The 144,179-nt window shown below is 35.7% G+C and overlaps 2 pseudogenes; one reads left to right on the top strand and one right to left on the bottom strand.

The window, feature by feature from the left end:
- Positions 1–53,567: 53,567 nt before the first annotated feature.
- LOC118999796 (60S ribosomal protein L34-like) lies at positions 53,568–132,402 on the bottom strand (annotated as a pseudogene).
- A 243-nt stretch (positions 132,403–132,645) lies between these two features.
- Positions 132,646–142,585, top strand: LOC118999795 (ralA-binding protein 1-like; annotated as a pseudogene).
- Positions 142,586–144,179: the final 1,594 nt, after the last annotated feature.

Below are 144,179 nucleotides of genomic sequence, written 5' to 3'. Positions count from 1 at the left end.
TTGGCATATAGTTGTTCATAATAATTTCTTACAATACTTTTTATTACTGTGGTATTGGGTGTTACTTCTCCTCTTTTGTTAAATGTTTGTCAATTTTGCTTATCTTTCCAAAGAACCAGCTCCTGGATTTATTGATCCTTTGAATCATTATTTTTTAAGTCTATATATCATTTAATTCTGCTCTGAGCATGATTGTTTCCTTCCTTTTACTCATTCTGAGCTTTAATTGTTGCTGCTCCCTAGTTCTTTTAGATGTAGGCTTAGGTTGCTTATTTGAAATTTCTCTATCTTCTTTAGATAGGTGGATTGCTGTGAACTTCCCTCTCAGGACTGCCTTTGCTGTGTCCCATAGATATTGTGTGTGTTGTGTGTTCATTTTCATTTGTTTCCACATACTGTTTGAATACTTCCTTCATCTCATATGAACCCATTATTTTTTATAACATGTTATTCAGTCTCCATGTTTTTTAATGTTTTTGAGATTTTTCTTGAGGTTGGTTTCTATCTCAAACCATTGTGATCTGAGAAGATGCTTGATATGATTTTCACCTCCTTGAATTTGTTGAGGCTTGTTTTGTGCCCTGCCATTGGTCTACCTTTGACAATAATCCTAATGGATTTGAAAGGAATGTATAATTTGCTTCTTTGGGGTAAAGTGCTCTGTAAGTATCAATTAAGTCCATTTGATCTAGAGTGTCATTCAATGCCATAATATCCTTGTTAATTATTTGCTCAGATGTTCTATTCATTGTTGACAGTTGGTGTTAAAATCTCATACTATCCTTCTATTCCTGTCAATCTCTTTCTTAAAATCTCCCAAGATATTCTTTCCATAATTAGGTTCTCGTATGTTGGGTGTATATGTTTCCAACAGTTATATCCTCCTGTTGGACTGCTCCCTTAAGTATTATGATGTGACCTTCTTTGTCTTTTGTTATGACTTTGATTTATAAGTTTATTTTGTCTGATATAAGTATTTCTACCCCTGCTTTTTTATATCCATTTGCTTAGAAATATTTTTCCATCCCTTTATTTTCAACCTATGTAAATTTTTTTCTGCATTGGTTGTCTTGTAGGTAGCATATATGTGGGTCACATTTTATTATTCATTCAGCTTCTTTATGGTTTTTGATTGGGGAATTTAATCCATTTACATTTAAAGTTATCATTGATAGGTTTTCTATTCATTGCCATATTTTCACTTTGTGCCTGTGTTCTTCTCTCTCTTTCTCTCTCTCTTTCTTTCTCTGTATTTCTACCTTTCTTTAAAGCAGTTCCTTTAGCATCCTTTCCACTGATGGTTTGATGGAGATGTACTCTTTGAATTTGTTTGTTTGTTTGTTTGTTTTTTAATTGTCTGAGAAGCTCTTTATTTTGCCTTGCATTTTAAATGCAAACCTTGCTGGTTAGAGTAGTCTTGGTTGCAGGACTTGGAATTTCATTACTTGAAATATTTCATACCATTCCCTTCTAGCTGGTAGTGTTTCTGTTGAGAAACTAGCTGATAGTCTTATTTAAGCCCCCTTGTATGTTTCTACCTTTTCCTCCCTTGCTGCTTGTAAGATTCTCTCTGTCTTTAAATTTTACCTTTTTATTTTTGATGTGCCTTGGAGTTGGCCTCTTTGGGTTTATTTTGATTGGTACTCTCTGTGCTTACCAAACTTCTGTGTTCTTTCCCCCACAAAGTTAGGAAAGTTTACTGTCATTATTTTTTCAAAAGGGATTTCTAACCCTTATTCTTTTTCTTCTCATTCTGGTATACCTGCAATGCAAATATTGTTACATTTCATTTTGTCTTGCAACTCCCTTAAACTATCTTCATTCCTTTTTAGTCTTTTGTTTGTTTGTTTGTTTTGTTTTGTTGCTCTGACTGGTTGTTTTTTTTTTTTTTTTTTACCTTATCTTCCAGCTCACTGACTCAGTCCTCTGCTTCATCTGGCCTGTTTTTAATTCCTCCTACTATCCTTCATTACCTCCTGGTTCTTAGTCATAGTTTCTATGCCCCTTTTCAGGCTGATGAACTTCTACTAAGTTCCTTGAAGTTCCCATAAATTTCCTTGTAGTTCACATTGAGTTCCTTGAGTATCCTTATAACCATTACTTTGAACTCTAATCTATGCCTGATAAAATGCTTGCTTCAATTTTATTTAGCACTTTTTCTGGTTATTCCTCCTTTCCTTTCAATCGGGGTTTTGTCTCCCCAATTTTGGTGACTCTCTTTGTTTGTTTCTGTGTATTAGATTGATCTGCTTTGACTCCCTGCCTTCATGTGGTGGACTTCTGTGGTAGGAAACCTGTGAGATTCAGTGGTGTGGTCTCCTTGCTCTCCACAGCTGGATGCTCTAGGGGTGACTTTTGTACAGTTTTCATGAGCTTTTTTGTTGTAATTGGGTTATGGTTGCTGTTGGCTGTCATTTGCTGGTTCTCCTCTCTGGCTGGATGACAGTCACCACCCCCACCATATCATGTATGCTGTTGTACAGGTACTGCCAGAACAATACAAAAGTGTGAGGACAATCTGTGTAAAAGTGTCAGCTCTTTCCTGCTTGGTGCTGATGGCAGGTCTGTATAAGAGCTGAGGGTAGGCAGGGCCCTGAGTACCTTGCTGCACCAATTTCTCAGCTCTCTGCTCTGCTGGTTTCAGTGAAATAGAGCCTGAGGAACCCACACAGCTTGATGTGTCTTATAAAGGTCCAGTAGATCTCTTTTGGAGATTTCCTTTCCCCTGTGGCTGTGCACCCAGCAGAGGATTCTTGAGCTTGACTTTACTGTTCTGCAGAGTTTGCAATCCTGCAGGTGGAGGTGGACACATCTTCTTCTTCCCATAGGTTTGTATTCTATGGTGTGAGGGACCTTCCTGGCTGCAAAGAATCTCAGGTACTCAGCCATTACCTGTCTAGCTCCCAGCCCACTGCCTTTGCAGGGTCTCAGACCCTAACTCTCCATTCTACGCAGTGCCCTCTGCCCCCGCCAGCACTTTCCAGCATGGTGGATTGGACCCCACAACCTTTACTGTACAACTTTCTTATTTTCTTGTGCAGGTGAATTTAGTGGGAATTAACTGCACTTTCAAGCAACTGCTGCTGGCAGGGCAACTATGTGTGCATGCAGGGTCCTTGCACACCCATGCTTCACCTCTCCATTTAAAAAGTCTCTACGTGGCACCCACACCACAGGGCCAAGTCACTAACAGTTCTCTGTGTACTCAACTACCCCCAAATTAAAAAAAAACCTCTCTCTCAGCCAGGGCTGGCCACAGCCTGCAAGTGCATCCCCCAGTTTCAGGAGATATAATTTCTCTCTGGAACTCTCCTGCAGCTAGGTGCTGCAGCTATGGATGTACTGCTCACTGTGTGGGTATGGCCTGCATCTCCCAGACTTCATATATCCTCCCAAGTCTCTCCTGATTAGCTAATATAAAGAATTTAAAAAATATATTTCTTCCATAGATTGTCAAATATTAACAAGGAAAATGAATAATATCAAATGCTGATAAAGTAGCAAAACAAGGTGAATTGTTACACACTGCTGGTGAAAATATAAATTGACATATTCAACTTGGGAAAGTTGGCATCATTTACTACAACTGAAAATGTATCTAGATTTCATATCTCCCTCATTCTTGTATTCCTGAACCCACCCAGTGTGCAGCCATCTCTCTAAAGGACAAAATCAACTGCTCATAAAATCATAAATTTGCATTACCTGATATTTGAGGAAGAAGTTGATCCTCAGTGTAGCATCTTTACATGCTCCCTTATATACACAGTCATGCGACAAATAACCACTTCGGTAAGCAACAAATGACATATTTGAAGATGGTCCCCTAAGATTATAATGCAACCAAAAAAATCCTATCACCTAGTGACTTCATAGCCATAGCTTTCATAACCTTTCTAACCAAACACAGATCTGGCTGCCTGCCACTACAAAAGCCAATACTTGAGTGGCATGTGTTGATGAAAAGGAAAGTGGTTTGCAAAGGAAAGTGGCTGAAAGATAGGGGACTCCCCCACAAAACCCATCTCCTTGGAAGGTAGAAGATTCGTGTCTCAAAGCCCATTTCCATTTCTCACCGGAGGCAGAGTTTTTTATAAGGAGGGAGGAAGGGATATAAAAAAGAGATCAAGGTAGGGGGTTGAAATTTTCTCTATGTGCAGATAAGCACAGTCCATTCTGATAAGGTAAATGATAGTCCAGTGTTCCTCACCCTGATTAGTCATCCTGGGTTCACATCATCCCGACTTTACGTCATTCTGGCTCCAGGTTGCAAATCTCCCAGAGCTTGGATGCCTGAAGGTCAGAGTCTGTAACTTTTGAAATGAGTTTCTAGGATTCTTACACAAACTTGCTATTTATCTACAAGCTACATATTGGTCAAAGTCAGCATTTATAGAAACAATGTCAAAAGAATGATGGGGTAGGTTAGAATTCCCCACTGTTACATTTTTCCACGGTTACACTCTTAGCACAAGGAATTACACAAATACTTACCATTATGTTACAATTTTCTACAGTATTCACTATGGTACATGCTATACAAGTTTGTACCCGAGGAGCTCTATGGGAACAGAATTTCTCACTCGAAGTATATCTCTTTAGATGAAATCAGTTTGGGCTGATTAATTTAAGTAGCAGGCAGATGTTCTGAAAACCAAGAAGCTATCCTTTGTAAAAGACATTTACATTTATAGGGGAAAACTTTTGTAAGGGTGTCTCCCTGGCTGTGCTAGAAAGAGGGTAATGGCCTTCTCTAGAAACTCTTATCAGTACAGAACACTAAATGACTTAAATCTGCATAACAACCTTACCCTTGTTTAGTGTGCTTTTTCCTGGTAACCTCCTATAACTGGCCTCCTGTAACCCCCAACATCTGCTTTTGTCTTAAGCTGCAGTTGGTATGTAAGGTGGTGACTGTAATTATTTTAGCACATTATTTCCTGGGTCTCTCCCATGCATTCAGGAGGTGTACATGCTATTTGTTTATTTTTCTCCTGTTAATCTATCTTTTATTACAGGTAAGTTTCAGCCAAGGACAGAGAAGGATAGAGGGAAACCATTTTTCCGGCCCTGGAAAGCATTAGGCTATACCATATAGCACAGGTGTGCATTAGGCCATACAACCTATGTTTTGTGTAAGTGCATTTTAGGATGTTCACACAAGGAGGAATGTATCTCAGAACACATCACCCTCCTTAATTGGTGTATGACTGTACTGGCTAATTCAATTACATTAATTTTCCACTAAACTCTGTAAGTGTTGCTGAGCCATGCTTATAGTATAAATAATACATGCTAAGTTCTTAGTAATTGTATATACAATTTTGAAAAAGCATGATGAAATGAAGGGCTTAATGTGGCATTAGTTCATTATGGCCTCCAGGGGGCAGTGCCTCCAACAAATTAGGAAAACAGTGCTGATGGAAGTAGATTAGAACAGCTGTGGCCCTTGGAAATTGGCCTAATGGCAGGATCTCTGGGATTGGTGAAGTGCCTTCTTGTAGCTTCAAAGAGGAAAAATCTTGGCATGGATATTCTTGAGTGGCAACAGAGCAGACAGGAGCAGAGACAGTCCATGACACTGAACTGGACATATGCATGAACACCAGAGACACCTCCTTGAGATACCAGATGCAAATTATATAACTGGGGGTGGGGGAGGTTCTTGCAACTGGGTATGGAACCAGAATAAGTAGGAGATTCAAGTGCAAGGTTTACTTAAGTATAGAATGCAATATGTGATTTATGATAAAACTTGATGTCTAAATAGGCAATTTTCTTCCATCAACTAAGTCTGCTTTTCAAAAAAAGTTCACATTGAAATATTTTAGAGACATATTTGTGTACTTTATCATAGGACACTGAAAGTAACTTAAGCCATTTTTACTGATTCATGAAACTTCAGCATAACATACTTACTTTATTTTAATATTTTATTTTCCATGGAAATATTAAAACAGTGCCATGACCTTTATACTAAATAGTCTCAGGTGACTCAGATATGTGAGACTGTAAATCTTTTCTCTATTATCTGACACCCACTTACCACTTATTTCTTCTTTGGAACTACACCTCTACCATTTTCCCTCCCTCTCCTCTGAATATGTATCTAATTATGTTTTTCAAACTTTCTAAATGGCTATGTGGTGTGAAAAAAAATACATCATAGTTATTTATTATAGTTACCTGTTATAGTAAAAAAGAAAGATCTAAATAAAGATCCCATGACTTTTCTTTTAGTAAAATAATAGTAAAAAATACAACTAGAATTTATTTAGCACTTAGTAATTGCCCAGCATTATTCCAGCTCTTTATACATTACCTCATTTAATTTTACAATACCCATTTCAAGTCCTATTTTTCTTCTCATTTTATATATGAGAGTTTGAAGCACTTCTGGGCTAAGGTCAAACAGATCATACACAGTAGGCCCACATTTCAAAATTGAAGAGCTTGACTCTAGTGCCTGGAATACCTTTCTTCCCTTCTATTAAATAAAATATAGGAGCTTAGTTGAGCATCCTCTAATTTTTTAACTATGAGAACATTGTCTTCTAAAATGAAAAAAAGTATCTTCTACCTGATAAAAATCGCAATTCTGGATATTTAAGAGAAAACAATATAAATACTTAAAGCCACAATCAATCAACCTCTCTAGGAAAAGGAGTTATTCACTCGCCTATAACCACCCAGATCTTCAAATTCAATATAGTCTGAAGTCTCATCGTGAGATAAGGTATGTGGAGAAACAGCTGCAACCCAGAAAGGCTACCAGTGCCTTTCTGGAGGCAGTAAAATGAACCCCCAATGAATCTGTGGCTTAGAATCTGCAAAAGACCAGCTCCATTTGAGATGGAGACGAATTTCATCCTGAGGTGACCTCTAGCCTCGCTTTACACTCTTTGTTATACATCAGCACACTAAACAACACATCCCTGAACTGCCATGAATGGAAATGCAAAGCCCATATAAAGACACAAAGTGGATGGGGGTGTTCTTCTGAGGAGCCTCCAACCCTTTCCCAGAAAAATCCTGAATATTCCTCCCCCTTTTTGAATGACCTACCCCTTGATTACATGAGGCTCAATAAAAAAAGTGAATCCCACTAGGGAGCAGCTGCACTACCCCTGGAGTAGCCTTCTTTCTGCTCACCGTTTCACTAATACTTTAAATTCCATGCTGGCTCACATTTCATTCTTTCCTGTGCAAAGCCAAGAACACACACTGGGTTGAGGACGTCTGGGTCCTCAGACCCCCAAAATGCCTGTATCAATTGTACTCAATGACTAACTCTACATTGCTAAGGGTGCACATCTTATTAGCTTATTATGTGGGTTTTCCAGAAAAAACAGGCAAGCCCTCTTCCTAGTGGAGTGAGGCAGTAGGTCTGAGTACCATTACCTAGGTTCAGCTATCGAATTCAGGCAAGTCTTCCTTCATCAGAGGTATTTTGATTAGTGTTTAATTCCACTAGGTTGTTCTCTGGAGATAAAGATCTGCTGCCCATGTTAATAGCAGATGATGCTGGAAATATCCAGAAATAATATGCGCTGCTTTTGATGTTATTTAAGCAAAATGGATTGTAGATTCCTCTTTGACCCCAAGGAGACATAGTAGTTCCCATTTCTGTACCAGGAAGACATTCTGACATCACTAACGCCAGCAATGGCATCTCAAAAGTCTTTAAGTGTGAACCAGTGAACATAAACCAAAAATTCTAAGACGTCTTGTGTACATAGTCGATTTAAAACAGCAGCAAGATTATTGCATATTTTAGGTTTCTTAAGATACTAACGATTCAATTATAAACTAAACATGTGAAAACAGTTCATTTCCTTCAGACTGGGTTACAAAGTGCAAGATTAATCCTAATTATCTAAGAAGATCTTTAGCTATACTATATAATTTCTCTCTGTGGTGTTTTAAATACTAATTTTTTAAAATACTTGAAGGAAAGAGACACTAAGAAGACAATTTAATAGCATTTATTTTATTCAAAGAAGTATGCTAGAGAAAATAGAGTTATACTAATAATTAGCTTGGTCAATTCACTTTTGTTCTTTTATTCCACAATTTTATATAGAATTATCCTGCCACATCTTTCTATAAAATGTAGAGTTTGAAAATTATAAGAAAGCCTATATAAAACTTACATTTTTCAATCTCAAAAATATTGGTATTAGATGTATCTTTAGTTGTAGAGACAATATGTCTCTCGTGTTACATAAAGCATGTAATTTGAGAGAATTCTAAGGTTTGAAAGCCCATCAAAGTTTGTAATGCTCTTGGATAATTTTATTTGAAAAAGAAGTTTTTCAAAGGCTTTATTTGTTAAAATAGTGATAGTCACTCCCACAGAAAAGCAATTGACGGTGTCAAATAGCTTCATTAACATCCAACATAATGTGTGCTCTGGAGAGGAAACAAATTATTTTTTAGAGGATAGAATACTGTATCAAGCACATCTGTGTCTCAGAGGCTGAGTCAGTGTTATGGGATTTTCAAATGGAATAAATATGGGGCTGATTGTTTTCCCCTCAGCAAATGAGGTTAGATAATATCATGCAAACAAGATCCTTTGGTTTGTAACAGAAACCCAGAAACAGAGTGTGCACAGCTCAGGCTTTGCAGGAATAATCAGAAATTGCCTTGTGAAAGCCAAGTCTGTCACACTGATTAGACAACAATATCTTAGAAGTAGAGCTCATCTCTGAAATAAATGTGTCAAGCAATGATCAAGTTAAGTGACCAAATATGCATGGCTGTATTTATAGGCACCATAGAAATATTGTATTAAATTTATACTGGTGTCTGTGTCTTGTATTTGTATAGCATCCATCACCTGAAGATCTGAAAAAGCATGCTGTCTCTTATCTAACTCAGCCTCACCAATTCTTTGATTACAAGTATTTTATGTTTTGAAAAATAAAATGCACAGAAGGAGTAAGTTATTTCTTTGTAATACACACTAAGAAAGTGGGAACCCCAAGGCTTGCATTGTAGTTAGTGCGACCTTGTCCACATTAGCAAGTAACCCTGCAACATGCCCACAAAAAAATGTCATAGAGAATCGTTCTAAGAATAAAATTTCCAAAAAAATTAAATCAAAGTCTGGGTTATTTACTAATCCAGGTGACAATTTTATTTTATTATAAATACTAGTGTTCACAGGTTACCACTCCATCAGCCCTTTTTTTTACCTGCCTCTCAATATGTGAGCACAATTTTATAGAGAAAAGAAGGTAAAGAACAGCTGCATCTAGTGATTTCCATTTTTCCTTTATATTCATGTGGTATATGTTTGTGAATTAGTTCTCAAAAATTTGACATATATTTAGGAACTATGAATATTTAGCAAAATCACCCTGTAATATTCAAATTATTAATTCAAAACTCCTCCTAAGACTATTTATGATTAGAAAAATTATATTGGAAGTCAAGTCTCTCTTAAAGATGTAAGCTTTAAGAACTTTCCAGTTGACCCAAACTTTATTGTTACCAAACAATACAAAATGATGTGTAATAATACAGTAGAATATACCTGCCAATTGACTTCTTTTGACTTTGACAACTGAGCATGTTTTTATAGTAGTCACAACATATTGTCCCTTTGCCTCCAATTTAATCGCATTCTGGCCACTCAGCAGAATACAGACATCCTGAGTAAAAGTGATACCAAGGAGTATTTCAGAATCATAATGTCAGCAGGGATGTATCACCAGTAATAGCACTTAGTTGCCAATTTGTCCCAAGAACTGTGTCTGTGACACAGCGGGCGTGCTGCCTAACGCGACCGGTGATCCTAAAATGAAACTAGCTCCCCCTGGTGGAGAAAAAGTAAAGTTTAGCTGTTTTTAGCAATACCATTTATTTAGAATAATTAAATATCTAGATTCTTGTTTCTTATCTTGGGCAAACCTACCCTGTAAGCTATGTTTTTTCTTATGCCTATAAAGCTACATCTTAACTATGCACAAATATGAATAAACTCCACATTCCTCATTTAATTGTTATTTTTAAAAAAATCCTGATTGTTCTGTGGAGTGCTTAGTGACAACAGGTGTGTGAAAAGGCAATCTTACACTTCCCTGGACCTTAGATTTCTCATTGCTTAAAAGGTTGATCCAAAATTTTACTTCTAACCACTTTTGCTCTAATATTCTTAAGTTCTGTAATCTAACTCTCTGCCCTGGCCTTCCTTTCCTATAAAAGAAAGTTTTCATTCCCATTCCTTTTTATTCCAGGAATAAAATAAATCTGTGAATGGGCCATTGTTTCTCATTCTCAGAGTATCCAAGCAATGGACACAAAGAGAGAAAAATTCTTCTTTTGATTTTAACCAGTTTCCTTCCAGGACATTTAGACTAATGCATCATTATCCTTCAATCCCATTTTCAAATGCAAATTTAACATACACACTCAACAAAAAGCATTGTGCTAGATTTTAAGAGGGATTAAAGACCATGAACTATAAAATATATGTTCAAATTATATTTTCTGTTCTCCAGAATTTTATAAACTATTTGGGAAATTGTGGGATAATAAGTAAGGAAAGAAATTGAAACAATAACAACATGAGATAGACTAGAGAATGGTTCAGAATAAGTGGGCACTAAATGGACAATAAAAAAGGCAACTAAATATTTTAGACAGTAAAGAAATTCAAAAAAAGATAAGATCCTGGTAGAACAGAGCAGTCTTGAAGAAAGACAGAAGTTATGTGTTGCACATATGTCCACTCTCAGACACTGGTAGTAGATGAGCGTTCTTGGTGTTTTGCATCCTTGCTAGCATGTCATAGTGTCTTTTCTCTTTTTTTCAACTTTGGGGGAAATTCAATCGGTAAGACATGGCATTATAATTTTTATTTATATTTATCTGATCTTTAAGAGATTAAATTCATTGTCACCTTTATGGGCACTTACATAAAACTCCTAGTTGTTTCTTTTGCTCATTTTTTAAAATAAATTTTATTCATTTATCTTTAGAGGGGAAGGGAAGGCGAGAAGGAGAGAAATATCAGTGTATGGTTGCCTCTTGTGTGTCCCCTGCTGGGAACTGGCCTGCAACCCAGGCATGTGCCCTGACTGGGAATCGAACTGTGATCCTTTGGTTTGCAGGCCTACACTCAATCCACTGAGCTACACCAGTCAGGGCTCTTCTGCTCATTTTTCTATTGCCATTTGTATAATACTGAATTTCAGTATTTTTATATTATCACAATGTTGCAGTAGTCTCTCATTGCATAACTGGGGTATGGTCAGTGCAATGAATCACCTTCCCTTGCAACTGGCTGCACAGTCACATTGTTAAGGTGTAAAAAAATTTCCCATAAACCATAGATCCTTTGGTTTGCAGGTTAAATGCATAAGCTTTATATTTCCATGCTACTTGGAATACTGGTCTACAATAAGATAAGGAACTTGTGCCAGCCTATAAATTAGCCACTGGTTTCTTTATCAAGAGCATATAGCTCTGGAAAACAAGTCAGCATAACTAAATATTATATTTAGTTCTATACCTGATTTACTTTTTTGGCTCAAGTACATTATCTCATTTCAGACTAGTAACTAACAATTTGAGAATTGGCAGCTAGTCCATGGGCCAAACTTCACATAGTTTGTTATCTAGACTTCTCCATTTTATATGCATATTTTAATGTTCTTTCTCTCTCTCCCTTTTCTCTTTCTCTCTTTCTGTGTGTGTGTGTGTGTGTGTGTGTCTATTCTCTCTATGTATAGAATACATAACACATGCATATATGTATATATCATGTGCTTATATATGTCTACCTTGTTTATTTTGTGATTAAAATTATAAACAACTAGAAGAAAATAAATGCTATTTTACTTGTTTTGTATAACAGCTAATATTTCTCTGACATATCCTAAAGGCAATCAAGTATTACATTGCATATAGTTGGTACTTAATAAATAGTTGTTTTTATTGACACAACTTAATTACACTAAGTGTAATGACAGGTAGATTTAATTCAGAGCACTGTTAAGACTCAGCAAATAATCAAAAATATTTATTTAATGTTCATAAGATGTCGAGTGATTATTACATAATATACAGAATAAGGCAAAAGTTGGCTTACAGTTGCATGAGACTGCTTATTCTTATTTATTATTATTCACTAATTTTTGTATTATTTTCAATATACACAACTATAAACCTACTTTTTCCCCACCCTGTATGATGCCTGCACTGAATTGAAAGAGTTATGTATATAAAAAACAAGTGCAATAAAGTGGTCATGTACCCAGGAATATTTATTTATAGGATATACTAGGGGTTCAGAAAACAACAGAATCACTACTAATCAGGAAATATTGAGAGGATCAAGAAAGTCTTCTAGAGTCAAAGACTCTTGAATTTACTGACCAATAATAATACAGACTCTACCCCAAAACTGCTCAACATAACAAATAAATTTGGCAAAATAGCAGGATACAAAGTCAATATCCAGAAATCAAAGGCATTTTTGTATACTAACAATGAAACAGCAGAAGGAGAAATCAAGAAAAGAATCCCATTTGATACAGCAAAAACAACAATAAAATATCTGGGAAGAAACCTAACCAAGGAGGTAAAAGACCTGTATGCAGAAAACTAGACAACACAGAAGAAAGAAATCAAGGAAGACACAAACAAATGGAAATATGTACCGTGTTCATGGATTGGTAGAATTAACATCATCAAAATGTCCATACTACCCAAAGTAATTTACATATTCATGCAATACCTATTAAAGTACCAATGGCATATTTCACAGACATAGAACAAACACTTCAAAATTTATATGGAACCATAAAAGATCCCGAATAGCAGCTGCAATTCTGAGAAAAAAGAACAAAGTAGGAGGGATCACAATACCTGATACCAAACTATATTACAAGGCCACTGTAATCAAAACAGCCTGGTACTGGCGTAAAGACAGGCACATAGACCAGTAGAACAGAAGAGAGAGCCCAGAAATAAACCCAAGTCTCTATGGGCAACTAATATTTGGCAAAGAGGGCAGCAACATAAAATAGAGTGAAGATAGCCTTTTCAACAAATGGTGTTGGGAGAACTGGACAGCTCCGTGCAAAAAAATGAAACTTGAGCACCAACTTACACCATACACCAAAATAAATTCAAGGTGAATAAAAGACTTAAATATAAGCTGTGACACCATTAAAATCCTAGAGGAGAACATTGGCAGGAAAATCTCAGATATTTCACACAGCAATATTTTTACTGATATGTCTCCTAGAGCAAGGGACATAAAGGGAAAGAATAAACAAATGGGATCTCATCAAAATAAAAAGCTTCTGCATGGCTAAAGAAAACAGTATTAAGATAAAAAGAGAATCAACTGTATTGGAAAAACATATTTGCCAATGATACCTCAGACAAAGATTTAATCTCCAAAATATACAGAGAACTTACACGACTTCTCTCTAAGAAGACAAGCAACCCAATTAAAAAATGGGCAAAGGACTTGAACAAACACTTCTCCAAGGAGGACATACAGAGGATCCAGAGACACATGTAAAGATGCTCAATATTGCTAGCTATCAGAGAGATGCAAATTAAAACCACAATGAGATACCACTTAACACCAGTCAGAATGGCCATCATAAACAAAACAACAAACTACAAATGTTGGAGAGGTTGTGGGGTAAAGGGGACCCTAGTTCACTGTTGGTGGGATTGCAGACTGGTACAACCACTATGGAAAACAGTATGGAATTTTGTAAGAAAACTAAAAATGAACATGCCTTTTGACCCAGCAATTCCACTGCTAGGAGTATATCCTAAGAACCCTGAAGCACCAATCCAAAGAACATATGCACCCCAATGTTCATAGCAGCACAATTTACAATAGCCAAGAGTTGGAAGCAACCTAGGTGCCCATCAGTAAATGACTGGATAAAAAAGCTATGGTACATTTACACAATGGAATTCTATGCTGCAGAAAGGAAGAAGGAACTCCTACCCTTTGCAACAGCATGGATGGAAATGGAAAGCATTATGCTAAGCAAAATAAGCCAGGCGGTGAAAGACAAATACCATATAATCTCACCTTTAACAGGAACCTTAACAACAAAACAAACAAGCAAGCAAAATAAAACCAAGGATACTGAAATACAGAACAGACTGACAGGGACTAGAGGGGAGAGGGGAGGGAATTTCAGGGAAGGACTCACAGGAACAAGTATAAAGGACACATGGGCAAAAACTAATGCAGGTAGAAATGGAAGGGAGGAAAGGAGCATTTGGGGTGGGGGTGGGCTGGGATGGTAGTGAAAGACAGAAAACTGTACTTGAACAATAATTAAATAAAAGTAAAAATACTAAACAGTAATAATTGCTTATAAAACTTCTTTAACAACAGAAATATTGTAACTTCCACCTCAAAAATATATCCTAAGTTTTTATAGACCATTAACTCTAAATAGAAGACTGCTTTATAGGGTTATTTACCCGTACCCTGGGGGCATTGCTGAGTGTGTTATCCTCTTGACGACATGATGACCAAAATAGATACTACAGGCTCTAAATGGAACATAGGCTTTAATTTGCTCCCACACAGCAATTTTCAAGTTAAATAATAATTCCAAATCCAAAGAATGTAAGAATTGATTCCAAACTGTTTTAACCTTCCTAGGGTTTTTGTTTTGCTTATCTGCTCACCTACTAACTCACTGGTGTTAAAGAAAGCCATAAGTTACGCATTCTCTTTTATTTTTCTATCCATGTAACACAACTTGTCTCAAAGTTTTACCTTCCCACATCACCAAAGAATAATGAAGAACAAAGTTCATGTAACATCTTTACAAACATGGAAAGCTCTATAATGCTGAACATGATGTTATAACTCTGAATGCTCTTTTTTTTGGTGTATTTCACTATGGTTACCTGTATCTTTTCCATTCTCTTCCTGACTGTTGGGAGATCTTTGTTTCTAAGCTTTAATCAATTTATACTTCTTTCTGTCAGTGTTATAAGTAAAAAGTACACGTAAAATTCTTAAGCAGATTTTATGTTTTATTCTTTTCAAAAATGTTTAATTGTTATTCAGTTCCAGTTGTCACACTTTTTCACCCATTTCTCTCCTGCCCCTCTCTCCTGCCCCTGCTCCCACAGTCCATTGCCACTCTGTTGTTCATGCCCATAGGTCCTTTATACAGGTTCCTTCACTTGCTCCTTCCCCTTCCTTCACCTCTTATCCTCATCCACCATCCTCTCTGGTCACCATCATTTTCTTCTCTGTTTCCATGTTTCTGGTTCTATTTTGCTCACTTGTTTGTTTTGTTGATTAGGTTCCACTCATAGGTGAGATCATATGGTATTTGCCTTTCACTCTCTGGTTTATTTCACTTAGCATAATGCTCTCCTGTTCTACCCATGCTGTCAAGAAATGTAGGACCTCCTTCTCTCTTTCTGCTGCATAGTATTCCATTGTGTAAATATACCACAGTTTTTCCATCCACTCATTTACTCATGGGCACCTAGGATGTTTCCTGCACTAGGCTATTGTAAATAATGCTGCCATGGACATGGGGCTGCATAAGTTAGGTTTTCTTTTTGAATTAGTGTTTCAGGATTCTTAAGTTATAATCCCAGCAGTGGATTTGTAAGGTCAAAAGGTAGTTCCATTTTTAGTTTCTTTAAGAAATCCCATACTGCTTTTCACATTGGCTACCCCAGTCTGCAATTCTGCTAGCAGTGTGACTAGGGTTCCCTTTTCTCCACAGCCTTGCCAGTACTTGGTGTTTGTTGATTTGTTTATGATAGCCATTCTGATGGGTGTGAAGTGGTATCTTATTGTAGCTTTAATTTGCATCTCTCTGATGGCTAGTGATGCTCAGCATCCTTTCATATATCTATGGGCCCTCTTTGTGTCCTCCTTGGAGAAGTGTCTGTTCAGGTCCTTTGGCCATTTTTAATTCCATTGCTTGTCTTCCTGGTGTGGAGTCATGTGAGTTCTTCATGTATTTTGGAGAATAAAACTTCATCCAAGGTATCATTGGCAAATATATATTTTCAATACAGTTGGTTGCCTTTTAATTTTGTTGATATTTTCTTTAACCCTGCAGAGATATTTTTCTCTCACATCAATGTCTCTCTCTCTGTCTCTCTTCTTCTTTTTCTTCCTCCTCCTCCTATAAAAAAATTACTGTAAAAATCAGTAAATACATAGTCAGGTAAGGGATAAAAATTAAATATAAAATATTCACATTTGGGGCAGTTATGGTGCTAGAGACCAGCTCTGTGTACATAGGCTGAAATTCATGGCCTATGGAATATGAGACATATGCTGCCAGGTGATCAATTATTTTGGAGATAAAAGACAAAGGTACCCCAGAAGTCAAGGTTAGGTATTGTGTCTAGCCTTGCCAACCATTCAAAACTGGCAAGTCACTGTCTGATGTTAGGTTAGAGGTCAAAACAAGCAGATATCAAGGAGTTGGTGGGAACAGTGTTATTAAATGCCAATGCAATGTTGTGGTCAAATTTAGGAAGTAGGCAGAGCACTTATCCTCCTAAATCAAGATGAGGCAATTCACCTACTGATTATGAACCATAGGATCTATAATGATAAAGAAAAACAATGATTATGACCTTCAGTCCAAAAACTAGGAAGGGTAAATAAAAGACACCAAGATTAGCTATCTGAGCAAAATAAGGTAGAAGAACACAAATACACAGTCCATTCAGCAAACAAGTAGACCAGGGATATCAGTAAAGGTAAAGGACGTTCATCTTCCAGGACATCTTTTCCATGCCTTCTAATGACACAGAAAGGAATCTGATGTTGTGGCTGGCTTAGCGTGTCAAATAAAAATGGGTTTCTAAAATTGGTTTCCTAATCAGTAGTTAAGTTTGATGGGAATGAAAATTCTACCTGAAAGCAGATCTTCCCCATATTCTTATTTTCAGTGAAGTAATTTGCAAAGAATGAAAATATTCAAAAATTACCCTTTGTGAGCTAATTTCATTCCTCTCTCCTATTGTGGCTACCTAAAAACAGTCCTGCACATTCTTATTTTTAGTTTTTACATGATTTTTGTTTGATTATATTATTTCTATTTGTTCCTAGACACATTTTTCCTTTTGTCTTCACCAGGCATTTTCTCATCTTAAGAAGGTCATTTAAATTTTCAAGTTTATTCTAAGCACAGTTACCCCTCTCAACTTGATGTTTTCCATGAACTTAAGGAGTAAGCACTCTACTTAATCATCCCAGTCACTGATGAAGATACAGTAATGGGCCTAGGACAGATTCTGAAGCATTACTCCATATGCACTCCCATCTTTCAGGGCAGCGTGGACTGATTAATAACTGCTGTCTGAGTGTGACCTTCCGAGCAGTTGCATGCCCATGCTCTAATAGCAGAAACTCAACTCTGCTTTGCTGTTCCCTAATTAATGTCATATAAAACTACATTAAAAGCCTGGCTGAAATAAAGATCTTATATCCATTGCTTTCTTCTTAACCACAGGGTCTGTCACTCTGTTACAGAGGGAATTAGATTAGTCTGATCTGATTTGTTCTTCATAAAGACACATTTAAAATAAATCATCTCTGAGAGCCTTTATATGTTAGCCAACTGAGAACTGGTCAATAAAAATAATGCATAGTAGTTCTGTGCTTCAAAAATGTATGTTGTGGATACAGGTGTCCCTTAGCAAACAGAATTAAATGCACTGTGATTGGTATTTTTTAAGTGCCAAAGTCAATGTACAACTGTACACTTGTGCATTATTTTTCATGACTCCACACAAAAGATATGAATCAGTTTCATTGTTCATTTATTTGCTATTTTATTCCACTCGCACATCCTACATCGATGTGTATAGAAGCTTAAGATTTTGACCAATCTAAAAATTAGTCAAAACATAGAAACATTCTTTAGAGAAGACTGGGGATATAGTTTTTTTAACAGATGGGAAGAATAGTAAGTATAACACATATAACCAGTTAATTCAGGTAACTTCTTCTGACTAGACTTGAAAAAAATGCCGCTCTGTGTTTTGTATTGATTTGAGAAAATCACCTCATGATTACACCAAGAACATGCAGCTCTCTGAAGGACAGGACTGAAATATCTACAATAAGAAATTCAGAAAATAAATATAATTTTAGGGTTCTTGGTCTTTCAGTGTTGTAACACATGGACATAACCTGTTTTCTTTTCAACACCATTCAAAAACATAAGAGAAAAAATTAATTGTATAATACATTCTCAAAAAAGTCAGTAAATATAAAGTTACTTATAAGACATAAAACATAAGTTTATATTTCATTCTTTTAGTAAATATCTGTTGAGTACTCATTATGTGCCATACGCTGGTCCTGTCCCTGGTGATACTAGAGAAACTAAACAGTATTTCCTGATTTCCTAGATTACATATTGTAATGGGGAGAAGTAGACTATAAGCACTGAGGTGAAGAAAAATAAAGCAGAAAAGAGTTCAGGAATGCAAGATTCTTATTTTTTATTGATTTGAGAGAAAAAGCAGCATCTCTTTGCTTTTCCACTTACTTATGCATTTATTGGTTGATTCTTTTATGTGCACTGATCTGGGACTGAACCCAAAACCTTGCAGTACCAGGACAGTGCTCTACCCAAGTTAGCTACATGGGCACGGTTGAAAAGTTCTTATTTAAACTGAATTGGTAGAAAAAGCTTCACTGAACAGAAAACTGAAGGACATAAGGGAGCAAGCCATGTGGTTACGAGAAGAGAGTTTCCAGAGAGGAAAAGCAAGGACTAAATTAAGATTTTTTTAAAACTTAATTATAAGAGAGTTGACCATTATAGCCTCAAACACTGAGTTAAAGAAGAGGAAAAGGTAAGAGTTATTTTATGTGTACAGATACCAGTTAATTTTAAAGTGAAAACATTGGTTTTAATTACCTAGTGCAGATCACATGTATTCCCATTATAATGTGCCTGTAGTAATTATGTGCATGTATATATGTGCATATATATATTCCATATATATATGGGATATATATATGGAATTATATATATTATATATTTTATATACATAATTATATATATACAATTATATATATATATTATTCATAAATGAAACTTGTTTGGTTTACTGAATAGTTTCACCAAAGGCTTGTAATCAAACTTATACAATGAAAAATAAACTATATGAACATTATATTTCTAATTTGCTTAGTAATATTTTGAGAGGTTATAGGCAGGAGAGATTTTTTTCTATAAGTAGCACACACATGCACCCATATCCCCATGCAATACACACACATGCACACACATGCCTATACCACAGTAGTGGTGGAATATTATAGTTAACTTTGAAATTCAAAATGTTAATTAATTTACCTTTTTAAATCTTAAAATATATATGGAGTAGCCAAGTAAGTAATTTGAAATAATTATGCTTTATATATTGAAAGAAAGGGAACACATTTGTCTTATTTAGAGCACCTTAAACTCTGAGGCTTAATGAACTGAAAAATCACTCAAAATGATTGCCAAGTGCTATCCTTTTTTACCTACTGTACTTTCTCCCTCAGAATTAAGCATAGGGTTACTATTGGCACCTGTACAAAAGAAAATCTATAATGTAGGGCAATTTTCTACGCGTGTCAATTTTAAAGGCTTAAAAAGTACAATTTTATGGAAAGTGAAGGGTTTTATCCTCTTTCATAATGTCAATGTCTGATTAAATCAACTCAAGCATTTAATCAATCATATTACAGGTAAGGCCAGCTATAACAGGACTAGATGTCAGGTTAACCTTCTGTGGCTATAATTGGCATAAAATATTATCCAAATTATATAAAAGGACATTGACATAAAATGTGCATGCAGGTAAGAATCCAGAAAAAGGTGACTGAGATGATGCCGTCCTAGGTCATAGGAAGAATGAGTTCAGCACATTCTGTGATGAGTTTGTAATTGACAGAAAAGGCGGAAATAATGACCCCCAGTTAACACGGTGGGCCAGGGTGAAGGAAACAGTGATGTGTTAGGGCCTGACAGGCTGCATGAGTCATGGAAAGGCTTGTTATCACTGTAAATCACAGACACAAAGGAAAGTGCTTCCCACTAGTGACATGATGCCTGATGACTCAAGTGATAATGACAGAAAAATGTCACTACTAAACTGATATAATTTTTCTTGACTGAGAAAAAATATATGTGGATTGGAAATTTATGGAAATTTAGGCAAATTTGCAAAAGGACTACTATATCAGAAAGAAAATTATATTATGAAAAACTTTAGACTTAAGATTGACATTTTCCTAGACAGCTATTTTTCCCAACAAATTGTTCAGATTGACCTACTATATATAATTATTAATGTCACAGTTGGAAAGAATTTACATGTAAAGGAGTAAATGACCAAGAGGCAATGGACTAAATTTTCAAGTTCATGAATGTTGCCATAGGCTAAAAGTAGAAGTAGCCTAATCAGTCTAAATTTGACAGTTTTTTTATACCATACTTCTTTAAAAATTCTCAGGGTGGTAATTATTTTTAGGATTTTGATATCTACTTTGACCATTCTGAGTTCTTAGAAAGCATGCAAATTTCAGAAGTGTCTACCTCTCTGTGATTGGATAGGCTGACGATGATTGTCTATGAAATATTATTTCTGTAAGAGTTATCAATGATTATTAATCATCAGACAGAAAAATTATGTTAATAGTAATTTTGGCTATTGTGTCTAAAATATGTGTCTCTTTACTTCACAGAATCAGACCTAAGAAGTAAAAACACAAATGGTCTTCCAGAGAAATGAAAATATTTCATGTCATAACTTTAACCAGTTACAACTGATAGGCTGACAGTACTTATCAAATAATGAACTTGCAATGCATTGAAGACAGAAAAGTACTTACTGGAGAGAGGATAAGAGTCTATCTTTTTTACTATTAGACCAGTGGTATTTTTTGCAATCAAGGAGACATCAAGATGTTCTTTCTTGATAATTATTTTAAATTAAACATGATAGCATATCTTTCTTATGGTGTATGACTTCTACTTTCTGGACATAAAATTCTTATTACCTTGAAACACATCATATTATTACATACTTCTACTGTTTCACAAATTATATATGTTTCAATTAAACTTGGTTTTTATTTGGGAAACTTTCCTTTGGGTGGTGGGGTGGGGGGAAGAAGATAAGGACACAAGTTACATCATTATTTTCACCTATTAGGCTGAAAGAAAAATACCCACATTTTTATTTAACTATCTTAAAAATATAAGAGTATATGTGAGTGATGTACACACTTTAATATTGAGTTTATTGTTTGGAATTTTATATAAAATATATAAAAATAGAAATAAAGGACTTATTTAATTTTACCAATACTTTGTAATTCACATGAGCACTGGTAATCATTATATACTTATAATGATTATAAGTATATAAGTATAATCATTATACTTATAATCAGTATGATTATAAGTATAAGTATAATCATTATATACATTATAACTTATATACTTAGTAATCCTAATACTTAACTTGAATATATCATAAGTTTAGCCTGCATGGAGAGAAAAACCTTAAAAAATATTAAAAGTATTTCAGTTACTTTCTACATACTTATAATAAATTCTGTTAAGCAAAGGAGCCTAAAAACTGATCAAAAATTGTTTGTTTACTCTCCATTATGAAAATCTATGTCAGGGAAACTTGGGAATTACCTCAAAAAAGTGATATCTTAAGAAGAAGGACTTCAAATGAAATAGAAAACACATATCTGTTTATATTAATAGAGTACTTTTATGTGATGGTACAACATTCCCAACTCTAACATTCAAGTAATGGCGTGTGAATACATGCAATGCTCACATCTGTCCCATGGAAGTTCCACTAATTCAACAAACCCTCTTTGTCTTTTGAGAAGGTCTAATGAATAACCTACTGAGCTATGTGTAGTCTGCATTCAACCTGGCCTGGGTTTAATTCATAAAGTAGCTGAAACATCTGAAAATGTCATTATTTATTTTTCAAGCAACTTAAAGCAATTGTCCAGGCTACTGGGGCCATAGCAGGGTACAAATATATACCAGTTCTGATACACTTAGTTTTTTGGAGAGTTACAATTCTTTCATAGAACATTACTTAAATTGCCCCACATAATTTTGTCAAAATCTTCAAATTTAAAGAAAAATAGTATTTTTAGAGATAAGTTTATTTTATTGTGAGTGGGACAATCTGATCAAACTAAAATTTCAGAGTCCTGTATAATATTCTATAATAGGCATGCATTTATATTTTACTCAGATGATGAGGTAGAATATTTTGGTCAATGCCACTGTAGCAATTGGATCACTAAACAATCATTCTTACCATGATCTGATACAATGTTTCTTCCTTAAAATGAATACTTTGTTATGCCCCTTTTACTGCGTAGAAATGAAATTTATGTATAGTACCACATACCTAGATTTGTAATTTTAAAAATTAATATATTTTACTTGTCATAAAACAAAAAGAAAGCAATTTAGAATAAAGTAATATATATTTTAATATGTAAATCTTTAAGTGTATATGTATAGTATTAGAAGTAATTATGTGTGAGTACAGTTTTACAAAATTATGATGAATGTGACATTTATAACTTTGAACTGATGTAGGTATTCTCTACTGACCACTCATAAAATATAAGCAGCCTTGCCATAGTACCAAAGTTTTCTAAAATCATAATAAACATCTCAATAATTTTTGAACAAGCAAGAATCTTCCATTGATTATTTTGTAGTTTTGTTCCTAAAGATTCAGTGTATCTCAGGACTGTGACAAAACTGTAAAACTCAGTGTTTGTTCTAGACTCAGAGAAGATAATTTTTTTATCTATTGGAATGTCCAACTCCATAATGAAGATCTGGGTAAAGTACAGTATGAGTTTTCATTGTGAGACTGTTTCCCACGGATCTTACAGAATTGCTGCTTCTCCCCAATAAAAGCCCCCTAATTATTGTACCAACAAAAAAGTTTCCCTCAAATTTCTAAAATGCTCTCCACCTAGAAGTAACAAGCTGTTTTAAACCACGAACTAGGTCCAGGCCTCAGGCAGAGCTTTGAAGCAGGTTCAATAGAACATGTGTTATAGTAGTGAGGGATCACAGGCCATAATTTCCATTAATCTCAGTTTACAAATCATCATTTCTTCTTTTTAAAAATATATTTATAGATAAGCATACATACATATGTGTGTGTGTATGTGTGTGTGTGTGTATAAGCAGTTTGTTGGTTTTATGTACGTAACCTCAGTTGTCTCAGAGGTAATGTGCCCCAGGTGTCTGGAGGAGAAAGAGGTATCTCAGGCCTGGGTATCTTTTACAATTATTAGGGTCTCTCTTTCCTCACCTGCTGTTAGACCTCACAATGATGGGTTTTATCAGACTCTGGGGGTCACAGGGCTAGGGCATAAGAGACCATCAGCTAAAGGTGAACTCTACAATCCTGACTGCCCTAGAAAGAACTGGAGAATGCTGCCCTTAGACTGAGGCCTCATCGCTTAAGGGGATGCCTGGTCAAGGAATCTGGTTACCTTAGTGCTGGTGAGATGCTGCAACTAACCAACTCTTGGGGTTTGTGCAAAGTCATTGAGCCTTTAAGCACCTCAGTTTCTTTATCTGTAATAAAAGAGGAAAGGTTACTAATCTTTAAGGTCCTTTCTAGCACAGGAATTATAGACTTTCAGGAATCTGTCAGGAGACTACCCTAGTATTATCTTTTCAAAACCAGCAGGAATGGCAAAGACCAGGAGGAGGTCCCAGGAGTTAGGGGAAACAGTAAATGATTAGTCTTTTCCGTTGTTTATGATGCTGAAACTGCTCAGCCAGATTATGCCTAAGGCTCACAAATATGAGGGGTCAGAACAGATCAGGCAACCACTCCACACTTCAGACCTCCCAGTTAGACATCCCGAGAGAGATGGTAGAAAAATACATAGTTCTCTTATCCCCCCAAATAAAATTAGACTGGTAATGTTTAAGATGTCTGCATTTGTTCCTCTGGTGAATATCTCTGTTATGGGCTTTAATAAGGTTAATTAGTAGAGTGGCCCTACCCAGGATTATTCAACCATTGGACATTGTGGAAGAGAATGATTATGTGCTTATACAAGAATAAATATAAAAACATGGAATTATTGACTATTATATCTTAATAAGACCTTATAATCATCATAAAGTCAATTTGTTAGCATAGTTAGCTAGTTAGTATATCGAAGGAAGGGAGCAAATAGGATCAGACGTTAAGCCTAATGTATTAGGGAGCCGAATCAGACATTAAGTCTCATTCACTAGGGAACCACAGCATTCATAGGCTCCTCAGGGAACTACCAAGTCCTCCACAGAGGGAACTTTATCCCTGAGCAATCCCCGAGTGGGCAAGAATGGACAGGAGTGGACAGGAAGAATCAGTTGCCCTGAGAGACAAGGAGAGGAAGGAGAGTCAAAACAACGGGGGGGAATTCCTCTCTGTGCACATGAGTGGTGGAAGCCAAGATGGCACAGGGGAAGCAAGCACATGTGCAGAACAAAGCCGATGAGAAGCAGAACTTTGGGGCACACTGGGGCATGCCCAGGGGGAGCCCATGTAGTGACATAAAAGAGCACAGTCTAACCTGGAAAATCTGAGAAAAGAATCGGATTGGATGAGGGCATGAAATGCTGGAACGCCCTGGATAGGGGGCAGGCTCAGCACAATCTGGGAGGAATTAGAAAGAAGGTTAGAGAATTTGAAAAACAGTCTTCTTGTTCCCCCAAACCAAGAAAATATGTGGAGGATTACCAGGGATCATGCGGCAGTTGCTACCAGAGCCTGCGGGCCCTTTACCTGCCACTGCCCTTAAACTTCTCTCACGCTCGTGCCCTTTAAATTGTCTTCTTCATGACACAAGAACCCATTTTCATGGCAACAAATTGAATATCAAGAAATGTTTTAACATTAAGAATTTTATTTTCACTTTTTCTAGTTATAATTTTTTGTTAGTGGAAGATTTTCTTTGGTTTTCGGAAAAAGCTGTAATTTTGAAATACTTTTCTTACTTTTATATTATTACTCCAGTTGAACTACCAAACAGAGCTGGTTATTGAGTTCATCTTCTGTGCTCCCATATCACCTAGGCCACATATCTGCTAAGTCCTAGCAGTATTTTATAATTGTCAGTTTGCTTGTCTGTTGATTCACACAATCCAATAAGCTATTTCACCAAAAAGATGAAATAACTTATTTCAATAAGTTAGCATATACAGTATTTGCTCATATATGTACTCAATAAAATGCAAGCTAAAAATGAACTGAACTGAGGCCAATATACTAATTACTACAGTTCTAATTTAAAATAAGCATAATTATTGTTTAGGAAAATGTGTGCATCCTCATTTTTATACTTTTGTAGTTTCATTTGACTTGTTAGGTCTTATACTAGATTGTGCATGACTATCACCCATGGAGCTTAATAAAAATAAAGATTTCTAGTGTCTGCTAAGACATCTTGACTTAGTGAGATTGGAAGATAGCCTATAAAGTTAATTTTAATAAACACCTTATTTAATCAATTGACCACTGTATCAAAAATATCACAGTAGAATTATTTTATTTTATTTTAATTGTGGTTTGAATACAGTGTTCTGTCTTTTACTCCCATCCCAGCACAGCCACCCAGACCTCCCTCCTCCCTCCCATTTCCACCCCCCTAGTTTTGGTCCACGTGTCCTTTATACTTGTTTGTGTAAGTCCTTCCCCTTTTCCCCTGTGATTCTCTCCCCTCTCCCCTCTGGACCCTGTCAGCACATTCTGTATTTCAGTGTCTTTGGTTACATTTTGCTTGTTTGTTTGTTTTGTTGTTTAGTTTCCTGTTAAAGATGAGATTATATGGTATTTGTCTTTCACTGCCTGACTTATTTTGCTTAGCATGATGCTTTCCAGTTTCATCCATGATGTTGCAAAGGGTAGGAGTTCCTTCTTTCTTTCTGCTACATAATATTCCATTGTATAAATGTACCATAGTTTTTGGATTCATTCATTTACTGATGGGCACCCTAATGTTCATAGCAGCACAATTTACAATAGCCAAGTGCTGGAAGCAACTTAGGTGCTCACACTAGAATTTTTCATAGGTTAAGATCACTCATGGACTCATAATTCTACTAGAATTGATAGAATGTCACCCCCAAGTCATCTTCTTTGGCATAAAGATTATGCTTGGATTTTAAGTGTGATTTATGTTTCAAGGCCTAAACTCTTTCAGAAATTTGGTACCAGTAATTTCAGAAATTTATCTCTGCAAAACATTCTTTTCTGAGCATGTGTACTTCATAAAAATTTGTGTTAAATATGTTTGGGTCTTGAGCATAAATTCCATGCTCCCCCCCCCAGAAAATTTATTGGCAATATAAGTAGAAACTAATTTTTTGTCCTTACTATTTACTACCTTTTAACTTTTTAATAAAATATATTAAATACATTATACAAATATTATCATTAATGGCACCACATAATGCCTTCTTAATAGAAGAGCTTTTTTTACACTTTGCTATTTTTTCTGTCTCTTGTCTTCTATCTTATGTGTTTGCATTTTGTCTGATACTTTTAGGGTTATTGTAAACAGATATCTCACTGCTAATGACAATGACAGTCTTGAAATTCTTAGACATTTCTGGCTATTATTTCTAGTTATTTATTATGAAGCAGTATCTTATCTCTCTTTTTGTTGAATATCTTCATGTTATACTATTAAGCCTATGAGTTTATTGATTTTTTACTGCTTTGACTAGGAAACAAGGATTTAGGTATTTGAGAAAAGTTCTATATTGTTGAGTGATGAAAACTATTATTATTTTTGCACAAGTAAACTATGTCAACTGTGGGAACTGGTTCTCAATTTCACAACTTGATGGGAGATCAGACTTCCTTGTCACTTACTAATAATGAATGATGGCTCCAATAGCTTGCAAACAGTTAATATATTTAAAAAGATGTTAGGATAGAACTCAGGAAACAATAAGCAGATGACTGAGAATTGATAGTCACATTTGTTACTGTTTATGAAAAAATAAGAGACAAATTGAGAGGCAACAAGCTTTTATCTGAGATCTAAAAGAAGAGCTAATTGGGAAGCACTGATTCAGGCAAAAAATTCAGTGTTCAGAGTAGGATATGAAGGCAAGGAATATTTATTAAACGGGGAAGAGAAATAGGTGCATGAATAAAAGAAAGGAATTGCTATGGGTGTTAATAAGCTGATGAAGGAATTTCTATAGTTGGAGATAAGCTAACACAGTGATAATTATAAAGAAGACTTCAATGTACAGTCCCTTATCATAATAAGCCAATATTTGAAACATAATGCTGCTTTAGACCCATTTGAAAGGTTATTTTGCCCAATTTTACATTCTAAAAGTTTGAGGAGTTAAATGTGTAAGATAAGTAGCCTAAAATGGCAGCTCCAACTCCATTTTAAAATGGCTCTATTTGTGCCCTGGCTGGTATGGCTCAGTGGATTGAGCGCTGGCCTGTGAACCAAAGGGTCACCAGTTCAGTTCCCAGTCAGGGCATATACCTGGGTTGTAGGACAGGTCCCCAGTTTGGGGAGTGGGGTATGAGAAGCAACCACACATTGATATTTCTGTCCCTCTCTTCCTCCCTTCCCCTCTCTCTAGAAAAAAATGAATAAAATCTTTTAAAAAATCTTAAAATACCTCTATTTATATTATATTATTACTTTTTACATTAAAGTTGGAGAAAGCATATAAATTAATACAATGTTATTTAATTATTTTTTTCTTCTAGTAGAACCATTCTTCTAGTAACACCCTTGGGGAAAAACAATATATTAAAGTGTAAGTCTTGCTCTGGCTGGTGTAGCTCAGAGGATTGAGCTCAAGTCTGAAAAACAAAGGGTCACCAGTTCGATTCCCTATCAGGGCACATGCCTGGGTTGTGGGCCATGTCCTCAGCTGGGGCACGTGAGAACAACCACACATTGATGTTTCTCTCCTTCTCTTTTTCCTTCCCTTCCCCTTTATCTGAAAATAAATAAATAAATAGAATCTTTTTTAAAAAGTGTAAGTCTCTTGCAGTAATGGTAAATGTACAAGGTCTGTCCAGAAAATATCTAGTCATGTAATATGAAATATAGAGACATTTATTTAAGAAGATACAAGATACAAGTAACATTGTAGGTAAAACAATGATGCCTTACACCCCTTCAAAATAAGTGCCCTGACTTCACAGTTCTCCCAAATGCCATTAGCTGCCTATTATATTTTTCTGAATTTCATTGAGTCTGAAATCTCTTTCCTTTCAAAGGTGCTTTTAAAATTGGAAGAGGCCAGAAATTCCAGGGTGTCAAATATTGGCTGTAGTGGGGCTTAGACACCTGGGTGATTTGACGGTTCACCAAGAAACTCTGCAGGAAATGTGATGCATGAGCATGGTGTTGTCCTGGAGAAGCCGCCAATCAACAGTTGCCCATCACTGTGGCCTTCTGAATCATCACAATAGTTTTTTGTGGAAGAATTTCAGGCCTAACACACAATTTAATGCAGATTTTTTGCTTCACTCACCTAGTTATTTTGAATGCAAGTCACCTAGCACACATACACACTCAATGGTGTATACTCTCCCCGCGGATTAGTACAATGAAGTCGTTATTGTTCAGGCATGCACATTCCAGTCCACTCTCCTTGGCTGAAGGTGACATCAATGTTGCACAAACTGTTCTCATTATATTAACAATGGCTGAACTTTTTTTTAAAACTCGAATAATACCAAATATATTAGTTTATATTTTAATTAAAATTTAATTTTCACTTAGAAACACTTTTAAGTCAGGTCTTTTTATTGGTTTCTAGAACACGAGGTCAGAAATGTTAATTTTGTAAGATATTTCAGTGAGGGTTGTGTAACTTTTCCATGAAAGATTAGCGCAAAAATAAAGAATATATATCTCAGAAAAATTAAAATCAATGTTTTAAAAATGTTTACTTGCATCCTAATACTTAACTCTAAAGCTGTTTTGACATTTCAGTAATAACTGAAGTATCAAAACAAGACAATGAAAATCCAGAACAGAGTAGTTATGCAGACAAATTACAGACAGCCATGAGCATCTAAGGTGTCCCACTATAAACCACTGTTCCCATTTTATTTTTATATTGTTAGGCACACCTAAAAAGAGATTAATTCACCAGTGCATCATTTATGTAGTTCATTCAAAAAAATTCTAGCAAAAAGTATAAATTATCATTTACTTTATCAGTGTAATAAAAATAAAATTGTTGCTTGCTGTTTCATAGTTTATAATAAATTTCATAAGCTAGTATAAAGATTTAATTATGGCTACATTCCATATATTTTGGGAGAAGAGTGTGTAATACTATTAGACTTTTTTTCTTCCTGCTCTCTAAATGTGTTGAGATACTATTGAGCTATTATTTACTAGACTGGCATTACATTTTTATACTAAATTTATTTTCTCACCCAATATTACATGGAAATTATATACTAGATTTAAACACTATATTTATGCAGAAAATATAGGGACTGGTATAATATGATGAACTGTTCTGTAAAGATTAACTTTGCATGATATAATTCTTTTTTAAGTCTTTCCCGGTATTATAAATTTTGAGCAAAGAAACATGTACAAATTAAAAGTGAACACCAGTGAAGTATGTTTATGGGTGTCTGGACTGAATATAATAAAATTAGGACACAGGCATTTGAGTTAGGGAGTTATTATTTTACTAGTACACTGATAGCTGAATACATTTTTAAGGAACATCTTAGAATACTAGAAATGATATATAGTAGTAAATATATGTTTAATACTTCATCCAATTCTTCATATCCATAGCACATGTGATTTTTGCACCATATTAAAATATTTTACCCTTCATTTTGTTGATTTGTTGATTATATTGTTGATTTATTGATTTTAATTATTTTGTTGGTTGTCAATCGTCTAATTCAGTGAATTTCAACTGTGTGTTGCTGGTGTGCCATAAGAATTTTTAAAATGCAGGGTCTAGCACAAATAATGCTTCTTTTTATCACAAAATCTTTTATTATAAAATCATAAGCATGTATTCTGTAACAGAACAGTATCACACTCAAGCACACCATGTGATATTAAAATTTCATGTGGTTAAATGTTCAAAATAAAACTATGAATTATTACACCCATATTCTTACCCTAACCAACCACACTCAACCAGGCCTTACTTCTGCTGGACCCTGCATATATCAGCCAGGACACTGACCTTTTTTCCCCTTAGATTGTCAAATAAAAATTGACAACAGCCAATATAACAATAGCCATCCAGTGTAAATGAACTGAAATTATACTTACTTTTTGTCAGAGTAGCAAAAAAATATATTTTTGGAGTGCCACAGTATTCTAGTACTTAGTTTATGTGTGACAAGAGATGAAACAGATTGAAAGCTTCTGGTCTAATTGTTTATAACTAAAATATAAGCTCTATTAAGACCAGATTATTTTTTGTTTTGTTGACTGTTGTATTTCCAGCATCTGGTAAAAAAAAGTTTGTCTCATAATAGATATTTATAACTATTTATTGAGTTAATAGTCCAAATACAAATAAATAGAATGTGGGAAAGCACGTATTTGAAATATATCTTACAAGTCATGACTTATCTTTCCTATAGATATATGAAATTCCAATACAGAAACTGTATATAAATCTCCAATACAGGAGCTGGCAAACTTTTTCTGCAAAATACAATACATATTTCATATTTTTCAAGCAAAATAATCTCTGTCACAGCTACTAATTCAACTATGTGGTTATAGTGTGAAAGCACACAGGAATGATATAAAATAAATCCATGTGACCATGTTCTAATAGAACTTTATTTATAAAAAGAATGGCAGACATATTTGGCCCACAGGTTAGAATTTGTTGGTTCCTGTTGTAATCAACCAATTAGCAAATCAGTTAACATTTTTTAATACACTAAAAGGGAACACATGCATAATATTGCAGACTTTCTTGGATGATTGGCACAGGTTCGAAGTTTTGAATTTCTTTCTGTTATGGGCAGAGTTAGACCTCAGTCTTGAGTTTGGCTAGACATGAATTGAGAGCCAAGAACTTCATCATAAGAAATTTATTTTGAAACATGCAGAGGTAGAAGAAGTGAGCCATCTGAGCTGCATGAACTAAGGAAACAAGTTACGGGAGCAAAAGAAGGGACATTGAAGCCTGCAATAAAGAAAGTGAAGACATTGCACCAGAGAGGAGAAGAGGGAGAATGGTGTTAAGAGTGAGAGAGAGAGAGAATTGCTTCTTAGTCTTAAGAGCTTTTATCTGCTTTCCAGAGATGAGGACTCTAAAAGAGGTCTGAGAGGAGGGTCTCAATAGAATATTCATCAACTTTTCCAACTTGCGCCTTTTTGGGGTCATGGTCAGCACTAGTATAGGGGGTCGGTAGTCACTACAGCTGGTCCTGATAGAGGCCATAGTGTTCCTTTATCTGGTTTTGTTATGCTACAAGTAAGGCCTATTATCTCTAGTTTCCACAAAACTCTATGTGGCCAAAGCACCTTTGTTGAGGCTTTGTTCCTAAGATTATTTGATGCTGATCAAAACTTCATTGTCCTGGGGGCTTAATGCTTAAGACAGCAGTCCTGCAATGGCTTGTATGGGAGTCATATAAGTCTGTTCTCCAGACTCATCCTTCCTCCTCTAAGGGTATCTAAACCATATGAATTGTGATGTGGAAAGACAGAGGGTTTGAGCATCATGACCAGTGACATATTAGGGGAGGAAAGGTCACCCTGTGGGTAAGTTCCTACCTGATAGCTTTTTTTTTTTTTGAATTTTGCTCATTGCTAGGTACCCAGGACTTTTTGCACTGGTGACATTCCGTACCTGACCTATTGTTTATGCTCTGCTCATGCCTAACTGCCTACTCTGTCATTTCCAGTCACATGGAAGTTATATTTTAATATGCATAGAAAGGAAAAAAATAATCAAACATAATGAAACTATTGCCATAACACACTAAGTGACAAAAGCTTTCCTAAATACACTTCAAAGTCATTCAAAGAACATGGTTATTTATAAACAATTTATTAAAACTGAGAGTATAAACTGCTCTTATTTCTTGAGTGTGGCATAAATAGAAGGTTGCATATTATAAGCATTGCATGGAAAAATCATATTTAGACTATTCTGAAATTTAGGATAAGCAAAATAATGATATAAGCAAAAATCTTTTATAATATTTTTGTGAGATTATATTATCTGTCCTATCAAAAATAAAATTCTTTTCCAAAACAACAAACAAAACAAAGCAAAAATTGACTGAACATACCTTTAAAATTTTACATTTAAACTCTTAGTCGTTTTCTGTCTTTATGGCTACAATGTTCTTGAAAGCATAAACTATGTACATTCATGGACTCTATGTTTTTATTTTTAAGCACCCTTCAGCAGATTATGACCTGAGCCATAGAAATCACTTATTCTAAAGTCACTATATCCTCTTCAAAGTCCAGTCCAACAATTCCATCTTCCTTTGCCTTGCTAATCACCTTCCAACTTCTCTTGCAACTCATTCTTTTGATGTTGTTCCCTTTGCTTTATGGTAATAGGAAACACTGTTGTGCCTGTCATAATTCTTTAAGCAACAATGAATTGTATTATAATTTCTTATCTATGAGGTAGAATCATTGATAGAAAGTAAAATTCCATCATTTTTCATAAAATTGCTACTCTTTATTCATTTCTATCTCCTTGTGTTGAGAGATAGTTTACTCAGGATTGCAGTTTCTGAATGGTAGGTTGAAATCAAATACTTAAAACTTCTAGTCTTCTACTATGCCAAGCTTTTTCCTCCATTCAACTATTCACTGACCCAGAAAACATTTGGAATACTTCTTAGGTGTTAGATACTAAAGAATGCTAACCCGGATACATTGTCCTACCATGTGGCATTTGCTTATAGGAATGAAGGTCATCTTCATTGAGAAATTTAAAGCTTTTTAAATCGCTATCAATCTCTACACCTCAAGTGTGTATCTTCTTTAACCAAGGGACATAAAATGTAGGCTTTCTTTGCCTTCAAATTCTCTAACTTTATCTGAAATTCAGTGCACATCCCATAATAATTAGAACATGATCATGACTCTTGAGTAATGCTTTTGAAGGGCTGCCATTAAATGAGGCTTTTTATTTCTGGTCCACACAGCATGACACAAAATGAGCTGATGCTGATAGTAATTATCTAGTGAACCTAGTCATTGTAGAAAGTCTGGCTGGGAAATTTACATGGAAATAACCTCTGCTATCTTTGTAACTCACTGTCTAAGTATACGAGTACTTGAGTTTTTTACCAATTTATTTATAAAGAAAATATTTTCTATCAAAGTGAATTTTGAAGGCATTATGATATGAATCAAAGTAGCTCTTACTTCTGGGGTGGGGGGATGGATTGGTAAGGGGCCTGAGACAACATTCGGAGTGATGGTATTTTTCTGTATTCAGATGTGTGCTGTGGTTGCACAGCTGAGTGACTCACCATGTTGGACCCCAAATGTTAGAGCTCTTTATGTGTCTCACTCTATGCATTAGAAACCATTAACTCTACAATTAAAAACCATAAGAATCAATATAGAAAAATGACATCATGAAAGCAACTATTATTTTTTAAACTCTGCTATATAAGGTAATATTTGGAGTTATAAAGATCCAAAAGAGTTGCTGATATATAAGCACTCATAATCTAGACTATAATCATCAAAAGGTTTAGAAGCCCACTAAGAAGTTAACTACACCAAACTATATGGTGTCATACATTTATAATATTGGAAAGGTTAAAGTTTCATGTGAAACTCTCATGTTGATTAGGTATGGTCTGTCAGTCTATCTCTAAAACCTTGATTAGATTCATATATGTAAGGTAAAATTTTACTTTTTACCTCATAAAAATGAGGTCATCATAGGGTAGTGGGAAATGCTCTAGCCATATTATTTTTAAGCTTTTAGTGACATTCTTGTTAAAATTATTAACATCAAAGTTTTATTTAGACTATAAAGAGATGATATATATTTAAGCACAAATTCAATTTTCAGGTTTTTAACTTAAACCAAGATTTTATACCTTCTACCCATGTTTGGTTTCCATTGAGCACATATATAGTTAAAAAACAAATGCACAAAAACTACTCTATCAAAGACCACATCAATGTTACTGCATGTTCATTACTCAGGTACAAATACCCCCTTTTTCTTAGTTGAAACTTACCTCTATATCTGTGAAGCATTATGTTGTTCATCTTTTTATAAAGGCTTTGTTTAACCTTGATGTTACAACACTTCTCTGGCTTTTCTGACCCTTCTTATTCATGCATTTATAGTTAATCACCTATCAACTGTGAGATCTGTGAAACATACAACCTCACCTTTACACTCTCAAAGGAGTATAGTACAATACCTTAAATTCAATAACAAGTTGAAATCTGTCTCAGAGTCAGATGCTTTGAGTTAATATTTGTTTTAACACTAAAGTACTATTTGCTCATTATTCTTCTTCTAGGTTTGTGGAAAGATAAATAAGTACCACTACTAACTGGTCACATGGACAGACAAGGAAGATGAGGTTATTTACCTGTGTTTCCCTTTCTCTCAATGCCTTTTAGTAGCCTTTCTTAGTAGAAAGGTAGAAAGCCCTACCTTTCCCTACAAGCTCCTTCTCATCCCTGCTTAGTCTTAGCAAATGACTTTGCTTCTTACTTCATAGAGTAGAAAAAGTCTCTGATCATGACTGCTTTGATTTTTCCTCTTGTTTCATGATAAATATATATTTTACTCAAATACAGCCTTAATCTTTCCCACTCTATCTATGGGAAAAAAGTCTCTTCTTTTATCAAATCTAAACCCTCCACCTTCTGTATTCTTGGAGAACTTCCTCCCATGGTGATCTGTTCTTTCCAATATCTTCACTGTCCCTTCTACTATGTTCATAAACATGGTCATGCCCCATCCTAAACCACAAAATAGCTTCTAGGTTATGCTCATCTCTATAACTTATTACCTCAATTGTAAAAAATGTTGTTTAAAGTAGTGATGTGACATACTTTCTCTTAAGTCATAGACAGTAAATATTTTAGTTTTTGCAGGCCACAATTTCTACGCCCACTCAATTAAGTAGGTGAGATATGATTCTTTTTCCTGTCCTCTCCTCTTGTTCTCCATTGCAATCCAAGACCAGTTATTTATTTTTTATACCCTGTCTATTACAATAATCACCCTGACTCCTTTATCTCTCTGTGGAGGTTTCGCAGTGTCCAGTATCTCCCTCTTATGCTTTTACTTTTTAACATTGCCAGTGATCTTTTTGCAACTTGTAAACATTATATAAGTCCATCCTTGAAATTACTTAATGAATTACCCTTGTGAATAAAACACTGACTCAACATGGGGAGAAAAGGGATAAAACTTTCTGACCCTTTCCCAACCTCTTCATGCTACCTTCTCTCTAGAGGTCCTGGACTTCTTGCAGTAATTCAAAAGTTGTTTAAATTCCTCCTGCATTTACTCAAGCTTTCTTACTTCTCTATGCCCTTAACTAGGTTGTTTCTTCCTTCTGAAATGCTTTTGTCTACCCATCTATTTGTGTTTTAATTTCTAATGCAGGAATGTGAAAACACTTCATTTTCTGTGTTAGGATGTTCCCTTCAGATCTGGACATTGCAGATCCTCTCTTACTATACTGTTTTCAGGGTGGCATATTGAATATATAAACTCAAAGATACATAACAACACTGATGTCAACCATGCCCTGTTGAATATGTCTAGGAACACATGGGTCCAACCCTCTCTCAATGGGGTGTGTCATCTGGGTTTGCTGTTAGCTGCTTTGGCTCCTGCCTTATATTCTAACCCCAGAAGAATCAATGATTTTTACCTTCATGGTTTCAAGGGACCACAAAGAACTGTGCAGTGGGGATCCTCTTTCCTGTTCTCCTGCCATGCTTTAGCAAGACCACTACCTTCAGAAATATTCAGACAAAAAACAGGCAGCATATCAAGTACCTCCAAGAATCCCCTCTTTGGGTAGTGCAGTGGTGACAACAGGCAGGGTCATTGGACTTCTCCAGCTCATCCAGAACCTGCGTCAAAGTGAGGTTCTAGTACCTCTTCCTTCAGGCTACTTCCAGTTCTACCTAGTAAGACTTTTGGAAATCTCTTCCTGAAATGTAGTCTGAGATCTAGTTTTTAACTCAGAGACAACAAAAAATTTCTCAGATCATATTTTGTTACACTTTAAACACTATATTTAGCCAATTTCACACCTATAGCTCTATCTTCTTATCCATTTATTATAATGGATATTAGGAAGCTTCATTTAAACAGTCACCTAATTACCAACATATCCATTAGAGCTATATAATTTATCAAACCAAAAGTCTGGGTGTCATCTTTAAATTTTCTTCATTTTCATTTATCACTATCATGCTCCCCTTTAATCACAGGTGTTGTTGTTTAGCTCTTAAATATAACTCAACTCCATCCACTTCAGTGCATTCTCACTGCCAAACCCCAAATCAAACAATAATTTTTCACCTAGACTATTGCCATTACTCACTGAGTGGTCTTGTTGGTTACAGTTTTCTACATGCTTATTCTCCATACTATAAGCAAGCTAAACTTTCTAATAGGTTATGGTCTATGTCGGTCTTCCCGAACATTTACATATGTCTTATTGGAACCATTCTGATTTTACTCTACTTATCTTTCAACCTCATTCCCTTATCTGCCTCTATATTTGCATTTTCTCAGAAACAGAGTTTTACCAGCACCTATAGACTTCTAGGTTCCATTTTTCCTGCCTATTTCACGTCAGGATCTTTGCATAAACCACTTATTCTGTTTGGAATATTTCTTCTTCCTTTTCTCTAACCCACTTCATCTCCCTCAATGACCACATCCTACTGTTTCTTCCCATAAGTTTCCTTGAAAAACAAGATGATTATGTACACCTCTTAAAAGTTCTTATATCACCCTTCTCTTTCCCTCATCACTTATATTGTACATATCTGCTCATTTGTCTATACACTTCTCTGAACTGTAAGTTTCATGGGGACAAAAGCTTTTCCTTGTTCTCAATTATATATCCAGGACCTATTACATAGTAACTGACTAACATATGTGTAACATAAATGAATAAATGAGTGAATAATTACAGCATTGATGAGAAATCAGAAAAGGACATCAGAGGTAATAGAACATAAATATTTCAGGAAGAAGCTGTTTTCAAACTGCCTTTTCTCCATCCTGATAGAATAAATGATCATACAGATTGAGTTAATAAATGCATGAAGTATTTAGTGACTACTTAACTTGCTATGAAATTTATCAATATATCTCTGGCCAGGAAGCTCAGTTTGTTGGAGCATCTACCAGTAAACTGAAATGGGTTCAATTCCCAATCAGGGCACATAGCTGGTTGCAGATTTGATCCCCAGTAGGAGCACATGTGGGAGGCAACCAATTGATGTTTTTCTCTCACAACTATATTTTTCTCTCACTCTCCTTTCATCTCTTTCTACAATCATTCAAAACATATCTTTGGGTGATAATATAAAAAAAATTAAATATAGTTCAGGCCTTTGTAGATCAAAATTTATTATTTAACAATATAGGCTTTTTCATTTAAAAAACTTATACACGTTTAGAGAACCATTTTTAGCATCTTCCCACGTTTCCTAACAGATTGTTCAATAGCTGTTTGAATTTTTCTCTGTATTGTTAAATAGATATATCTAGGTAGTTAAAAGTACATAAAGATCCTCAGGAATGGAAAGAAGATATAAAAAAGGAAATGAAAGATTCCCAAAGAAGTGGAGAATTCAGAATTTCTGTTGTTTCATGGCTCAACTGCAAAGTTTAATGTCAAAACCAAAAAACTGGGTTTTAAATAATTTTTTATTTTGCAGTACAAACATTTGAGTATCATCAAAGTTTGTAAAAAAATTTAGAAAATACAACAGTGTTAACTCTTCATTTGTTGGATAGTTTTAAGGTTAAAAAAAGAAAGCTTATGTGTATTCATGTAAACTTATTTAAATACTGGGTAAGTCAAATATTTATTACTTTTTAAAAGTCTATCAAAAAGTTAATTTTAGAAACTCATAATAGTGTGTATAAAATTTCTTTTTGTCAACAAATGTGCAGATATAAAGAAGGTATATATTCCTTCTGTTTACTAAACATTATCTGTATATGTTCATATAAAAAGCTTTTACTGTTTAGTTTCATGGAACTTGCTGCTCACTTATTTCCTACTTGGGAAATATTTATAATGTATCTTCCTTACTTTTTACAGACTTGACACATACAAAAAAGAGATTCTACTTTGCTTTTCTACTCAGGTCTTCCTTTTGGTTTTCTACTCATTTTTTACTTATCACTAAAAGCAACACTGCTAAATGAGAGTGGGTGATATAAGTCAATAAAACATAATACTTGCCATCTATGTGCATGATTTGCTGACTAAAAAAGTTACCAGCCACTGGTTAAGACTGTAAAAGAGAAGAAAAGAATTTGGCAATAGAAAGGCAATCAGAAAAATCTACATTTTCTTAGAATTTCATGTATTGTTTTAGGATGAAATGGTAATGAGAACAGTAGAAGGGAAAATGTAGTCCAAGGTGACAGGATAATCAGTATGCAGCACATCAGGAAGTCTGCTTCAGAAGCAGGCTTTCATAATGTTGAGGAAGGAGTATGTAATTATAGTCATCTGAGCATCCAAAAATACCAAATCCATGAAAACAGGCACACATTACATCTAACCAGGTATCCAAAGAATTAGTAGACAGGAGAAAATAGTACTGTTTAATCCATTATTAACTCTCTGTTAGAGAATATTCTACTTCTCAGAATGGTATAATGCAGATTTAGATAATCCCTCCCCAGAGGCATAACTCAGTTCCCATGTCTCATGTACCTGTAATAGAGGAATATACTGTAGCATAAGAGGATCAGAGGAAGGACTCCTGAGAGAGGGTTTAGGGGAAGACAAAAATGGAACTCTGGAAAGCAAAGGAAAAAACATTGACATAGATGGTAAAGATAAAAATAAGCAAACAACAAGCATGAATAGTGAATAAGAAAAAAACATTTTTGCCTGAGGTTAGGATGTAAGGGTAGTTCTTATTAGGATGTAACTGAAGTTCTAGAATAACTTAAGAAACCATGAACATGGCTGAACATGTGATAAAAATGATCCTTCATGTACACAACCAAATCCTGGAAAGATAATCAAGGTGGCTAAATCTCGTTTTCCAGTGGGAATAAATAAATACTATGCATTTAAGTATGGGCCCTGGCTTCTGTAGCTCATTCTATCGAATATGAGCTGTGAACCAAAGTGCCACCAGTTCAATCTTCAGTCAGGGCACATGCCTGTGTTGTGGGGCAGGTCCCAAGTACAGGGAGCACTAAAGTCAACCACACATTGGTATTTCTTTACTTCTCTTTCTCTTCTTCTTTTCCTCTTTCAATAAATAAATAAATTAATTAATTAATTATTAAAAATCTTATGAAAAATACTTAAAAAAATAAATGTGGGTGTGTGGTGGGGTAAAAATGGAAACAACTGTACTTGAATAACAATAAAAAATGAAAACTAGTAAATATGGGTGGCAATTTAAGCACAGACTTACTGTTAACTTTAGTTTTAGACTTTGCTTTGATCAAAGGATGGCTTGTCTATATCTTTAAAAGTCTTGGTTATGCTAAGAGAAAGAGAATATCTTAGGAAATGTCTTATCTGAGGGATATCTATAACCACCTCTTTTAATGACAGAAGATTGTTTATTTCTCAAAACAACGTGGCCTCTATAAAGCACCTGAAGGGAGAGTCCAGGAATTTATAAATTGCTTTAGAACATCTTTCCCAATTTGGGTAAAACTTCAGCTGAGTTTTCTGCCTTCATTTTCCCTTGTGGGCAGAAGTCAGACTTCATTTCATATCACAATGACTTCATACCGTGCAGGGCATATATTAATATCTGTGATAGTTCAGTTGAATCCCTGAGTAGACTGAGTTTTAGAGCATGTACCGCAGATCACTCTCCCTGGAGGAGGTGATGGGGATTGCAACAGAGATTTTTCCAGAAATAACCTCCTCACAGCGTGTCCTGTTTTACCTTACACTTGAACTGGCTAATGTGTACAACTGTAAAACTAGTTTTGGCTGTATCCTTGGTAAACTCTATAGTTCAGTTGAACATCACACTTTGATAAGCATTGTCTCTTTAGTGCTGAATAAAATTTCCATAGTATTTCATTATGAAACAGTTTGCCTAGGTATACAATGGTGTACCTGTGTCTGATTATAATTATCTGGGAGCCAAGATGAAGAGTGATGAGACTCTCACTAATCAACAATAGAGGTTTTCCACTTAATATCCCTCTTTCTAGCCTCCATTCCTAACTTTCCTTTGTGCCTGATGTTACTACACTTGGGCATTTTCTGGTCACTCTCTTCAAAAATCAGTTTTCTCACATCATGTCTGACAGCTAGGATGGAGGAGGGGATCTAGCTGACACAGCACTTCAACTGAACATTTGAAGGTTTTTAAAAAATAATAGTATATTTATTTAAAAAAATTAATTTAATTATTGTTCAAGTACAGTTTTCTGTCTTTTACTCCCATCCCAGCCCACCCCCCAGTGCTCCCCACCTCCCTCCCATTTCCACCTCCCCTTAGTTGTTGTCTATGTGTCCTTTATACTAGTTCCTGTAAATCCTAACCAATCCTTATTTCATCCACATTCCATTAGCCTGCCTTTTTCTACACACAATTTCTAAATGTCACCAGGTTCTCCAGCCCCAAATATTTGCTTCTCATTAACTTCTTGATATGCAACATAGAGAGTTTCAACTTTCTATGCATGGTTAAATTTATTACTATTCCTGAATCTGCTTTACAACATCTGTCATTGCTTTTTATCAGTTATTGTCAACTTTTTTATTTTTGTCCTTAAATGTACACCACTTCTCCTTTCAATTAATTTGATATTTCAGATAAAGTTTAACAGAGAATTCTCAATCTAGTATATATCTTTATATAATATTATATCTCCCCAATTATATATAAGATTATATAGTTATATGTACATATAATTATATATATACTATATATAAAATTTCCATCTGTATTAGTTTTCTAGGGCTACCAAAACAAAATATCATAAACTGGGTGTCACACAACAAAAATTTATAACCTTGTACTTCTGGAGGCTGTAAGTCTGAGATCAAAGCATTGTCAGAGTTAGTTTTTTCTGGGCACTGTTCCTTGGCTTGCAGATGGCTATCTCTCCTAACTGTATCTTCTTCACTTGGTGTTCCTTCTGAGCATGTCTGTATCCTAACCTCCTTTTCAACAACCACTTGTATAGAATAAGAGCCAGCACTTAAGACTCCATTTTACTTTAATCATCTTTCTAAGGATGCCATTTGCAAATACAGTGACATTCTGGGGACTAGGTGCTGTATATAGATTCAACATATAGATCCTGGGGGACACCTTTCAGCTGTAACACCATTTATGGTAGCATTAAGAATGATCCAAAAACTGAAGGTAAGTAAATGTTACCAGGATGTGTAAGACTTGGCAGCAGGTGCCAATACCTCAGAAAATGAATAGGAATATTGAAACAGGCAGGTTGATCAGAGCTACAGAAGAATGTGATCCAGGGGATTAGACTGTATATGAGTGGTCTTATGCATGTACAAAACACAGAACTAAAAGCCCTTGAAAATATTAAAATTAGAGACAGTGGGATCTGAGTGCAAATAACCAAGGAACAATCCCACAGGTGATAGTATAGCACTACAATAGAAATACAAGTGAACAGAGAATGTTCCTAAAACTCATAGATTTATAAATCAGTGCTAGAGAACAAGGTAGAGTAGGAGAAAAGCTAACTGCATTTTTTTGTGGAGTATCTCTCATATGGCTGCTTATATTTTCAATTACCAACAGAGCTGAGTACATACAAGGGACTATGTAGTGATTCTAAAGTTTAGAAGGGCAGGGAGGAATATTATGTCAGTTATACTAAGCAGTTAATATTATAAAACAATTTGTAATTACATTAAACTGGCAATGGTGGCTCTCTAAATAGACTTAGGTAAAGGAGTAACATATTGAATCTTTTTAAGTATACTATGCCACCATGGTCCTAACATTTGTTAGAAATTTTTTTCTCTTGGCTCGTCTCCAGTTGATGAATCATATTGTTTATCCCAGGAAAACAAATGCCCCATATCTCTGATAAGTCATAATCTGTTTATACAAGCCAGCATCAGCTGCATATGCCTTCAGGCCATTAAAATGATACTTAGGTAATGCAATCTAAACTGTAATTCTATTATCCTAGTTTTCTAAAATAAGGACTAACAACATAGAATACACACTTTTACCTTGCTACCATCTAATATTTTACCTCCTGGTAGAAAAAATGACAGACTTATTACTTAATTTTTTTCATAGGCACAGAAAATAGTATGGTGATTATCAGAAGGTAAGGAGGATGGAGAGGTAGAAGAAATTAAAGGGGGGGATAAATAGTGGTGGAAGGAGTCTTGACTTGGGGAGCTGAACACATAATATAATATACATATAATGCATTATAGAATTGCACACCTGAAACCTATACATTTTATTAACCAATGTCACCCCAGTAAATTTTATAAGTAAAATATAATAAAAAAGAAAAAGGGCACATTAGACTAAAGATCCTAAAAGCAGTGAGACACTTACATGAGTACCAGAGTTAGGAATGAATGTAGTGAAAGCTGCCAAAAATCAGAATTACAATTATTTATGAAAATTTTGATTAGCTGGCTATAAGTAATCCTATAGTATTGAACAATGTGCTTTCAGAGGACTGGCCCTTCCATTAACCAGAAGAATCCCCAAGAATAAATATTTGCTTTCCTTTCTTTAAGAATCTCAGGAGATGGCACTATAAAGAAAGAAATCCAAATTCACAAAATTTGGGGCTTGGAGTAAACATGAAATGAGAATGCAATCTTTTCTATTAAAAAATCTTTAAGCTAAAATCAAAATATCTTTCCTGTTGTAGACCACTCTGCCTGGTTCTAGAAATTGTATCTCAACCCCTTGTGGCTAAGGGTGAGGCATGACCTTTGGAATGCGAGCCTCAGGAGACAAAGCTTGTCTCTGGTAGCAAGTGCTGCCTCAGTTTCCTCTCCCTGCCCCCAAAGCAGTGGTCAGAAGTCAATGATGGGTAAGACCCCTCACAGTGGGGGGCAACCTAAGGCAGACTAGATCACTTGGGAGGCCTTCGTGGAAGAACTCGGGGGGCTGCAACAAAGAGCAATGGACTCTTGCCCCCTGTCTTTGACATGGCCTGAGTCCCCAATTTCTCTGGGAGAAGCGCTTCCTGGCTCTAATTCCCTTAAGCCTGAATACCTGATGGGGAGAGGTGCAGCTCCTTGCCTTGCTAGAGCATGTCCTGGGGAACAATCTGGCATCACAAGGACTTCCTGATAAACCTGTGAAATCTGCTCTGCTAATAGTGCTTTCATTCATATGTCAAGAGTTCAAGCAGGAAACCCTAAAACTCTGTTCCTTACAGACTCTGACTCAAACTAAGCCCTCAGATTTCTTTGAAATGTTATCTACTGTTTGATCCTTGCTGCCCTGTATTCCTGCATATTACAACCCAATAAAAGCCCCTGGAGGAGGGAGCTCAATGCCTTTTATCTCTGAGAAACTGGCCACTGCTCACTGCCTTTTCCTTTGGGAAAATGGCCACTTCTCCTCCCCAAGCACATCCCATCATGTCTCAGTCATGTTTATTCTCATCCGTGGTGGCTGGGGGGACTTATGAGTAAAGACGCCCCCACAGTTTCCTATGTAAGCAAAACATCAAGATTTAGGTTTAGGTTTTACATACATTTGTCATTGATTGCACTTCTAAGTATATTCTGAAACAGTATATTAACTCAAATTTGGAAATGAATAATTATTAAAATTAAAGCAATCTGATTGTATTTCTCATGTATATGTTGTTCATGTTTCATAATTTTAAACTATGCACATATTTCTATTGTGCATTCTTAAATAATTTCCAAATGAATATACATTTGAAGTATTTAAGCTTTATTGCTGACATAAAATACATGTAAATATTCAATAAATTTTAATATTAAATTTGAGGAATTAATATATATTAATACATATCAATATAAAATATATATTAATTTATATTAAATTTGAGATCATAATATAATCAGTTAAATAGTAAATTTCCATAGCTGGATATACCTTTCATTTAAAAGTTAAAGTGATATTAGAAAATTATACGGTTTTTTTTCCCTGGTTTTATACATTTTTCTCAAGAGCATTAAAGTTTCACTTCCCTATTTAATATTCATTGACATTTGTGTAATGGCAATATAAGTCACAAGGCACTGTCAATCAAAATCTTTTAGTTAGTTATGTATTATTGCTATAAACCTCCTTTTGATATTGAACATACTATTATATGTAAATAATTTTTTTAAACAAAAATGTGATTCTAAGTGAGATATTTAAAATGAGTCTTTTCATCCAAAACTGCTTCTGGCTACCAGAATATACTGAGAAAATTCTCTTGGAAAGCACTCTTAAACTAGAAGCAAATTCTATGGACCAAAGCACAACAAATGCAAAGCAAATTTTTAAAAGTTGTCCTCTGTAGTCTTTATGTTATGACTCTTAATTTTTAACAATATTTTGGCAGTTACAAAACAATGTTTCAAACATTTAATGAACTATTAGGTCATTAAACATCCAGAAGCTAGGGGTCTACCCTAAACATACAAAATTGAAATCAATAGTGTGCTGGGAAGGAAGAAAAGAAGAGGTAGCAAGTTCACTATACACATATTTACTGAATCATAACAGAGTTTGAGAATCATTGTTTAAACACCCTGAACTTTTTTCCTTACCATGCCTGATCTCCAGAGATGGCCCAAAGATCCCTGACCACTCCCCACCTCCTATGGTTCTGTTTTCTGCCTCCTGTGAGATTGATATTTACTCTTTGTTCCTTATTCCTTAAATTCAATATCATGGTTTCTTGAAATCAACAATTACCTAATTCCCTCAACTCATAAACCAGAGAATCTTTCTCAGTTCTAGCTCACTTCCTAGTGGTGGAAAAAGATAATTTCAATTTTTTTTAATTCCATGGATTATATATACCCTATGGAATAATCCAATGTGGTGATCAATTGGTGGGCAATTCAGATCAGAAGACATATGCAAACATTTTTAAAGATTTTATTTATTTATTCTCAGAGAGAGAAGAAGGGAGGGAGAAAGAGAGGGAGGAAAACAATTGGCTGCCTCTCGCCTCGCGCACCCCCAACCAGGGTCCTGGCCTGCAACCCAGGCATGTGCCCTGTCTGGGAATCAAACCAGTGACATTTCAGTTCACAGGCTGGCATTTGATCTACTGAGCCACACTGGCCAGGGCAGAAATATTTTTATTTAAGCCATCAGATAATACATTTTAAGTCTCTCAGGACAGCCCTGTTTACCTCAGGTTCTACATAAACTAATATGTATTCTGCCTTCTTCAACTCCATCTTATTTCAGACAACCCTAAATCTCTCTTGAGTTTAAAGAACCACCATCAAAAAAAAAAAAAAGAATTCCTTGGTAAAATTTATAGAATTTAGTGGTTTTATAAAACAAATGGGCTTAGAAAATGAGGTTAATTATTTATGTACCTATTTAAGTTTTAGAGGTTAAATGAGTTAATGTAAACTCAATACCCAGATGTGTCACATTTTATGTATTAAACAGGTTCTTTAATGTAATAATTCTGAGAAATTTTTAATATGCATTGTGACTAAGTGGGGTGTAGGGTGTATACAATTTTACAGAGTTATCTGAGCAGATTGCAGAATTTGGACTGCTTATTTTGAGAAACACACTCTAGACTGGCCCTATGTGGACCTTCTGTCCTGCATAGATATTACCCTCTCCTGATGGTCCAGAAAACTGCTCTGTAAAGGAAATATAATCTGCTGGTGTCTCTTGTCCAGATTCAGTTTATTATCAGTGGACATTCCAAATTCTAACTGCTACAGACTGGGAGGTCAATGGCTTTTATACAGGGAGGTTTCAGTAATATGAATTTTCAGTGCTTATTGACCATTGTGTTCCAGTGTTAAATGTTAAATCTTTTGTGAAATGAGCATAATCTTTTCACCTCATCCACTGTCTAATAAAAATTGCTGCTGCTAATTTAAATTATTTTGTTCTGCTCCTCATTTACCAGTAATCTGATGCTGTTATTTTAATTTATTTGGAATGCTATGTGCTAAATATTGGTGGATTTATCAAATTTCTGATCTCCCTATACAGGACAGTGGGTAGGAACACATTTTGTACCTTCTTAAAGTTAGGCTTGGTCATCTGATTTGCCTTGGCAAATGATATATGAGCAGAAGTTATGTGTCACTTCTGGGCCAGAACTTCAAGAAATGATGCATAGGTTGCCACGTCCCTCCTTCCTGCCCTGGACTAGTTACTTGCCAGATAATCCACACTCTGCAGGTCTGTTTCCCTGAGTATGAGTGACAAATACACTTTTACTGGTTTGGTCATTGAAGTTTTAGACTTACTTTCTACCACAGCATAAGTGAGCCTATCTGCACTAACATATTTTTATATCAAGAAAAGGTGTTCTTAAAAGTTGCTAATTTTTGTTTTTGTTTTACTCGAGGCAACTTTGCCCACAAGTACTCCCGTCAGCCACGGATGAAAGTAAACACTACCAAGACATATCTGCTTGGGGAGGAGAGGTGGCCAGTTTCTCAGAGGAAAAAAGGCCAGGAGGCTTTTCCTCCAGGGGCTTTTATTGGATTATAATACACAGGAATACAGGGCAGCGGGGATCAAACAGTAGATAACTATTCAAAGAATCTGAGGGCTTAGTCTGAGTCAGTGTCTGTCAGGAAGAGAGTTGCAGAAACTTTGGGAGATATATTCATTCCTGCTCGGACCCTTAACATATGAATGAAAGTGTTACCAAACAAGGGTCCAGGAGGGGGGGGCGCAATACTTGGCCCACTGAGGGATGCCAAAAACTGCTTCAGAAAACAGAGGCCCCTCCCAAGGACGGTATACTAATATCTATAGGGCTCTTCTGTCCGCTGCCAATTGGAAGGGCATCTCTCAATGCCAGAGATTTGTGAAAAGGAAACAAAATGTTTATTTAATGTTATTCAGGCCTAATGCCTTCCTTAAAATATTAAAGTCTTTAAGGGTATACACCTACACACACCAACACAGCGCTCCCTTCTCCCACTGTCTTAACTCTGGGTACCGTAAATCAGGAAAAGAGCACACACCTGTTTTTCAGGTTGCTGGCACATGAGCTGTGTCGCCTGCCTGTCCAGGCAGGATCTCCAATTAATCCAAAGTCATGAGGCACCTTTCACTGGCAAGAGTTCTTTGTACCAAGTTCCAGTCAAAGTCTCTCCTGCTTTCCAGGCCACTCGGCCAAAGGGAGCACCCCAAAGCCGAGTGGGCCTCTTCTACCAAAGCTGCACTCCACCAAAAGCACGTCTTTCTTCTTCACCAGGCCACAGGGATCTCCATTCTAGCAAAGCTGCATAGTCTTCCCTTTCACCTGGCCAAGACGGGGTCTGCACTCTGCTGAAACCCGTGTGGCTCTCTCTCCTAATGGCTACAGGGGTCTACATCTTTCCAAAACAGCGTGGCTCTTCCCCTCACCTGGCCAAGAGGGGGTCCTCACTCTGCTAAAGCCACATGCCTCTTCCACAGGCACTCTCTCAGAGAAGCAGCCCCCAATCCCATCCTGGGTAGCAGCCACTCACTTCTCCCTGGCCCAAAACGTGGCCACAGCTCTTTAACATATCTATGAAACCAGTTAAAGGTTATAGATATGTTAAATGAGCATTCCAGAGGTTATCTGCAAAACTCTTGCTATGCAAAACAGCTCTCAATGGCCCTGCTTCATTTGTCCCTTCCCCCAACTGACACCTGGGGAGGGGGGGGGGAGGACATCTTAATATTTCCTCCAATATTCCTGTACACTTTGAGTTCTGGACACCATTCCAAATCTTTTCTGCCCCGCCCCCCCTCCCCGCCGTGGCTGCACCCTGTATCAAAAGTACTCTTATCAAAACAGGTTTCACAGGATTTTTAGGAATTCTTCCTGATGCCAGATTTTCTCGGATCTGCTCTAGCAAGGCAAGGAGCTTCACCCCCTCCCCATCAGGTTTTCAGGCTTAAGTGGATTAGAGCCAGGAAGTGCTTCTCCCAGAGGATGTGGGGACTTGGGCTATGTCACATAGCCGGTGGGGGGGGGGGGGCGCAAGGGTCTGTTGCTCCCTCTTTGTCACAGCCCCCTGAGTCCTTCCATAATGGCCTCCCAAGTGATCAAGTGTGGCTTAGGTTGCCCCCCCAATGTGAGGAGTCTTACCTGTCATTGGATTCTGACCAAGCTTTGGGGGCAGGGAGAGGAAACTGAGGCAGCATTTGCTACCAGAGACAAGCTTTTGTCTCCTGTGGCTCGAATTTCAGAGATCACTCGCTCATCCTTAGCCATGGGGGTAGTTACAAACCAGGCAGAGTGGTCCCCAACATTTTACCATTGCATTATTTGCCTACTCATTAGTTAAAGTGATACAATAAGCTCTCTAAACATCCAATCATAGAACTAGATTCTGAAAATACTTAAAATTCTACTAAGTTATAGAAGACTGAGCAGCCAAACATTAGTCTCTCCAAACATTTAACTGAAACTTATTTTTGTTAATGTATTCCATTTTTAGAATAGTATGCATATACCTGTTCTTAAATTTACATTTTTTCAACACATATTTATTATGCACTTTATGAGCTTTTATAATGGGAGTTGCTCTGTGGTGCTGATCTAGAATAGATTTCAAACATTTTGTTTTTGATACCTCTTTCCAATCTTAAAAACTATTGAGCTTCCCAAAGAGGTTTATAGGTAAGTTACTACTGCAAATACATACAGTATTCAAAATTAAAACTAAGAATATTATTTTAATATTTTAGAGATACATGTGGATTCACATGAAGTTTTGAGAAACAATATGAAATATCTGTATATCCTTCCCCCATGTTTCTCTAATGGTAATGCAAAACTATGAACAATATTACTCCCAGGAGATCGACATTCATACAGTCAAAATACAGAGCATTTCACCAGCATGAAGGTCCTTCATGAGCCCTTTAATGGCTACACTCACTACTTACCCCGTCCTCTGCCTTTTCTTGGAAATTACTAACCTGATCTCTATTTCTGTAATTTTAATATTTCAAGAATTATACAGTATGCAATCTTTTGTGATTAGCTTTCCTTACTCAGCATAATTCTCGGATGACTCCTATTAACAAAGACTTTTGCAGAACAAAACCTTTAACTTTTATGAGGTCAAATTTATTATTTTTCTTTTTATCACTTTTTATCCTACCTCTAGTGTTCTGAGATTCTTTACTAAGCATTTCCCCCCTTAGAAGTTTGTAATTTTTGTCTTATGTTTAAGTTGGGGATCCATTTGAGGGTTTTTAAAAATTTATTTATCTTTAGAGGGGAAGGAGAAGGAGAGAAACATCAATGTATGGTTGCCTTTCGTGCGTCCCCTGCTGGGAGTTGGCCTGCAGGGAACTGGCCTGCAACCCAGGAATGTGCCCTGACTGGGAATCGAACCTTGAGCCTCTGGTTCGCAGGCCCACGCTCAATCCACTGAGCTACACCAGCCAGGGCCATTTGAGGGTTTTTTCTGTATTAGAGAGAAAATTTATATTGATGTTTCTATTTTCAGTCTATCGATGTCCAATTTGTCCAGGACGTTTTGTTGTTGTTGGAAAAGCTATCTTTCCTTCAATTAATTGCTTTTGCAGCTTTCCAAAAACAATCACTTGAATGTTTGTGTGGGTCTCTTTCTGGTTCCTCTATTCTGTTGCATTGAATTAAGTATTTATTCTTTTACCAGCACTACACAATATTATATCTCTTAATACTTCTCATTTATCATTTTTGAGAAACCAATATTTCTCCTTTTATCATTTTTCATAATTATTTTTGTTATTTTAGTTCCTTTTATTTTTCCATATAAATTTTCAAATTATCTTGTGTATATATTGGAAAAAAACCCTCTTGTTGAAAATCTGATAGGTATTGTAAGTCTGTATATAACTTTTAGTAGAATTAACATTGTACTATGTTGAGTTTTCAATTCATGAACATAGCATGTGTCTTCTTTCTTAGATTTTCCAAAACGTACTTCATCATTATTTTATAATTTTTAACATAAAGGTCCTATCATGTTTTATTAGGTTCATACTGATGTATTTTACTTTTTGAGGGATTCTAATAGACATTTTCTATTTTTGAAACATTGGTAGTCATTTGTTTGTTATTATGCTATAAAAATATAACCAACTTTTACATGTTTTCTTATATATTTTTGACCTTGATGAACTCACTTTTTCCTAGATTCCTTAGATTTCCATATCAATAATTAAGTCATATAGAATTTTACTTCTTCCTTTTTGACTGGTATTCATCCTAACTTTCCTTTCTTGCTTCGTTGTACTTCCTCAACATTCTAACATTATGTCGAGAAAGTGCGGTAACAGTGGACATCCTTGCTTTACTCTTAATTATAGAAAAAAATATTGTCTTCCACCATTAAGTATGTTAGCTATAGAGATTTTCTAATGCTCTTTTTTGTTTATTATATTCTATTTTATGTTTATGAGTTTTTTAATTATGAAAAGACATTGAACTTTATTAAAAGCTTTTGGTATGTTAATTGTAAATATAATGTAACTCACCCCACCATTCCTTTAACATTCTTTCTGGAAATGATAACCCATTAATTATTATGTAACTGCAGATAAATGCCTTGTTTGCTTAAAAGTTCTAGGAACTAACTTCGAAAGAAGCAGACTCCAACCTCTAGACATGGCACATTCAAGAGATTGGCTGATCTTCATACATAAAACATACAGTAATGCAAACCAGACCATAGCTTGACCAGTTATCTGAACACACTATGCTGACTTGTACATAGTCCTCTCAATGGAGTACTGAAACCTCATCCTTTTGATTTCTTTCTTCTATTTTATTCTCCCTTCTCTCTCCTTATAAGATGGTCTTTTCTACATTAGTCAGCCATCTTCTCAGGCTGCTAGCTATCGAATAAACCTACTTTAAGTTCGCCAACTCTTGTCTGTTGGTTATTGGCTTTTGACCAGCAAGCAGTTGAAACTAGGTTTGGTGTTAATATAATATAATATAAAATACAATATAATATAATATAATTATTAATATAATGTAACATATATTAACTAATAATACTAATAATTAATACAATGTAAAATATTATATTAACTAATAATACTAATAATCACATTAGAATACCTTTAATAATTAGGAAATTATTTAGCTAATAGTGATGATAGATAATTTTAGCATTTTAATTTTCACTTGGAAGTTCAAATAGTATCACTGACAACAAATGTAATTAGTTGTTTTCTATGAAGTGTGTCTCACTTCATTTATTTTTTAGAAAATGGCCATATATGAATAAACATAATTTCTCTCATGACCACTCTTTCAGGTGAAAATGGTATCTTATTTTAAAAAGTGATTAGGGCAGCCATAAACTTAAAAAACAATTACTAGGGTATTTTTCCTTGAGAAAACCATCATATTTCAGCTTACAGAAGAACTGCTTTCTCTGTACTTCACATTTGGAAAACAGAATAGTAAATAGACAGAATTTAATAAAATTAAAAATTATTTGCTATACAAATGGCATTAATAAATGAACGTGGCAATATTTCTGTGCATATGAGAAGTGATAAGAAATACCATGATTAATAGTAGAGTTTGCCTTGATTCATGCTAAGAAACAAGCTGCTTTACACACTATTGCTTTGCACTATTAATGCAAGTGTCAACCCAAGAAAAAAACAAATAACATCTAAATTATTTTATGATAAGAGTATTGACATATATGCATCTTATGAGCAGAACTTGCTGATACCTAAGCTTCAAAGGCCATGATTTGAAAACCATTGATCTAAAGAAATAAGGTTCCCACACTTACCAAAATTATAGATGAGAGAGGAGTAGAAATATAAAATGATTAATTGTGATAATATATATAGAGGAGAAGCGCAGGGTAATATTAGAAATAGGACATAGGTGACAGACACAATGACAGAGAGAATCTCCTTCAGATTGGTGGTTTCCAGAGTGAGCCAGAGATATCTCTCTGAGGCAGAGAAACCTAAAAAGATAACTAATGTGTAATTAGAGTTAGCACAGTGAAACAATAACCCAGTGACCACTGAGTTGGGAAAGTATTTGACATTTCTCCTAAAATAAAAAAACAAAACAGAACAAAAATCTAATGTGACTGAAGGGAAAGCACCCAACATATTTTGAGATGAGGCGGAAACACAGGTGTGCATGTGTCAGATCATTCAGGCTCTGGGGGTCTGGCTAATGTCTTATAATTCTACACACATTCAATAGGGATTTACTAAAAAGAATTTTAAGCCCTGGCTGGTGTAGCTCAGTAGATTGAGCCTGGGCCTGCGAACGAGAGTATTGTGGTTCAATTCCCAGTCAGGGCACGTGCCTGGGTTGTGGGCCAGTTCCCAGCAGGGGACGCATGAGAGGCAACCATACATTGCTATTTCTCTCCCTCTCTCCTTCCCTTCCCCTCTAAAGATAAATAAATATAATATTAAAAATAATTAAATAAATAAATAGATTAGAGCTTTTTAAAAAAAAATTAAACAGAGACAAAATCCACTAGTTAGATGTCAGAGACCCATTTATTATTGAGATTAACCAGAATATAACTTCACCAAATAACTTTATCATATTCTACCAATTATGGAATCAAAAACAATAGTAAGTTTGTTAATTTTTTGAATAAGGGTCATATGCTGTACTATGTGGTTGTACTTACATTTTAAAAAATTATTTATTTATTTATTTTTAGAGATAGGGGAAGGGAGGGTGAAAGGGAGAGAAACATCAATGTATGGTTGCTTCTAGCAGTGCCCCCTTCTGGAGACCTGGCCTGCAACCCAGGCATGTACCCTGACTGGGAATTGAACCAGTAACTCTTTGGTTCATAGGCCAACACTCAATCCACTGAGCATAACAGTCAGGACTGTACTTATATTTTTTTCTATAAAGTCATCAAGGTGTAATATACATATTATAAATTATAGTGTAAATTTATAAAATTGCACAAAAAATCAGTGAAGCATCTACGTTTACAAAATTTCCATTATCTTAAAATGTCCCATGGTTCCTATATTTAGTCAGTCCTCTCTCTCAATCCAGCCCCATGTGTACTCTGAGCTATAGTTTGTGTAGTCCAGTCCCATGTGTACTCTGAGCAATAGATTTTTTAAAGCCTTTTAATTATTTTTATTATTCAAAAAATGTTTTATTTTTTCATACAGCTTTTTCACTTTGTGCTTGTGCCTTTAACACTTTTACCACAATTTCCTGCTCCTCAATAAGGGAAGCATCTTGATTCTGTCTCATGCAGTTAGCACGCAGGGATCCATCACAGGCCATGAGGCCATATCTTTTTCATTTTAGAAAACCTTATTAGAATTTTAAGTCTCACAGCATGAATTTTATGAAGTTGGTATGGGCATATGCCACATGCAGATTTTGATTTTTTCCCTGTTTTCTTTATGTAAAGGTAAACAATTCTATTACCAGGGCTTCAAGCCAGCTTGGTTTCATTAGCGGCTGTACTGGAGGACAGCCTCCATTGGAGTGTCAAACACTTGAAGCCTTCTGAATGCTTGAAGACACTACCTCTGGAAGAGATTCTGTAGATTTTTTTACTGTTGAAAAGTTCATGTAAATGAAATCTGATTTCTACTGCTTAATGATTTCCAACTTTATTTATGTTGAAACATGTCTCAACAGTTCATTTATTTCACTATTAAATGGATTTTCTGTATGGATACACAATATTGTGTTTATTTACAAAGTGATAGGCATTTGGGTTGCTTCTAATTAGAGGCCATTAAGAAATATGTATTCTTACAGATTTCATTATTTTTCTATTATATTTTTCTCTCTTCTTTAGTTTGAATAATTTATATTAATGTATCAGTCAGTTCACAGATTACTTCTCCTGATTTCCCAAATCTGCTGTTTGCCTCTTGCACTAAAGTTTTTTAATTGAATTACTCAACTTTATATTTTACATTTGCCTTTTTTAGTATTTTCTAAAACATTTCTTTAGATTATTTATTTCTTGAATTATTATCTCATACTTTCTTTTCTTCTTTAAACATGTTTAACTTTAGTTATTTGAACAACATTCATAAAAGCAACTTTGTCTTCTTTTTAATCTGAATTCATCCTCTGGCTCCCTCAAAGAATGTTTCTTTCAATGACTATTTTTTCTTGCTTTAAAGATTCAAAAAAATTTCTTTGCTCAACTTATAAATTTGGTTGAAAACCCAATATTTTAAATACTGTATTGTAGCAACACTAAATTCTGATATTTTCCTTCCTCTGAGGGACATTTTTTTCTTATTTTCCAGTGTAATTATTGTCTAGATATTTATTGTCCTGGTGTTTTCACCTGTGCCATCTCTCCAGAATCCTCTTCCCCTGTTGACCTCTCCTTTAAACTCGTCTCTAATTTTATTGGATCAAGCACTGTCATAACATTAGTTACTAACTTACTTTATAACATGTCCTGTTAAGAATTGGTGATAATATATTTAATTGGTTGTAACATATTTATCTAAATAGCTTATGAACTCTTTCAACTTCTTGCATGATTCTTTGAACTCAACTCTCTGCCCTATAATTTACATTATCTTTTCAATGCATATATGCAGATTAGAAAATACATTCCCCTCTGGGGAAAAGAAAGGTGAAGGAAATCCTGCAAAGAGAAAAAAAATAGTACCTGCAGAAAGAAGGTTTCAAAGAGCTATGCTAAATGTGAATAATTGCGCTAAAATTTCTCAGTTTGTTTTAATATGCAGATTAACAAAATGAATGCTTCCAGTGAAAAGAACTTTTCCTTGGAGTCAAATCAGAATTTGCCTAAATTGAGGCCTTTTGGCACAATATCCACTCAAGCATGTAGATACAAACATTCTACACTTGGATGCTACTGCCATTTAAACCAAAGTTAATCTCAGCCTGTGCTGGTAGTTGACCTTAATATCGGCAATCCCTCTGGCCCAGCTTTGAAAGAAAATTCCACATGAGTCTCTGTCATAAATATATGGAAAACGTAGGCTAAGAAATCTTCCTGATTTGCATTTGATAATTAATAATATGTGTCAAACATTTTTGTAGAAGTGGTATTGCAATAGGAAAGTGGGTTTATATTTATTGAAGTCAAATAACAAAATTACTTTTAGAACTTTATTTTTTTATTTAATTTTAAAAAATATTTTTAGTTATTTCTGGAAATCTTTTTTTAAAATTTTTATTTAACTCTTGTTCAAGTACAGTTTTCTTTCTTGTATTCCCAGCCCTGCCCCCCCCCAGTGCTCCCCACCTCCCTCCCATCTCTGCCCCCCACCTTATTTATTGTCCATGTGTCCTTTATACTTGTTCATGTGAGTCCTTCCCCTTTTCCCCTGTGATTCTCTTCTCTCTCCCCTCTGGACCCGGTCAGCATGTTCTGTATTTCAGTGTCTTTGGTTACATTTTGCTTGCTTGTTTGTTTTGTTGTTTAGATTCCTGTTAAAGGTGAGATCATATGGTATTTGTCTTTCACTGCATGGCTTATTTCGCTCAACATAATGTTCTCTAGTTCCATCCATGATGTTGCAAAAGGTAGGAGCTCCTTCTTCCTTTCTGCAGCATAGAATTCCATTGTATAAATGTACCATAGCTTTTTGATCCAGTCATTTACTGATGGACATCTAGGTTGCTTCCAACTCTTGGCTATCATGAATTGTGCTGCTATGAACATTGGGGTGCATAGGTTCTTTTGGATTGGTGTTTTAGGGTTCTTAGGATATACTCCTAGCAGTGGAATTGCTGGGTCAAAAGGCACGTCCATTTTTAGTTTTCTTAGAAAGTTCCATACTGTTTTCCATAGTGCTTGTACCAGTCTGCAATACCACCAACAGTGAACTAGGGTCCCCTTTTCCCCACAACCTCTCCAGCACTTGCTGTTTGTTTCTTTGTTTATGATAGCCATTCTGACTGGTGTTAAGAGATATCTCATTGTGGTTTTAATTTGCATCTCTCTGACAGCTAGTGATCTCAAGCATCTTTTCATGTGTCTCTGTATCCTCTCTATGTCCTCCTTGGAGAAGTGTCTGTTCAAGTCCTTTGCCCATTTTTTAATTGGGTTGCTTGTCTTCTTTGAGTGGAGTCAAGTGAGTTCTTTGTATATTTTGGAGATTAAATCTTTGTCTGAAGTATCATTGGCAAATATGTTTTCCCAAGTTGTTGCTTCTCTTTTAATCTTGATACTGTTTTCCTTAGCCATGCAGAAGCTTTTAATTTTGATGAGATCCCATTTGTTTATTCTTTCCCTTTATGTCCCTTGCTCTAGGGGACGTATCAGTAAAAATATTGCTGTGTGGAATATCTGAGATTTTCTTGCCAAAGTTCTACTCTAGGGCTTTAATGGATTCATGGCTTATATTTAAGTCTTTTATCCACCTTGAATTAATTTTGGTGTATGGTGTAAGTTGGTGCTCAAGTTTCATGTTTTTGCATGTAGCTGTTCTCCCAACACCATTTGTTGAAGAGGCTATCTTTACTCCATTTTATGTTATTGCCTCCTTTGTTGAATATTAATTGACTGTAGAGGGTTGGGTTTATTTCTGAGCTCTCTGTTCTATTCCATTGGTCTATGTGCCTGTTTTTATACAAGTACCAGGCTGTTTTGAATACAGTGGCCTTGTAATACACTTTGATATCAGGTATTGTGATACCTCCTACTTTGTTCTTCCTTCTCAAAATTGTGGCTGCTATTTGGGGTCTTTTATGGTTCCATATAAATTTTTGAAGTGTTTGTTCTATGTCTGTGAAATATGCCATTGGAACTTTAATAGGTATTGCATTGAACCTATAAATTGCTTTGGGTAGTATGGACATTTTGATGATGTTAATTCTTCCAATTCATGAGCATGGTATATGTTTCCATTTGTTTGTGTCTTCTTGATTTCTTTCTTCAGTGTTGTATAGTGTTCTGCATACAGGTCTTTTACCTCCTCGGTTAGGTTTATTCCCAGATATTTTATTTTTGTTTTTGCTATATTGAATGGGTTTTTTTTTTCCTGATTTCTGCTTCTTCTGTTTCATTGTTGGTATACAAAAATGCCTTTTTTTTCTGGATATTTACTTTGTATCCCGTGGTTTTGCCAAATTCATTTATTAGTTCAAGCAGTTTTTTGGTAGAGGCTATAGGCTTTTCCATGTACACTATCATGTCATCTGAAAACAATGCTAGTTTTGTTTCCTCCTTTCCAATTTGGATGACTTTTATTTCCTTTTCTTGTCTGATCACTGTGGCTAGAACTTCTAATACTATATTGAATAGAAGTGGTGATAGTGGGCAACCTTGTCTTGTTCCTGATCTTAGTGGAAAAGCTTTTAGTTTTTGCCCATTGACTATGATGTTGGCTGTAGGTCTTTTATATATGGCCTTTATTATATTGAGGAATGTTCCCTCTATTCCCATTTTTCTGAGTACCTTTATCATAAATGGGTGTTGTACCTTATCAAAAGCTTTTTCCGCATCTATTGATATGATCATGTGGTTTTTGTCTTTGGTTTTGTTTATGTGATGTATTACATTTACTGATTTATGAATATTGAACCATCCTTGCATCCCTGGGATGAATCCCATTTGGTCGTATGAACATACACCCCAATGGGTGTATGATCTTTTTGATGTATTGTTGGATGTGATTTGCCAATATTTTATTGAGCATTTTAGCATCTATGTTCATCAGCAATATTGGCTTGAAGTTTCTTTCTTTGTTGTGTCTCTATCTGGCTTTGAAATTAGGATGATTCTGGCTTCATAGAAAGAGTTGGGGAGTTCTCCTTCCTTTTGCATTTTTTGGAATAGTCTGTGAAGAATAGGGGTTAGCTCTTCCTTACAAGCTTTGTAGAATTCTCCTGTGAAACCATCTGGTCCAGGGCTTTTGTGTGATGGGAGTTTTTTGATTACTTCTTCAATTTCATCTGCTCTTAGTGGCCTGTTGAGGTTTTCTGTTTCTTTTTCATTGAGTTTTGGAAGATTATATTTTTCTAGAAGTTTGTCCATTTCACCTAGGTTTTTAAATTTCTTGGCATAGAGTTCTTCATAGTAATTTCTTACAATCTCTTCTATTTCTGTGGTATCAGTTGTAATCTCTCCTCTTTCATTTCTGATTGTGTTTATTTGGGTCCTCTCTCTTCTTTTCTTGATGAGCCTACTTAAAGGTTTCTCTATTTTGTTTATCTTTTCAAAAACCAACTCCTAGATTCATTGATGCTTAGAATTGTGCTTTCAGTCTCTATGCCATTTAGTTCTGCTCTGATCTTGGTTATTTCCTTCCTTCTAGTTGCTCTGGGCTGTCTTTGTTGTTGTTCCTCAAGTTCTTGGAGGCGTCAGGTTAGGTTGTTTTTTTTAAAATGTTTCTATCTTCTTTAGGTGAGCCTGTATTGCTATTAAATTCCCTCTCAGGACTGCCTTCACTGTGTCCCATAAGTTTGGGGTTGTTGTGAGTTCATTTTCATTAGTTTCGAGAAGTTTTTTGATTTCTTCCCTAATTTCAATTTTGAACCATTGGTTGTTTAATAGCATACCATTCAATCACCATGGTTTTGGGTGTTTTGGGTTTTTCCTGTGGGGTTGGTTTCCAATTTCAGTGCCTTGTAATCAGAGAAGATGCTTGGTATGATTTCTATTTTCCTGAATTTGTTGAGACTCATTTTATGTCTATCATATGGTCTATCTTTCAAAATATTCCACGTGCACTTGAAAAGAATGTGTATTTAGCTTCTTTGGGATGTAGGGCTCTATATATGTCAATTAGGTTCATTTTTTCTAGAGTGTCGTTTAATTCTGCTATATCTTAGTTGATATTTTGTTTGGGAGATCTGTCCATTTTTGACAGTGGGGTGTTAAAATCCCCTACTATAATTGTGTTGCTGTCAATATATTCCTTGAGGTCCTCTAGGATTTTCTTTATATATTTGGGTGCTCCTATTGTGCGTGCATATATATTTATGATGTTAATGTCTTCATGGTGGATTCTTCCCTTGAGTATTATGAAGTGACCTTCTGCGTCTCTTTTTATAGCCCTTTTTTTTGAAATCTATTTTGTCTGATATGAGGATTGCTATCCCGGCTTTTTTTTTCTTGTCCGTTTGCTTGGAAAATTTGTTTCCATCCTTTCATTTTTAGTCTGTGGTGGTCTTTTGACCTGAGGTGGGTCTCTTGTAGGCCACATATGTGTGGGTCATGCTTTCTTATACATTCAGCTATTCTATGTCTTTTAATTGGTGCATTTAATCCATTTACATTTAAGGTTATTATTGAAAGGTAATTATTCATTGCTATTTGTGCACCTGTGTTCCTCTCCATCTCTCTCTTTTCCTTCCTTTCCTTAAAGCAGCCCTTTTAGTAATTCTTATAGAGCTGGTTTGGTGGAGGCGTATTCTTTTACTCTTTTGTCTTGGAAGCTCTTTATTTGGCCTTCTGTCTTGATTGAGAGCCTTGCTGGATAAAGTAGCCTTGGTTGTAGGCCTCTGTTTCTCATTACTTGGAATATTTCCTGCCATTCTCTTCTTGCTTGGAATGTTTCCATTGAGAAGTCAGTAGCCAAGCTTATTGGGACCCCCTTGTATGTTACTTCCTTTTCCTCCCTTGCAGCCTTTAGGATTCTCTCTTTGTCTTGGAGTTTTGCCATTTTAATGATGATGTGTCTTGCAGTAGGCCTCTTTGTGTTCCACCTGCCTGGGACTCTCTGCGATTCCTGAATCTGTGTGACTTTCTCCCTCCTCAACTTAGGAAAATTTTCCGTAATTACTCTTTCAAGGAGGTTTTCTATCCCTTGTTCTTCTTCCTCTCCTTCAGGTATTCCTATTATTCAGATATTATTACGTTTCATGTTGTCTTGCATTTCTCTTAAATTCTCCTCATTTTTTCTGATTCCCTTTTCCATTATTTGGTCTGTCTGGGAGATTCTTTCTATCCTGTCTTCTATCTCACTTATGCGATCTTCCACCATATCGATTCTATTCTTCATACCTTCTAGTGTGTTCTTCAGTTCAGAAATTGTATTCTTTATTTCCTCTTGGCCTTTACTAAGGGTTTCCATTTCCTTTTTCATGTTGGTGTAGTTTGCAGAGAGCTCACTGTAGCTCCCCTGTAGTTTCTGGTAGCTCATTGTAAGCTCTTTGAATTTCCTGATAACCAGTGCTTTGAATTCAGTATCTGATAGTTGGCTTGCCTCTATTTCATCTAACGTTCTTTCTGAGACTTCCTCCTTTTCTTTCATTTGGGGGATGTTTCTTTGTCTTCCCATTGTTTGTGTTGCTCTTCTTGTTGGCCTCAGCTTCTTAAGTTGATGTGTTCTTGTACCCCGAGTTTATGGTGTGAACTTCTGTGGTAGGATACCTGTGAAATTCAGTGGTGCTGTCTACTGTAGGTATCTTGGTGTTCTCTGCTTCCACTACTCCCCTGGTTGGTTTCCAGCTAGTCAAACCTTTTCTTCTGGTCTCACTAGCTGCAGCAGCCTGAGGGGCTGTTAGTGTGGCCTTTCTCGTGCCTCGGTGAGCTCAACTGGTCTCACCAGTGCCCCCCCAAGATCCAGACTGCTGCTGCTCTCCCGTGCCCTACTGAGAGCAGATTTTCTCCCAGGCTTTCCAGCCCTCGTCTGGCTGGCGTGAGGGCACTCCCTCTCAGCCAGGCCTTTCTGTTCTCTTAGGCTTGGTTGCGGACCTTTCCCTGTGCTGTGGCTGAACACACAGGGGAACTCAAATTGTCCCAAACCAACAGCCACAGCCTGACTCCCTGTGTTTCCCTGTCTGTGCAGGCTGAGTAGGGATGGAGCTGGTGACTGGCTCTCTTCCAGGGGCCCAGCCAGCAGCCTGAGACTCCCCGAGACTGTCCGAGAGCTGGCGCAGGTCCTGTGCCACAGGGAAAGTACGGGTGACTGGCGGTTCCCCAAGCCAAGGGCCAGCACAGGCACGACCAGGACGGCACGGGTGACTGGTGGTTGCTCAAGCCGAGGCCCGGCGGAGGGCCAGTGCATGCCCTGCAAGGGCCGGGAGGTGCGGGCGACTGGGGGTTGCTATACTTTTAGAACTTTAGAAATGATTGCCAAAATTTGGGGGCTCTGAGGATGTCACCTCTCTGGATTTATTACTGAAACTTATAGGCTCATACTTGAGGTAAGATAGTCTTTCATTTGCTTCACCTTAATTTGCTTTTCTCTGGAGTCCTGCATGATGTAAGACTTTATAAGCCATACATTTTTTGACCTTGGTTTTTTAAAGTATCTATATCCCTGGCATGTTTTTCCCTATCCTGTTAGTTGAGCAGGTGAGAGTAAAAGGTAGTAGCAGAAATAAAGAATAAGCCAGTACTCTAAGGAAACTATGAATGAGGAAGAACATCTTTAGTGAGCCTTTCTTATCTTGGCAAGTTGCAATGCACTTAAAAAATGGCAAATCTCAGTGCCTAGTGCTTCCAATCCCTGTTAAAAGAGAAGCAATTTCATTTCTGGTGGGGAGCAAGTACTCCTTCACTTTTCTAAAAAATTAGTATCCACACTTATGCAGCACTAGAAAATCAATAGTAACACACTTGTGGGTTTGCTTGTAGTTTAGGCTGAACCACAGGGCACACATTCAAACAGATTTTGAGGTCTGTGCCAGCGCTTAACATGTTATTGCTTCACTTCTAAGCAACTTATCATCAAAACTGTTGACTTAGAAGAAAAGAATCTTTTAACTTGCAGCCTATGCAATTATAATTAAATATTTATAATATTCTTTTCTAATCTAAGAATGCTGTCTTTTGTTTGTTTCCTACCTTTAATAAGTTTAATATCAAAATACCTAGCTAGTAACGTCTCAATTTCTGAGAAGCCAATCTAGTCTTATCAGTGTTTAAAAATAACTACTGTATCTTTTAGTATGAAGATAGTTGATGGAAATATTAAATAACAGAATTTTAATAATTAATTATAGTGTGTGATTTCTTATCTGTATTGATAGAAAAAATGTGAGGTACACTTATTTAGAGAATTGGGAAGAAATAAGTTAACAAGTGAGAAATCTTTTGCTTTGCACTATCTGATTTAGAAATAGGTCAATAAATGTTAACAACAGTTCTGAGAAAGAGTGAGATTTTAATAAAGGTAAACATGATTTAATATACGAATGAAAGGAAAAACCTTCATGATTTACAATAATTTCTTCTCATGGATAATTAAAAGTGATATGTACAAATCATTATTACCATCAATCTTTTGTAAGAAAACATTCTTACATAAACTATGCATTTGTAAAATAAAAATTAAAGAGGCATGCCCTGGCTGGTGTGGCTCAGTGGATTGAGTGCAGGCCTGTGAACCACACAATTGTGGTTCGGTTCCCAGTCAGGGCACATGCCTGGGTTGCAGGCCAGTTCCCAGCAGGGGACTCATGAGAGTCAACCAACCATACATTGATGTTTCTCTCCTTCTCTCCTTCCCTTCCCCTCTAAAGATAAATAAATAAAATCTTTAAAAAAATTAAAGAGGCATAACACTTCAGCCTGTCATTTATACTGATAGATTCACATACACATAAGTGGTGACATTTTTAACATGAAATTTTATGACATTTTTTCTCATCACTTCATTATTTAGTAATGTTAGTCCTAGCCTTAGAACTAAAATCAACTCACTTAATGAAATGCTTACTTAAACATCAAAACTATTATTACATATGTAACAGTTTGAGAATATTTCATTACATTTGGAAATTGCCTAACATTATTGAATTAATTTTCTATCTGCTTTGTAAAAACAATTTCTGCTTTATTGCCTTTTAGAAACAGAATCAAAGCTATACTTCACAAAGCCATTAAACAGAGCTTTGTGAGGGACTTCTGAATAAACTACACTATTTCCAGATTTCCTTTGAACACCCAATGGCGGAAGGAAAATCAATTTAGATACATTCCCATTCTCAGTTATGATGTCTGACAGCCTCAAAAGAAAAAGGTGATTTGTAAAATAAAATGATGGTACAATTGAACAATCAGCCTCATAAACAGTCTACTGCTAAGGAATCAAAAATTTTAATTGGTCAAATAAAGTAGAATTCAGTGCTGGAAAATATGGAAGACAGTCTATAATTAGATAATTAACATAAAGATGATACTTATATAGCAGCAACACATTAAATATTTAACCATGTGTAAAGAATACAATTTCAAACTGGTGAATGAAGAAAAAAATCTTTGGAGAATTCTTTAGGGCTTTTTGTTTTAATAGTTCCTTTAGGATGTAGTTTGCTATTCTATACTATTAACACCACAAAAGTGTGGCATAGAAGAAAGAGTTTTCATTGATTTTATAGCATTTCTAGAAAAGATAAATAGACACTGGGGATTTATGGGTTTTTAAAAAATACATTGGTTATTTTTTTCTAATATAGTCACCTTGTTTGAAAGAAATCTGTTTTCACTATGAGATGCATTATGTTCACATTTTATTTTATTATGTATTGTCATTTCTAAAACTTTGCAAAACTAATGAAAGTTGTACACAGTTCTTTCATTGCCACTGAAGCAGAGGTGGTGGGATTCCTAAGTCAGCTGTGTGGGCTGGTAGAGCATGTTAAGCACAGGCATGCTGTGAGAATTAGAATTAGTCTTAATCTTATTTAAAAGCTTCCTTCTTCAGCTTTGCAGTTGTAGATTGATGGCCGGGATCAAATCACAGATCTCCCAAATGCTCCTGTGAAGTAGTCAAGCAAGAGGTACATAGTGTACAAAGAGTACATGGTACCCTTATACCCCAAGGCAGAGGAACAGAAGGAAATAATTTGGCCTCTTACTTCTTCCCACCTTTTAATTTCTGCTGAAGCCCCCCATAGCCATGTTCAACCAGCAACCAGTCAGTATAGGTGCTTGGGAAATTTAGTCTTTAGGATTCAGACAACTTTTACAAAAATCTTTATCATATATATATTTTTCATTATCATTTAGTTGTCTTATACCTGCCTAACACCAGCAATCACCACACTGTTGGTGTGGTGGGGAAGGGTAGGAGGAAATCTAAGGGCAAAGATATATTGAAACAATGAATTTTCCCATGATACACTATCAATGTTAATTATGTTAATAATGTTAAATATCTTAAATCTGTGGTACTATAGGCAACGAAATGCTATGAACTTTACTTTCACCCCTATTTGATTAATGTATTTAAGAGCAAATATTTAAATAAATCTGCCATAGGCTTCTGTTATCTTGGCATTATATTGTTTTTTTCTATGTATATTATTTTCCTTATTTAAAAGATACATGCTGCCCAATACTTTTGTATGTTTGTTGTATATATGTGCATTTGCACAATTTTTTTAAATTTAAGAATATGTAACTTTTATACTCAGAGATGTGGTTGTTATACTCTATTCTTCATACTTTTTAAACAACAAGGACAAATGATTCCCTTTGAATGTCAAGTGAGGTTCAGTTTTTAAACATGTTCTGTTTTACGTAATCTATGCTGTTAAACCATACTGAAAACTGAGTTGTTATAGTATAAAATATTTTAATTGGAACTTTCTAAGCAAAAAAGGGTTGAATTATACTCTATTGGCATTCTGTTAAACATTGTCTCATGGAAGTATTAAACCAAGGATGAACTATTTGTTTCCTCTTGAGTCAAAACCCATGGTAGAGAGATTTCACAAATTTGGTACAGGAAAATTACTAAACAAATGAACCAAAACAATAAAAATAATAATTTTAATGGAGAATTGTATAACCCAGAGTTACTATATCATGTGAAAGGTTCAGTTTTAGCAAAACAAAACAAAACACAAACATAAAAAAAGAAAAGAAACATGAAATTAGCCTAGACTCAGGGGAAAAAAGTGGTAAAAAAATCATCACAGATGCCTGCTTTAGCAAATAAAAGTGGTGAAACAGATAATGTATATATTTTCAGAGAACTAAAATGTCTAAAGAACTAAACACAATTATGAAAATAATAAATGACAATAGGGGTGCTCAATAAGGACTTTAAATAATAAGTGACAATAAGCGTACTCAATAAGTACACTTTATTGTGTGTACTTTAAAAGAAATCCTGGGTAAAAATGAAGAAAGACATACTACAGGGTAACAATAGCAGATTCAAAGTGAAAAATATTCAGAAAATGTGAAGAAAACTTAATATTAAATATCTACCTGATGGATAATGAAAAAAAGGGACAGTCATGATTCAGATACCTGTGAGACAATGCCAAGTGTTATTAATCAATGTGAGGGGAGTCTCTGAAAAAGAAAACCAAATATTAGACAAAAAAAGATGGAAGAAGTGGTTAAAACCTTCTCAAATATGGTATAAAAAATTAATACTGATCCAAGAAACTCAACAAGCCTGAGCAGAATAAGTACAAATAGATTCATACCTGGACATATAACCCAACTATTAAAAAACAAACCAACAACAAATATTGAACACATAAAGAAAAGTAACTCATTGAGTTCATGTAAATATTCAAAATAATTAAGAGCTGACTTTCATAGAGACAATATCAAAATAAAGATATTATTTGATAAGCAGATAATAAATTTCTGGCTAAAAGACTTGTTTATAGGAACTACAAAGGGAAGTCCATCAAGCTGAAAAAAAAACAAAAATGAAATCAAACCTTCATTCAAATGAATAGGAAAATATAAATGCTATCAGAAATTCTGATATGTTGGGTTAACAACTGTATTAATATATATATCTTTAGCATTGGCTGGTGTGACTCAGTGGATTGAGTGCCAACCTGAAAACTAAAGAGTTGCAGGTTCAATTCCTAGTCAGGGCACATGCCTAGGTTGCAGGCTAGGTTCCCAGTAGGGGGGGCATGAGAAGCAACCACACATTGGTTTCCCTCCCTTTCTTTCTTCCTCCTTTCCCCTCTATCTAAATATATATATATATTTATATATATAGCCTGGGCAAAATAGCCTTGGGAAGAAGTATTGTAGTAAGCACCGCTAAGGCTAGCAAGATAATTGGATGGGGGAAAAGCCCTCTTCCCCTCTTCCAGGTACTTGATTGAGGAATGAGACCAGGGGAAGGCAGGCATATGCATCATAGAGGTCAGAATGGTGGCAAAAGGAGGTGCAGGACCAGAGAAACCCATCAGTCTAGCCTGGGGAAAAGATGGGATTGTTTGGAACTGGACTCTCCAGCATGTGTGGAATTTGAGGAAATTGATTGGGGATTTCTGAGACAGCACCTGATCCCTCCCAAACCCCAAACTAATACAACCCTAAGGAAAGGAAAGGATGTCCTCTTACCCACCTCATGAACGTAGTGGCCAGTGTGTTTGTTGGATCTTCTGGCACTTGGAAACCAAGTATCTACCTGACATGTGGGTTGTACGAGGGAGCCTGAAGCAGAGAGTAGCTGGGAGAAAAGCTGAGCCACCTGAATGGCCACTCAGTGGCTGCTTGCATTTCCCAAAGGACTGGACTTTAAATGGGAGAAGGAATCCTGGACACTGCCTTTGGTTTTGGTTTGGCTGAGGAGACCTGGGCTTTCCTCCAGGTTTCCTGGAGGGCATGGCCTCTGAAACAAGAATCAGCCATCCTTCCAAACTGCACAGCATTTCAGTGAAAACATCTTTCACTCCTCACCAACTTCTGCCTCTAGAATTTTCCTATTGGTGGTGGTGAGCAGCTGAGCCCTGTTTCAGTTATTAACATAATAATTTGATAGAAAATCAGTGAGAACTTAGAAGACTTGAAAAACATGATCATGAAACTTAGCTAACTGACTCTGTGCAATGACTCCTGAATGCTCCTTTTTAGGAACATATGTAACATTCTCCAGAATTCACCCTATGCTAGACCACAAAACTAGCCTCAATATATTTAAAATTGCGGAAGTAATGTCAAAAAAATTTTACCTATAACAAAATTAACTTAGAGACAAAAAATTAAATCTGGAAAGTCAACACCTATTTGAAAATTATACAATACATTGATGAATAATGAATGGTCAAAAACAAACATAACAGAAATTAGAAAATATTTTTAATTTAATTAATATAAAATGTAATATATAAATAAGTTATGAGAAACAGCTGAAGAAGTTCATTGAAGAAATTTCCACCTTTCAACATGTGCATCAGAGAGCATAAAATCCCAAACCAGTCACCTAAGCCTCCCCTTTAAGAAACTAGAAGAACAAATTCAACCCATAGCAAACAGAAAAAAAGAAAATGATAAAGAACAGAGCAGAATCACTAAAGTAGAAAACCAATAAAGTACTAGAATCCTTTAAACCAAAAGTTAGTTTTATGAAAAGATCAACAAAACTGACAAGTTTTTTTAGCTAGACTTGATATTAATAAGATAAAGAAAATAGAAACAGACTCAGATACAAAAAATAGACTGACAACTGGGAGAGAGGAAGTGTTGGGTGTCTGGGTTGTAAAGGTGAAGGGATTAAGAAAAGCAAAAACAAAACCTCATAGACACAGACCATAGTATGATGCCTACCAGAGGGAAAGGGGGCTACAGTGCAGGTGGAAGAAGGTAAAGGGGGAATAAATGGTGATAGAAGGACACTTGCCTTTGGGTGATGAACACACAGAATACAGATGATGCATTGTACAGAATTTCACACTTGAATCCTATATAATTTTGTTAACCAATGGCTAACAATGAATTCAATAAAAATTAAATGAAAAATGATTGGCTTCTTTCACTGAGCTTAATGCCTTTGAGAGTCATCGAAATTTTGTGCTAATCAATAGTATGTTCCTTTTTTCTGAATGGATCACCTTTTACATTTATTTTTTCACTCAGTGAAGAATATCTGAGTTATTTTCTGTTTGGGGTGATTATCAATGGAGCTGCTATAAACATTTGTGTATGAATATATAAATAAATAAAATGCAAACTAAATAATTAAATAAAAAATAAAAAGCAAAAGATCCAAATTATCAAAGTCAACAGTTAAAGAAGAGATATTACTAATAATTTTTCAGACAGTTACAAATTAAGGATATATTATGATCACTTTATGCAACTACTTAGACAACATAGATGAAATAGAAAATTTTCTAGAAATATAAACTCTACCAAAAGTGAGTCTGGGCCAAATAGACAATCTGAATATATTTATAATAAATAAAACAATTAAATTAGTAATTAGAAATCTTCCTACAAAATAAATGTAGTCTTAGAAAGCTTCTGTAGCAAATTTTGCTAAATATTTAAAGAATAAATTAGCCCTGGCTGGTGTAGCTCAATGGATTGAGCGCGGGCCTGCGAACCAGAGGATCGAGGTTCGATTCCCGGTCAGGGCAGATGCCTGGGTTGCAGGCCGGTTCCCTGCAGGCCAACTCCCAGCAGGGGACCCACGAAAGGCAACCATACATTGATGTTTCTCTCCCTCTCTCCTTCCCCTCTAAAGATAAGTAAATAAATAAAATCTTAAAAAAAAAAAAAAAAAGAATAAATTATACTAATTCTTCACAAACTTCTTCAGAAAATAATAAAAAATCTTCCCAACTCTTTCTATGAAGCCATAATGCCATTATACTGATATCAATGTTAAACAAAAATGTCACAACCCCCCCCCCACACACACACAGACAAATATCAAGATGTAAAAACCCTTAGTGATGTTCTCAAGGAAGAGAATGGGCCTTGCTGAGGTGGGAGGGCAAAGCGTAGACTTGGGTGGCGGAAAGTGAGGGTGGCAAGAGCAGAGGCAGCAAAAAGCACCGGATCCTTTATCCTGAGGACTTATAGAGTAGGCAAGATGGGGGTGAGGAAGTTACATATTTGTTGGTGGGTAAAGGTGGTACCAGCTTCCCTGTGGGGGGGGGGGGTATGACTACCCAAATTCAGGCATGTGGCAGGGGGGAGGTCTGTTAGCCTGAATTCTTATCTTATTCTCATCCACGTTTGGTCATCTTATTGTCAAAGAGATCTGTGACAGAAGGCAATTGATTAACGTTGAGAAAGTTACCCAAAGTTATTTATGGACTCTTTCTGTAAGCACTAGGTATCCTCTTATAAAATAGATAGTGACCAGAGGTAGGCAATTAACCCAGGTTGTTTTATGGACTTTTTTTGGGGGGGGGCACAGTGGACCTCCTCCTCTTCCCCCTTCTAGACCTTGTGATAAATGCATGGTTTCAAAGGCTTTCTTCCAGAGAGTGGAAATGACACAGACAGAATTCCAAGGGCTCCTTTCCTCCTGTGCTCAAATGGTATTTCTTGTGAGGCTGGAACACCTGGTAATATTATTGGACCAGGCTCAGGACTGCTAAGCTAGTGAATGAGACATGTCTCCTTCCTTCTCCCTGTCTTGCTATATGACCTATCCTATCTGATATATGCATGGCCCATGGACATAAGCAATGGTGCAGTGATTACCTGAGGGAGTTGGAGGGGTGTTTGGAGAGGTTCAAAGGGAAAAGTTGGGATAACTGTAACAGCATACTCAATAAAATACAATTTAAAAATAAAATAACATAATGCAGAAACCTGTTAATAGAGTAAACTATATTAATAAAAGTGATAGAAGAACTGAAGAGTTAAAGATTTTAGCCTTAATAATAATTGATACGTAAATGATTAATGCATGTGTAAAACTGTTATTCCAGGAACTAGAATGCATGACCTACATCACTCCAGGAGGTCAACATGCAATTCAACCTTAGTGTCCCGTTCGTCTGCAAGCAGGGAAGATAGTATTTGAGCCACTGTGTTCCATGGAGGAAATACAAGTAAAGAATTGTTGATTAACAGATAAAGAAGTACTAGAAAAATAGCCAACAGACTGCAACTCTTATGTGATTAACCTTTTCCCCCCAACCTGTTACTACTCTTTCTTCTCCTTATAAAAATACCAGCTTTAGATGAAATGTTAAGATGATTTTTGAGGTCACATAACTAGCCATCTTCTCAGATCACTGACATCTGAATAAAGCACCCATAAAGATCAATAGTTGTCTTTACTTACTGGTTCTGGTAGTGACAGGCAGCACAAACACCAAGCTGCCCAGTTTCATTTTCTGGCAACTCTGGTGGGACTCTCTTGGGACTCTCTGGTAAGTCTGAGTATTTGGCTAGGAGTCCCATTAACTGACTAAACTGGGGGACCCTGGGGACTGCATATTGGAGACTCCCTAGCAGCTGCTAAATGATTTCACTTGGAGACTCCTCCCATTCTTGGCACTCCTTGTTGCCTTCCCTTTTGATGTGTCACTGTGCTTTCTGGTCAGAATTGCAGTCCTGGGCTATGACTTAGAATGGTCACCAGGAATTAAGTTGCCTTCTAGTTCGTGTGATATTACAGAGCTCTCTCTGGTAGAATGGGGAAGGAAGCCTCTGTTCCAAGAAACAGTCTTTGGGGTGAATTCCTTCTGGTTTTTGTGATATTACAGAACTCTGTGTGGTACAATGGGGTGAGAAGCCTTTATTTCAGAAAATAGTTCTTTGGGGTGAATTCCATTTGATTGGCTGACCTATACTTTTATATTTTATTAATATAAAATGTATTATAATACTTCTTGCTCATGTATAATCGCGACTCAGGAGAATGCTGGCCACTGATTGTGTCTTTAAATTACTGTAATTAGAGTTATTTTGTCAAAGATTAGGAAAAATGGGAAAAATAGAAGGAATGGCATTTGTCTGTGGCAGATAGCAGAAACTCCGAAAAGAGGGACCAGGGAGATCAGGATAGCTATACAAGAATGGCCAGGGCCTTCAGCCCCAGAGAGTCCTCCTCCTCACTCAGCTGGCGGAGCCAAAGGAGGTGAGGCCAAACTAGTTTCTCTATCCCATACTCATGAGGGAACCAAATTTGGTGAAGGACAAGGCCCTACTGGGGCAGGGAATCATACTGCAAGGGCAAAGGGCACTGCAGAAGTGAGTGCCCTGAGCAAGGGAGAAGGAGGTCAGAGTGTGACAACTTGGGTAAAATTAACAGTGGGGGAGACAAATTGTAGACATTTTGATTGATACCAGAGTGACATACTCCAGGGTCAATAAATCATCTATATTAAATTGTAGCTCACAGGTGCTTAAGTTTCTAAAGCCATGTGGGAAAACAGTAGCTAGATGTATTATGTGCCAGAAGAACCGCCCCCCCCCCTNCCCCCCCCCCCCCCCCCCCCCCCGGACAGACACCCATCATAAGAAAGAAGAGAAACAATATCTAAGACAGTGCCTGTTTGAGGACTGGTGGATTGGCTTTACCCAGACACCAAGGATCCAAGATTGGGTATATGTTTGGCCTTTGACGATACCTTTCGAAGGACTGGTAGAAGACTACCCTATTAGACCTGAGAAATCCTTGGCATTAGTAAAAGCCTTACTGAAGGAAATAATTCCTCATTTTGGCCTACCCAGCAGCATCCAAAGTGAAAATGAATCTGCTTTTGTTTCAGAAATAACAGAGAAATGTAGTTAATTTTTAGAAAACAGGTAGAGACTTGTGACATGAATACTTCAGTCTTCTGGGAAAATGAAGATACATCTTATCTTGAAGAAAAATATAGCCAAACTGTGTCAAGAAATTCATCTCCATTGGGATCAAGTTTTAGCTATTGCTCTGCTCAAGATAAGGGTGGCTTCTCTAAGTGGGATTCAATTGGATCCTCATAAAATTGTGTGTGGGTGACCATTTCAGGCTATGTCTGAGGTGGGGGATATGCATGTAGATCAAGAATTGAAAGTGAAGAACTATAAACATTTATGTCGGGCTTTAGCTGTGATTAGTGACCTTGCTGGAATTAGAGATCTCTGCCCCCACGGGTTTGCCACATTCCTCTAACCCTGGATTTAAGTTGCTATTCAAGATGTAGAAGACAGGATCCCCAGAACGCCAACTAGAAGAAAAAAAAAGTGGACGGGAGCCTATGTTGAATAAACTTTTATTACATGTTTTGTAGACATTTGTACTCCTCTGGAAAGATAATCAGGGGCCTATGGTAACTGTAAAGGACAGGGGATTTTTTTTTTTTTAATGCTAATGCAGCCCCAGCTAGAATATGTGCAACTTTTGTCAGCAGTACTAAAAACTGTTTGGTGTCAATTGCAACACTACCACTAATGTATCTTATGGTTTTAGTCACATCAAATAGCCTGCAACATAGTGTCTAATAATATGCAGAAGGATTGTTTATTCAACAGCAAATGATTTTTAAAAATTTTATCTGTTTTACTTTGTTAACTAATCTTATAGAAATAAGGGAGTTGCACACTAACTTGGCAGGGAGGTTGGCAGGGGGTGTGGTGCTTGATAGAGGAACTCAAGAGTTAAAGATTTTAGCCCTAGCTATAGTGATAGGCTTAAGTGATTAATGCCTGTGAAAAGCTGCTATTCCAGGAACTGAAATGCAGGACTATTTGACTCCAGGAGGTTGACAACCAATTGAACATTCGTGCCCTAGGGGGGTCTGCAAGAGTTGGAGATGGTATCTGAGCCTTCCTGTTTCAGGGAGAGAGCAGATAAAGAATTGTAAATTAACATATAAAGAAGTACTAGGAAAATCACCACCGGACTGCAAATTTTCTGATTAACCTTTTTTTCCAACCCCCTTTCCTACCTTCTCTTCTCTATAAAAAGGTCAGCTTGAGATGAAATGTTAAGATGATTTTTGAGGTTACATAACCCACTGCCTTCTCAGCTAGTCCACATCTGTGGAAAGTGCCCATGAAGATCAATCCTTGTCTCTACTTACTGGTTCTGCTGGGATAGGCAGCATGAATGCCAGCTTTTCTGGTTTTAGAATAAAGGCTAAAAACACATGATTATCTTAATAGATACAGAAAAAATATTGTCTCTAACAAAATCCAACAGCAATTCATGGTAAAAACTTTCAACTGTGAAAATAAAGAAACTTTATAACCTCATGAAGGGCATCTCAAAAAAACTTAAAAACTACAATTCATCATGCTTAATGGTAAAAATTGAATGTCTTACCCCTAAAATCAGAAACAAAATATATGCACTTTTGTCATTTCTATTGAATATTTTACTTGAGCTTTTATGTAATTCAATAACAAAAATAATTATAATCATCCAGATTGAAGAGGGTTGAATAAACTGTCTTCATTGCTTGGTGACATAAAAATTCCAAGTAATACAAAAACAAACAACACTAAATAAAACAGACTGATAGAACTAATAAACATATTTAGCAACATCACCAAATATAGAGTAAACATAAATAAATTAGTTATCTATCTGTATATAAGCAATCTATAGCCACATATCAAATTAGTAAATATCTCAATTGACAATATCTGAAAAATAGCATGTACTTAACAAAACAAGCATCCATGCTCTGAAAACTTGCTGAGATAAATTAAAGACTCTCTAAAATGCATAGAGGCATTTTTTACCCAATAATATTTTGGAAGCATTAATTTAATATTTTTAAGCATTAATAAATACCCACACATTGATGTACAAACTACATTGCAGTTCCCATCAAATTCCAACTGCAGTTTTTGAAATTGATAGGTTGATTCTAAAATTTATTTGGAAATATATTGAACTAGAAGACCCCCAAATTTTTTATAAAAAGTAGATTTTGAGGACTTACACAACTGATCTCAAAACTTACTTTAAATCCACTGTGATGATGATAAAGCAAATTGTTGAAAGGATAGTTATATAGATGAATGGAACAAAAGAAATAACTTGTTACATTGTTGTTCAATTACTTTTTCCTCAAAGCTTCCAAGGCAATTTATTGAAAAATTGTAGTCCTTCAAAATGATATAAAAACAACTGGATATTTCTTGTGCAAAAACAAAATAAAACAAAATACACACAAAAGAATTTTATCCCTTACCTTTCACAACATACACAGATATTAATTAAAAATAGACTATAAAGCCCCCCAAAAGATTATACACCTAAATATAAGAGTTAAAAAGATTATAAAGGAGTTTATGAAGGCAAGTACAGAGAAGAAAATCTTGACACTGTTAGGCAAGAAGCTCTAACACAAGACATGGTACATAAAACAAACAAAAATTATTGACAAATTTGAGTTTATCAAAATCTAAAATGCTTGTGCTTAAAAACACACCAATAAGAAAATGAAAACATAAGCCACTGGGGAAAAATGTAAATTGCATAGCTAAAAAAGACTTGTATGTAGAATAATATATAAAAGACAAAGTTTTAAATTTAAGAAAATCTTATTTTAAAAGTGGGCAAAGGGTTTGAATAAACATTTGAATAAAGACATATGAATGGCTAGTGAGCATATGAAAATATGCTTCATGCCATTTGTCATTAGGGAAATAAATGAAAATTAAATCACGAGAGAGGACTCTGAAATGGCATATAGGAACCACCACCAGAAATCTGTCTCTCCAACTAGACAATTGTACTGGCAGAATCTATCTGATGAACTACTTTACAACTCTAGCATGTGTTAAAGAACTACAATGTCTGGGGCAGTAATTGGACAGTAAATTGCAATTAATTTCCATCAATTTCATGTCTTAGCACTCTAGGAGGTACCATCCCCTACTCCCAGCCACAAGGCAAGTAGCCATGCCCATGTTTCTGGAGAAACTTTCAGGAGCAAAAGTAGGGGGAAAAAAGGAATTTTCTTCCAAATATTGGGGATCTGTGTTCTGATCTCTGATTGCTGCTTCTGATCATAGAGGTATAGATAAAGAGCTGGACAGCCATTGTTATTTTACCCCCTCTCCATTATTGCAAGCCCCTTCCACTCCAGCTAAAGTGATGTACAGGAGATTTAATGGGCTGGTGACATTTATCACATCCTTCATTTTTTAAAAACATTTCTTTTCTTACCTTTGTGAGCCAGACATCAAAAACATGGACATTCAAGAACAGCAGAATATATGAGAAAAATTAGTAAGTGACTGTAGATGCCTAGCTAAAGGCTCAGAAAAGATCTAAAGAATTAATCAATTAATTAATTTAATTAATTCAGTTAAATTAAGAATCAGGCTGATTCTCAGCATAGAGAAGCCTATAGGAATGAAAACCACAAAAATAATAACAAAAAACAGCCAACACCAAGGAAGTGAAGTATCTGATTCGAGGTTTAACCCATTATTAAATTCGAATGTCTCATTTTCAACAAAAGATTACAAGGCATACAAAAAAAAAAAAAACAGAAGAAAAAATTAACATAAAGTATTCCTGAAAAAAACCTACTGGCAAATATTTTAGACAAAGATTATAAGACAACAGTTTTGAAGGTACTCAAAGAATGGAAGGAAGAGGTGAAAATAGTGAAGAAGATGATGTGTGAACAAAATAAAAATACCAGTAAAGAGGCAGAAAATTTAAGATAAAATTTCTGGAATTGTATACAAATATTCACAGAACCATTGTTCATGGGCTGTTTTTTTAAGTATTTTAAGGAATGTGCCTCTGAAATTCTTCAATATGTAATAGCATTGAGTGGGCAAATGGAAAACCAGAGACATAGTGATTGGACTAAACAAATAATATAATGTAAATAAATGTTTTTTATTCACACATAGTTTCCTGTACTTAGCACCATGTACCACAATCACAATTTGCTTTTCTGTAAACTAAACCAAAGCTGCAGCCCTCTCTTCTAAGAGGTCACTCCAGTCACAGCCACTGGCAGTTCCCCAAGCCACATAGGCTAGCATGGAGCAGAAGGCTAGTTTTTCGAGGAGCTCAAAATCCTCCTTAAGAACTATGTGTGTTGGCTGCACAGTCAATATCTGGAAAGTTCAGACGGTGCCCATGCAGTGTCCTGAGATTATACCCCTAGTCGTCATCTGTGGGACTCAAATATGTCCCATGGGCAAATAGTCAGTGTTCCAGCAACCAGCAAGAAACAGAGGGACTCTGTTTACAGAGGGCCCTGATATACAATAGAAAGTCACTATTTTCCATTTTTTTCTTTTTCCCCCGTAGCATTTCAGAATCTCTGTGATAAAATGCACATTCTTACTACATGTAGAATATAAGGCATGCATGTACCATGTCTCAGTATTGTAATAATTTTATAAAGTCAACCATATCATCAGTGTTTGTCTATGGAGTCATGTTCTTGTTTCCTTACCAGGGAACATTTATCTTAGGAAATGACTTGTGATAGTGACAATCATTTGGGAGAGAATATAAAGTGTAATAATGAATTTAATACTTGTTATTTCAAGTTACCTCAGTTTCAACTCAAACTATAAAAAAACATCAGAATGATTTCTTTTGGTCTCTTTAACAGAAATATTAGTTAGGGAGAAAGGCTTTTTATTTTAATAAAACTGTTAGCATTTTCTACTTTTTATACAAATACATAAGGTAAAGGAACTCATTTTCTCTCACTATTGAAACACAAAAATAAATCAAAAAATTGTTCAAACTCATAGCTAATTTCATAATAATTGCAAACTGAATGCCAAAATAAGGAGGTAACTCTTCACATAAAAAGGCTAATCATGGTTAATTGTTTTCCTATTCCTTTTGATGATAATAGCCATTATAAACTCATTGAAAGTATGTAGATGTAATATGCAATTACCATAAGACTCAACATTCCAAAACTCAAGCAGATGAGTGAGATAGCACTGAGTGCTGTTCATTGGTAAGGCTGCCAGCTGGTTTCATTTTCAAAGGAAAAAATGTGTGTAGCTGTAATCGAATCTTGTTTACATGCACCCATTTTCTTTTTATGTGTGCTGATAAAATGGCCATATCTAAATCGACCTGTTTACTATTGCACTATATTAAATCTATAAGCAGTAGGTGGCTATTAATATCTGGAAATTTCTGAAGAAATTGGGCTCAAATAACAAAGCAGTTAATTTTAGATTATTTTTTAAACTGCATGTGAAAAATGGGATCTGCTGGATATATAAAATGTGCAGTCTTCTCAAGGTCAGGCTTGGGGGATTTGTGCATTTAAATTTTTCTAATAGAAATATGTGCTCTGATATTAATACAAGAAGTTAAGAATTCGTCTGTAAAAGATACAAAATAAATTTATAGAGTTAATTTTCTGCTTTCTCCACTGAAAGTTTTGTCTCCCCTGACAAAACTTCCTCTACTGAAAATGTGTTCTAATCTTCCTTAACCCAATAAAGAATTCCTATTGGCTTTTTTCTCTCTCAAACTTTCTGTCTTTTCACATTCACTGCCAAACTTCTTGAAGTGCTAATCTTCAACTATCACCTCAATAAAAATGAATCCCTATTTCTTCTGATTTTAACATGTACTTGTAATTGTCTCCTGGAAAATACTATCTTTGTTCTCTCTGGAACTACAGAGTAAATAAAACTAATACTCATCTCATCTCCACTCTCAAGTTCCCACACCTGTGTGGTTCTGCACCCTGTGTGTTTGGAGTCTCAGAATCACCACCACGAGAAATGCAGAGGCCTTCCTCCTGAAACTCTTGAGTTGTGGAACCAACATCAAGAACCCTCTAACTTAGTGTAACTTAAAAAAATTCTCGTCCACACTACTGAATATAAACACCAATTACAAGCACCTGAACAAAATTCCTTTCTGCTACACTACTGATTCCAAGTTAAAACTTACATCAAGTAAGGCAAGTCTTTAACACCAAGCAAACAAAAACCATTAGTAAAGTGACAGTATATTCTGTTTTACAAAATAGTCATTGGGCATATATTGAGTTTTATGATAGCAAATTGTGAATACAAATGGGGAAGGCTTTCTTCCTAAAACAATGTATGACTTTTAATGCCATCTAAAGAAACCCTGATAGCGTGTATGCACATTTGGGATTATTCAAGTATTTGTTCTCTGATGAGAAAAGTGTTGTGGTTGAATATAATGTTTTATTTAAAATTATTAAATACTTTAAATCCATTAAGTTTAACCCAAATGGAAACCTAAGTATTTAATAACCCTCATCCAATATGTGGATTAACTACAATTAAATTATTTTAATTTTTAAAAGTAGTGTTATTTCTCTTTTGAAAGAATCGCACAGACTTAATAAGGTATATAGCCTTTCCTTGAGAACCGCTTTGAATTCACTAAGAAAATATTATCTCCCTCTGGAATTACAAATTTTTTCTTTGTATATTTTATTGTTTAGTGTTTTTCTTTGTCATCAGTCTGAGGCTTAAATCATAAACTCAACTGTGGTGGTTTTCTTTACCTTTAATTGTTTGGTATATCCGCCCACTCAGCTGTGCCCTTGAACTTTTGCCTTTGGATACAAAGTTTCATGGAAGTCAACTATGCTATCTCAAGTTGTACAAATCCAGGTTTGTATGACATATGCTCTATCTTCATATTTATCCATTAATTTTAAATTCTGATATTATTCTGACTTTGCCAAGCAAACTATAGTCATTGTGACAACATTCTCCCTCAAGATTGTTAATAATACATCTTCAGATAGTTGTGCCTTTTGTGGCACAAAATAAAATGAAAATAAAAAATGCATATTTTTAAAATAAAATAAAATAAATGAAAATGAAAAATGTATATTTTTGCCAGGTCAGGCCGTATACTACTTGCTGTTGGGAGCTAACCAACAGCCATCCCTTGACACAGTCGGGACGGATGAGATGCATCTGCACAGCAGAGGCAACTGTGGCTGGATTTCCTCCTGTCTATCTCTCCTTGCATGTCTGTCTTTGTGATTACTAGGTGGTGGGATTTTTAGACACCTGCATTTCAGGTCCAGTGATCTGCATAATTCCAACGAAGTTATACAAAATAATTTCTTGGGCCGAGAACAAAATCCCCCCTAATGAAGCAGCCCCTGAACATCTAAAAGTTAATGGAGTAACAGCCCCTCCTCTACCTTGGACAGGAATATATATTAATTAGAAACAGACAGACAAAGAAACAGGAGAAGCTGGTTAGCTACTACAAACTAAGCACATAGAAACAATTACCAAGGAGTTAGAGTCCATATTACATAAAGAAACATTTTAGACAGAAAGATAGATAGCTAAGTTAGACATTACAAATGCCTTATAACGAATTTCCTAACCTCTGCTTGGTCTAGTGTACCCTTTTGCCTAATGCCAAATTCTACGAACTTTAATAAACAATAAGACATTCAAGCTCTGTACATAGAGCTATTTCAAATTGTCTAATTAATGGTTCTCCTGATCAAAACAACTGTTATTTAACATAACTGGAACTAAGGAAATTCTTGTACTTTTCCTGGTTACCTCTGTATTGTTTTTTTTTCTTTCTGCTTAACTGATCACGCCATGCACCTGTTCCTTTAATGTTATGTAACAATCTCTATAAAAATAAAGCCTAAATCAAACTCAATGAATTCAGTCAAACGCACAGAGGCTGGCTGTTCTCCAGCATCCAATCGGGTGTCTGACTCTTCATTCGTCGCCTGCGTCGTCATCCATCCTTCAGGGACCCTGAACCCTGTCGAGGCTGGACCCTGGCAACTTGCTCTAACACAGTCAGGAAATAAGGCTATGGAGGACACTGTGGCGTATTTGATTTCATTGAGCTCAAATAGGAAATAATGCAATCTACAACCTTCTTTGCTGACAAGCTAAGTGGTTTCTTATTGTATTCTTGTATGTATACCTCTCAATTCATCCAGGAACATATACCCATTCAGATTATGCATTTATATGAACTCAGTAGTCTCACTTTATTCTGAGTCTGACAGGAATTTAATTTAAAACAGAGATCATTAAACATTTTCTGTAAGCAGTCAGATAGTAAATATTCCAGATTTTGTAGACCATGTGGTCTGAGTAGCAACTTAAATCTGCCACTGCAGGAGGAAAGTAACCATGGACGATATATAAATAAATGGAGTGTGGCTGTATTTCAGTAAGAACAGGGGGCATTGGATCAGATTTAACCAGTGGACTGTACATCAGATTTCTGACCTAAGTAAGAGAAGCTACTGGTGTGCCATACGCCTTTACTTCAGAAATTTCCTCCTGATATGAGCATTACAATTAATTAAAGTTTCTTCACTGATTGTTAGCTTATTCCTTGACTTTTTTTTTTGAAGCCAAGATGGCTTCTTTGTCTATATATGTACTCTACATAGGTATTGTTTATCCAGCCTTTGAGCATTATTGTACTTAAGTTTATATAACAATTTTTAACATTATAATGTAATCAACAAAAAACTCTGATTTAAAATTCTTATGCCATCAAATTTTATAACCCCCTTCTTCTCTTATTTAAACATGAAAGCACTTGAATAGAAGTCTCCAATTGAAAAGTCAAAACAGTAATTTTTTTTTATTTAAACAATTTGAACATGCATTTTGGTAGGTTTTAATATGAATGTGTCTAGCAGCCCCGATGGAAGATAGGACAGAAGACCAGCAGAACAAATTGGTTACAGAAATATGGTAAATGATTTGTATGCTAGAGAGTGGGAAGGGAAGGGGCAAACATATGTCCCAGGCACTAAAAATAAATTTGTCTTTGCCATCGTTTTCTCTAAAATTATAATCAAGTGTGTGAATTAAATTCAAGTGTGGGGATTAACCGAAGAAGCAGGGGGGTGGGAGGGGCTGGAGAGCAACAGGAAACAATTGGAACAATTGTAATTGAACAAATAATAAAAAGTAAAAATAAATATGAAGACCAAAAATAAATGAAAATCATGAGATAGAAAAGGATAAAAGATATTGTTCATCTGAGAAGATTTTCCGTCTTATGGAATACAAACTAGAGTAAATTCACTGAAAATAGGAAAACTATTATGCTTATAAGAATAATTTGCAAAATTTGCTTCACCTAAACCTCAAAGAAATCACTGAAGATTCACCAGATAAAACCCACAGGAGACCATGAACAGATAACACTTCCAGTTTGTGAGTTCAAATTTATTCCACTTATAAGAAGAATGGGTGTGGTTCCATTTGTTTATTTATTTATTTATTTATATATTTGTTCCCTTTGACAGGGGAGATATATCCGATAAAAAGTTGCTATGAGTGGTGTCCAAAATTTTGCTCCCTGTTTTCTTCTAAGATTTTAATGGTTTGGGGTCTAACACTAAGTCCTTAATTCATTTTGAATATATTCTTTTGTGTGGTATAAGAAGTTGGTTTGGTTTCCTTTTTCTGTGTGTATCTGTCCAATTTTCCCAACACCATTTATTGAATAAACTCTTGTTACCCTATTGTATGTGCTTGTTTCCTTTGTCGAATATTAATTGACTCTAAAGGTGTGGGCTAATTTTGGGGATCTCTTTTCTGTTCCATTGGTCTATGTTTCTGTTTTTATGACACTACCATGCTGGTTTGACTCTATGGCCTTATATTATGGTTTGATATTAAGTAATGTGATTCCTCCAACTTTGCTCTTCTTTCTCAGGATCGTTGTTGCTATGCAGGGCCTTCTGTGGTTCCACATAAATCTTTGAAATATTTGTTCTAGTTATGCAAAATGCATCATTGGAATCTTCGTGGCAATTGTGTTGAATCTATAGATGGCTTTGAGTAGTATGGACAGTTTAATGATGTTAAATCTTCCTATCCATGAACAAAGTATGTGCTTCCACTTATTTGTATCTTTTTCTGTTTTTTTCTTCAGTGTCCTATAATTTTCCTAGTACAGGTCTTGTACAACCTTCATTAAGTTTAATCCTAGGTATTTCATTTTTTGAGGCAGTTATGAATGAGATTGTTTTTTCGATTTCCCTTTCTGTAGTTCATTATTGGCACCAAATCATGAATAAAGTAAAACGGCTACCCATAGAATATATGAATGTATTTGCCAATATATCTGATAAGGAGTTAAGATAAAAAATTTATAAAGTACTTACAAAACTCAACGCCAAAAAAAATAGACAAACATACACAACCCAGTTAAAAATGGAAAAAGGACCAGAATAAGATACTTCCCCAAAGAGGACATACAGATGGCCAATAGACATATGAAAAGACACTCAACACCACTAATCATCAGAGAAATGAAAATTAAAACTACAGTGAGATACTATCTCATACCTGTCAGAATGGCTATCATCAATAAGGCAACAAAAACAAATGCTGGCAAGGACAGAGAGAAAAGGGAACCATTTTGCATTCTTGGTAGGAATGCAGACTGATGCAGCTCCTGTGGAAAGCAGTACAGAGATACCTCAAAAAATTTTAAAAATAAATCTACTTTTTGACCCAGTGATCCCACTTCTAGAAATAAATCCAAAGGGACCCAAAACACTAATGAAAAAGAATATAAGTGTCCCTATGTTCATTGCAGACTTATTTACAATCACCAAGATATGGAAGTAGCCCAAGTGTCCATCTATAGATGAGTAGATAAATGGAATACCACACAGCAGAAAGAATGAAGTAACTCCTACCTTCTGTGGCAGCATGGATGGAACTGGAGAGCATTATGCTAAGTGAAATAAGCCAGTAGGTAAAAGACAAATACGATGTGGTCTCACCTATAAGTGGAATCTAATAAAAAAAACAAACAAGTGAGTAAAATAGAACCAGTGAACCAGAGACATAGAAATAAAGAACAAACTGACAGTAACCAGAGAGGATGGGGGAGGGAATGAAAGGAAAAAGTAGGGGAAAGGTTGTCAAGGGACATGTTTAAAAGACCCATGGACAAAGACAACAGGTGGGGGGTGCGGGAAATGGTTGAATGTGGGTGGTGTGGATGGGTAGAGCAGGGGAGAGTAATGGGGAGAAATGAGGACAACTGTAACTGAACAATAACAAAAAGATAGATGAGTGGATAAAACAACCATGGGACATTTACACAATTGAATACAATTCGGTCATAAAAAAAGCAGAAAAGTTTGCCCTTTGCAACAGTCTGGATGAATGTGGAGAATGTTATGCTAAGTGAAATGTCAGTCAGAGAAAGACAAATACCATATAATTTCACTCATATGTGAAATCTAAGGAACAAACTGAACTAACAAATAAAATGGAAAGAGACTAATAGATGGAAAGCAGGATGCCAGCTAGTGGGGGTAAAAATGTTAGTGGGTAGAGGGATTGAGCAAAAAAGAAAAAGAACTCATGGTCATGGACAACAGTGTGGTGATTGCTGGGGGAAGAGGGTATAAGGGGACTAAAAGGTAATGTAAAAAATACAATAAAGATTTTAAAAGGAGAATAAAGTAGAAATCCTCTTATTTTTATCATAACATTAAATGTAGAAGTGTGGGTTGCTTAGTATAAGTTAAAAATAAGATGCAAACACTAAATAAATGATTTAGTTATTTGGTCAGGTTCTCCTTTGGAGCAAAGATACTGATTCTCACATGACATACTAATGTCTTTTCTAACATCATAAATAATTTTAAAAAGACAATTAGAATTAATATTGAGATATAATCATCACATTTGTAAATAATAAAAAATCGCATGTTAGCTTTGCAGGAGAAATAGGAAAATCTTCATAAGATAATCTGATGAAATGGTCAGCAAGTTCAACCTTATACATGGGTATTTGTGCATAGTGAAATGAGTAGAATGCATGACACCTTACTTCTACCTACAGAAGTTGGGATACCAATTCCCAGCCATGAAAAAAAAATACAAATGTCACTTCAATACTGTTATAATATGGTAAAATCTATTTTAAAAGACTTATTTATGTATGTATTTTTAGATAGAGGGGGAGAAAACAAGAAATAGAGGCAGAGAAATGTCAATGTGCAGTTGCCTCTCATGCACCCTCTATCAAGGACTTGGCCCATAATGCAGGCATGTGCCCCAGCTGGAAATGAATAAGCCACAACTCTGATTCACAGGTCTTCACTCAATCCACTGAGCCACACCAGTCAGGACTACTATTTTTATTATGCTACAGAAACCCTATTTTAACAAACATTAAAAAAAGAAACATTTATATGCTCATGGAATCCAACAAAGTATAAACAACAAGATAAAAAATATTGTGGAATTAAAAGAAATGCAACTGTACCTCAGGATGAGTTGGAACTGGGGCCCTCAAAGCTTCTAGGTCATTGTGTATCTGTGGTGGCTGCATTCTGTTTCAATACATATAAGCTTTCTCTATATTGAAGGATTAACATGCAGCTGTAGTAATCTACCCAACATTTATTCTCCTTCTTCCTTGTTAACAATCCTGGTTTTGATAATGTGTATGTTCTATTTTTCATGGCCATGAATATAAGATTCAAGTAATATAATTATATTTAAGTAATATAATTACTCCTCTATTCTCAACACTAGAGAGTAAATTCTGACTGACCTTAAGCCAAATTAATATTTGTATTAATTCCCTTTACTGAGGTTAGTTTAGGCATAGAATTAAGATATAATTTTGGTTAATGAGATGAAAAATTGTGTAGGTGGTTCTAAGAAAGTTTTTCTTGCCTTTACAATTTAACATGATAGGGAAAGTGATACGTTTATGTTTCTGAAGGGCATAATTTCTGGATAAAGTGTCCTGAACTGGCATAGCCATTTTACTGCAAGCCCATAGATGAGGCCAATCTCAAATGTGATAGAACAAGATAATGGAAAAAATTATCATGATATGATTGAGTTACTAAATCAATATACCTTGTAGTTGCACTGTTCTGAACTACTGTAATGCACAACAAAGTATTTCACTTTTATTTAAATCATTGAATCAAATTTGGGTTTTAATATGAATTTTTAAAGTCATTTGGGGAAATCATTGTCATTGACAGAGCTTAGGATATAATTTTTGTCATTGGAGAAAGATTAAATGACAGAATAATAAGTCTCAAGTTTAAAAGTCCTGATGCAGCTTTGCCTGGTAGTTCAGTTGGTTGGAGCATCATTTGTCATTCCTTACAACAAATGGTTCCAAGTTCCTCTCCCAACAGGGCATATACTTAGGTTGAAGACCAGCCAGGGTGCTGTTCAGGAGGCAATGAATTGATGTCTTTCTCTCTCTCTTCCCTGCCCTCCCTCTCTCATCAATAAACATATTCTCAGATGAGGATTAAAAGTAAAAGTCCTGATGTAGGTTTCCAGTTAATCTAGATAAAAAAATTTTAGCCAATTCTTTGTAGTTCTCTTATTAAGTAAAATAAAGTGAGAACATTTCATTCTTTGGGTGAACCAAATTATTGGAGCTGGAAGAAAAGTAATTCTAAGTAGAAAAGTAATGTTTCTAAACAAAGAGGAGAAAAATCTAAATGAAGTGAAAACAGTAATGTACATTGAAAGAAGAAATGATGAATTTATAAAGTTAGGTGGTTATGTAGTAAAAGAGAAGTCATAAGTTTTAACTTGCAGAAATACAGTGGGTTAAATTAATGAATTTTGTGCCATATTGTATATGCCTGCTAGGCCTCATTGAGAAAGAGCTAATAAGAAAACTACCACAACTTCTGTCCAAGATGGAGGCATAGATAGACACACTATGCCTCCTTGCACAACCAAAGTAAGGACAACAACAATTTAGAAACAAAATAATAACTGACAGAAAATTGAACTATATAGAAGTTGGACAACCAAGAAAATAAAATAGACACATTTATACAGAGAGGTAAGCAGGGTGGAGTCAGGAAGCTGGATGGAGGAGGGGTCAAGGCACAAAAAGGGGTGGCCCTGGGTGCAAAAGGCACCTTGGGTGTGCAAGACATTAGCAGGCAGACCCTGGGCATAGGGTGGCAACAGGGAGACCCAGAGATTATGGAGCAAGGCACTGCACACAAGGCAGCTGATTGGGCAGCGGTCCCACATTTGTATGCAGATAAACCAGGGGAAATTGGGTAGTGAGACAGACCTTACAACCCAGGGTCCCAGCACAGGGAAATAAAGCTTCAGAACACTGATTGAAAACACTTGTGGGGGTTGAGGTGCAGGGAGAGACTCTCAGCCTCACAGGAGAGTTTGTTGGAGAGACCCAATGGGGTCCTAGAATGTACACAAGCCCACCCACATGGGAATCAGCACCAGAAAGGCCCAGTTTGCTTGGGGGAAGTGGCGGAGGGGACTGAAATCTGGCAAAGAGCAGAACAAGTGCCATTGTTCCCTCTCAGACCCCGCCCCCACATACAGCCTCACAACCCAGCAATGTGGGTTGTCCTGCCTTGGTGAATGAATACATAAAGCTCCACCCCTTACTATGTAACAGGCATGACAAGACCAAAAAAAAAAAATGGCCCAAATGAAAGAACAGGTCAAAGTTCCACAGCAAATACAACTAAGTGATGAACAGATAGCCAACCTATCAGATGTATAGTTCAAAGCACTGGTGATCAGGATGCTCACAGAATTAGTTGAATTTGGTCACTAATTAGATGAAGAAATAAAGGCTACCCTAAGTGAAATGAATGAAAATGCACAGGGAACCAATAGTGATGGGGAGAAAATTGTGACTCAAATCAATGGAGTGGACCAGAAGGAACAAAGAAACAACCAAACAAAAGAATGAAGAAACAAGAATTCAAAAAACATGAGGACAGGCTTAGGAATCTTCAGGACATCTTTAAATGTTCCAATATCCAAATTATACAGGTACCAGAAGCAGAAGAGGAAGAGCAACAAGTGGAAAAGTTATCTGAACAAATAATAAAAGGGAACTTCCCCAGTCTGGCAAAGGAAATAGACTTCCAGGAAATCCAGGAAGCTCAGAGAGTGCCAAAGAAGTTGGACCCAAGAAGGAACACACCAAGGCACATCGTAATTACATTAGCCAAGATTAAAATGAAGGAGAGAATTCTAGAAGCAGCAAGAGATAAGGGGACAGTCACCTACAAAGGAGTTCCCATCAGACTATCAGCTGGCTTCTCAAAAGAGACCTTACAGGCAAGAAGGGACTGGAAAGAAGTATTCCAAGTCATGAAATGGAAGGACCTATATCTAAGATTGCTCTATCCAGCAAAGTTTTTATTTAGAATGGAAGGGCAGATAAAGTGCTTCTCAGATAAGGTCAAGTTAAAGGACTTCATCATCACCAAGTGCTTATTTTATGAAATGTTAAAGGAACTTATCTAAAAAAAGAAGATAAAAACATGTATAGTAAAATGACAGCAAACTCACAATTACTAACAACCACACCTAAAACAAAAACAGAAACAAACTAAGCAAACAACTTGAACAGGAACAGAACCATAGGAATGGAGATCACAAAGAGGGTTAGCAACAGAGGAGTGGGAGGATGAGAGGGGGGGAAAAAGTACAGAGAATAAGTAGCATAGGTGGTAGGTAGAAAATAAACAGGGGGAGGGCAAGAATAGTATGGGAAATGTAGAAGCTAAAGAACTTATGACCCATGGATATGAACTAAAGGAAAGGAATGTGGGTGTGAGAAGATTTTCAGGGTGGAGGGGAATGAAGGGGGGAAATGGGACAACTATAATAGCATAATCAATAAAATATATTTTTAAAAAAGAAAACAACCTCGGAAATAAGGGGAGGAAAGCCCATTTCAGTTTTCTTACAAAGTTTGAAAGTCTCAAGTTGGACTACTAATTACCCAAGTAATTAGACTTCCACATTATGCTAATGATACTGTATTTTAAGTGCATATTAAATAAGCAGTAATTAGAGGAGGGTCTACAAGATTCTAAATCATTTTTCTTTGGGAGAATAGCAAATGCATAGTTTTTAAGGGTCAGTGCCTCAGAGAAACAGTGATGTTATGAAAGTATTTTATTTGAACTTATTACAAAGGGTAAGCCTGTGTTTAGGAGAGAGCACCTAGGTCTGCTAAACTGCTGACTCTCCCATAGTATGTGTACAACAACCGTATGGATTTACTTGTATTTCCCCAAAAAGATGTGTCAAATCCCTAACCCCATAACACAGAATGTGGCTGTATATAAAAATAAAGTATTAATAAAATTAAATAAGGTCATTAGTATGAGCCTTAATTTAATATAAATGGTGTTCTTATTAAAAGGAAAATTTAGACACAGACAGATATGCACACAAGGAGATTGTCATATAAATAGGAAGGCACACATCAGTGTCATTTGTCTAAAGTCAAGGAGCATCAACAATTTTCAGCAAACCACCATAAGCTGAAAGAGAGGCATGGAATAGGTTCTCCCTCAAAGTCATCAGAGGGGATCCAACACAGCCAACACCTGAATCTTGGGTTTCAGCCACCCAGTTTGTGGTACTTTTTTACTGCAGTCCTGACAAATTCACTGATGTATCAGGTTGGCCAAAAAGTTTGTTCAGTTTTTTTTCCATATGATGGCTCTAGTAGTGCTTAGTTGTCTTCAACTTCCTTTGAAACAATTTTGTTAGATTATAATGTGACAGCTGTCATATCAGCATGCATTTAAAAAAACTTACTAAAATCGGTGAATTTTTGTGTAGTCATTTTAATATTGAAGATGGAAGAATATAAGCAACATTTTTGATACATTATGCTTTATTATTTCAAGAAAGATAAAAATGCAACTGAAATGCAAAATGCAGTGTATGGAGAAGGTTTTGTGACAGATTGAATATGTTATAAGTGGTTTGCAAAGTTTCTTGGTGTTATTGATATTTTGGTAAAATAGTTCTTTGCTATGGCTCTGTCTTACGCATTGCAAGATGTTTAGCAACATTCCTGCCCTCTACTCACTAGAAGCAGATAGTGGGAGATAACCAAAATACTCAAAATATCCAAATCAATAAAGTTATTGGTGACAATGAAAAACGTGTCTTTCATCTACAGAAAAAAAAAAAAAAAAAACCTAAATGGACTTTTTGTCCAACCCAATAGTTGCACATCAGTGTTATTTTGCCTGTTCTGTCTATTAACACCACTGCCTTGAAATATCAATGTATAGGCAAGAAGCTGATGCTCACCCTCCTGTGCTCTATTAATGCAGCCTTGATTGGAGATTGCTGTACATGTCCTTTACTTCAGGAGTCAAATTGGTGGCCAACACACTTTTAATTTTAGTTTTAGTTGTTGGTAGTTCTTTGGCATTGAGTAAATACCTTAAAAAACTGGGTATTGGTTTTCCTGTTTATAAAAAATACATTTTAAGGATAAAATAATTCTTAATGTATGGTGTATGTCAGGACAACCTGAGTCACTTTTTAAATGTACGAATGCCTGGGCCTCAGCTTTCAAGAACATGTCAATAGTTGGAAATAGCTGTCATATTTTTAAAGGGTCTAGAATTAAATTTAACTTCAACCCCTCAATGATGACCATGGGGTTTGATATAAAAAATGCTTGGAGCTCTGATTTATTTTATTCTATGATTACACTTCTGTGCCATGAGTGATATAAGAAGTGCTAAGAGCTAGAGAAGTTCAGAAAAAAATCTACTTACTTACCTACAATAAATATTTAAGTGAAGAAGAATGGTAAACAGTTCTATACAGAATAATATAGATCTGGTAAATATGACCTAGAAAGCTATATTCTGTTTGTAGCAGTAGCTGAAATTCATAATTCTTATATTTTATACTATTTTTCTTCCATAGTCTACTAGCAAAAGGATGCTTGTTATTCTGTGACAGTGACCACTTAATGTGACTTGACATTTTCTTCTAATTGCCCTATTTTTTTTTGTATGGTCATATATTAAAAGCAGTAAGTTTATAAAAATCTTAGCTTGACAAATATAAATTCTTTTTTTAAATGCTGAGGGCTACAAAATGAAATTTAGTACATATGAGCTCCTAGAAGCTATTTACCACTTTAACATTTAACAAGCCATACATTAACATTTAGAAAGTCATAAAAATTTACATCTATAAGTGATTTTACTTAATGGGTGAGCAAATGCATTCTATGCAAGATAAGGTGAGCATCACTAATAAAAAGTGTACTAACTCAGTCAAAGTAATTTATACAACTAGTGCTTCATTGATGATCAGAGGGCAAATAATGGGTTACATGTGATGGTTTTTCTGTCTCCAACAAAAGATTTTTACTACATTGCCCCCAATAATTAGGAGTGACACTCTGCTTGGAGAAAGAAGGCAGGAGTGGAATGACCTTTCAAAGGAAAGAACCACGATATATTTTAAAGTAACTCCTGGTAAAAAGTAGAGTAAGCCACAGAAGTGAGAATTGAAACCATATGAAGTTGAAATAATTGGGACAAAGTTATTTTTTATACTTTGCATGCCTTCCCTTGAAATACAAGATAAACAAGTCAATAACTATTTATTGACAAGAGTACGTTGAGGAGAACAAAATCCTTGAATAAATAAGGTAGTGAGAATAAAGCAAAGCAATCCTGCACAATTTACAGTATTCTTTTCACTTTGGAATTGATCTGTATCCTGTAAGACATGGCAATATAAAACAATATTTAACTGCATATTTCAGCACATTGCATCTTAGGATAAAATTTCCATTTCCAGTGTGTGAGAATTTTGAGTCATTTTTGTGAGGACTAATTAACAAAAGAAAAAAATGAAAATAGAAATGAAAAATGGAGATAAAGCAGATGCCAATAATGCAGGGAAGATATTTGATATTAAAGTTTAGGAAAGAAGCTTTGTGCAGTGTCAGTATTATAGTCAATGAGGTTTATCCAAGGTGTGATTATTGTTAATTGAAAAGTTTAGGAAGGCCGAAAAATTATAAAAATATATTTTTGAGTTTAGCTGTGTTCTCTGATACTGAAAGAAAGAGAACTAGAAAGATAGAAATCAATTACTGAGAAGTCCTACAATCAGAAAGGCACTGAATCCTAAGTGGAGAACAAGATCTAGAGGAAAAACTTTTATTTATTTTTATTATATATGATAAGGTATATTTGTATGTATCTCTGTGATGTAGCTAGCAGTGGACTGAGTATCAGACATTAACTATTAAGGTTTGGTGAATAGAAATCACTAATACAAAGATTATTATTAATTTGAAATGTAAAAATTGCCCTGATGTTATTTTATTTGTTGATCTTTCTATTATTATTATTGTATTTTAGTATATTAAAACAACACATATCAATGGCTTTTATAGGATTTTTTCTCAACATGAATCACCAAAGGTTTCTTGCCATAAAATGTATTTTATAATCTCCATAGAAATAGTTTTATTATATTATCAATATGTGATGAGTAATCAATGCTCTTTGTAAAACATTCAGAAATAAACAGTAACCCTCATGTGTTGCTAATGAAAATGCAAAAGGGTACAGCTACTTTGAAAAGAGTATTTTTTAAAATAAAATTTCATATATGTTTATTGTATGATCTAGACATTCTACTCTTAGGTATTTATTGAAATAGGTAGGGGCTTATCTACACACAAATCAGTATATGATGATTTACAACAGCTTGACTTAAAATACCCTCAAGCTGGAAAGAACCCAAACATCCCTTCACTATTCAGAGAATAAACAAGTTTTGATATAGCCCTATAATGGGATATTAATCAGCAATAAAAGTGAATAAATTACTTAAATATGCACAAAAATGAATGAATCTCAAAATAACTATTTTAAGTGAAAGAAACCAAGTGTAAAATGTTATATACTCTGATCATTTATTTGACATTTAGGAAAAGGCACTGTATAAGTGAAGTCCTGTGTTATATTCTAATACTCTGTATTTTTAAATTAAAATATATAGAACAAATCCATGATAAAATCAATATCATTTTGACAGCATCATATTTTATAGATGTACAAAATTTGTATATTTAGGAAGCAAATGAAAATGAACTCACGACAACCCAAAACTTATGGGACACAGCGAAGGCAGTCCTGAGAAGGAAGTTCATGGCAATACAGGCTTACCTAAAGAAGATAGAAACATTTCAAACAAACAACCTAACCCTGCGCCTACAAGAACTTGAGGAACAACAACAAAGATAGCCAGAGCTAGTAGAAGGAAGGAAACAACCAAGATCAGAGCAGAATTAAATGACATAGAGACTAAAAGCACAATTCGAAGGATCAATGAATCCAGGAGCTGGTTCTTTGAAAAGATAAACAAAATCAACAAAGCTTTTAAGCAGACTCATCAAGAAAAGAGAGAGGACCCAAATAAATACAATCAGAAATGAAAGAGGAAAGATTACAACTGATACCACAGAAATACAAAGGATTGTAAGAAATTAATATGGACAAATATATGGCAAGAAATTTGAAAACCTGGGTGAAAAGGACAAATTTCTAGAAAAATATAATCTTCCAAAATTGAATGAAGAAGAAGCATAAAGCCTGAACAGATCAATAACAGCTGGTAAAATCAAAGCAGTAATCAAAAAACTCCCAGCACACAAAAACCCTGTATCAGTTGGTTTCACAGGGGGATTTTACAAAACATTTAAGGAAGAGCTAATTCCTATCCTGCTCAGATTCTTCCAAAAAATTCAACAAGAGGGAAGACTCCAAAACTCTTTTTATGAAGCCAGAATCATCCTAATCCCAAAACCAGATAAAGACACAACAAGGAAAGAAAACTACAGGCCAATATCCTGGCCTCAGAAAACATACTAACTAAATTCCTCAACAAAATATGGGCAAACGGTATCTAGCAATACATTAAAAGATCATACGCCATGATCAAGTGAGGTTTATCCCAGGGATGCAAGGATGGTACAATATTCACAAATCAATAAATGTAATAATATATCACATAAAGAAAAGGAAAAACAAAAATTACATGATCATATCAGTAGATGCTGAAAAAGCATGTGATAAGGTACAGCACCCATTTGTGAAAAAAAACACTCAGCAAAGTGGGAGGAGAGGGAGCATTCCTCAACATAATAAAGGCTATATATGAGAGACCTATAGCCATACCATACTCAATGGACAAAAACTAAAACCTTTGCCACTGAGATCAGGAACAAGACAAGGATGGCCACTTTCACCACTTCTATACAACATAGTATTGGAAGTCCAGGCTACAGTGAAGACAAGACAAGAAAGAGAACAGACAAGAAAAAGAAATAAAAGGCAGAGAAATTGGAAAGAAGGAAACAAAACTGCCATTGTTTGCAGATGACATGACAGTGTACATAGAAAATCCTATACACTCCACCAAAAACTACTCGACCTATTAAGTGATTTCACAGAGCAGCAGGATACAGAGACAATAGTCAGCATTTAAAGGCATTTTTGTACACCAACAATTAACCCTTGGAAACAGAACTCAGAAGAAAAGTATCATTTAAATGATACTTTATAATAGCAACAAGAAAAATAAAGTACCCAGGAACAAACCTAACCAAAGAGATAAAAGACTTCTACTCAGAAAATTACACAATATTGAAATTAGGGAAGAAACAAACAAATGGAAGCATATACTGTGTTCATGGATTGGAAGAATTAATATCATCAAAATGTCTAGACTACCTAAAGTAATTTATAGATTCAATGCAATGCCTATTAAAATACCAATAACATATTTCACAGATATAGTGCAAATATTTCAATAATTTATATAAAACCATAAACAATCCTGAATGCTTGCAGCAATTTTGAGAAAGAAGAACAAAGTAGGAGAGATCACAATACCTGACATCAAACTGTATTACAAGGCCACTATAATCAAAACAGTCGGGTACTGGCATAAGAACAGACACATAGACTAGTGGAACAGAATAGAGAGCCCAGAAATAAACCCAAGACTCCATGGTCAATTAATATTCAACAAAAATGGAAGAACATATAATGAAGTAAAAATAATATCTTCAGCAAGTGGTGTTAGGAGGTCTGGACAGCTACATGAAAAAAATGAAACTCGACTACCAACTAACACCATACACAAAAGTAAACTCAAGATGGATAAAAGAATGAAATATAAATCATGACACCATAAAAGTTCTAGAGGACAACATAGGCAGAAAACTCTCAGATATTCCATGTAGCAATATTTTTACTGATATGTCCCCTAGAGTACGGGACATAAAAGAAAAAATAAATGAGACTTCATCAAAATAAAAAGCTTCTGCACAGCTAAAGAAAACAGCAAAATGAAAAGGAAACCAAATGTATGAGAAAATAATATTTGCAAAACGATACTTTGGACAAAGCTTTGATCTCTAAAATATATAAAGAACTCATATGACTCTGCTCCAGAAAGACAAACAACCCAATTAAAAATGAGCAAAGGACCTGAACAGACACTTTTCCAAGGAGAACATACAGAGACATATGAAAGGATGCTCAGCATCACTGACTAGCAAAGAGATGCAAATTAAAACCACAATGAGACACTATTTCATACCAGTCAGAATGACCATCATAACCAAATCAACAAACAGCAAGTGCTGGTGAGGTTGTGGAGAAAAGAGGACCTTAGTGCACTGCTGGTGGGAAGGTAGACTGTGGTAGCCATTGCATAAAACAGTGTGAAATTTTCCTCAGAAACCTAAAAATGAAACTGCCTCTTGACCCAGCAATTCTAGTGTTGGGATTACAGCCTAAGAATTCTGAGGTACCAATTCAAGAGTACTTATGTACTCCAATGTTCATAGCAGCACAATTTACAATAGCCAAGTGTTGGAAGAAACTTAAATGTCCATCAGTAAATGAATGAATCAGAAAACTATGGTACATTTTCGCAGTGGAATAGTATGCAGCAGAAAGAAAGAAAGAGCTCCTATCTTTTGTGACAGCATGGATAGATCCGTAGAGCATTATGCTAAGTGGAATAAGACAGTTGGTGAAAGACAAATGCCATATAATCCCATCTATAAGTGAAACCTAATGAACAAAACAAACAAATGAAGAAAATAGAACCCAAAGACATTGCAATAAGGATCAGACTGACAGTAACCAGAGGGGAGGTGAAAGGAGATAATGGAGAGAAAAAAGGAATGGTCATTAAGGAACATGTATAAAGGACACATTGACAAAGCCAACGGTGGGTAGGATCAAGGGTGGGAGATGAGGATGTGTGGGGCAAAGGGAGTGGTAGTGGGGACATGGAGACAACTGTACTTGAACAACAAACAAAAAGCAAATAAATGAAATGTTTAGTAAAAAAAGAACAAAAAAGAATCTAGTTGACATCTAAAATGCCAACATGCTAAGGCAGTGGGAAGCCTTATTTTAATGCAAACAGTATCCTAGGTTCTTACTGAAGAAACACAAAATCTAAAGCAATATCATTTTTTAAACATTATTACAACTACATTTTATTTTGTTAATGTAGAATGAGAATACAGTGTTACCTTTTCACTGTCTGTAGTTAATGTACATATAGCAGGATAGAAAATTATATTGAGCCTCAGGAGAAGATACTAGAAATTCAGCAGTACTAGAATTTTAAGAATTTCTACTAGTAACACTGTAGAATAGAATGCATTTGGAATTATGATATCTCAATCTTTCCAATTTTTTTACATATTTATTTTCTTTCCAGTACCCTTTGTTTTCTTTATGATTTCCTGAATCTACTTCTTTAGTTTGGGAAACAGTCTACATTAATGGTTTACTGTAAGTTAATGTCATGATGTACTCATTAGTAAGATTAGCATTTTATAGTGGTATTAAACTATTTATGAATATAAGTTTTGAAGAGTCAACTTAATTGAAGATATTTGTATCCCTGTAATCAGGTGGAGGTCTCTTTTCCATTCCCATAATCTTTAAATGTCATATCAAAGAATCTTTTGTTTTCAAATTTCTTTTGTTACTATGAACAATATTTATAAAATATGATAGATTATTTTTAAAAAGAAACTATATCAATTATATGGATCTATACTCCTAATTATATATGTCATTTAAAATTATCTTTTATTATAGTTAATTTTTTTTCAATGTTAAAAATTTTGTTTATTTAAACAATATATTAAAATATTAATTTGCTTCCAAGTTTTGTACTCATGGATAAATTTTCTCATATATACATGTTTATATTATATGTACCATATATACTTACCTGGTAATTTTCTTAAAATAAATTCCTATATATTTACTTTTTGCCTAGATGAATTAAAATTTTTGATACAATGTGCCAAATTGTTCTTCACAAAGATTGTACAAAATTCACTTCAATCAACAATATCCAAAGCTGTTAATTTTTATATCCTTCTCAGGCAACACTACTGAATATTATCATTCAACATATATTTTAAAAGATAGTATTTTTCCCAACCATTAATTCTACAATGATGAACAAAAAATTTGTGAAACAGGTCTTAACTAAATGTCTAAAGAACTCACTATTCAATGAAAAGTTACATTATTAATTGTACATCTTGAGTTAAATATTTAAGATTGGAAAATGTTTTCCTTAGGTTGTTTTTGTGAATATGCTTAAATATTCAAATTAAAAATATTTATTTGATTGTTTTGAGCCAGTTATTTTTCACATTCATTTTCTACCCTCTTTGTGTTGACCCCTGTGATCTTCATTTCTTGGGCTCCTTTGCCCGCTGCTTTCCAGATGGGATTGGATAATAAGGGACACAGTTGTCCTGAGACCAAAAAATTGAGTTTAGAGTAATTGTTCTCTCAACTCTCTTGCTATCAGGTCATGGTCTGAGCAAAAAATATTTTTCTTATTCATCAGTGCTTCTTCTTTTTGGTGGCTTCTTTTCCAGTGCTATAGCTTTTACTGGCTTTTTGGCTACACTGTCCTCTTCAGGTCTAGGAGTGTGAACAAACGTTAGTCTTGGTTAGTCCCTGGGGACTTTTGGGTCCCATAACCTAGGCTTAATCTTTTTTAAAGTCTTTTTATTAAAATTACGTTCACTTAATGATTTGATTCTTCCATTTGTTTTCTGCTGGGATTCTAAGCGCTGCAGAGACAAAACCCAAAGCAATAAGATATTTAGGGCTTAAATAATTAATTGCATGCTAGGCCATAAACAAATAGGAGAGTGTTTAGAAAAATAAATTATATCAGCTCAGTAGTCAGGTTATTTGTTTTCCAGAGTCAAATCCCTTGGAGTTATTTATGCAGTAGTAAACTTGTAAACAGGATAGAGAAAATTCATAGGAATTAAATTTAATAAAAGTACACAGAATTTGATACAATCAAATTTAGGGAAAAATGGTGAAAATTATGTAATGTGATTATATTGAGATAAAAATGGTTCATGTAAGTGCTATTTTTGTAAGGTTGCGTGGCTTAGCAAATAAATATACAGAATGCCCAGCCATATTTGAATTTCAAACAGAAATGAATTATTTGTAGCATGTTTATATAAAAAAATTTAAGCATTCTGTACTTCATCTGGCAAGCCTATCCTTGTGCATAATTCATAAATACAATCTACCACTTGACAAAATCTCCTGTGATTTGTCTAGTGTACGATCAATGATGTGTGGGTAACGAAGTGACAGGTGAAGTTGAGTAGACCAAGAACTAGTTTCTAGGACATCAGTGGCCCAGCAGAGCCATGGGAGAGGGTAAGTCAACTAAACATGGTCTTGCAGTCAGAGCTTTCCACTGACTGGCAGAGAAGGAGAGAGAGAGATTGTGCCTAGAAGGTCACTAACATGAATTCAGGGGCTAAGTGTAGTGAGAATGGCTTCAGAACAAATTTTAATGTACAAGAAAAAAAAGTGTGACAGTTAATGACATAACCTGAGATCTGTAACAACAAAAGCAGGTTGTGAAAACTGTGGCCTGAGAATCTGAGACACCTTTTCAAAGATTCTTGCACACTAGGAGACAGTGTGCAATAAAAATCTAGACAGTCAAGACGGTGGGCACAAACAGAAGAAACCATAAAAAATGTGGAATAAAAGTATTACTTGCCTGTGAGTAAGGACAACTGATATTTTTCTAGCCTGGACTTGATAAAACCTCAATTCTTTCAGGATCCATTACTTTTATTATAAAATAAAGGTTTAATTAGTTATATGTAATATATAAATATAAAATATATAAAAATAATATATATATATTAAATGTGTTATTAAATTGCAGCCCTAAAACCCAGTGCTCTGTAAATCAGGATTCTAACTGGAGCCCAAGAACATAATGAGAGAAGTTTATCCAGACAATAAAGCCAAACTAACAAAACTATTGTTATCAGTGTGAGGTGTAAGAGGGGAGGCTTGAACAATACTAAATTAGTTAAAAATCAGATGTCGACCCTTGAATAGGGCTCTTGGTTGTCTACTCTTATCTTCTGTTGTACATGTCCTTCCCAGAGTGGGCAGACTACCAAGGGAAGGTTTTGCTCCTCTGTGGAACAAGACAGACATCTAAAACCACCCAGGTTGGTAACTGTGGCACAAACAGAGTGATAAACCAAGTGAAGGAATTCTATTAATTTAACCACACAGAAGTGGAAAATAGAAAACTGTACTTTAGTTCTTAAAATATTTAAAACACATGATAAAAAAACCCTGGAGAATACCAGAAATGCTTTCTGATTGGAAGAAAAAGAAAAGGAAATGTCTCCATTCTCTTGTTTTTCTTCTTCCTCATATACCACCATGTTCTGACTGAGACATTACAAAGGGTAGAAAGGAGACTTGAATTACACCACACACCAGCTGGGAAAATGTGTTTGCAAGAAAATGTGACAAAACATCCTTGTGTGTTGCAATATTATAAGGTAAAATAAAACCATAACAAGAATACACCCAATTTTCTTTACACAAATAAGTAAATGAATCAATTGACTTATTCCATGAAAAAGAGAAGATAAGGAGAAATGCAGTATGTGGTAAGGAGAAGAGGAAAGTGGATATAACACCGTGTTACCTGGAAGTGTTTGTTTAAGGGCAAAGAAAAAAAAAATAGACACTTATAGTCCAAAGTGACATGTTACACTGTGAGGCAAAATCTTAAAGAAATTTCCCCCAAACTGCTAAACCTCCCACCATCAACAAATAAATACAAAAAGATTAGGACTAGGATTTGGGTCACAGAAGGATTTTTAAAATGAATTTATTGAACAGAGCTATTCTGTGAATCTTACCCTTCTTAAAAAGGAAGAGGGACAGACTCCTGACTTTTGCCATTAGCGCAGGAAATGGAATTCTAAAAAAAAAAAACCTTCTATGAGACCTTAATACATGTTCTGTGGAGTGGGAAGTATCCAGTGAATAGGTGTGTGATTTACATCAAATTCTAAATGAAAAAAAAAAAAAGACTGAATGTAAATATGTGTCTTGCAGAGAGGAAGACTACATTTTTTAAAAAGTTAAAGCCCAAAAATATTCAGTTGAAAGTATGAGTTGTTTCTATGGTCCAGATTTGAGTCATAAACAAGAAAAAATAAATTTGGGGCTTATCTTTGATTCCACCAAAGGAAGGCAATTTAAATAGTTTAATTAATATACACAGGAAAATCCTGGAGATATTGCTAGAGGCGCAAGAATGGCAGAAGGACTTACAAAGTTTAAGCCAAAAAGAGAAAGCATCACCCTCTTCAAGAGTACCACAAATAAGAGAACCCCTGAAATACAGGTGAAAGTCTTACATGAAAAAAAATCCTAAAACTACCCCCAAAAGTAAGATTAAACTTTGAATATCTGATATGTTAAGAGAAAAAATAAACTAGCTGATGACAGCATCAGAAAAGGAGAAGCCTTCATGTGCTATTTTTTTTCCCTGTACCTCTTTGTCCTCAAATACGAAAAGGCCAGATATTAAATGTAGAAAGATAATGCGGAGTCAATATTTATGGAGGAAGAGGAGGCAGCTAATCAAACTCCATCTTTAGACTCGGGACTTCCCATGTGCAGTAGAACTGAAGGTGGGAGGACACGGACATAGCACCTGTATTAGATTGAATATAAGGGTTTCAAGCAACAGTGCTTCCCATTGCAATTTCTGAAATGATTATTTTGCAATTTCAAATAGAGTTTTATTTTTAAATCTTAGAGTGGCTATAAAAGTCATGAAGCCCACCCAGGTTTTTATTCTGTACAAGAGAAGAACTGTCTATTCAGAGTATATTTTGAAGAACAATGGACAGCAAAAACAGACTTTGTATGTAATTACATGTTGTAAATCTTAATCTCAGTACCAGTTATATTAGATTTAAGATAAAATCATTTCTGAATAAAATCAAACTAGTATTTTTATATTATGTTTATTTCACCTTGGATCCTAGTACCTCCTGAGATTGATAGCACACTCAAGAGGTTAACTGAAAAAGTACTTGTTGAAAAAAATTTTGACATTTCTGATTTCCGGTTCTTCATGTAAGGAGCTTGGAAGTTGTCACACTGTCCTAACAAAAATGAAAAGCGAAACAGACTAAAAAATCAACGACTCCTCTTGGATCCATTAGACAGTAGAGCACAGGGCAAATTGTGGCCCTCAAAATGGGAGAGGTAGAGAGGCAAATCCAGGGAGTTGCAGCTTTGCAAGCAGAGACTCATTAGCAAAAATTGCTGTGAAGAGGAAGGAAACCAGTGCTAGGGTAGGACAAATTCTAATCAAATTGCTGGATGATAAGTGTGAACAAGTTTGTGAGTTAAAAAATTCCCGAGATATGCCGTGACTGGCATGGCTCAGGGGGTTGGGCATCATCCCATAAGGCAAAGGGTCGTCAGTTTGACGTCTGGTCAGGACACATGTCTGGGTTGTGGGCCGGGTCCCGGGTGAGGGGTGTGCAAGAGGCAACTGATCAATGTTTCTCTCACACATCAATGTTTCTCTCCTTCCCGTTCTCCCTCCCTTCCCCTCTCTGTGAAAATTCTTTAAAAAATATTCTAAGGATACCCACTCATTTGAAGACCTATACATTATTATGAGATTTACCTTCAGGAGCCTGACTCGGTTCTCACAGTGAATGTTGGAGGAAAATCCCCTTGAGCTTCCAGCAGAGGAAAGGAAAAGAAATCATTTTGAAATATGCCAGTGCACTCTGTTCTTAACAAGCCTCCCTTTAAAGGAAATTACATAGCAGATTAGCCTAAACCGAATCTGCTGGGAGCATTATTAAAGCCTAATTGACTTGGTAATGGAGGGTGCTAGCCTTCCATGTAAGAGAAAGGAAATACCCAATTCCAGCCCACTCCAGCCACCTTGCCCAGCTAAAAGGGGAGGGGAAAAACTGAGTAATACATTACAAAGTGTGCAGTTTATAGTCCAGAAGCATAGGCTCACTAAAAGACTGAGAACTAATGGTAGGAGTATAGAATGCTTCTCCTTTGCCTGTGCCTCACCACCACATTACCTATGGTGTGTAATAATACATGTGTGTATAATAAAGGCCTATTTGCAGCAGTTGCTTTTATTCAGTATATTATTTCCAGGTATCAAAAATATTACAAGGCATAGCAAAGGGTGAAAACAAACAAACAGAATTGAAGAAAGGAGCAAGTTTCAGAATCAGAGATAGCAGGGATGTTGGAATTATCAGATGATGAATTTAAAACAACTATGACTGATATGCTAAGGGTTTCTAATGGATCAAGTAGACACCATACAGGAACAGCTAGGCAATGTAAGCACAGAAATGAAATTCTAAGAAAAAATCAAAATAAAATGTTAGAGATTAAAAAAAACTAACAGAAATAGAGTGCCTTTGATGGGCTTATTTTTAGACTAGATATAGCTGATAAGATAATCTTTGAGATCCTCATAAAGCAGAAAACAAATAGAACAAAAACTAGAAAAAAAACCCCACATGAACAAAAAAATAAAAGAATATCCAAAGATTGTTTGATAAATACAAAAGGTATAACATAGGAGTAATGGCAGTATCCACTATGGAGAAGAAGAAGAATGAGACAAAGGAAGACTGATGACTGATAATTTCTTCAAATTAATGTTAATGTATATTAGTAATAATTTCACAAAATTAACAACAAATCCAGGAAACTCACAGAACACTAAGCAAGATAAATGTCTAAATAACTACACTTAGGCATACCACCTTTAAGCTATTAAAAACTCAGAAAAAAATAGTGAAAAAAGTCAAGGGAGGAAAAGTCCTTACAGAGAAACAAAGATAAGAATTATATTGTACTTCTCCTTAGAAACCATGCAAACAAGGATTAGAGTGAAATATTTAAAGTATTAAAAGAAAAAACCTTATTAACCTAGAAATTTGTATCCAGCAAATTGATCCTTCAAAAGCGAAGGAAAAGTAGACATGAAGATAAACAAATATTCAGGAAAGTGGTTGCTAGTATACTTGCCTTGCAAACAATGTGAAAAGAAGTTCTTCAGGGAGAAGGAAGAAATAGGTCAGGAGCTTGGATCTACCTAAGGAAAGAAAGTATGAGGCCTGTCCAGAAGGTCTCTAGCCATGTAATATGAAAAATAGAGACATTTATTGAAGAAGATACAGGATATAGGAAACACCATACACAGAACAATGGCACTCCAGTCCCCTTCAAAGTAAGCACTTTGGGACCTCACACAGTTCTCCCTATTGCTACCAGCCACCCCATCATATTTTCCTGAATTTCATGGACTGTCTAAAATCTCTACCCTTCCTAAGTGATTTCAGTTTTGGGAAAAGCCAGAAGTTGCAGGGCGCTAAATCTGGTCTGTAGGGGGACTGAATCACCTGTTTGATTTGATATTTCACCAAAAAACTCTGCATGACATGTGATGCATGAGTGGGTGTGTTACCATAATGAATCTACCAATCACCAGTTGCCCATAGCTGTGGCCTTCTGAATCACCTAAACAGTTTCCAGGGATGAATATTCAAGCTTAAAGCAAAATTTGATGCAGATTTTGTTGCTCTACTCTTTCAATCATAATGTGATGACGACACAGTACACATACTCACTCAACAGTGTCTACCACCCCCACTGACTAGTACAGTGAAGTAGTCATTGTTCACACATGCACATTCCAGTCAACTCTCCCTGGCTGCCAGGTTACATCAATGTTGTGCAAACTGTTCTCATTATATTAACAATGGCTAAACTTTTTATGTATCTATTTTTAAAATATATTTTATTGGTTATGCTATTATAATTTTCCCATTTTCCCCCTTCATTCCCCTCTGCCCTGCACACCCATATTCCTCCTTTAGTTCCCCCTTTAGTTTATGTCCATGGGTCATACTTATAAGTTCTTTGGCTTCTACATTTCCCATGCTATTCTTACCCTCCCCCTATCTATTTTCTACTCACCATCTATGCTACTTATTTTCTGTACCCTCTTATGCTACTTATTTCCTTTTCCCTCTTTTTCCCCCTCCCATTCCCCTGTTGATAACCTTCCATGTGATCTCCACTTCTGTGGGTTTGTTTCTGTTTGGACTTTTTAGAAGTAATATGTGAAGTAAAACAATTGTTTTTTTTTTCTTAATTGATTTAACAGACAATGATCTATTCAAAAAATAATAATAAAATTGTATCCAGTCATTGCAGCTTATGGGTAAGTGAGATAATGACAACTACATTATAGGAGATGGGAGGAAGAAATTGGGAATACTCTCAGAATTTAGGGACACTAACCCGGAAGCTGTATGACAGCAGTGTGATGGGGATTGATCTCCTATAGAGAAATTGAGAATGCTCTCTTATAAATTAAGAACATTACTCATGAGGCTGTCCAGAGTTATTTAAAAGGAAATTTAGATTAGTTGAAAATGGTAGCAAAGCAATTATTTTTTAAAGACCTATAATTCATACTCTAAGGAAGAGAAAATGAAAGCATGCAAAATTTAAAATTAAAACCAAAGAGCAGAAAAAGAGTGAAAAACTAACCAAAAATAAAAAAGAAGGACAAAGAAGCAAGCATGGACAACAGACAACAGTTTGAAAACATAGGCTAACTCAGATTTGTGCATGAAGTTTCATAGCAGTTTTACTGATAATACTCAAAGACTGGAAACAACCAAATGTTTATCAATAAATAAGAGCATAGAAAACAAATGATATATTCATAAAATAGAATACTACTACTTATCAGAAAAAGGGAACAAATTACAACAACATGTATGAATCTTAAAAATAGTATGACAGTAGAAAACAGATACAAAATGGTTCATACTTCATAATTCTTTTATATATTTTAACACTAATGCAGTTACTCAATACTATGTAAAATCTTTGAACTAGTAGGCTTCTTGAGGGGTTGTCTAGAAAGTACAATAATATCACTTCTGTAAGAATTAGATTTGTGCATCTTGATAGGGGTGTATTATATGAGAAAATGTGGGTTCTGAAACTTATGAAATGGCACGCATAATATTTATGAATTACTTGAGTAAATTTACCTCAAGGAAAGAAACAACCAGAAACAAACACAACTCTAGTTAGGTGGTTTCTAGTTAGGAAGATTTTACTGACTCATTGGACTGAAATATGTTCAGTAGAATTTGTTTTAGGGGAGGTTTAATACAGTAGTAGTTACAATATTATGAAGAACCTGGTTTCGCTGTCTTTCCACAGCATTCTCTGGTATTAGCTGCCTTCTTGGGTTTCTGGGGGTGACCTACTGGCAGTATCACGGTACTTTCTATGTATCAAAATAAATGCATTAGCTGGAGAGATTCTATTTTATGCTGCCTACCTAGAATGAAAGAGGAGAGAAAGAGAAGCTTCTGTTTCATAAAATTCTTCAGAAATACCATTGTGCATCTTACTGGGTCCAATCTGTTATGCCTATCTTTGGAAATGAGAATAGGGTCAATAGTATAAAAATTGAAAAAAAAAGTAAGGGTAGAAATGTTCCTCAAAGAAAATCTAGGGCCTAGGACCAGAAGGGTGGGAAGTGAGTACTGAAAGAAGAAATACTGCTGCTAAAAAAAGGGAATTTACTGCTTTTCATGCCAAACTCAGAATATTGGTTTTAAATGTTAACCAGTCTAGCACTTTAATCAGTGTTTGAACATAACTAAAATGTAACTTAAAATTCCAATAACATTGTGACCCAATTAAGTTGTAAATATTGGACTTATTTTGGGAATTACAAGGCAGGGGGGTAGCAAACAAGAATCTATTAAATATCTTAATTGCTCTAGATGTTGGTAATGAAATAACAATAGGATGATTATCAGGTCAGGACACATTCATTTTTCCAAGTAGGTACATTTAGTTCTTAAAATAATTGAGAGAGGTTAATCAGATCAAAGTTAAAATGATTTATGAATGCAAAAATACATCATACTTACAAGTATTACATATTCAGTGATGAGACCAATGCTGAATTGTGCCAATTAACATCATAAGCTTGCCTCCAAAACATTCAAGTTAGACCTATGCAAATAAAATTATACTATGATCAAATATCTACAAGTCTGTCAGATATGATTTATTTCATTTTTGGTGTAATTTCCACCATCAAAAGCAATATACCATTACTACCTTTCCTAAGGTATTTGAAGAATACTGAACTAATTATTTGTTCATATTGTAATTCAAAAGAAGACTTTTGAAATAGCAGACACTAGTCAGGATTTTCTATGAAAAATTTAAGAATCATTATATTCCAGACCATATGAACATACAAATTCTAAATCAACTGATGAGGCAAAGTATTGGGTTTAAAAAGTGGATGTTGGAGCAAAGTTGTTGGAACAGTTTATTGGAAAACATTAGGTAAGTTCTGCCAATCAGAATCAAAGGAACTTAATTCTATGTGCAGGTGCGTGTGTGATTGTGTGTATCTGTGTGATATAAGGATTGTGAATCTCTTCCTGTAGAATGGGAGAGTGTCTTAGTTCATTAAGGCTATTGTAACAAAATACCACAGAATAGGTAGCTTGTTAGTGATAGAAACTTATTCCTCACAGATCTGGAAGCTAGAAGTCCAAGGTCATGACCACTTGTGACTAACTGAATTTTATACATGTTTTTGCATACTGTTTTATCATTTTATACTTCATTTTTGTCTGTTCTTTACAGTCCTTTTTGACCACAAAAATTCCAATGTTTAGGAATCTTATGCCTAATTGAACAGTTTAAGTTTGGAAATAAGTGTTCTCATGCAGAATGTTTAATTTTCTTGTTACAATACCCTGGTTGAAAAGCTAGAATATTGTGTATGGCAGTGGTCTATGAATAATTCCATCAGACCCCTCTTTATACTGTTGTTGGAGGTGCTCTCAGAAAATATAAGTAAATTAATGCTTGGTTACAAGGCTATGGAGGTAGGAACCCACACCCTACTAATTCTGACAGGGTACAGTGCCCCGCAAAGTTGCAAACACAGTTTACCTCATTGCAATGGGTCTTTTGCACACAAATTAAAAAGCTGGTCTTTTTTATTATTGTTCAATTATAGTTGTCCCCATTTCCCCCCCAGTATTCTCCCCTGTCCTCCCCACACCTACCTCCCACCTTCAATCCTCCCTCCCCCACAGTTGTCTTTGCCCATGGGTCCTTTTCACATGTTCCTTGACTATCCTACCCCTTCTTTCCCTGTTATGCCCCTTCCCTACCTGCTCTGGTCACTGTCAGTTTGTTCTTTATTTCCATGACTCTGGTTCTATTTTGCTCACTTGTTTGTTTTGTTGAACAGGTTCAACTTATAGGTGAGATCAGATAGTATTTGTTTTTCATTGCTTGACTTATTTCACTTAGCATAATGCTCTCCAGTTCCATCCATGCTATTCTTTCTTTCTTTCTTTCTGCTGCATAGAATTCCATTGTGTAAATGTACCACAGTTTTTTTCATCCACTCATTTACTGATGGGCACTTAGGTTGCTTCCAGCACTTGGCCATTGTAAATTGTGCTGCTATGAACATTGGGGTGCATAGGTTCTTTTGAATTGGTGTTTCAGGGTTCTTAGGGTATAACCCCAGCAGTGGAATTGAAAAAAGCTGGTCTTTTTTTCACTTGGTAGAAGACTAACAATTAGATATAGTTGTAATAACAGCAGGATACTTAAGAACTTGACATTTCACTGACCCATTTGTTTGCATATAAGAGAATGTTTGGAATAAGCAGACATTTGTTCCTTTTTTACAACTAACCAATTAGAATCTGTTGATTAATCAAAATGCCTCTTGACCTGGATTCACTTGTTATACCCCTTATTAATGGTCCTAAATTTGGAACTTTTGAGGTTTAATCACTAGGGTATCCAAGAGGAGTGAATGTAAAAAATCATGAAAAACCAAATGATCAAGAGAAGATAAGAATTAAAGATCTTTAAGACGATATTCGAGGAGGCAGCCATCTTTTGCTTCTGAAAATACTGTCTTAACCCCATAACTCACTAGAACCAAACTCCTCAGGTATAAGAAATTTTTATTCAGTGGGAATGATAAAAATGGTTCTTAAAATATTTTGTAGTTTTGAAAATTACAAAATCATGTTTGAAGCATCCATCTCTGAGAACACTTGGCATTCAATAATATCTAGGATTCTTTTTTTAAAGATTTTATTTATTAATCTTTAGAGGGGAAGGGAAGGAGAGAGGGAGAGAAATATCAATGTATGGTTGCCTCTCATGAGTCCCCTGCTGGGACTGGCCCGCAGCCCAGGCATGTGCCCTGACTGGGAATCCAACCATGATCGTGTGGTTCACAGGCCTGCGCTCAATCCATTGAGCTACACCAGCCAGGGCAATATCTAGGATTCTGTTCAATTAACCACATGTCTGAAACTAAACCTGAAGGAAAAATAGAGCAGTTTTGTTATTAGGATTTTATTAGAGAAAATGTCTGTGAACATATGTGTATATATTACAATATGACTTAAATGGCATTAAATCACATGCCACTTTATCAGCACTATATATATATATATATATATATATATATATACATTAGGAAGAAATTTAAACACTTTTTCTATGAGCTGAATATCAGAAAGATTAACATTTTGCTTTATCAACTATATATATATGATTATATGTTTTAAATGACTTTAATTCATATACCTAGTTACAAATTTGCCTATTGTTGTCTCTAATTACTGAGGGTTACTAATCCTTTCATTCCTGCACATACCTTTCTTGTATTTTCCCACCTACAGGTGTTTAACCAGACCCTGGCTCTCTCATTGTTCTCATCCCTACCACTTTTTGTCCAGTAATGCTGTCATCTTGCTGGTCTCAAGCCAACAAGATCCATTTTTGTTCATTCTTGGATGACAGAGTCTAACATAGTAACTGGCATATGTTACCTTCTGAACTAGTATGTATTGGATGAATGAATAAAAACATAAGTGAAAAAAATATTTATTATGTACTGTATCAGTTTGATAGTCCTGGGTGTCTTAAAAAACAGAATTTTTTTATAGTCTTGGAGTCAAAGAGATCTCCAAGATATAGTCTTGGAGTCTCTGAGATCAAAGTATATATTGTCAAGATTAGTGTCTTCTAAGGCCTTTACCTTGCATTGTGTATAGATGGCTGTCTTCATTTTGTGCCTTCACATGGTCTTTCCTCTGTGTGTGTCTGTGTTCTGATCTGATACCAGTCAGGTTGAATTAGGGGCCACACTAATAACCTCATTTACCTTGATTACCTCTTTAAAGACCCTATCTTTAAAAACAGTCACATTCTGAGGTACTATGTATTAGGATTTCTACACATGAATTTTGAGGAATGGCACAATTCAGCTTATAACATACCTGTGTGTTAGATTGTGCTAGCTAATTACATCATTCAATAGCACTTTATCAAGTACTCCTTTTCCTCTATTAAATCAGCCATACTGAATTACTGTATCATAACTCTGCAAAGAATCAACAATGGCTAAATAAACCCAACGATATTATCAAATCCATATTCTCATCAATGGAGCCACAGTATTGGGCTGGCCAAATAGACACATTTTTTCATTTTTACCAATAACTTTATTAACTTGGATATTTTGAATATGTCAGCTATCTTCTGCATGGTATAATGTTGCTTGTTCTCAAGTAATGTCTTGATTTGATTGCTATCAACTTCCACTGGTCTGCCTGACCTGTGGAGCATCATCCAGTGAGAACTCTCCAGCATGAAACATGGTAAACCACTTTTGAAATTCGATCAGTCACAGCACCTTCTCCATACACTTCACAAATCTTTTCTATGTGTATGTTTCAATTGTGTCTTTATCTTTCTTGAAACAATAAAGCATAATATGCTGAAAATGTTGCTTATTTTCTTCCATTTTCAATATTAAAATGGCTACACAAAAATTCACCAATTTTGATTTGTTTTTAATTCATGGTGATGTGACAGCTATCACAGTAAAATCTAAAAAATTGTATTGAATGAATTAACGACAGCTAAGCACAACTAGAGCTGTCTTCTGGAAAAAATAAAAATATTTAGTTAATAGAATAAAATAAAATAAAATTTAATAAAATCTTTATAAAATAAATTCTTTACAGACAACACACTCCTTCAACGCTTGCACCTGTAGACTGCTTCCTTATCTCGGCTCAAGTTTGATGTAAGGGAGACTAGAGCTTATTTACCAAACACTATTTCTATTCCTAAACAGATCACTAATTCTAAGGGCTCCTGGTTCCCATCCTCTGCTCCTGAAAATAAACATTTCTATGTCCTTATCTTTACTTTCTCCCCATTCTTTTTTTTAAGATTTTATTTATTTTTAGAGAGGGGAAGGAAGGGAGAAAGAGAGGTATAGAAACATCAGTGTGGAGTTGCCTCTTGTGCCCTGTACTGGGGATTTGTCCCACAACCCATGCATGTGCTCTGACTGGGAATTGAACCAGTGACCCTTTGGTTTGCAGCCAGCACTTAATTCACTGAGCCACACCAGCCAGGGCCTCCCCATTCTTTATGAAAAATGTAAAATGTGTAAGTATCCATAATAGGTTTAATCTACATAAACCCCCAAATTAAAATTCAGATTGACTTGTAAACAGACCACATTAGTCCTCAGTTGCTTTCTCCCTTTAAAAAAGGGGAGATAATTCAAGAGATTTAAGTTCAGGAAATAGATTTTAGATTTTCAAAGTACCTACTTCTAAAGAGCCTTTGGAGGAGAGGTGAAGGGATGGGTAAGGTGGACTAATGTCAGTGATTCCTGACAAGGGATTCAGGGGAAAGAGAATGAGACAGAAAGAAAATCTTAATAGGAGAAACCGAAAAGGCAATCTTAATAGGAGAAACAAAAAAGGCAATTATCCAACTTTGTTAAAGTTAGATAATTATATGCAAGAAATGTATATGAATCAAATAATATTAATTTACTAAGCATATTATTAGAATAATATCATTATTTAAAAATAATTTGCCATTTTCTCATAGACTATTTTAAAGCTAGCTACTTTTATAGGTAAACTCAAATTTCTCAAACATTTACTGAGGACATTACACATCAGAGAATACAAGCAAATTACCCAAGGTCATTTAATTAATAAATTATAGAACATGAAATTTATACCATGTTTGTTTGATTACAGAGCCTTTTTCCCTGACTGCATAGCATTTATTTGTATTTATTGTGTAAAATTGTGAAATATATCTGTATATTTATAGTTACTGCATATTTAACTAATACATCAAGTTTTTTCAGGGAGGATAATTGGCTTTGCTGAGAAATGTGCATAAATTAGTGTTATTTTTAATGTTAGTTCTTTTTAAAATGAAATCTGCTTTTATTTTATGTAAAACATTACTAGCAAATATCTCTTAAAACTTTGATCTGACAATATAATCATAATTATATCCAAGAAAACCTAGGATATTTAAAGGTGTGAAAACTGGAATTAAATGGCAGCTCAGAAAGTTCAAAACTAATCAACAACAAAAAAAGAAAAAAACAGAAAGATCTCTCTGCTCCAAACCCTGACTCAGCCTCCCCTTGTAATTCTTGGAAACTCTGCAGATTAAACAGCCATTTGTGCAATTTACCGAGCCTGGCGTGAGTTCAAACCTCCTCTAGTTCACACAGTTCTGCTTTCAAGTTACCTTGTCGGGGAAGCTGACAGTCTCAATAATGCTCCTTTATAGACCCTTTGGCAAAATAGGATATCAGAAATCTTCCCTTCAAAAACTAAACCAACAAAAGTTTTCTGTCATTGGGTCAAAGTATATAAAATGCACTTGATCTCATATTGTTTGAGATGTGTCTGTGTAAATGAATTCTTTGGAAAGAGTAAATTAGAGGCAGTAGGAGATGGAAAAGGAACCAGTTGTCCCAGCTCAAACCAGGGCTTTATGCACAAAAGACAGGCCCAAAACAAAAATAACATTTCTCTTAAACCTATTGGTTACATCATTAAATATTTCACTTACTTACCAACCTTGTTGGCGTGCCAGTTTGACTCAAATGTTATTAATAAGAAAATAAATAAAAATAAAGTAATACTCCCCAAGTTATATATAAATTGCTGCCAAATTTCCTAACATTGGACTGACTTTCAGAAAGCAATATTGCAAATTCAGATATGTGTATGTACAGAAACTATGACCATCATCCCAATTGAAAACCGTGGTTATTATTAACCACTGTATATTTTTTTGCTTCAGACTCTTTTTCATCTAGTACTCATGCTGTCTTCTTTGTATTTTATGAAACCTTGTTATTAATTACTTTAAATTTGTAATCGCAAACCCAATCTTGCTCTGGGTTATTCACGGAGTGTTGAAAGCTGACACAGCATTGTGTTGGGAGCTACAGTCAGAGGTGTGACATCAGGGCCACTCTTTTCCACTCTAGTTTTTTTCATGAGTAAATTAAAATGGTGCTTGACTGTACTGTGTTTCCTATTTCACTTTCTGCTTTAATAAGGTTTCCAGATAGATAGATATACTGATGTGTGGATGATAAATGTTTAATAGCAAAGAATAAACTTAGTTATAAACACATGCTGTTTTCTTAATCCTCATATAGGTAACAAATACATATTCTTCTTGTTACTTTCCTCTTTAGTATTATTTATATAATGGAGCTAAGAGAAACTATGGGATTGCTTGGCAATATAGCCTTTTTTTACATAAAAAGAAAAATGGCTGTGAATACATCCGTTTTGATATTTTGATTACTTGGACATTTGTGGTGTACAAATTGCTACTGTTGTTTCCAAATGCAAAGAAATCCCTGTGTGCTCCTTTCCCAAATGCCTTGTAGAACATTTAGTATGTCATGGGAGGGTCCTGATTATGGAGCCATAGAAGGGGTGGAGTGGGTTTCGTATGGAATCATGAATGAGTCCTAGTGATTATCAAGTTAGGAGCAAGCCTCTTCCTATCAGGGCTTCTTCACAAAAGAGTCGGAAAGGTGTCTGAATAGCAGTTAATGACCCTGCTGCTTACTCACCTTGACCGCAGAATTTAATTAAATAGAGTTTACACCTCCATACCTCCTCTCATCATATCTTCAGAGGGCTCAAATTGCATGATTTGGCAATTTGCCAAGGAGAGTAATTATGCTGGGGAGAAAAAAGCATATGCACTTTTATTATTAAAATGCTACAAAGAATCAGTAGGAGGAACAATAGGCCAAATAAGTACATTCATACTTTAACATAGGCAAGCTTAGAAGCCTTTAAATGGTCTCTATTTTTAACAATTGACTTGGAGTTTTCCAAGAAGATTAATGTTGTCTTCATAATGAATTTTAAGGAAATTATACAACTCTTAATATTCTGAAAAATAGCATAAGGTCATCTTAAGAATGCAAGAAAAGATAATTATTGAGTACAGTAAGTTTGTTGTTATATTGGGTTGGCCAAAAACTCCATTTAGATTTTTCTGTAAAATAAAATACACATTTTTTATTTTCAGCAATCACTGTATTGATTTGGATATTTTGAGTATGTTGGCTACCTCCTACATGGTATAGCACTTATTGTCCTCAATGAATGTCCCTATTTAATTGTTATCAACTTCAACTGGTCTGCCCTACCTGACAGTGGAACATTATCCAGTGAGGAATTTTCGACACAAAACTTCGCAAACCACTTTTGACATGTTGAAGCAGTCACAGCACAGCACCTTCTTCATACACTACACAAATCTTTTTTTGTGTTTCAGTTGTGTTTGTATCTTTCTAGAAATAATAAAGCATAATATGCCATAATATATCCTTATTTTCTTCCATCTTCAATATTAAAATGGCTACACAAAAATTCACCAATTTTTATTTTTTTTAATTCATGCCGATATGACAACTGTCATAATACAACTTAACAAAATTGTTTTGGGTGTAGTTAGACAACTAAATGCTACTAGAGCGATCTTATGGAAAAAACAAATGAACTTTTTGGCCAACTCAGTATATAGTATTTGAGAGGGAGATACACCATTCTTAACAATATTACTTCCACCAAAATACCGTTAAAACTGCTAATCTTTTTCTTAGTTCAGTCTTATACTGAGATAACAATAATGATCTTAGATTAATATAATCTCTCACAGCAAAGTTCTGAATAGTTTTAATATGTGTGAATCTGAAGAAATTTAAACATTTTTTCAGTTTAACAAGTTTTCTATAATTTCGATGCATAAGCATGTGTTTTGTTTTCAGATTCAATGGCTATTAAACAAATTTTAGAAAAATAAGCTAATATACACTTGTATATAGTCATGTTACCCATTTCACCATAAATCACAAATCCTGTCAATCTTTTTCTTGTTAGAAAACATATAAGCCATCTTGTAAACATTCTCAATGCATTTAGTTTAAAAACATTTAGTATGTCCTTGGAATTATTATTTAATTCGTTTAATTCAATATGTTTTCATTGAGCAAAAACTGTTCAGTGATATGTTGGCTTCTAGATGTAATTCAAACAAAGTACACAAACAGCTTAAAAGAGTAAAACTTAGTATTAGAAAGCTTACAAGCAAGCACATATTACATAAAACATGAATAAGAAGGAAAGTTAGAAAAAGAAATTAATATGGTATAGGCTTTTCAAAGAGGACACAAGGATCATCAGACCTCATTGATGAGAGCAATTGTAGGCTGTGCATCATAAAGTTTACCTTTTGTGAATAGGATCAGGTTAATCATTTACAGGAACTGTGTTTTTGAGAAATGTCTGAAGTGCCTCAGCGAACGACTATGATAGACTGTAAGTGGAGCTTCCATTTCTACCTAGCCTCCTCCCATCAGCNGGAAAGTTAGAAAAAGAAGGACACAAGGATCATCAGACCTCATTGATGAGAGCAATTGTAGGCTGTGCATCATAAAGTTTACCTTTTGTGAATAGGATCAGGTTAATCATTTACAGGAACTGTGTTTTTGAGAAATGTCTGAAGTGCCTCAGCGAACGACTATGATAGACTGTAAGTGGAGCTTCCATTTCTACCTAGCCTCCTCCCATCAGCTCCCATCTTCTACTGGCATATGACAGAAAACAGTCATTTTGATTTTGAACTTTTTTTTAGCATAGTAACTTCCTCCATCTCATCCTGCTCTGCAGCTTTTCTGGAATAGCAGGACACAGCCAGCGGCATCGGCCCGGCTCCTTCTCAGTGGAGTGTGTGGATGGGGTGGACCACCCTTCCATTTTAGTGATCCGCACACTGGTTCCACAGCACCACTTCAGAAGTTCACCATGTACATTTGACTTTCTTTAAATATTTAATTCCAGATAATCCAATTTCCTATAATGTATCCAAATTTTATCAATAAACTTGTGCCATCGATATATGACTTTTCCTCTGTCCTTTGAGACTTAACTAAGACATTCAGCTACCTGTAAGGGGGATCCTTGTGGATGTGGCTGGCTTACTTGCTGTTGGATTTCTTATTCTCTTCCCTAATCTCACCCATGAGAATTGCTACCCACCTTTCAATAGTTCAGAGCCCTCAGCCCCCTAATAGAATTGAGTTTTTAGTTTGGTATAACTCCCCAGTATGTATTTGTGTGTGAGATAGGAATGCCAGAACGATTGGCTGGGGAGAGCACTATGTGAAGAAAGAGGAGAGAGCTTTAGCATGGTACTCAGTAATTTCTGCTGATGCCCTTTTCCACCCAAGTGGGATCTAATCCAATCTCTCCACCACTCTAAATTGCAAGGGCATGAGTGACATTTGCTTTTTAGAAATTATTCAGCATTGAGCTCTTGGAGCAGCTGTGTGTGTGCGTACACATGCACATACTCTCCCAACAAAAAACACTGATTCTAAAAAATGCTGCAGTTTGACAGCTGAATGAGGAGCACATGTTTTCTGACTCCTACTCTGTTAGGCATTTATCTTTCACAGAGAAGTTACAATCTCTGTGTGTAACATAAACATGGTAGTTCTTTTCAACGATCTTTCCTTTTTTAATTAGGCTATTTTTATTTAAGCTAGACAGAGGTGAGATATTTTCATCCATTTGCAAGAATATTCAAGTTCATATTTTATTGTTTTCTGTAATAAGATCCTACATTTTGAACAATTTTGGTAAAATTGTTATCCTATATTTTTTGAATGAAGCTTTTTTATTATTCTAAGAAATATATCCATGTTTTAGATGTTTATCCAGTATCCATTTATTTCTTACCTTCTTTCTTCCTAGAAGAACCCTCTTTGCCAGAGTAAACATGTAGAAATCTGCCACAGATATACCTTGATAGATTTCTTATTCTGCAATATTTTAGTTAGAGGCAGTTCTGGCCAGTGATATCTAAATGATAGTCTACTGTAATGATTTCTGGGAACACTTGATTTCTGGATAAATAGGACAAATATGGCTAATGTCCTTCCTCCTGCTCTGGTGTATCCAATCAAGAAAATCATTTCCAGAAAAACCTGTGGATCCTCACACAAGGAGAGAGAACACAAGTTTCAGAGTTCCTTAGAGTCCCAGAAAGGGAAGGTTACAGGAGGATATTTTAGGGCTTTAGAGTCTGAAAAGGCAGATTATGTAACATGCTAGTTTTTGGATTGATAAACACCATAAGATGAGAGTCTTAAAGTAGCATTGATAAGCAAGATTCGGCATCCATAATTAGCTTTTTAAGAAACAAGTACTTCCTGAAACCATTATCTAGCTTATTTCTGCCTAGTCCCAGCATTATTTAGCACAGAAATGAGAACACATTCTGGGTCTTAGAATCGCCTGGCACAAAAATAGGAAAGCATACTTATTTTTTAAATTGTTTACTATAAACAGGGGAACTCATGTTGATGGAGTTATCACCACCTTCATGGTATAATGTTAAGAGCTGCAACAGGATAAAACAGCACATTAAAGAAGGTCCACTAGAAGCTCAGAGACAGGTGCCCTAGCAATGTTCTGCCCCCAAACCAATGACAGCCTCTTTCTATCTTTGCAATTTCTGTTACATGAGAAAGAGAAACCCCAGTTTATTTGAGCTAATTAGTGTTCTTTATTTATTACCCATGATTGCATTATTTCTAACTAATATTACATGTAGAACCAGACACATACCTTTTAAAAATACTGAGAATGTTGTTTATTGTTATTTTAAATGATCAATTAAAAACAGCTGACTTTTCAACCACATCTTGAATACTTCCTTAACAAAATATTAAAAACACTTAAATGTCAGATATATGATATTTCATCTTCATTACTGCGAAACTTTATAAGGTAATCATATTAATGTGAGTTTAGTGTTTTTATATAGAAAAAAGAAAATCAACACTTTGAATCTGTAGTTTTAGGAGTGCTGACGTAAATTCAGAAAAAGGTAGGGTTTGTTTTAAGGTTAAAGTACATTTACATGCTAGTTCTACTTTGATAACCTCACTTTCAATTAATCAAGTTTAATGTTTATTTTATAGTAAGTAAGCATTGGGTTGTTTTGCCAAATATGCCAGGAACTATAGAGAATACAATAGCATTATGTTCAAAGTGAGGTTCTCTAAGCAAGAAACCATATATTATTTTGACTGAGTCCCTGTAAACTAGCAGAGAGATTAGTAGATTGTAGAATTCTAACAAATACATATTTGTTGGTTGAATGAATAAACATATTAAGTAAACAAGGAAAGGAAGATCAGGTCTCAGGTTCAACTCCTACCTGGCCCTGTCTCCTGTCTGAAGGAATTGTCATATGGGTCATTATCATCACTTCTTTCCTGCATAACTAATCAACTGTGATGGCACAGGGTTTGGTAAGAAGGGGTTTCCCCTTGTAAGTAATTTTTTTCCCTTCTTCCTGAGAAGGCTCTGCCCTCTGGGAGACAAGTGTTGTCACAGACTCCAGCCCAGGGCTGGCTTCATGGGCACGTGACCAGTGCAGTGTGCAGGGGGCCTCATGCTCAGACGAGGGCTTTGTGCCTGTGGTTTACTGTCTTGTGGTTGTTGTCTTCAAATTCTTAAAAATTTTATCTTTGAATTTGGGTTCTATGAATGAAGAGCAATAGGGCACGGAACCCTGTGCCAAGAGGTTTGGCACATTAGGTCACTTGTGGTTCTGTTCCCTACTGTCTCCACTTCTCCATGGGGCAAGTTCTTCGCTACCTACTCCCCAGTCCCTGTCCAGAGATGTATATCAGTTGAAAGTTCTTGAAGAGGAACATTGAGACTTCCAAGAAAAAGTTTGGCTGTGGACAGTGGTGTCACCCCTTGCCCCAGGGTCCCCCACCTGCCCTTTCTTATAGCCTGCCCTGAAGATCTCAGATTTGTCTTGCTAACTCCAACAGTCAGATTCCTTTTCCTCATTCACTTACTCATATGTATCTCATATGGATCCTGTTTCTCTAGTTGAACTCTGCCTGGCACAGCACGTTAAGTTCTATAACACAAGCAGTGTGGCTAGAATCAGGTCAGTGAAAAACAAAATTCAGCTAAAGAATTCATTCTAGATCAATACTAACCATAGACATTTATCATCTTCTTTAAAATGTTAAAGTACATTTTAATTTTGAAGAAAAAAGCCCTAATTATTGTTTAGCTTTATTTTCTCTACTAAGCATATCTGTGCTTTAATTTATTAAATTAAACTAGATAGATCAGTATAAGAGAAATGTGAAAATTCTCACCAGAGGCCTCCTATTTTACCACTCAGAATATTTTGTAGTGTCTCTAACTCCAGGAGAAGGGTGTTTTAAAGATATTACTTATTAGAATAAAGTATTTAATGTAATTTATACTTTTATAAATTAGAAGTTATATGTATTAGAAATCAAAATGTAAAATTTCATCTATCTAAATTATCTAAACTTAACAAAAAGTGTGGCTTAGTATAAATGGTAAGCACATGTTAGAGAAAGATCTAAGCATAAATAAATGATCTCTGGTCATCTGTGAAGATTAATCAAAGGCACCAAAAAAAAAAAGAGGAGTAACTTGATACATCAAGGAAGATAGAAGTCCTACTTTAGGCAGATGTTGAAATTTGGAACTGATAGTCACAATTTCTGGGTTTTATATCATAACCACACAAACTTGAATAAATAAAATTTTCAGATAATCCAAGATCACACAACAAAAGAAAACCTAGAAGATCAACCATCCCCCTCCAAGTATCAGAAGACAGCCTGGCTTCTCTTCTCTGCCCATTTCTATCCTCTGTCCTTTCTCAAAGTCAAAAAGATTTAGAAGGAAGAGATGGAAATAGTTGAAAAGAAATGTCAAAGTATTTTCAGTGTTTTTTTCTTTTTAAAAAAATTTAAAAATTTTATTTACTTTATTTTTAGAGAACGGGGAAGGGAGGGAGAAAGAGAGGGAGAGAACCATCAATAGGTGGTTGTCTCTTGCATGCCCTGTATTGGGGATCTGGTCCCTAACCCAGGCATGAGTCCTGACTGGGAATCCAACCTGCAACCCTATGGTTCTCTGGTCAGCACTCAATCCACTGAGCCACACAAGCTAGGGCTTTAAGTGTTTTTTTTTCAAGCATATCATGATAAAAACACCTTTCAGTGAGAAGGGTGAATACACCTAATGACCATTATATTGATAAAATTCTAATCTAGTCCTGCAAGTGACACAATTTCAAATACTCGTAAGGAAGCTTAAATGAGAGTAAATGAGAGTAAACTTAAATGAATGAAGCTAGTAAGAAAGAGGGCTAATGCCTACTGGAACTTGTTATTTATGTGAGGATATGTATTCTAATTATTCTGTTTAGAATTCACTGCACTTACTGATCTGAAAAACCATATTGTTCAAAAACTCTGGAAAATTTTAACTTAGTATCACTTTAAAGTGGACAGCTTATTCCCTACTTTTCATAACTTTTACATATGTTAATGCCTATTAACATATGTAAGGATTCTTTCTTTTATCTTAGAGTTTAAAAATATTTTTATACTTACCTTTTGTGGTTTTTATCTTTTTCCTTCTGAGTGATGTTTCTGGTTTATTTATTCAGTGCTTCCTTTCATTTTCTTATTCTCTCTTCAGCTTTGTCTCATTTGTTGTTTACTTATCCATTCAATTTTTGTATTTTAACAATTACTTTTTTATCAGAAATTCTCTTTTGTTCCTTTTTGTATATTTTTGATACTTTTTGACAAAATAGTTTTTCTTACTTTTCTAGTCTACAACTCCTCTTAAATCTCATATTTTACTACCCTTGTAGAGTACAGTCTTACTCAACTATACAGGCTCCTTACAGTTTTTTTTACAGTTGCCACTACAGTGCCTTTGTATTTGGATTCCTTTTGCTTGGAATAGTTTTCCTTCACATTTGCTCCAGATGACTTGCTCTCTCACCTCCTTCAGGCTCAAGTATCCTTTTCTTAGTAAAGTTTTCCCTGATCTCCAAAGTAAAATTTCTATTATACCCTTATTCAGGGCTTCCAATCCACTTCCCCTACTTTATTTGTGGCATATTTCACCATAAAAATATTTTGCTTTATATCTGTCTTTGACAATTAGAATATAAATCTGATAAAGGCAGGAAGTGGGGGTGCTGATGGTGATTAATTTTTGTGTTTCCAGTAATTGGAAGATGCCTGACATAATTGCTCTTCAATAAATGGTTAAGTAAAATAAATATGTACAATTCAAAGAATGTTTGTTTTTATTGTTTCTTAAAACTTTTTAAACATAATTTATAATCTAGTCTGATACATTATTATGTGAAGCTCTTGAAAGTCTAGTGTTGCTACTTGTGTTTTAAGCTAAATTATATTTGGTAGACTGTGACTATATATTATAAGATTTTTTGTGGTCTTGTCATTGTCAATATTTTTTACTACTTTTAAACTTGAAGAGCTCTTGATTCACAGTGCTGAGGTGTTTACTCTATAAACATCCCCCAAGGGCTGAGTTGACAATATTTTCAGAGGGGCTTTGTTATTGATCCAAAAGAGTCATTAACCTGTAATTACTTGTTTTGCTATTTTCTTGGCTTGCTAGGTAATTACTCATATTTAATTACAAGTCTATAATTGAAAAATAAAAAAAGATATATTTTAACAATTATAATCCCAGATTTAGGAAAATTATCACTCATGATTTTAAGGTCTTAGACCAGGATATTACCCTTAAGCTCTTGGCGGAGACAGGCAGGGCTCTGTCTCTGTGACCTCCTTCACCATCAAAGGACAGCTGCTACCCCACTCTCTGACTAGTGGTCAAAGGTCTCTCTGAGTAGGGGTCATTTTTTGTTTTTTTCCTCTTGCATGCCAAAGCCTTATCTTTTATCCATATGTGGATAATGTTTTTTTAGGTACTTTATTTAACATTAAGCTGTGTGTGTACAGACAGGTTGATTATCTAATCAACCATACTGAAAATTCCCCTGTATTAGCTTCCCATGGCTGCCATTATAAAGTGTCACAATCTGGGTAGTTTAAAACTTCAGAAATATATTGTCTACTAGCTCTGGAAGGGTGAAGTCTAAACTTCGATGTGAGGGCAGGGCCAGCCCCCCTCCAAACTCTCTAGGATGGTACCATTTTTTCCTTCTTCTGCTTCTGGCAGCCCCGAGTTCTCTGGATTGTGGCTGCTTAACTTTAGTCTCCATCTCAGTGGTCAGTGGCCTGCTTCTTGCAGTGATTCTCCATCTTTTCACATGGCATTCTTTTCATAGGAACATCAGTCAGATTGGGGTGGGGGTCCCCCGTGCTCCAGTATGACACCATCTTAACTAATTACACCTGTAATGCCTGTATTTCTAAATAAGGCCATATTCTACTGTTCTCGGGATTTCAGCAAATCTTTCTGTGGGTACACATGTCAACCCATCACACTATTTACAGAAAGCAGCTGCATTTTAGCTCTCACCTGTTGTTTTCATGTTAATATATGGACCTACTATTGCTAGACTTTTTGTTTTACATAGAACTCAGAAATTCAGCTTTACATTTGAAATTTTCTGATTTGAAATGTTTACAACTCAAACTTTAAAAGCATTGCCATAACCACTATTTTCTAGGACAATTAAAACACCACCGCCGGTTAGGTTTGGTTAGTAAGCTATTGGTTTTCAACCTCCGCAACAAAGTGAAGCACAACTGATCATTTACACCATGGTAACTACGAGCCAAACCAGAATATTGTTAATATACGAAAAGACCCTGACATAACCCTAAAGGTGTTCAGAATAAAAACATATGTGTCCCAAAGGCCAAGACTAAATGTTTATTCCTTTACTTATAACATAGTTCCTCGAGCCACGACTTGGAGTGTATCTATATTATTTTACACATATATCTAAGAAATTGGACAGGTTTTCCTGCTCAGGGTAGATTTAAATTAGATTCAGTCTCTGAAAATGTGTTGCTAGAGGAAAGTGCTAGTATAAAAATGAGAAGTGACGGCCCTAATAAAAGAGACAGAAGAAAAAAAGATTTTTAAAAGCAGATAGAAGAATGTCAAAAATCCTATCAGTCTGGCATCATTTGGTGCAGTTTGGAAATCTGGAGGGTATCACTGTAACAGGGTGCAGCCAAGGGGAAGGGGCCAATGGGGATTTGTAATGGGATCCAGAAATCAGGGTCCAGGAAATACATATATAAGATGTCCTCACCCCCACACGTCTGAGCTGGGGGATGGGATGAATGGAGCAGGGCCATTGAGGGTTGTTTTGAATAGCAACAGTTTTGCAGATAACCTCTAGAACAGTCATTTAACATATCTATAACCTTTAACTTGTTCCATAGATATGTTAAACAGCTGTGGCAGGCTTGGAGCCAGGGGAATGGGAGTGACTTCAACCCATGATGTAACTTGGAGGCAACTCCCCCTGGTTATAGAGCCTGAGTAAGAGCTTGGAGATGATTGGCTCCACACCACAGGGCCACACCTGCCAGGACTAACAATGGCAGCCCAGTAAAGCTGGATAAATAACAGAATGCTGGCAGCTATGGCCAATTGTGGAAGGAGTCAGAAATGGTGTGGCCGAGGAAGATTGGCACTTGTATTTAAACCCAAGCTCGGCAGCCATGCAGGGTCTTTTACCATTTTATTCTGTAACAGGTGCTTCATGATCACCAAAAAACTGATACAGAACAGACTCAGGGTGGGATGCGAATGATATACTATTACCAAATGGACCCACCCTTGTGCTCCAGGGGTCCCCCAGCCCCTGCTAGGTTCCCCTTGCCCGCCACCAGGAAAAGACGTCTCTCAATGCCAGAGATTGGTGAAATGGAAAGAGATTATTTATTTAAAGAGTTATACAAACTTAAGAGTAATGACTAAATGTCTTCATATTCCAAAGTTCTTTAGAATACCCACAAATACATAGTCCTTCCTTCACCCTCTGCCCAGTCTGGGGTACTGTATCTCAGAAAAAGAAATAGAAGTCCATGGTTCTTCTCTGCCCAAGCTGTGTGGTCCCAAAAAGATGCAGCAAGGCTGCTGCACCTGGGTTTAAGTCCAAGTGCCAATCTTCCTCTGCTGCACCATTTCCTGCTCCTCCCACAATTAGCCACAGCTGCCACTATTCCCATTTATACTGGGCTGCCATAGTAAGTCCAGGCAGGTGTGACTCCATGGCTGGAGCCAATCATCTCCAAGCTCTTACTCGGGCTCTATAACCAGGGGGAGTTGCCTCCAAGTTGCATCATGGGTTGAAGTCACTCCCATTCCCCTGGCTCCAAGCATGCCACAGCTGTTTCACATATCTATGAAACTTGTTAAAGGTTATAGATACGTTAAATGACTGTTCTAGAGGTTATCTGCAAAACTGTTGCTATTCAAAACAACTCTCAATGGCCCTGCTCCATGGGTCCCATCCCCCAGCTCAGACTTGTGGGGGTGAGGACATTCTATATATTTTTTTCTAATTATTTCCTGGACATGGAGTTCTGGATCCCATTACAAATTCTTATTTGCCGCCCTCTCTCCCCACCACTTGGCTTCACCTTGTTACCTCACTACTATAACTTGCTGTAATAACTCATGATCTAGGCATACACCATAAACATTTTAAAAAGTTTAACCTATAATTTATTGAAGTAAGACAAAAATATAGATTTCCAGGACTTAGGAGAAATTTTTAGTTAGTATGCACTAGGACACCTGAACCATTTGTTAAAAATGTCAATGTACTTACAGATTGGTTGTATGAAGCTATTTTCCTCATTCCCCAACCATGGGCAATGCCAGGCTGCCCCACACTTCAGCAACAATAGGGAAGAGGGCTGGGGGAACTGGCAACTGAAGTACTCAACTTTTTCAGGCAGGGCTTTGGAAACTATCTCTTCTGGTCCCCATCCTTTTGACAGATATGTTGTGTATTACTCCTGCCGGTGCAAGTATTTACCAAGGAAAACATTTCACCTTAAACTATGATATATATGGCTTTGGGGAGGAACAAGAGTGTGAGAGATTAACTCAATTTATGAGCAAGTAGCATATCTTCTGAGCAGAAGATCGGATCATTGAGGAAATAACTGGCTGATCTTGACACTATTAAGTATTTGCAATATGTAAATAGCTACCATTATCTGATTTCAACCTCATGGAATCAAACTTTGGATTATTAATCAGCTACTCCAGTATTTTACCTACAAGGATAATAAAATAGCCAAGAGACAGAACTCCATAGTCCCCTAGGAAATAGTTTTAGTTGTAAATTAATAAATTTATTTTTGGTTTTATTCTTTCCTGTTAGTTAAATTTGAGCAAGTTCTGAGTATTTCTTAATAACTTAGAATAACAAAAATTTGACAAATCAGTTTTCCAGAGTTAAAGTAAATTTTGCAAGTAAATAACATCCTATGTTTCGTTGCATGAAACATTTCTTTGTGATATTATGCAGATTTAATTCCTGTTGCTTTGGGGAACTTCTATATAGTGACTTTGTATAATTTGAAAAAACTTTCTAACATAGTCTATCTTTAAGCAGAATCTAAACTAAATTCAATGACTATATATTTGCTGTAAAGTAATCATGAGCCAATATTCTTATTTGCATTGCATCAAAACATTTTTAAATATTTCATTTATTTATTTTTAGAGAGAGGGGAAGGGAGGAAGAAAGAGAGAAACATCAATGTGTGGTTGCCTCTCATGTGGAACCCCACTGGGGACCTGGCGCACAACCCAGGCATATTCCTTGACTGGGTAGCAAACTGGAGACCCTTTGGTTCATAGTCCATGCTCAATCCACTGAGCTACATCAGCCAGGGCTCAAAACATTTTTAAATTTCAATTTCTTAGTATTTCACATAAATATTAACAGATATGCAAAAAGATTCTTATATGCTATTGATGATTTGAGAATGAGATGAATAAAATATACACACAAAATATTAATGTATATTAAGTACATATATTTTATATTAACATAAAATACATACTGAATATACTTATATGCTTATAAGTACATATAAAATAAATTTATAATGGATACTTACTTGTATATACATTGTGTACTTTTGTATCTTAAATTATAAAAATTATTTATTTAGTTTTTCTACTAATAGACAAATAGCTAAAGTTTCAATTTGTAGAAGTGAGCATTGGATTGAAATCAAAACACATGAATTTTATTTTTTATTTTTCACAAATTCAAATAAACACTGGACAAGATGTCATATCTATTGGGCTGTATTCCTCCATCTGTAAAACAAAATCCTTTATAGACCATGGTCTATTTCATCTCTAACACTTGATGAATTCTGTGAATCCACTAAATTCATTTTTCTCATTTAACAAATGAAAAACCAAAAACAGGAGATAAAATGACTTTTTCAGGGTCACACAGCTAGTTAGTGTTCAAACTGGAAATAAAATCAAGTTTTTTGATTCCTAGTTGATGATTCCCCTTGAAAGAATAATTTCTAACAAGAAAAAGAAAGAAAGAAAGAAAGAAAGAGAGAAAGAAAGGAGGGAGGGAGGGAGGGAGGGAGGAAGGAAGGAAGGAAGGAAGGAAGAAAGAGAGGAGGGAGGGAGGGAGGGAAAGGAGGGAGGAAGAAAGTCTTGTGATTTAGGGAAGAATGTAATTTTCTTACTTGAGTATTGTCCCTACCATAAGGAATATATTTCTAGAGTAAAGCCAAAGAAACAGTTATGCATTATTGCACATTATATAAGAGCATTACACAAGTCAGTTAGCGCTGACAGTAAAACGACTTCCAGGCAAAATCATCTGAATTGTTTTATTTCTCTTTTAAAATCAATGGACCAAAATCACATTTTAATTCAAAAGTTTTGAAAATCTCTAAAGCCGATCACACTTTTGCTAATCACAACATTATTAGTCTCTTCCTAGGTTTTATCAGAGGAACATTTCTGTTTGCACATGTAATTTCTGAGAGGTCACTGAAATTTCAAGTGCCATTATTTTCCAGGTAACAATATTAAAAAATAACACACTTTAAAATAATTTTAAATGCCCTGACTAGTGTGGCTAAGTGGACTGAGTGCTAAGAGTCACCAATCAGAGCACATGCCTGGGTTGCAAGCCAGATCCCCAGTAAGGGGCCCACCAGAGGCAACCGCACATTAGTGTTTCTCTCCCTCTCTTTCTCCCTCCTTTCCCCTCTCTAAAAATAAATAAAATCTTAAAAAAAATAAATTTAATTTAATTGAAAAAATGTTTAAAAAATGTCAAACATAAGCTCAGGACTTCAATGTTTAATTAAAAAGCAATCACTTATTTAAAAGAGTTAACAAAACTACTAACAAAACTGTTTACCTGAAATAAATGTAACAAAAAGGTATGCACATTTTTTATTATCTAAAACTTGAAACATATTTATTTTAAAAAATGGTCCTTGACAATTTTTTTCTGGACAATATGATCTAAAAATAAGGTCCTTATTTTAATGAATTTGGTAAAACGTAATGAAATTGGTTATTTTAAATGGTCATAGGAAAAAAGTTTACTGTGTTCCAAGAGCTATACTGCCCTCTTCAACCATGTTATTTATTTTTAAAACTAACTATGAAACAAATATTTATTATTAACAACCAGAGTTCAAATTATTTAACTTGCCTGAGTATTCAGAGCCAGAATGTTCAGATATCAGGTCTGAACTGAGTTTATCTACGAATATATTAAACATTGTACAATAATATTCCCAATGGACTGATTATTGACCACCAAATATTACATTAAAAGATGATAATTCTATTAGTAATAGAAACTAGTAATTATTTGACAGTTAATATAAGCAAAATGTAATAAAACCCCAACACTTTTAAATTACTATTATTTTATGATGAAAAAACTAGTATTATATGTAGTGTTGACTTTTAAACAAAAAGTCAGCCCAATATTTTGTTTGACAGCTCTCTCTTCTGCCCTCTCTACTGCACTGTAAATGAGATGTCTGTTCTTTCATTGTGTTGTGGTCTCTCATTTTTGTAGCAGTAACTGGCAGAGCTGAAATTGAAGGCAAGTAACCCTGCTTCAGAAATGTGCTCCTAAACATCTGGACTACAGTGCTATCGAGCTGTAGGAAATTATTTTAAACAAAATGAGAGTATTTCAAACACATTTTTTGTGCAAGATATAAAATCTTTCTTTGTAGATTTCAAATCCATGTTCAAGTTTTACTTCAAAGTCATTATTTCTAGAAAACATTGCACTGAACATAATCATCACGGGGACACCACAGGTGGAGACAGGCCAACAACCCATCAACACTAGCACCATTATATGTTATCTTTCAGTTAGTTTCCTTTAAGACAAGTTTCTGTAACAAGCTTATTTATTTCTTTTTATTTCTGTCATGTGACAGAATATATGAAATATATTTTGTTGGTTATGCTCTATAGTTTCTTAATTTTCAGATTAATCAGTCTGTATTTAAATTATATAACAGTCCCTTGGAAAGTTTAACGTATTTACAACCTAGCAAAGTAGCTGACTTGGTTGGAAGCATCCTCTGAACACCAAAGGGTTGCAGATTCTGCTTCGGCCAGGGCACATACCAAGGTTGTGGGTTTAATCCTGGTCAGGGTGTGTACAGGAGGCAACAGATAGACGCTTCTCGCTCAAACCCATGTTCCCCTCTGTCTCTCTCTCTCTTTCAATCAATTAATAAACACATCCTCAGGTGAGGATTAAAGAAAAAGTTCAAAGTATTTGAGTGATTTGGGTGTTTTGGTGGAGGGAAGGAATAGTGAAGAAAAAACTGTGGTATGTTGAAGGGCATTTCACATTTCATGAGTATACATTGTTTTATCATAGTCTCTTGTTTTCTTGTCTGTGATTTGTTTTTTTTTTTATGCAGATATATAACTGGGAATAGGAGAAACCATGGCAACAGTGTCTTGTCAAAGAAAAAAAAAAGTTGAATGTAGTAATCCTTTAGTCTCTAAAATGAAACAACCCTGAGGTGAGGTGTAAGCTGGATGCATCCCTCCACCACGTCATCCCCAGAATGGTGGTGTTTACGGAACATCTACTTCAGAACCATTCACAAAATGAAGAAAGTTTTAGAAATTCTCTACAGAAGCCCAGGAAATCTCAAATTATTGAGATAAATTAGAATTTAGGTGATTTATATAATGAAGAAGATATTCACACATCAGAGACAATATTTGTTTTGTAAAATTTCACCCAGAGTAAATACAATAGCAAGTTGTAAAAGCAATTTTGCAAGAAATATGTTACCAATTTCACAAAAGGGCAAAAATGTCACCATTCTTTTCATAGCCTGTCACAATGTCCTCTTTAAAGAAAATTACTTTTTTATTAGAGGACAGTTACTCTGTATTGGGATAAGAAAAATAGACAAACAGATGGTGAAAGAAATCAGAGGCAAATCATACTCACCACTGATTTCTCCTCTTCTGATTCTTAATCATGAGCAGTGTGGTCCTGGGCACATTTCAAAAGAGAGGAGATTTGTCATCTCTCCTTTTGATGTCCCTGATATATTTTTATAAGCTACTACAGCTATCGTCAAATAGCAGGAGTTACAGATTCGAAGTCAGGATGGTGGTTTGTGACAACTGATTATAAAATTTATTAGCTGTTTTAGCTTATGTGATGCTCCAGTGGACTTACATTTGAATATACACCTGTCATATTGAAGAAATAGGAAGAGTAACATACTCAGAACTACAGTCTCTTTTTCTCCACTGTCTTTGCTCAAAACATTCACTACTTATACGATGGTGCTTCCCCTGATTCTCTCCTGGAAGCACTCCCAATTTTTAACTTTGTCTTTATCCTAATAACACCCTATGAGTCTAGCTTAAATTGTCTTAAACTTTGACTCAGTAAGTCATCCATTTTTTACTCTCCTGTTTCATGTCACCTGTGGGAAAATTGTTATAAATGTCCCAGGTTTCTGTTCTATTTTTCTGTTATGTCTACTTTCCCAAAAGTACTTGTTTTGGATGATAACTTTTATGATCATTCCTCTGTCACTTATGTTTTGCTTCTCAATAACTTCCAAGTCATCCTCATGTCAGTGTCATTTTTTAAAATTACTAATTTGCAGAACTTCCCCAGTTTTACTGAATGAACTGCAGTATGAGGCTGCTCCACAGTCTGTATTTTTTTCTTTTTCTTCTTTTATTTTTCAGAGAAAGAAGAGAGGAAAAGAGAGGGAGAGAAAAACCTCAATGTATGAGTGAAACATCAGTGGGCCAGCAGCAGTGCATGGAGCCACACCCATGGGCTCTTCAGACAATACTGTGAGGGATCCCTATGTTAGAAAATAAACTACCTTGAAGCCTGACAGCTTGGTTTGCACCGAGCTGTGTGACTTTGGGTATGAAAATTAACCTCTCTGAGCTTCAATTATTATTGTTATTTTATATCCTAAAAAGGCAGTTATAATAGCACTTATTGCATCATGTTGAGAAAATTAAGGAAAACAAACAAGATGCTTCACAAAGTGCTTCACACACCATTGACAATAAACTGAATAATCATCACTGAGCATTTGTATGCTTTTATGTTGTTCAAACCCCTTTGCATGTATTATGGTCTAATACACAGAAAAGTTCTATAAAGCTAAGGAATGAAAGCTCTTTGGTTTCCAGGGATGGTAGGCTTCTCTTTCCTTGCCTTCTTCCAGTGGTTTGGTAGGAAGCTAGGTCAGTTGAGTGAACTACCCTAGGGAAGCAGAACAAGGTTTAAAATTGATACAATAGCATTAATGTTTCAATTCTCTGGGTAAAGTCTGAGGTGTCTCAGGAATACTAAGCCAGGAAGGTTCTTTGTTGCATAGATCAGCAATCCCCAACTGTTTGGCACTAGGGACCAGTTTTTCCACAGGGGATGGGGATGGGGGTGGGGGAGGGGAAAAGGAGGTGGAGCTCAGTGAGCTTCCCTTATGCCCAGTTCCTAAGAGGCCATGGACCAGTATTGGTCTGTCACCCGGGAGTTTGGGACCCCGGGCATAGAACTAGATGTACTGTACCCACTTTTAATCCAACAAACCTACAAATATGTAACTAATGCAGGATAGCATTCCTTCCACTAGAGGGCCCTTCAGAGCCCTCCCAGCTTTATGACCCTGGAGGATTTCTGAGGAACAATACTGGGATAATTGGAGGGATTACTGTCTCACTCCTCCTAAGATGCTCTGAAGAAATCTCATCATAGTAGGATGGGCCACTGTGTACTGGCAAAACAGATCAGGTGCTGGAATTAAAGTCATTTCACAGTAGAGAAATTTAGGCACAGGAGGGTCAAATAACTGCCCGTATATCAGAAAGCTAGTATATGATGAAGGAGGCAGATGGCTCTAGAATGTGTAGCTCCTGTTAGCATGATTACAACGATTTACAGGCATATGGGAAGCTTAAGATAAAAGTTTTGGACATATAGGGCCATAAAGTTCTCTTCACATTATGTCATAATTTTTATAAAGGATCCTTTCACATGAATTTTTATACAAAATACTATATGTTGGCATGCATTAGCATATTATTAATTGGAAAATGTTAATATTATTGTAAACTTCTTAAAGTTAGTGGGCTTTAAAAGATATTTTATATAGGCTACTCAGTTCATGGTGTCTTTTTTCATCTCCTCCTCCTCCTTCTTCTTCCTGTGATTGACAGGACACATAGAGTAACTTAGGAGTGAGTCCATGAATTTTCCATTCATTAAATTATTCTAAAAATATTCTTTTCAGAAGAACCTGACTATAAATTCACAATCTAACTCACTGAAAGCATATTTGAACATTATGAAAAAAGTGTGAATAATATAATGATTTTTAAGTTTTTCCTGAAAGAGCATGGCAGTGTGGGGAAGAAGAAATCCAGTTTTTCCTTGACATTGCAAATGTTACAAAATCCAGAACAACAGCTTCTGGAGATGGAGGGATCTTCTTAAACCTCTATTATTGGAACAGAATAACTTGAATCATAGCTTTAAGAATAAATATTAATATCCAACCATTTCAAAAAAATTTCCTGGATTTCTTCTGTACTTTTTGACCACATACACATATGCATTTAGATTTAGAATGAAAGCAAATATCACAACTAAAAAAAATGGAGTTAATGCTTTTAAATCTTTTCTCTATCTTAAGCAAGGTGATACCAAGATGGTTACTCCTTTGCTAAGAATGAATTGTGAGCATTTTTATTCTTATTAAATAATTTGTTTTTGCATATGCATTTACACTTATGATATATTTATTACTTCTAAAAATGAATGTTTTACATTTACTTTTACACTTACCTTTAGGTAATAGATGTTTCTTTTCCATCTACGAAAGTGACATAATTTTTGTAAGTAAAATAAAGATATTAAGGACATTATAATGGCGGTAGTAATAAGAGTAGTTAAACTCAATAATGTAGTATGAATATGCACAGAAAAGTTAGGACCTGACAATCTCAAAAGTCCCTTGTACTCTAACAGCCCAAGGATTTTAGAATAGGAACAGAAAACAGTAGATATGGATTGATGGGACATATTCTTCACACCTGGATCCCAATGGTGAAACATAAGACCTTTTCTTAGCTATATTCTCTTGTAATGAGAGTAGTAATGAATTATGTCAGGGGTTATTAATGTGAAACTTCAGAATCAACAGTATCAGCCTTCCCTGGAAACTTGTTAGAAATCCAAATTTCAGGCCTTACCTGGACTGTCCAAGTGAGGGTCATGCCTGATAAAACTTGAGAACAATTACATTAGGGAAGCACACATGTAACATAAATCACCACGAATTCTATTGGAAAATTAGTTTTATACTATTAAGTGTAGTGAAAGTAATCTTGACAATGCTGTTAGCCTAATGAAGGACAGTAAATGCTTAGAAAAAGAGAATGAGAAAATTGTACTATAGCAGGAGGGGAAATCTCATCAGCAAAGAATTAATTTTGCCAATTACATGAAAATACATGTAGTTACCTTTTTAGTAACTACATGTAAAACCAACATAACAAACATGCAAATTACTTTTTTCAGTGCAACAAAACCCGGAGTCTATCTCTAAACGCTACAGAACAAGCAGTAATACCTGTACAGTTATCCCTCACCTATTGCAGGACTTATGTTCCAGAGACCCCCATGATAGATGAAAATCCATGGAGTAGCGGCGTTATACTTATTTTATTATTTACATATGTTTTAAGGCTTTATAAACCCTTCCCACACTCCTATAAACCTTTCCCATTCCCTTATTAACCTTCCCCATGCTCTTTTAAACACTTCATATGCTCTTAAACAATTTCTACACTCTTAAACCTATGTAATTTTAACAACATAGAAAATTCTATATGGGTACTCACTAGTGAAGTATAGTACAACTTGAATGATGAAGATCATAAACTATGTAGCTGTGCAGTACTGATGGTGATGAAGGTGATGATGGTGAGATAAATGTCCTGCACAGCCAAGAAGAGCATCACAGCTCTTCTGAAGGCACCACTTGACCAGGAGCTTCATCAAGTGCTGCAGTATTTTCTCCCTGGGCTGTAACTTCTATTTCTGCTAAAGGCGTAGGCATAACTAATCTCTTCGTCCGAGTGATGAACATAGTTATGGGGAGTGGCTGGTGCTGCTTTTTATCCGCAGAGGCAACTTCTCCATGCAGAGAAATGCTCTTGAGTCCAGAGCATCTCTGAGTTTTGTCAAATCACCCCTTGCTGGCACTGAATGTGGTTGGTCTGGTGGGAGAAGCACTCCATGGTCCTGCTTCTGCGTCGTGGTCCTCATCTTTGTCCTCATCACCATTGTGAACATCCATGCTTTCTGCAAAACTATCACAAAGTCTCTGAGCCTTCATCCAGATGTTGTTGGTATCCAGAAAGATATTCTTCTTCCTAGAGTCATTAATTCACAGGGCCAATGCAGACTCCATCCTCACAATGGTCTTATTGCGGGAAGTGACCACCCTCTTTGCAGTCTTGTTAAAAGTCATTGTTGCTGTAGACCTAATATTCTTCTAGTCTTTCTTTATGCAGAAAACAGCAGATTCGTTAATCCCATAATGGCGGCCTACAGCCACGTAGCTTTTAACTTCATTCAACATGTCGAGAAGTTCCACCTTTTCTTTCATGGTAAGCATATTCCTTTGGTGCTCAGGTTCACTACCAGAAGCTTTAGAAGACTAGAATGTTTGGATGGCATTGTAGAGCTTGAAATAAATTCAAACTTTTACAAAAATTTCACAAAAACACAATACTACAGAGCAACATTACATGCAGTGACCAGACATCAATGTGAAGTAGACAGAAGAGATGCTGAACTGTGGGCACAGTGTGGGAGAGCAAACAGATCGATGCCCACTGAGCCAATCAGCACCCAGGATACAGAACACAGTGCTGTGGTTGGTCACCTTCCATTCCATCAGCCAATAGTGTGCTGTGTACAATCTCACATTGGCAAACTGGCACAAGCGGTAGTGGCGTACTGCATTTCCATTGTGTACAGTAGGGTATTCATCTGCTGATGAAATACATACTGTATTTATTTGGATTTAATAGACTTTTAATATCTTTGAATTAACATTTTTTATATTTTATATTGCTTTAAATTTTTAGGCAAAAATAATTAAAACCATAAATAGTATATAAATACCTATGTACCGCAAAATTCCGCAACATAGCGAAAATTCTGCGATACAGAATTAGATATATTTTTTCTAAAAAACCTGCAATATAGTGAAGCTGCAATACGTGAACCGCGATATAGTAAGGGACGACTGTAGTAATACCTGGGCATCTGGTCCTCTTCTCTGAGCGTGTCCTTACACACCCAGCTGAGGAGGTAGCTGGCTGACCTATAACCAGTGCTAACCAGACCAGAAGTGAACACCTAAGCCCAGGTCACTGGATTAGAGTCTTCCTGCAGAGACTTTGGGATTGGCACTAAGACAGTATGTTTCTGGAAGAGTTAAGAGACCATGAAAGTTTAAAGTGGTCATCTGAATTCGAAAGCAGAAAATAAAGGGCATTAGAGAAAGAAAAGAATAAACAAATTAAATACACAGATGCCACAGTATCTGTGGAGGGACATGAGATATGGAGGAAGTACAGAAAGAGCAAATGAATGACAGATTCCAGTTGCATTTCCTCTCCTTAGGTTTCCTGTGACTGCTTAATATGTGTCTAATAGTCAGTTTTTTCCTTTGGATTTCCTTTGTGAGTTTAAAAAACATTTTTATGTTATTTGAAACATGATTTTTAATATTTCTATTTAATAAAGAATATCAACATTCTTTTCAAATATGAATATGACTTCCTAAGTAGTTATGGACTGAAATCTATGGCTAGGATTGGTATTTGAATACCAAATCCCCTTCCACAGAAGTACACCCCAAATATTAATTACCAGGATGGCCACTGGTCGAACTAAATGTTTTCTAGAAGAAGAGAAACTTAACCTCATGAAAAATAGGAAAAATGTCTGTTATGTGGCAGTTAAATTGACTTCCCTTTATTAATTAAAAGAAATGAACACGAGAATTTAAATTTTTAGACCAATCAACAGAAACTGAGATGTGAATTAATCAAAGTAAAAAGAAACCCAAGGCAGTCATTCAAAACATTCATGCGACACAGCAGGACTCAGAAAATCTGACGGGCATGCCCAGGAATGAGTGGCAACGAAGAAGCAGGACTGGAGTCCTGCTGAGGTTTTCTGTGCACAAGCACTCAGGGGAAGATTAAAGATCCATGCAGCTGAAGCACAAAGCGGGCACAGGGCCAAACATTGTTACGACGCAAAACAAGCTCTAGGAGAGAGCCTGACTGCAATCAAAGTCAGGGAGAATGTGGCATTAGTTTCCAGCTGAGGTCCTTTTTGCCTTAAGTCAGCAATTACACATCTGGCATGGAAGTTTCAATGATTACTGTGGGCATGAATAATTGAGAAAGGCATTTGGGAATAAGAGGAAAAACTGATTTTTAAATTTTTTTCTCCCATGTGACCATGCATGTTTGCTTTTTATGTTCTCCAGGAGAACCTGGAGAAATAATAGTTTGAAAACTGAGGACCCATTTAAGAATTGTGAAAGAAGGATCCATCCACTCAATAGGTGAATTTTTCCCAATAAAGTATAATAATTCCAATGCATTCATTTAAGTTGAAGCACTTTTGTTTAACCAACTTAACAATTGTAGTTATCTTTATAGACTTCATTTACCTCTTCTCCAGTCCTCCTCATTTGATACATTCAGGAGAATGCATTTAAGGTAACACTCTTACATTTAGATAGAAATGCTGATTAACTAATGATGTATTAAGTGCATCATTATCATATCTCAACCACAGAGCCCTTAAGATTACCATTATCAATTAACAAAAATATAAAAAAACAATAACTTTTTCAAGGTGGCTCTAGAAGAGAGGAAAATGTGTTCAAGCCTGAAACATCTACCGCTGCATCCTTTTTGCTACAAAACTAAGAGATTACTTGCATCTAGAAAGAGAGAAGGGAAACTGAAATTATTCAGTCACTTTAAGGGTAATTGACAGATGCTCTAGGATAGGGCTCCTAGAAGGGAGGGAGCAAACCAAGTCAGTGCTGGGGCTTCAGGAAAAGCCCAGATCCATCTACAAAGCTCTATTTTTGTCAAGTGTTTGGTCCCGTAGTTCATATTTAGACATTCCTCCCAGGGTTATTCCTAGGTTACCATGACTCAAGGATTATACTCTGAGTTTAGAGATGTAGCTGAATCTCCATTTTTAGATTCAAGCCAGTGACTTGCAGGAACAGTTAGCAAGATGCAAGTGTGTGTGTGTGTGTGTGTGTGTGTGCGCGCACACATGTGTGAGATATGTCTCTAAGCTCCCTTAAAGATTCCCTATGGGGATTCTAGGAGCTCCATAGGTTAGGTTCATTTCTGGAACAGAGACAATTCTCTATTAATAATTAGGCAGAACTGTCAGCTCCTCTCCATTTCTTCCTTTTCCCCTCATGGTCTTGATGATCATTTTAAACTCAGGTCCCCTCACGGAATGTGGGGACGAGCATTAGACTAGCTGTCCAGCCATTGACTCCTTCTTGAGAAATTCAGGTTCATCAGCGATGGAAGAGATGAAATCCTCAGAAGGCAGCGTGAAGTACAGTGCAGGCTCAAAGGAAATTGCAATCTTATTGATAAACCAACAAAAAATCAATTTCTATTCAGAGATTTTAACATCATAACAATGATCACTTTCCTGTTTCTCTTTCTAGGCAATTTCATGCATACTATGATAATGTATACTATGACATCTTCTATTTTTATAGTTTTTGCTTGCACTAGAGCTATAAAATTTTATGATTTTGACATAGTAACAACTTGGAAAATTACAACCAAGCAGAGTCATATATAAGATCCTCTGGATTTTTTTTCTCATGGTGTTAGAACCAGTAAATGAGGAACTTCAGGAGATTTGTTTGAACAATTGCTCTGAGGTGAACGATATTCTTTTGAAATGCAAATAAATGGAAATCACAATAGTAAAAAGAGAAAACAATTATTTTCTCACCCAGCTTCTCTCTTTTAACATCTTAAAAAATCAAAGCACATGTGTTGTAATTAACTAAGAAATTTATATTGGCTTACTATTATAATTAAAGTTCAGAATATATTCAGGCTTAACCAGTTTTCATTTTTTCAATAATGTCTTTTTTTCTGATCTAGGATTCAATTCAGAATCCAACATTCCATTTAGTTCTTATTTCTCTTCAGTTTCCTTCAATATGTGGTCATTACTAATCTCTTCTCTTCTTTTCTGACCTCAATGCTTTTGGAAAGTATTGGTTAGTTACTTTGTGTAATGTACATCAATTTGACCTCATCCATAGATTTAGGTTGTGCATTACATTTAGATTATGTAGCAGAATTCCACAGAGGTGAAGTGCCCTACTCAGGACATCATATTAACTATTATGTGTTGGAAACAAGAAAAATAGTCTCAGCCCCAAGGAGCCTGCGTCCCTAGCAAACATCCTGTAAGTTGATTGCCATCTGCTTAGCTTCAAAATTTTCCTTTCAGTTGAGTCAGACCCCACCCTATCCCCCCCCCCCCCCCCGCACACGTGTGCAAGCTCTGTAAGCCAATAGCTAACCGCCACATCGGCTTCTGTGCAACGCTTGCTTGCTTGCCTCTATATAAGGATTTAGCTGTAAGCGCTGGGCGCGACTTGTTTGCAGCTCCTGCGGGCACTGTGTCTCTGGACACTTTGAGAGTTCACCCCTGTGCAGGTTAAACTTGGCCAATAAAGTAACATCTCTGAAACCCTGAAAGTCTCCGACATTTGTTCTCGCGGTTGGTGGATGCAATATTATACAATGTTTATATATTATATTGACGGTATTAATCTTCATAGTTTCCCTAAGGGAGTATCTGCGAAAATCAACCTATGAAGGTACTGTTTTTCTGTTGTAATTACTAAATTCTTTGGGAAAGATAATTTGAGACTATGCAAATTATTTCCTGTTTTTGCTTAAGTTTCCACCCATTAATTTTAGGATCCATTGTTGAAACTTACCAGCTGCAATATCATTATAAAGTTCTAATGGTAATTCTATTTTTCTAATTTGTTCTGCATGTATTAATTGGGATTCTTCAGTAAAATATAGCTATTTTTTAGCTTTCCTCCTTCCCCTTCTTTCTCCCTCCCACCCTTTCTTCCTTCCTCTCTCCTGATTCCCTTTCTTCCTCTAATTATTTCCTCCTTTCTCTTTCCTGGCTTAGATGAAATATATCAGCATCTTTTCTAATTTTCATAATATAACTCTGGATTTAAAACTGAAATTTTATTATATCAACAAAAACCCTATATCCGAAGCTAACCTATTAAAAAAGTAAGAAGACAACTTTTATATTCTAATATGCTCTCCTTGCTGGCAGTCATATTCATGAGCACTGGTCCTTGATTCTTCTCCTGTCATTCTGGCACCTGAAATAGTGTAGCAGGATCCTGATACTTTGTGGTTTATTCATGTATGTCTGAGTACTGGCCCTCCATGCTTCTCCTCTTCTGTCAAATTAGATTCTTAACTTTGTACCCAAGATAGTGTAGTTACTTATTCAGAAATCTGTGCTTTCATATTTTCTAGAATATTTATTGGACAAGAGCTTGGTAAAGAATAATGCTCTGAGATATCATTTTTATAGCAACAAATCTGACTCACCATGATGTGTGGCTCATGTTACACCCCTGTCAGCAAAATTATGTAATCAAACAAGCAAAACAAAAAGAATAAAAACATATAAGCAAACAAAAAGTAATCCTTTAAAAGTGGACTCAAGTTATCATTGCTGGCGTAGGCAAATAGATCTAAATAAAAGATGAGGGAGCGGATAGAACCAGAAATGGAATTATGTCTGATAAGTATTTTAAAAAACCCCAAACAGCTATGTACCTACCCTGGGAAGTAACTGACATCACCCTGCCACCCAGAGCAAAACACTCACCAGACAGGCAGGAAGGAGAGATGGCTCCCACAGAGTTGGGAGTAGGAGTTGGCCTTACTAACGGGGGAAGGGAATGGGAAGAGAAAACAAGGGAATTCCTTTTACTAAGTGTATTAACAGTAAAATCCAAATGACCAAGCACAACTATGAGGCACGCACAATAGGAGACAAACTAAGGACTACAAAGTGGGAGGGCACAAACCTGGGAAAATTCAGGAAAGAAACGGTAGTTTGAATGAAAGCCTGGCCTTTCCCAAACCCAAGGAAATACGAGGAAGTTTAACAAAGACTTCAGGCCAGTAGTTTGCTTCTAGCTTGCACAGTCTCTGTCTCTATGAGAGTGTAGTGTCCCTTTTCACTCTAATGAATCTTGTCACTATCACTTACAACTCCCCCCGTGAGTGTCCCTGAAATTCCTTTCCTGGCAACACCACTGAAGATCCTATTTCCTCCAGTAACATCATGATGCACACAAAGCAAAATAAAACAAAAGCCAAAGCAAACTCTCCTTGGTAATGGACATAGAGCTCATATACTGCACTGTGTTTGTAAGCAGCACTTACTGAGCATCTTCTACTCCAAACAATGCACTTTATAATGAGAACATGAACTTGACTATGACTATATTCTAGTGATGACAAATATAATGTAAGCCCAATTTGATACAATAAATATAAAGATATTTCAAAAGCACACAGAAGGATGGAAATGACTCAGCGCATTGACCAAATTGATGTGCCTTAGTCCCATCAGGTGGTACAAAACAAAATCCGATAGGCTGGGTGGTTTAAACAACAGAAATTTGTCTTAAAAAAAGATTGTATTCATTTATTTCTAGTGAGAGGTGAAGTAAGGGAGAAAGAGAGGGAAGCAGATCAGTGTGAGAGAGAAACATCCATCAGTTGCCTCTTTCAGGCACCCTGACCAGGTAGAACCACAGCCCAGGCATGTGCAGTGACTGGGATTCCAACTGGCAACCATTCACTTTGTTCGATGACACCAAACTAACTGAGCCACACTGATCAGGGAAGAAATTTATGTCGTTTACATTGGGATGCTGGGAGTTCCAGATCAAGGTTTGTCAGGGTTTGGGTTTCTGGTGAAATTTCTCTTCCTTACTTAGGGATAGCTGCTTTTTCTCTAATGTGATCATGGGACCTCTTTTTTGCATGTATGTGGTGAAAGAGAGAGCACTCTCATATCTCTTCTTATAAGGACACAAATTCTATTGGATCAGACACTCACTCTTATGATCTCATTTAACTGTAATTACTGCCTCATAGGTCCTGTCTCCAAATAAAGTCTCATTACGGCTTAAGGCTTCAATATATGAGTTTGAGGGGAACACATATAATTCATAACACTCAGAGTTCTTAAAGAATTTATTTCATTTCCAAAAATAAAGGTAATTATGTATGCTATTAAATGTAAAAACTAGAGAAGAAAAATATTGAATTCTGAAAATATATTCATACATTTCTCTTATTAATAATTTAATTCACTTAACAATTTTAATTGGTAAAGTATATTCCCTTTTTTATTTTGTTTCATTTTGTTTTACCAATATGTTGGAGACCCCCAAGATAACATTATTATTACATTTAATTTTTCAAATTAAAATCACAGATATATTATAACTTGTCCAAAATTATATTATGAATTAATGATAAACATATTAGTTTAATTACTATACAACTCTCCTGGCTCCATCCTATAAAATTTCTGTATGACCAATATAGATAAGTTATAAGAATTATTTAAAACAGAAAATAACACAAAATACATTTATAATTTCCCTAATGCTTCAATGTCTTCTTTCAAAAATAATTGCTGTGTCAAAAGAATGTTATCACATTGGTGATATAATAAGATAGATGATCATAAAGCATTTGGGGAAATACACTAAGGGAAAGTAGGAAAAGTCGGGATGAAGTAGGGCTTCAAAAGCATGTGGCCATCAGGCTTGGAGTCAGTTATTACTGATGGTCAAGACTGCCCAGAGCAGGAATGAGGCATCATATGTGAAAGGGGGACAATGCTTAAAGTCAGCCTCAAATTTCTGGATCCAATGAGATTGGAATAGGACCTGGCTGGGAATTGAGGACAGATGTTTTAGGCTTAAGGATGGAGAAGAGTAAGAGTTAGGCAGGTTATTAGGACCTAAGCCAAGTAAAATTTAAAGCCCAGGTAACTTGGCATTAAGAAAACTAAGAAGCAGCTCATTTGTTCCAGGAAGCTAAAACAACATAGATATGAAAATGTACTTGCAGAGCTATACATGCATCAGATGACCCAGACAGTACCTGAACCTGTCTCTCTTTGCTCTTCACATTGTACTACTATCTGTACATGTGACTTTATTCAAATCCATGACTTTACATACCATCTACGGGTCTCATCCTTTTCTGTCCCCGTCATTGTAAACAGGAGACTAAGGTGGCTCTGGCTGCAGTGTGAGCATGAGGAGGTGTTAGTCTTGAGGTGGTTGCACAGGGACTGACACAGAAGTGTATAGGTAGGTAACAGGAAAGCCCTCTGCACCACCTGCTAATGGAGTCAGAATGACCGAGTGCTTTTGGCTCCACTTAGCAGCCCAGTGAACATCACAGGGTGAAATATGACAGTGGTCTTCCCAGGCTGCCGCCTCTGAAGAGATAAGCTCTGCTAAATTTCCTGGAATGCCCAGCACTGGGGACCTCTTACCTCCGAGTGACAGTATACATGGGCCTCCTGATAATAGAGTCTGATAATTTAAAAGACTATGCTGCCTTTCAGGAAGGTAGCTCTGGGGATGAAGCTGAAAGTCATTCCAAAATGAAGAGATCCAAGAGAATTCATGTTTTCAAGAAACCTAGCTTTTCTTAAAAATATAAAGAAAAGAAAAGAAAAGAAAAGGGAAGAAAGAAAGACAGAGAGAGAGAGAGAAAGAGAGAGAGAGAGAAAGAAAAAGATACAAAGAAAGAGAAAGATTTTAAAATATAAGAGAAGCCCAAAAAGGAAAAAGCATAAATAAGAAAATCATAAAAAGAAGACATTAAAAGGCAGCAGCTGATGTTAGACAGTGGAAAGAAAAGAAGAAAAAGATGCCACCTCAGGAGTCACAGTTGCCTCAGATTGGTGTTCTGAATCTCAAATGTATTTTTGGAGTTGCTTTGGCTGATGCAGCAGAGAGGACCATGGCATATGATGACATTTGACTGTCTGCAGCTTTCCATGCACATGTAGATTGCATAGAGAAGTGTGGCATTAAGTATGAAGTCATCTTCAGAGCTTCAGGAATGAAATCAAAGGTAGATGAGCTGAGAGCAGCCTATGACAAGAGAGTAATCTACAATTTTGGAAGAAATGAACCTAACACTGTAGCCAGTTTGCTGGAGCAGTATTTGCAGACCTTCTGGAAAATCTGCTTACCAAAGAGCTTTGGCCTCACTTTGAAGAGACTAGCAGGAGGAGCACAGACAGTAGGAAAGTGGAGGAATTCTAGTCCTTACTGAAACAACTGCCAAAATGAAACTCTTCTGGTTTCCTGACTGGTTGTGCATAAGGACTACGTTATCATGAAGGAGCTGGACACAAAAATGAATATACAGAACATATCCGTAATGCTCAGCCCAGTTCAGACTATCAGTGGTGCTCTATGTGTGTTTTTCACGCATGCGCAAGGGCTCTTTAGAAATATGATACCAAAGCAAGCGATGACACCTTATCACTGATCTAACATGGCCACTATGCCTACACTACCATGGACCCAGAAGAGAATCAAGGTGGAGATCAGAAAACAGGAGTTTCTTTCGAATTGTTTACATCAAGATCTGCAGGGTAGAATAACAGGTTTATTTAAAGAAGAAGACAGGTTATAGGAAGTACAAAAACTTGACAGCCCTTTAAAAAAACTGAGAGAAGTGAAAAGAGTATGATGGCACAAGAGATAACCAGACTTTCAAAAGAGTATATTTTTCAAATATTGTAGAAATGAATGAAAATGATGAGGTTAAAAATATTCTTCTTGTCCAGGAGAATGAGATCTTGAAAGAATAGAAGGAGCTTCTAGCCATAAAGCAGTTTCTGTACACAGAGGTTGCTTCAGAAAAAGAACAGATTGAATGCCTCACAGCTGAGAATGCTGAATTTTGGCAACATGGTCAAAGTAAGACTGAGAATGCTCCTATTTGAAAGTGCAAGTGAGAGTAAATACATAGAGAGGCTTCATGTTCTCTTGGAAGATTAACAGAGGCAGAATGAAGTGCTGTAACTAAAGAACAATAATTTGAATCAAGTAATCTGAGAAGAGCTAGACACCATAACCAAATTTTGCATGCATCTCCATCTCCTCATGTACAGAGAGCCAAACCTGAGCCACAGGCACAAAAACAGGAGGACCCTGAGAGGTGCTGGCTGACATACAGCTGCCTAAGGATGGTGTCTCAGAGACAAAATCAGCTAGGGAGCAGCCAAAGGCTGGCCACAAACAGGTCAAATTCTCCCCAAGAAGACACAGGAAGGAGATAACTATCTGAACATCCCATGAGTCATGGAATCTTCCAGAACTAACAAGAAATGTGCATCTTACTGAAATCCTGAGAGTTGGGGTGCACAACTCTGTTGTACATTCTGTAATATGTCTTTTCGGAGATGCATTCTTCTTTTACACGTGACTTTGCATCAGGCTCAAGTTACAAAGGACAAAGCAAGGGGCACATTGTGGACATTTAGGGGACAAATGAGTTTTCCAGATAGTCAGATTACTTGAAGATTAATTTTCTTTATTAATTTGAAATGTTTTTTAACTCTTAAGTGACTTTAAAAAAACACACAAGTCATCTTTGGTTTTATTATGGCAGAATCAGGATCTTTTCTCTTGTTCAAGGGGAGACACCAAACAAGGTAAACGAAGTTCCTACTTGTGGGTCTCCACAGTCTCACCTTCCTGAGTCACTGCTTAGCTGGTCATACTTTCTTATACCCTTTTTACATATCTGGTGCAGATTATATCATGGGTAGCTGCCTCATATTTCCTGATTAGCTGGAATGACTTTTTCTGGCAATGCCTTAATCTACCCTTGTCACCCTTTCCTTTGATAGTCCTAAACCACAATCCTTGAGCCTGAGTCACAGGACTGGCCCTCTGGGTCACAGTCAGACCTGCCTGCGGAGCACCTGTGCCAGCCTGATCCCAGGTGCAAGAGAGGCCCCTTCACTCCTCTGGCTTCACCTGGTCCTCACTGCCAGTGATCAGCAAATGTTTTTCACTGGGCTGGTCCAAGGTAGCTACCTTGAAATAAGAAATTCATACAACGGATGTGCTTCTTTCTTTTTTAAAATTATATGTTGTTGATTGCTATTACAGTTGCCCCAATTTTTCCTCTTTGCCCCCTTCCACCCAGCACCGCGTACTCCATCAGGCAGTCCCCACACCATTGTCCATCCATGTCCATGGGTCATGTGTGTAAGTTCTTTGGCTACTCCATTTTCTATATCATACTTTATATCCTTATGGCTATTCTATAACTACCTATTTGTACTTAATCCCCTCATCATTTCATCCATTTTCCCACAAGTCCCTCTCATCTGGCAGCCTTCATAACAGTCTCTGTATACATGATTCTGTCTCTGATCTTGTTTGCTAAATTTGTATTTTTAGATTCAAGTTTTGATAAATATGTATTTATTGCTATTTTATTGTGCATACTTTTGGTCTTCTTCTTTTTCTTAAATAAGACCCTTTAACATTTCATGTAATATAATGGTTTGGTGATGATGGACTTAGTTGTCTGGGAAGCTCTTTGTCTTCCCTTCAATTCTAAATGATAGCTTTGCTGAGTAGAGCAACCTTGGCTGTAAGTCCCTGCTTTTCATGATGTTGAATATTTGTTGTCAATCCCTTCTAGCCTGCAAAGTTTTGAGAAATCATCTGACAGTCTGATGGGAACTCTCCTGTAGGTAAATAACTGCTTTCCTCTGCTGCTTTTAAGATTCACTCTTTATCTTTGACTTTTGTATTCATTTTGTTTGGGACTTTCTGTGCTTCCTGGGCTAGCATGTCTGTTTCCTTCCCCAAATTAGGGAAGTTTTCTTCATGATTATTTTTTCAAGTAGATTTCCAATTTCCTG

The sequence above is a fragment of the Sturnira hondurensis genome, unplaced genomic scaffold, assembly GCF_014824575.4.
Source record: "Sturnira hondurensis isolate 20B ecotype Veracruz unplaced genomic scaffold, ASM1482457v3 Scaffold0015475, whole genome shotgun sequence".
NCBI classification, from domain to species: domain Eukaryota; kingdom Metazoa; phylum Chordata; class Mammalia; order Chiroptera; family Phyllostomidae; genus Sturnira; species Sturnira hondurensis.
The sequence above is the reverse complement of the archived record's forward strand: the minus strand, read 5'-3'. Positions and strand labels throughout refer to the sequence as shown.